This window comes from Pistacia vera, unplaced genomic scaffold (genome assembly GCF_008641045.1).
Source record: "Pistacia vera cultivar Batoury unplaced genomic scaffold, PisVer_v2 Contig1111, whole genome shotgun sequence".
Lineage (NCBI taxonomy): Eukaryota > Viridiplantae > Streptophyta > Magnoliopsida > Sapindales > Anacardiaceae > Pistacia > Pistacia vera.
The window spans coordinates 52960-195959 of record NW_022195151.1 but is presented as its reverse complement, the minus strand read 5'-3'; the positions used below and the strand labels follow the sequence as shown (position 1 = coordinate 195959).

The 143000-nt window shown below is 35.4% G+C and overlaps 11 protein-coding genes and 4 pseudogenes across 17 annotated transcripts in view; 10 read left to right on the top strand and 5 right to left on the bottom strand.

Annotated features, from left to right (window-relative positions):
• The window catches only part of LOC116141259 (protein WVD2-like 7), a 4388-nt gene extending 2419 nt beyond the window's left edge, over nt 1-1969 (top strand). The window contains exons 5-8 of the mRNA XM_031426789.1: nt 118-214; nt 349-423; nt 626-737; nt 1859-1969. Coding sequence (XP_031282649.1) covers nt 118-214; nt 349-423; nt 626-721 — 268 coding nt within the window. The 3' untranslated portion in view covers nt 722-737; nt 1859-1969. The remainder of the gene's footprint in view (nt 1-117; nt 215-348; nt 424-625; nt 738-1858) is intronic.
• A 5214-nt stretch (nt 1970-7183) lies between these two features.
• LOC116141054 lies at nt 7184-9191 on the bottom strand (annotated as a pseudogene).
• A 27285-nt stretch (nt 9192-36476) lies between these two features.
• Nucleotides 36477-42682, top strand: LOC116141156 (potassium transporter 2-like). Of its 2 annotated transcripts, XM_031426687.1 has the most exons (10): nt 36477-36606; nt 37540-37643; nt 37862-38096; nt 38177-38422; nt 38505-38558; nt 39710-39970; nt 40324-40376; nt 40498-40615; nt 40772-41026; nt 41323-42682. In XM_031426687.1, exons 2-10 carry the CDS (start codon nt 37605-37607, stop codon nt 42441-42443), a joined length of 2382 nt encoding a protein of 793 aa, XP_031282547.1. In that variant the 5' UTR covers nt 36477-36606; nt 37540-37604; the 3' UTR covers nt 42444-42682. The 2 variants fall into 2 exon arrangements, with proteins under 2 accessions (XP_031282547.1, XP_031282554.1); XM_031426694.1 differs by lacking the exon at nt 36477-36606 and having other exon boundaries at nt 37313-37643.
• Nucleotides 42683-43336: 654 nt separating this feature from the next.
• On the top strand, nt 43337-44154 carry LOC116141268. Its single transcript, XM_031426793.1, has 3 exons — nt 43337-43657; nt 43727-43790; nt 43878-44154. The coding sequence occupies exons 1-3, from the start codon at nt 43373-43375 to the stop codon at nt 44045-44047; spliced, it is 519 nt and encodes a 172-aa protein (XP_031282653.1). The 5' UTR covers nt 43337-43372; the 3' UTR covers nt 44048-44154.
• Nucleotides 44155-45462: 1308 nt separating this feature from the next.
• LOC116141235 (mini-chromosome maintenance complex-binding protein-like) lies at nt 45463-49954 on the top strand. The gene is made up of 14 exons (XM_031426756.1): nt 45463-45669; nt 46040-46153; nt 46244-46360; nt 46612-46740; nt 47021-47065; nt 47292-47408; nt 47528-47686; nt 48093-48167; nt 48316-48429; nt 48570-48772; nt 48892-49027; nt 49149-49376; nt 49470-49537; nt 49654-49954. The coding sequence occupies exons 1-14, from the start codon at nt 45502-45504 to the stop codon at nt 49766-49768; spliced, it is 1788 nt and encodes a 595-aa protein (XP_031282616.1). The 5' UTR covers nt 45463-45501; the 3' UTR covers nt 49769-49954.
• Nucleotides 49955-50256: 302 nt separating this feature from the next.
• LOC116141172 lies at nt 50257-54646 on the top strand. 3 transcript variants are annotated; one of them, XM_031426708.1, is made up of 13 exons: nt 50257-50434; nt 50512-50676; nt 51144-51179; nt 51267-51383; nt 51488-51556; nt 51637-51733; nt 51826-51928; nt 52306-52516; nt 52853-52966; nt 53476-53607; nt 53810-53890; nt 54150-54266; nt 54471-54646. In XM_031426708.1, the coding sequence occupies exons 1-13, from the start codon at nt 50327-50329 to the stop codon at nt 54555-54557; spliced, it is 1437 nt and encodes a 478-aa protein (XP_031282568.1). In that variant the 5' UTR covers nt 50257-50326; the 3' UTR covers nt 54558-54646. The 3 variants fall into 3 exon arrangements, 2 of the variants coding, with proteins under 2 accessions (XP_031282568.1, XP_031282564.1); XM_031426704.1 differs by having other exon boundaries at nt 51081-51179; XR_004129750.1 differs by lacking the exon at nt 54471-54646 and having other exon boundaries at nt 51081-51179; nt 52853-52982; nt 54150-54210.
• An 18820-nt stretch (nt 54647-73466) lies between these two features.
• Nucleotides 73467-75429, bottom strand: LOC116141044 (annotated as a pseudogene).
• Nucleotides 75430-77358: 1929 nt separating this feature from the next.
• On the top strand, nt 77359-86618 carry LOC116141033. Its single transcript, XM_031426598.1, has 6 exons — nt 77359-77504; nt 80377-80587; nt 80930-81043; nt 85698-85829; nt 86032-86112; nt 86372-86618. Exons 1-6 carry the CDS (start codon nt 77359-77361, stop codon nt 86555-86557), a joined length of 870 nt encoding a protein of 289 aa, XP_031282458.1. The 3' UTR covers nt 86558-86618.
• Nucleotides 86619-91071: 4453 nt separating this feature from the next.
• On the bottom strand, nt 91072-93112 carry LOC116141023 (annotated as a pseudogene).
• A 9422-nt stretch (nt 93113-102534) lies between these two features.
• LOC116141013 lies at nt 102535-106274 on the bottom strand (annotated as a pseudogene).
• Nucleotides 106275-110871: 4597 nt separating this feature from the next.
• On the top strand, nt 110872-112174 carry LOC116140998 (eukaryotic translation initiation factor 3 subunit L-like). The gene is made up of 4 exons (XM_031426567.1): nt 110872-111041; nt 111129-111222; nt 111652-111723; nt 111808-112174. Exons 1-4 carry the CDS (start codon nt 110872-110874, stop codon nt 111850-111852), a joined length of 381 nt encoding a protein of 126 aa, XP_031282427.1. The 3' UTR covers nt 111853-112174.
• An 8038-nt stretch (nt 112175-120212) lies between these two features.
• Nucleotides 120213-123760, top strand: LOC116141190 (tetraspanin-18-like). Of its 2 annotated transcripts, XM_031426719.1 has the most exons (6): nt 120213-120304; nt 120414-120588; nt 121183-121282; nt 121653-121733; nt 122380-122484; nt 123190-123759. In XM_031426719.1, the coding sequence occupies exons 2-6, from the start codon at nt 120425-120427 to the stop codon at nt 123436-123438; spliced, it is 699 nt and encodes a 232-aa protein (XP_031282579.1). In that variant the 5' UTR covers nt 120213-120304; nt 120414-120424; the 3' UTR covers nt 123439-123759. The 2 variants fall into 2 exon arrangements, with proteins under 2 accessions (XP_031282579.1, XP_031282581.1); XM_031426721.1 differs by lacking the exons at nt 120213-120304; nt 121653-121733 and having other exon boundaries at nt 120312-120588; nt 123190-123760.
• Nucleotides 123761-124112: 352 nt separating this feature from the next.
• LOC116141118 (aspartate aminotransferase, cytoplasmic-like) lies at nt 124113-128103 on the top strand. 2 transcript variants are annotated; one of them, XM_031426657.1, is made up of 12 exons: nt 124113-124279; nt 124544-124615; nt 124805-124866; nt 125522-125605; nt 125841-125940; nt 126044-126164; nt 126515-126678; nt 126764-126901; nt 127136-127257; nt 127427-127521; nt 127721-127841; nt 127991-128103. In XM_031426657.1, the coding sequence occupies exons 1-12, from the start codon at nt 124196-124198 to the stop codon at nt 128073-128075; spliced, it is 1248 nt and encodes a 415-aa protein (XP_031282517.1). In that variant the 5' UTR covers nt 124113-124195; the 3' UTR covers nt 128076-128103. The 2 variants fall into 2 exon arrangements, with proteins under 2 accessions (XP_031282517.1, XP_031282519.1); XM_031426659.1 differs by lacking the exons at nt 124113-124279; nt 124544-124615; nt 124805-124866 and adding exons at nt 125042-125200; nt 125390-125451.
• Nucleotides 128104-128583: 480 nt separating this feature from the next.
• Nucleotides 128584-132918, top strand: LOC116141103 (aspartate aminotransferase, cytoplasmic-like). Of its 2 annotated transcripts, none has more exons than XM_031426652.1 (12): nt 128584-128869; nt 129355-129426; nt 129522-129583; nt 129672-129755; nt 129846-129945; nt 130036-130156; nt 130402-130565; nt 130726-130863; nt 131158-131279; nt 131465-131559; nt 131940-132060; nt 132576-132918. In XM_031426652.1, the coding sequence occupies exons 1-12, from the start codon at nt 128666-128668 to the stop codon at nt 132658-132660; spliced, it is 1368 nt and encodes a 455-aa protein (XP_031282512.1). In that variant the 5' UTR covers nt 128584-128665; the 3' UTR covers nt 132661-132918. The 2 variants fall into 2 exon arrangements, with proteins under 2 accessions (XP_031282512.1, XP_031282510.1); XM_031426650.1 differs by lacking the exon at nt 128584-128869 and adding an exon at nt 128976-129256.
• A 675-nt stretch (nt 132919-133593) lies between these two features.
• LOC116141094 (transcription factor MYB3R-1-like) lies at nt 133594-140524 on the bottom strand. Its single transcript, XM_031426642.1, has 12 exons — nt 140391-140524; nt 139050-139260; nt 138617-138671; nt 138113-138170; nt 137870-137964; nt 137637-137740; nt 137414-137542; nt 135365-137201; nt 134715-135037; nt 134427-134541; nt 134114-134347; nt 133594-133956 (listed from the first exon to the last, which is right to left on the bottom strand). The coding sequence occupies exons 2-12, from the start codon at nt 139124-139126 to the stop codon at nt 133831-133833; spliced, it is 3153 nt and encodes a 1050-aa protein (XP_031282502.1). The 5' UTR covers nt 139127-139260; nt 140391-140524; the 3' UTR covers nt 133594-133830.
• Between the last annotated feature and the right edge of the window lie 2476 nt (nt 140525-143000).

Here is a 143000-nt window from a genome sequence, read left to right as displayed (position 1 = left end):
CTAAAGAAATGGTTTAAAATTTCATTTAGTGACGAGATCTGACATTTTTCTGATACTCAATAATTTCATTTATCTTTTTCGGTGAGCTTAATTTTTGCATTGGTTGGTTTGAAATAGGTCATTCAAAGTAGGTGACGTGGAGAAAAAACATGGTAAGGCTGCTTCATCTTCTTTACCCATGAAAAGGAATGAAAGTGCAGAGAAGAGAGGAGAGGTATCCATTTTAACTTCCCCTTCTCTCTCTCTCCCTCTCCAAATCAATCAATAACACAAAGTTCTTTTGAAGTATGAAATGTTGCTTTCTTTTAACCATTTATGTTATTATCTAATTTCATCAATTCAATTCAGTTCTCCAAGAAACTGGAGGAAAAAAAATCTTATGCTAGAGAGGCAAACAGAACTCACCTTCACACAAAATCGAAGGTATATTTATACCTCACTATTTTTCTTAGTGAGAACATGCATTGGAATCTTTGTTGTCAATTAAGATGGTTGCATATACTCATTACAGTCCAATATAGCTCTTTACAAAGTATCATATAGTGAACTGTCATTAGATGTAAATGATTTTCAAAACTATAAAATCCAAATAAATGGCATTTCTGAATACCTGTGCTTAACACAGGAGAATAAGGGAGCAGAGATAAAGACAGTAAGACAGAGTCCTAATGTCAAAGCCACAACAATGAACAGCTATACATCATGGACAAAGAATAACTAAAGGCTCTTTAGATAAGGTATGCCTTAAATCCATGTACTTCTATATTACAAGTGATTCTGATACCAAGTAAAGTTTCATCATTATTACTCTAGAAACATACATCTCACATAGTGAGTTGTAGATGAAATTACCCTGGTGTGGGCATTTTGGGTTGAATTTATGTTTGTCTGTTCCCAGCCAATGTTTTGTCAGTGTTGTTAACGTGAATAATGTTTAAAACGATCCTTTATTTTCATTGTTATGCTAATCATCTTTCGATTTTAATTATTTCAATTTCGAATCTTTCTGTGTAATTAAAATGGACTATAGTTTTAAGTTCTGGTAAATACTATTAGCATTAAGTTTTAGTCATTGGTGGCAGATGAAGCTGCAAGGTCCTCCGCCATCAAAACTGAGGCTTATGTCTATTCTGCATTATAGTTGGTGATCACTTCAAACATGCTAGCTTTTCAAAATGTGTGACAAACTTTTGTGTTTCACAACTTCTAGAAGCTATCAATCATCTTAGAATTGTAAAAAAGTTTACATGTGCAACCAACTTGTTCTTGTCTAAATTCTCCTTTGACTTAAAACTCTTTAAATATTCTCTGGGGATCTTTACAAGCCATTCTACAAGGAAGTTCTACCTAATTACTAATATGTCAAATTAATTATTACTGCCTAATGGGGTTTGACTCCCCTCATGGGCACCTACATGGTCAAATGCATTGTTTCTCACTTCTCAAAGATTGTATAGTTTGGCAAGGATTTCACTTTAAACTCGGGTTTGCAAAGTGAGGTCGGGGATTTCTAGATTACCAAAAAGAAAAACTAATTAATGCCCAAATGGACTTCTGTGGTTAATGAAAGCCTGGATGATTGTTTCCTTCAAGATAAAATGCACGTGTCTAGCACAACCAAAAGAAGTTGCTTAGAACTAGCTCCTGCTGTAAGTTGAATTACCTAAAATGAAAGTAATTGAATTGATATAGAACAGTGAGCATTTCCTGTATGGTGAATTGCTTCTGCGTAGCTAGAAAAGAGGGAAAATATAACCTGCATTATGACCGTGTCAGTGATTCAACGTCTTGATTTATTCTCAGCTTATATCTCTGCTTATCAATATAAGCTATGAATGCTACATATCTAATATTGCAGGAGGATTCCAAGAATGAGATCCATCGGTAACCCGGATCCTGTACACCGAAAGTGTGAAGCAGCATAATCTAATTACAAAGAGTGGTAGGTGAAGTAACACAAGATATGCAACTACTAGGAGGCTAATGAAATCCATGAACAGAAGGTACATATGAAAGCCATTGCTTCTGAGTAAGGGCAAATGCCCCATTTATGATATCATTTCTTGGCAGAGGCCTGAGTCATTGATGAGTTGCAGGCTGTAGATACATTGCTACAGTATTCAACCCATAAATGTTCATCCTGTTTGATTGTGGGGCATATTAAATAATGTGAAAGAGATAAAGAAGAGACTGAAGCCATGCTATCTTTCATTGATGAACTATTTACTTCGTTTTAGCTACCACCTCCTTTACCCATAATTTGGAAATAAAAATAAAAATTAAATATAGTTTTGTAAGTAGAATATGAAGTTTTTTATTGGCTACTCAGCTGTAAAAATGTTGGAAGAGCACGTAGTTCTTGTGGTTGATAGCTCCTACAATCAAATATGTGTATGTTGGTACACTATTGTTTTGTAATTTTTGTTAATACTAGTATTTTATTTTGAGTAATGATGCTATTGGCACCCCACTTTTTATCTTTGTTGACCCAATTCTAAATTTACCCTATTAAGATTTTTAAATAAACAGAAATATCTAAAGAAACCTCACCCATTTACAAAATAATCTTTTTGTTTATATTTCCACTTTAAATATTATCCTCCATCAATTATATATTCTCCGTCATTTATATCAAGCCAATATCATATTTCTCTTTTACTTTGGTGCATGTATTAAGTTTTATGTCACTAGAACTTGTTGATTAATTTTTTCAATAATGCTACGGACACCGAAGTTTTATACCAACATTTTGTATCGAATGACGTGTCACATAAGTAGACGCAGTCACGTAGTACATTAATAAATATTCCGTAAATGAACGATCATCTATTAAATATAGACGAGCGTTCATGATTATTAGACGACCATTTATTTTAAATGGACTTTCGTCCATGCGAAAATAACAATGGACTCTCGTCTATATTATATGGATAACAGTTCATTTACCATGAACGTCTAGTTCACGCAGAATAGATGTCCGTTTATAGTTTAAATTAAAAAATTTTTAAAACAAAAATAATGGACTGGACGAGAGTGCCTATTAGAAAAAAAAAAAAAAAAAAATCTAATGCACTGTCACCAACTGAAACAAAAATCCTTTCTCTTCTACCTCTAATGGCTTATCACCCATCATGAAGTGCATCAATATTAAAGGCTCCGTTTGGTTGGTTTTTGGGAATACTATTATTAGTATTCCCAAAAAAGTTAAACAGTAAAATGCCAAAAAACTCACAATATTATCCAATATTATTCAACTTTTTTAAACCTCCTAAATTTGTTAATTTAATTAAGTACCCCTAAATATTTTTTTTCGAAATTGCAAAAACACCTCTAAACCCACATTATACCAGATTCTGGCCACCACTGTCGGAAGTTGGCCGGAATCTGATATAATGACGCACTACCGACTGACGAGCAAATGATCTGGCCTTTGCCGGCCAAATCCACCGTGGATCTGGTCGGCAAAGGCCATATCGACGCACAACCGGCAAGATCCAGCTGGTCATGCGTCGATACGGCGACTCCGGCCACCCTCCGACAGTGGTGGCTGGCTGTGATTATTCAATGGGTGGGTTGGGAGTGTTTTTGTTAACTTTCAAAGTTTTATTATAGGGGTGTTTAGTAAATAAACAAACATAGGGGGTATTTTTATTAAATTCCAAATCCTACATCGTAATACCTGCCTAATTCAACTTTTTTTAATTTTTTTAAAAAACTTTTCTAAAAAATACAAAAAAAGTGAAACAAACAGAGCCAAAGTCTTCTTTTGATGATTCCTTGAAATGAACTTTTTTTAGCTTTTCATTCCTTCTTAACTTCGTGTGGCTCCTACCACGAGAAAATCAAAGAAGCTTGGTGGAACGGCGTCAAATTGGCTATCTATCAATGATGAAGCTTCACTGGCTGAAACTTGAGATGTAGATGCCGTGGAAAGGTTGCATGTTGATTTCAGAAATAACACACAGATCTCTAGCCAATTTATATATCAGTGTCTCAAGCACAACAGGATTGCTATGTCCTTTACTTGACCAGTATGAAGCTCTCCTTGCAACTCTATCTCTAGGTTCCATCGTATTGTGAATGCTTTCCTCTAGATAATTATCAGTGCTAGAAGCATAGATTTGCTCAAAAATCAATCCCCTGACAGGAAATGATGTACAACCTCGAGCTAAAAAGGTATAGACAAGGATCCATTCTAGGTGGATGCCCATCCATATTAAATAGACTCCCATCTATATAATATGGACGGGAGTCCATTGTTATTTTTGCATGGACATGAGTCCATTTAAAATGAACGGATGTCCAATAATCATGGACGCTCGTCCATGTTTGATGGATGACTGTTCATTCACGAAATATTTGTTAATGTGCTACGTGGTTGTGCTTACTCAGGTGACACGTTATTCGATGCAAAATTTCGGTGTAAAACTTTGGTGTTCATAGTACTTATTGAATTTTTTTGGCTTTTAGAACTACAAGTTTCTTTCTAATCATTTCCTCTTCTTTGAAGAAATTTTAAGTAGTAATTATATTGTTGCTTTCGATTTGAAACATATAGGTGCTTAATTTCTCCTTTCATGAATATTTTTTTAAGATTATAATACAAAAATACTTAAAATAGAATTGAAATCTTTGGAACTTGATAAGAATAGCACCCTCTTGAATTCATCTATTTTTGAAGTTGGATCAATAAAGAGTGAAGAATAATAGGGTTAGGATTTTTAATTTAAAAAAAAAAAAAATTGAGTTATTTTTATGATCAAAGGGAAAAAAAAAAATCTATTTATCTATTAAATCTTTCAAAACCAAACAATTATCAAAAATAACGGGTCTAATTCATTCAATAGTCTTATGAGTAAAATCATTTACCACCCCCAACTTTAGAAGTTAAGTAGGTCCAAACATTTTGCATATTACACAATTACCTCCATTATTGTCAATTTCTGCCATTAAAACTAATCGTAGGTAAAAATGTAAATCGAATAGAAAGGTATCTTTTAAAGTTCGAATAATTTTTGCAGGGTTAATCAAAATGACAAATTATAAGTAGTGTTTTTATTGTTGATCGTCCGTCATTATTAAGCGAGATGAAATGTGGAAACTGTGCTGGAATGTCTTTCTTGCTTGACTAATTGACTTGTAATTCCACAAACATTCCCATTCCAAATCCACGTCCACCTTGTTGGCAACGCACGGCAACGACACAATCTTAGCAGTTTCTAAGTAGGTGTTTGGTTGGAGACTTAGAATTGGAAACATTAGTTTCTTTCAGTTTATTAAACTTCTGGCTTAGTGATGGCCTAGTTAGTAATACGGGTACGGCAAAAAAACGGTACGGGAATTTTACGGGTATGTATAGGCAAATGGTGAAAAATACGTTTGTAAAAATTCGGTCATAAAATCGGATACGGAAAAAATACGTTCGGAATATACGGGTTTAATACGACACATTGTCAATAATACGTTTTGAAAAATACGACAATAGCACTCTTGATTTGCACTTTTCAAACATCCCCATTTAAATAATCCATTGTGGTCGACCCTACAATTTATTTTCCTTTTAATTTAAAGTATATTTGAACAATAACTAAGACTAGTATTTTTATCCTTAATTTTATAGCTACGCATCAAAGTTTGGATTCCAATTAATAATTGTTTTATTTTCTGAATTTATTGGATAATACATTCAAAGGTCAAATAATAATAGTGTTATGAAATCTAAAAACATGACAAAGTGCACATGGGTTTACAATTTGCAGTTGGCGTTGGTTGTAAACTGATGGTTTGTTGTTTTTTTCTTCTTCTTTAAGTATCTGCCAATTCCAAATCCAAGCCGACAATATTATTTTATGAATTCATGCTTTTTTTGCAGTTTTGCCTTACCTTTTGCTTTCATAGATGATCTTTAGTCTTTTCATTTTGACCCATACAACACAAAACAACAGAACTAAATGAAATTATGTTAAAACAGATACCAAATATAACTCTCACAAGCATTTCATCAAACATGTTTCAAACAAATCTATCAATCCACAAACATAACAAATCCATCAATCCACCAGCCCCTATTACTACTACTCACACACCAACACAAACACAAACAATCACCAACATACAAGATTCAAAGAGAGTAAAAAGAGAAGAGAAGAAGTGTGTAGCTTGAGGCTTGAAGAGTTGAAGTCTTGGACTTAAAGCTTGGAGAAGAGAGTAAAATTAAAAGAGAAGAGAAGAAGAGATCAAGCTCAGAGTCAAGAGATGAAGAAAAAGAGTTGAATTGTTGAAGATTTGAAGAAGAGATGAAGACTGTGGAAGAGAGAACCGAGAAAGAGGAGAAGGAGATTTTTTTTATTTTAGTCAAACCCCAACAAAACGACGTCGTTTTGCCTTATCAGTAATTATTTTTTTGTCTGCAAAATTCGGCAATAATTCGGGTATAATTCGCGAATTATACGGATAGGGTATATAATTCGCAAATTATACGGCAGCCCTAATAAAATACGTGAATTCGCGTTTATACGGGAATTATACGGCTAGCCGTAAATTCGCGTATAAAACGCGAATTTACTAACTAGGGTTGATGGACCATTGGGAAATTAAGTGCATTATACCAGATGGACTTTCTAATCTAAAACTTCACTGTCATGGCTTTCTGGGATGGAATTGTTTTGTCGTCGGACTCCATGAACAATCCTGTTTGTTTACGGCTCACACGGTTTTGGACTTCCAAATCGTATTGGATTACTATTTAAACTGAAAAGAAGCAGTTAATTAGGTTGTAAGTGGACCAGTAATCACCAAACTAAACTTTAATAACATCGAGGAGGCTCAGACTTTGATCAGGTCATTCTTGTTGACTTCTTTTTTAGCTGCACTCTTATGATGTTTAATTAACGTTTTCTTCTTTCTTTTTGGCCTTCCAAGTTCATGATGTAAATGGGTTTCGGTAACTGAGATTCTAATTCCTTGTAGCTCATATTGGCCTGGAAGTTGGTTATTTCTTAAAAATAATTGAATAATTCTGGAATGGGGCTAGATAAACATAATAGATCAGCCAACTTGAACAATTATTATTCATTGAAATTTACTAATTTGCAAAATACAAAAAAATCACTCAGTTGTATTTATTTTCCTATTGATCCTTTGTTCTAAAATCAAAATCTATATACATAAAATCATTATATTTTCAAACAAATTGTATATGTACCTCTTCAGGATTAATCAGAATCTGATCCGCTAGATTGCTCCTGGACTTATCCGTCAAGAATGTTCCGGCAAGTTTGGGAACCTCACAGTTCTCAATGCTGGTGACTGTGGTGACGATCCAATGCCTGACGCCGATGCCCCTCTCCTTTGCAAATTTCTAGCAATTTCCACACAAACTTGATCAACCATCCCCAGAAAATCTTTATTATAACAAAACAGTTGCGTTGATGTGCTCCCTTATTCTTTGCAGCCCTGCTTGATAATATTCTGTAGTTTTCCTTACAAGTTGCATCACCTCGTTTGCTCTTCTCTCAGCACCTTCGAGCTCATTTTCAGCTGCGTCAAGAAAACCTTTCATTTCTTACAAATCCTCCGCTCCGTCAGCAGAACATTCAGATACAAGCTCCCGAATTTCTGCTGCACGGGCTGAGAGTGAAGAGCAAGTTGAACAAAAGGTGTCATAATCAATTGTAGCGGCTTTTTTAACATTAGAGAACTCGGCACTGAGGCCTCCTACCACTGGTAATCCTAGATCATATATTCTTTTCTTTATCCTCTTTTGGTGTTGAATACTCAGAATTTATGCTGCTGTTGCTACTCCGGCTGCTGCTGCGACTTAAGTTCTTATTAGTATTGATAACACAACGTCTTCCCTCTGCGCGAACTACTTCTTTACCACAAAGTGAAGCAGAGTAGTTTTGCCGTCAGCGCTTTTAACGTCAGAGAGTTTTCTAAGAGCTGAAGGTCGAAAGCTTGTGCATTGCCGCGGGCAGTTCCTGCATTCATTCTGTTTCCGGCCTTGAGTATTGCCTCCAAGAGTTTCATAAGAGTCCTCGAGTTCGAAGCTCCCTACATCCCAACCAAGTGTTTGTATAGAATCCTTGAGATAGAGAATCTCTGTGTCATAGTTTGATGTAAACAGCATAGCATGAAGACGAGTGTACGTTGAGGGAATGGCTTCAGAATGTGGAAATGGAAGGCTTCAGCATCAGCTAGCCTGGTTGGATCACCTTCGAATTTGAGGATTTGGGATTGTTCCTCTTTATTTGGGGCAATCGTGTTTAGCCTTTCAAGAGTTTCTGCATTTAGGCCTTTGCCCTCGTTAAGCGCATTGAGTAGTTCTTGTGAGAGAGTGCCAGAGATTTGAGCACAATTGCAGTATTCTGAGACTTTCGGGCACAAGAATCAAAATCTGTGAGTTGGGATTCTTTGGGTCCCTTGAGTCATTGGTTCTTGGAGGCGATTTCCGATTACTAGCTACATATCCGAATAGTGCTTCATAAGATCACCATCAAACCTGAAATGTCAATAAAAAGGCTTTAAGCATAAGTAAAACAAAACATGATTGATTGTGTATATTCATGAAACTAAAATTATAGATTACAGTTACCTGAAGGAACCATTATCATTTTGTCCACACATTGATTTTTCTCCATTTTTGTCACCTTATCCAATGCAACGGTTTCAATTTTACCTGACCATTTCCACTTGCAGAAGGATACTCCTACCTCACTTGAAGACCCTTTAGACCCTGAAGGTGGTTTTAAAGATGTTTTCAAACCACCAGCCTTTGGTGGTGGAGGAGGTGGACCGGATTTTCTTTCCTGGAATTGGTGGAGATGGCGGAGGAGGCGAAGGTCTCTTGTTGTTTTGACTTGGCGGGGTGGTGGTGGCGGTGCCGGGGGAAGAGGAAGAGTAGACGGTTGAATTGGTGTTCTTTTTCTTCATAGTCCTGAAGGAAACTGATGGAGGGGGTGCTTGAAAGCCATAATTCGATTTTGATAAGTCTCTTCGGGTCTAATCGAATTGTAGGAAGATGATGAAGAACTTCCTCTGAGTAGAGGAACTTCTTGTATTTCCTCAGACTTTTTCATCGTCGTTTCATAATTATCTTCATCACACTACTTGGAGGACTCTGTAAAATCTCTTTCAACTACACGCCTGAGCTGGTTCTTGTCGCCCTCTTCAAGCTTTCTCCATAAAGACATCAATCCATTTTCATCCACAATCAACCCTCTGACATTCCCATCAATCTTGTGAAATCATTTGGAGGCAAAGTGGTAGCTGGCCACCCTGTGGACCATGACCATTTCCAGGTTGGGAAATATTACCACTTTGTCTCTTCGACGTCGTGCAATAAAATACTTTTGCAGATAGAAAGAAAAACGGCAGCAACAATTATAGTGCCGGCTGCAGTGACAGCTACTGCCCTTACAATGGTGTTCTGATTTGACGACGAGTTTGATTCCGGCGGTGATACAGGCGGCGGAGGCAGCGGTGGTGGGGTTGTAATTGTGGTGATTCTGGTGGAGGTGATGGAGTTGTTGGTGAATTAGGTGCTGGAGGTGGAGGTGGAGTGGAAGATCAAACGGAAAGAAAGTTTCAATATTCTGAGGCTGGGAAGAAGAGAAGAATAACGTAAAAAGAGAGAAGAAGAAGAAGAAGTTTGGCAGCCATGAAACCAAGAGGTAGAAGAAAGAGTTTTCGAAACTGAAAAACTGTTTTTAATCCTCTTTAACTTGGTTTTATTGTTTTTGGTTTCTGGTTGCGGACAGTTTCATAAAAGGTCGTAGAGTTAGCTGTTCCAATACAAGTCCTTCCGGTCTTTTTTATTTTATTTTATATTGACAAAACAACCTTGTTTAAGATTTTGTTAATCAACCCATGCCAGCTTTTGTATATTAAATGGGTTTTTAATTAAAAAAAAAGTGGAAATTTCTAAGCAGATGGGCGGTGGTTGAAATGGTTCACCGTGTGTTTCGCCAATTCTGGAGTTGAATTGGTACTATTCCCACTTATATTATATCACTATTGAGTTGAGTGTGATGATAATAACATTTAAAAATTTTAGTGCTGGTTATTATGATTTTACTGACAAGTATTATGTACCTTACACGTAATCAACAAAGTCAGAAGGAAGACACCATCCAATTTTTAGGTTTCTAATCATTTTTAAATTGACCTTTTCACACTGGCTTTATATCATTTATTGGGTTTTTCAAATTCCACCTAATCACACAATAATTAATCAGTTTATTTCCAATTATGTTTCTATATTTGAATTGTCAACTTTGTATGGTACAAATACAAACCCAGTCAGAGAATAGGGTTTACCTTTTAGATTTTGTAAAAAAGAAAGACTTGTTCTAGATTGGAATTGAAAAAAAAGAAAAAAAAAAAAGGAATTAAGTTGATGACCCAAGATGGCTGAGCTCCCAGATTTCTTAAGAATTGTTGGCGGACTCATTGACTTTATCAATGTGTTGTGTAGTGGTTGAAAAAGATAACTACCGAAATGGTCAAAACCTCAAAACTAGTACACACTGTGGTCTTCTTCTTTTTCATCTAGAACTGGAACTGGGTATTACCGAGAATCAGAAGTTTCCTTTTGGTTTCTTTTACTCTTTCCAGTTTTGGTCTGAAATGGTAAAAAAAAACTACCTAAGTTTGAGTCATTCATGGCTTATTCCTTATAACTCACACACCTTCCTGCAAAGTAATGTTTATTATTGATTAATTCGTGTCTTGATAGAAGAGTCCGATTTGAAACTCTACTTAAGGGGTAATCTAAATGAATTGCCAATAAATGAGATTAGGTAAAACATTACTGAAGAACTCGGTTAGTTGGTTAATATAATATTATAAGTAATATAGATGGTCCAATATTGGTATTAATGAGAAGATTAATCCAAATATTTTATAATGGAGATGTATGGGCTATGTTGGGCCAAATTTAATGACTCTGGTTAGCATTGGTGGGTCGACCAATCGATGAAGAATTGAACCCAGTCCACCACTACAAATGCCCGAACCCCAAACTATTTTCTTTTCACACAATTTAGGTATTCAAATTAATTGAGAATTGAAAGGAAAAACAATGCTGGCAAATAATTGATTTAGTTTGTAAAAATCAATCTTCCATGTGGCATGATGGGCAATTGTAGAATGTAGAAATGTCTATTGAAACATAAGCCTAGAAAATAGGTAGTTTTGGGGAATTGATGAAGAAAAATAAAGATTAAAATTGACAAGTAATTGTAAATACGACGATTTAAATTGTTAGTAATGATGGTGTATTTTGTTTGCTCGTTTTACCAGTGTATTAGTTGCAAAAAAGTAATAAAATGATGAAGTAAAGCATCATTCTCACGAGAAAAGTCATTAACTACTGATTTCTCTAATTTTAACCCTAATTGAAGCAATATGAATGAATTGATGATGAATTAACAAACTAATACAAATTAACAAAATATAATGAATAACAATCGAATTAAGGCAGAACTCAATAAACCAGTGAATCAACAATGCTGAAAAAGTTAGAGTGTTAATTTCACTAGATACGCAAACCCAAATTATAGAATCTATTACCCAAATTCTAATTCTTTGATTGAAAATTGAATTCTCTATGTTTTGGTACTCCTTCTCAGGTTATACCACCCCACCTCTTCCTATTAATCTTCTAAACTCATAAATTAAGTTTATAGTTCAAAGTCTTAAGCTTTATGGATCCCAAGAGACACACATCACAATCACTTTTTAGTTCATTGTGAACAAATATCAATTGACATGTGATCGAACATTCAAAGGTATTAAGTAAAGTGTGATAAACACTCAATTATGAAATCAAAACTTAAAGTAAGTTAATTCATATAATTTGAATCATTGTATCAATGATACATCAAACCCTAGCTAAACAATTTAGTTCATTCTCAAAAACAAAGTAAAACAGCAAAAACAAGTGTAATCAAAGTTCATCATTGTCAAAACAAGCAAAGATGGAAGAAATCTTCTCTAAATGGAGCTTTAATCTTCAATTTTCCTCTTCTTCCAAGAGCTGCTTCCCAAATGACGAACTCAAACTCTTTTCAAATCATTTTTGTTGTCTTTTATACTCTTTTCACTTTGGGCTAAAACCCTAGCAAGCCAAAACGATGCGTTTCAATTTTTTTCTAAACTGACGTAACTTCACCTCATAATTCCAAGGATAGCTTCGCCGCGGCAAAATTGATCTTGTCTTGAACTTGAACTCTTGGTTGATCTCCCCCTTGTCTTCTTGATAGAATTTGACTAAGTCTTCATTCTGAATGTTGCAAATCAGCTTCGAATATGGTGTATCTTCAGAATTCAAGCCATCCTGGGATTGACAAGTTCAACATCGTCGTTTCCACTCCAATTCAACGTTTAAGCCTGCAAAGGAAAACAAAGTGAATTAAGTAACCATTTCGACACAAAATGAATGAAAAGTAATCTAAATCCTATTAAAATCTAATGCAAAATTACTATAAAAATTGGGATTATCAAGTAACCCAATAATCTCTTTCCAACATTTCTTTCTCTAAAGACAACACTACCTTTTACTTTTTTTTTAAAAAATTCAATTTTATCAAAGTATGGCTTGACTAAAAATATAACTATTAAAACTTATGTACATATAAATGGAGTGTAAGACCATCTCCTACCCATTGCACCAAATTGGTGTAAGTTTCACACTAAATTAGTGTGATTTTTGGTGTGAAACACTATTGCATCTCTAATTTATTGTAACAAATATTACACCAAAAAGAATATTCTCTTTCTTTTTCTTTTATTGTAATAATCAATAATTAATTTATTTCACTTATTATTTTTGTATATATTAATTAAATATTGAGAATGATATTTTTATTAAATAATAATTACTTTAAAAATTATACTAATTTAATAAAATTAAACATTTATTTAATCAAATAAACATTATATTTAATATAGAAAAACATTACATCTAATATAAAAGGATACCAAAAAAAAAAAAAAATTATGAAATTATGAAATTTTTTTCACTTGCTGCTATTTTCAATCGGGGCAACTCAGCTAGGGCACAAATTTATGAAATCCAAATGAAAAAATTGGCTTTGGCAAAATATCGAGAAAATAACAAAATTTTATTCAAGGATTTGAATTCCATAACCAATCCAAGCCGACGTGAGTTTTTTTCAAAATGAGTAATAAAAAATTATGCAAAAAAGAGCTCAACAACAAGGTCAAGGATCTCAAAATAACTCTAGTTTTTTTCAATATTTTGATAATCTTAGAGGATCCAGAACTAATCTACCGGAATACTAAATTGTTATTTTAGTGTATGTTGTATTTTCTTTTAATTTTAGTGTTTTTAAATTAGTGTTAATTTTTATTTTGAGTTATTGTAGTTTAATATTTGCATTGAATAGAGTTTTTTTTTTAAATTTTCATCATTTTTTGAATTATATAATTATTATGAATATTAATATAAATAATAATCAAATTAACTTAAATATAAATAACAAAAAAAAAATATTTTTTTTACTGTTTGAACAGTGCCACGCCAAATTGGTGTACATAAATAGTGCTACACCAAATTTGGAGTGGCATTGTAGATGGGCACCAAAAATGGCGCTGGGTTGGAGGCCTTTTTCATGCTATTTTAGTGTTTTTACGCTGGGTTGGAGATGCTCTAAAGAGTGTTTATAAAGAAAAATAAATTGAAGGTAAGTTTAATAAAATTAATTTATAGATAAATTTATAAATTATAAAGAATATATATATACAGGTCTTTAACAAAATAGAGAGTAATTTTAGCCTACAAAATCAGGAACAAAACAGTGGCTTCAACCGGGTTAAAAGGGTATATATATAAATATAACTTGGCTTAAATAAAGAGAATTCTTCTTCATTCACAGTGTATATATTTTAGTTTAACATTGAAAGTGGATGTAGGCTTACAATTTGTAAGTTGAACCACTATGAAGTCTATGATTCTCTTGTTCCTTGATTGTCGTGTTGATTCTTAATTTTCGCTTAGATTCTTTATGCTTTTTAGTTGTGAGGGTTTTACTTGTTCTCCACTATTGTATTTGGCGAAATTCGATTCTAGTGAAACTTTAAGGAGATTGCCTTAAAGAAGTGGATGTAAGAGACTCGTGATCAAAGTTCCGAACCATTACAAATTTCTAAGTAATTCTCTTCTCTCAACTCATTAATTACTTCTTGTTCATTTATTGCTTACTATTATTGTTATTTATTGTTCATAGCATTTGGATAGTTAGAGGTTTTAATTATCCCGCATTAAATTTTTTAATCTCCTGTTCACCCCCCTCTGGGAGCATTTGCCGTATTAGGGTTTTACAATAGTTGGTGCCATCAAGACATTCGCTGAGGGCCGTTAATGAAACAACATTAGGGCTAGTGGTGGGCGTCAGAGTTGGCACTACTGAAGAAGGATCGGTAATGGTGGTTGTTTCCATTGATTTTCAAGTGAGCTTTCACTTACTGCTTTAATACCAAGTTTCAACTAAAGATCAATCAAAGAAAAAATCAATAACTAAAAAGAAACACAAATTCATAATTGAAGACGGAGGAAGGAAGAAGAGATAGAGACTGTATCAGAGAAAAATATGTATGTATTAATGATTTTTTTACTTGCATTACATGTTAAGTATAATTGTGTTTATATACACTTTAGGATGTAATCTTGTATAATCAAAGTTGCAGATAATTTGGGATGCTGAATTGGTCTCATGAATTTGTATATTTGGAGGTTGAACCAGTCTTCTGATTCTGGGGAGTGAAATATGCTGAGATAGTTTTGAGCTCAAGTTCTTCTTCATTGTTTAGAACCGAACTTAATTCTGAAATTTTCAGAACACTTGAACTTGCATCTAATGTGAATGCAGACTATTTTATACCATGACACTTCCAAATTAATAAGTTTTTGTTCCGCCCTTGAATATCAAGTTCAATAAGCCAAGAATTTGATTCTTAACTGATTTACAACTCACGGGAACATAATTGAACTGGTGACATTTCTTGTAAGTATCAATCAAATGTGTTCTCTTTTTCCATTAATTTGATTTACCATTGGATCAAATGCCTAATTCATATGCTAAATAAACAGTAACTAGGCAAAAGCACAAAACAAACAAACAAACAGATAAAAAAAATCTTGTCTCCAGCAACTTATTGTAGGGCAAATGTCTCCCCTAAAACAGAGGATATTGCCAGTGCCATGCCAGCATAGCCAATCTGAGGCATCTCCATATAACGACAAACAAACCGCCCCACTATTGGGCAGCTAGCTATGAAATATGAAAGGAACTAAAGTGAATGCCGGCAAGCTGCTGCCAATCACGCAAATTACAACCTGTCAAAAACACTTAAAAAGTTCACAAACAAAAACAATCTTCATTGAAAATGAAACCAAAATCTTTGGAGGAGCAGCCTTGGCCAGAATTTGAAGGGGATTTGATTGAGATTTAGGCCCCCCTTGACAGCAGGGCATTTGAAAGCGTACCACTGAAAAGGAGGCAACGAGACAAAGGCACACACTACACTCACCCACAGCTCCTCCTTCAGGGAACATTTAAATCCCAGCTCATCTCCACAACTGTTCACATTCCCATCCCTTTATTATTCTCTCTATCAGACAACAAAATCTTGCCCACCTAATTTACCATTCAGCAAACCCATCACAATTCACATTTCATTTCTAACTCATCTTCCAACTCCACATTACCCTTTTCCTATTTCGAAGCCTATTCAAAATTCGGAGTGCTAAGTCAGATGGGCAATTCAATTTTGGTCACATTCAATAATCTCAACAAAATTAAATTAGGGTTAAATTGTAATGCCAAGATTCATTGCTTTGGAAGCTACATAATTTCATACTTTCAAAAGTTAATTTAGTATTAGAAATTGTGATCGTTTATCACACAAACAAACAGAATAGTTAAAATGACCCACAANTATATATATATAAAAATAAAAAAAACCAACAAGAGTTGATAAAATTTACCCGTTTTGTGATAGAAATATAAGATTTTATCAAATTTCATGCATACAAAATTGTTTTTTAGTGAGTGATAATATCGCTAGCGAAAATAGTTTAAAATTTATACACTATGTTTGGCTTACTATTTTTATCCAGATTTTGGATCCTATTCTTCAAATAATGTTTGGCACGTTATTCTAAGAATATTATCCTATTTTTTTAATTACTTTTAGACCCCATAAGGTTATTAATTTCATCAAATACACCCTAAAAAAAAGTTTAAAATTTATCAAAAACACCCCCGCAACCCATACTCGCCAAATTCCGGCAACCACCATCGGTGGTAGCCGAAATCTATACAACGGCTAACCTGCCGCCGGAAGTTCACCGATCTGGCCTTTTCCGGCCAGATCCACCACGGATTTGGCCGGAAAAGGCCAGATCTGGCCGTCGTTGACCGAAAACGACGGCCATATCTTTGGCCGTCGCTGACGGCCAAAGATGGCCGTCGTTTTGGCCTTTTTCGGCCGTCGACGGCCATGGCAGGCCGTAGATCTGGCCTTTTCTGGCCAGATCTGTGGTGGATCTGGCCGGAAAAGGCCATAACGACTCGTTACGACACAGATCCGACCAGTCTGTGCTTTAACTCGATTTTCCGACCAGATTCCGACGGTGGTGGCCAGAATCTGGCACTGCAGGTGGTGGGGGTATTTTTGTCAATTTACATGTTGGGGTATTTATGAAATTAGCAAACTTAGGGGGTTTTTCTATAAATTTTTAAATTTTACCTCGTAATACTCCCATATTTAATTATCCAATACTATCTCCAAAATCCTACCCAAAGTAATAAACCAAGCGCATACTATAAGATTTGAATTTTCATTGAACAACGTGTATGTATACAAATTTAATTTTGTAAAGTGGGTCAATTTCAATTTTAATTTGCTAGTTATTTGTTTTATAACTTTAATTTGAGCGACGTATCCTATTATGGAGACAAAAATACCCACATTAATTACATGTTTGATTTTTGCATTGAATAGATCCGTAGATAAAAACATTTTTCTATCCGTAATGGAAATTACATTAGTAGAATATAAGTCGAAACATCTTCGAACATCTATATTTACTTGATTAAACCATAATTAAATAATATACAAAAAGAAAAGGGAATATTGGTCGATTTTCAAATAATTAGACTTGATTTCTTAATGTGCCCCCATATCTTGCTAAACTACATGTCTACATTTAGCTTTTTCTTAAGCTTGCTTGTGAAAGTGTCTGATTTAATAGATTCTAATTGTCTGATTTGATATTTTGACTGAATTATTTCTAAAAGTAAAGGCATTACCATGAGTGGGACACGTAATCCTGTTTGCTTTTCACGTTCAAAATTGTTTATTGAAACTCTCAGAGAATTTGGATGTCTATCTTCACAATTAAAAACATTATCTCATTCTCTCTTTATCTTCTTCATCTTTACTCTATTTTCTTTTTGGGGCAGATTTGCATATTGTCAACCTTTTCCTTTCCATGGTAGAATTAACCAAAAAAAAAATAGTCGAAATAGGAGTGCACTTATTTTGGGGTGAGTTTATTATTTAGATGTTTTTAGTAGTTGTCTGTTTTGCCCTTGACTATTCAGTGTTTATCGTGGATATAATAACTGATATATATAGACCGGACTGATATCTCAAGGGGGAGAAGGGATAAAACTCCTTGAATTGATTGAAACTACTAAAAAAGCCCAATTACATGTTGGGCTCTTTGGGGGCCGTCTAAAGCCCAATTACGTTTTTTTTGGGGGGGGCAGGCGACGGCGGGGGTGGGGTTGGGGTTGTTGTGGTTGTTTGATAATTTACGGAACGGAAACCTCAAGGGGGAGAAGGGATAAAACTCCTTAAATTTATTGAAACTACTGAAAAAGCCCAATTACACGTTGGGCTCTTTGTGGGCCGTCAAAAGCCCAATTACGTTATTGGGCTGTTTTAGACCAATGGGCCGTCAAAACTTGTACAAGTCTAAAATGAGTGTAGCTTAATCATCGTCTTCTTTTCATTTGTTAAAAGTTAGGGGTAAAATTTTAACATTCATATTTGCATTTAATTAATTATTTTTATTATATATATATATATATATATATTGTAAAAACAACAACCTTCAAAAAATAATAATTTTATAGATTTATTGATAAATAATACATGACGCCTTTTATTATCTCGATTTTAATTTATTTTTATGTGAAAACTTTATATTCACTAAAAAACTTTAAATTTTGGAAACCCGAGGAATTCGAACCTAAGACCATGCATTCTAACCACATATTTTATCGCTTATCCTATCACTTGAACTCTCCAAAAATAGTTGAATGGTCCAAGTCCAACTGTCCAAGACCATGATTGTCAATGTCTCATTATGTGCTATGTAGTCTTGCTTATGAGATTGGCTAATTTTATTATTTTTCATAATCAACATTATATATATATAATTGAGGTTAGGCATAGTTAATTTAAAAGAATTTTGCATGATTTGATGCTAACTAGTGAAGTCCCTTCACATAATAACGAAACTATTTATAGTCTCTATTTTATTATTTTGTTGTTTTAAACCTAACGTTGAGACTTTAGAAATGATTATATCAAGGTTATAAATTCAAAGTGAACTTGAGTGATGGGGTGACTATAAGTAAATGTTTTAGGTGAAATGTTATGATCATATTATAAAATATTTCCACCATATGATAGTGACAAAAATTAAAAAAGTCTTACCGTTGAAATTTAATTAAAATTAAAGAAATGGGTATGGTCAAGAAGTACAGGTGGGCGAAAACTCCACTTACACAATTTTCAAATAAACAAACCCTAAAGCAACCTAATACCAAATTAATTGGCTATATGTAATTAAATAATTAGTTTCTGATTCATGTTTATCTTAATCAAATTAGTTGATTTTTTTTTTTTTTTTTTTTTGACCTTTTATACGATTTGGTTAAAATTATAAACTGCATTATAATATTCTAGCTCAAGGGAATAGGGATACCTTCTTAATTTGGTGAAACATATTAAATTAATTGCCTTTTTGTAAAGCTACATCAATTATCCGTGAAGATGACTTGTGGAGGATAAAAATTCTTATTGGATAAATATTTCATGAAATATAATCAAATTAAGGAGATCAAACATTAGTCTTAGTAAGTGGCGCAAAGTTACTGTGCTTTAGATTATGATTAATGCCTCCATGTCAAAATCTGAGTTAGAGCGTCCTATGCGTAAACAAAGGCACGTGTCATTAGTAAATCCCGCGATGGAAGAGCCGCAAGTTTGATTAGTGTTTGTATTATCTCTATTTTAAAAACCGGATCAGACCAGTCAGACTAGGACCCGGCAACTTCTCCGGTCCAGTTCAGGTCTTAGAGGGGTTTTTGTAATATTTCAAAATTATAAGGGTTAATTGTAATTTTATAGGGGTGTTTTAGAGATATATCAAAAGTTTAGGGATTAATTGGTGCTTTTTTGGGGGTATTTTTCAAATAAATAAATATTTAAGAGACTTATTTGAACTTTTTTTGGGGAATTTCGTAATATACTAAAATTTGAGGGATAATAGTAACTTTTAAAAAATAAAATTATCGCTGATGTCATCGATCCAACCGATTCAACCGGTTGGCCTGTGACTCGGACAACAAAACGGGTTCCCCCCCTGGTTCGGGTTTTAAAACAATGTGTATTATATATCTTTTAACATTTTTTTAATAGCACATGAAGTTTGTGCTGTTATATCATATGATATCTCTGAACAACACACTTCCATTCATATATAATTTGATATATAATCATATAATAATAATCAAATGATTAAACAAGAAATTGAAATGAAATCAACTCTCTATCATAAGAAATTATCCTATAACTAATTCTATAATGGGTATTTACACATGAAGATCAACCACAAAGAAAAAACACAAAATCAAGGAAGCAAAAATGTACTAAAAGAATTATAATAATTAATTAATTAAGCTAATTAACACTTAAATAATTAATCTTCGTTTAATTGTTCACATCGTTGGTTCCCTTGCTTGGCCCCGATGGTGGCACTGTCCCCTTCGGAAGAATATTCAAAACCAACGGCTGATATTTCCCAGAAATTCTCGGAGTTGACACCGAAATTCCCTTTTCCGAGTTCTTCATATTCGTTTCGGGAGCCTTGCCATGGCTTGGTACTTTACTAACTTCACCATTATTTGCATCATCTTCTTTCTCTAAGCTGTTAACTTTGTCGCTAGGAAGAGCAATACTGAAGGCTGCTGCTGCTGCTGCAGGTTCTCCACTACCAATGTTTTGTAACATGAAGTCATGAAGTGTCCTAGCTGATGATAAAGAAGAGTGGGATAATAATATAAAGAAGAGAAAAATTAATATAGGTTTCGCCATTAATGGAGGTTTGTGTGTGTTTTATGAAAATTTTGACGGAAAATGCAGAGAGAAGATTTGAGTTTAGTGATGGGGTTTGTGGGGGTGGCGAGGGAGGTAATTTATATGGGAGAAGATGGGGATTGAGATGTAACATATGAAACTCAACGTTTTGTCTTGAGTTGACAAAGCCATATGGATTGAGATTTGTCAATGCATGACCGCCATGAGGTAATGCAACAATTACGCGCTACCATTTTCAATATTTTTTGAGACCTTATATTAATTGATATAAGCTTCTTTAAGCAAGTTTTAAATTTAATTAAGAAGCTTTAATATCTAGGCAATAATGAACTTGGATTCTCTCCTTGTTCATTATTGTCTAGATAATAATGAATCCAAGTTCATTATTATTCATTATTATCTAGACAATAATGAACTTGGATTCTCCTACATTGTTTATTTAATAGATTGTTATGATGTATATATGTGGTTATACTCACTCCTCTCTTGAACTAGCTTATCTCGTTTACCATGGTATTAAAGTCAAGTTTGTAGAGCCGTGCACACCTTCTGTGAGAGAGAGGATTAGAAATTATATTTGGGATGAGGATAATGGGTTTAGACCCTAATCGTGCATGTTTTACCCAAACTTATTTATCACATGTATCATAGTAATAAGAGTGGAATCAACTAGTGATGTTTAAGGGCGTGGAGAGAAGGAGAGTGGGAATCACAAAGGAAAAAAACACAAAGACGTCAAGGTTTGACTACTGTAATGTGACGGTGGCAATATTAATTAATTCTCAGTCCATGCTGGAAACACCTATACAAATTCAAGTACGCGTTGTAGAAAACGAAACAGACTTGGACTTAGATGAATCTAATCCATCTTTCTATTGAAATGCATCTACTCCACTCATTCTTACCTCGCCGACAACACCTTCTCCATTTCTTTCTTCTTCATTAATTAAATATGTTAGATGATATTAGCAATTTGATATAAGTGTTACGTCGTACATACACCCTAGACATTGTATATCTGCCGGCAGTATATCATAATTGAATTGATGGAAATACGTTGAGTGGAGCTTCAATCAGAAGGCACATGTAAGAATATGCAAAATGGACAACAGCAACAGGTGCTGTGTTTAAATATATATTTAAAAGCGTAAGGAAGAGAAAAAATCATTGAGATAAGGAGAAAAGAGAGTAGACAGATGATGAGCTGAGGTCTGAGCTCAACACTCACCAACCCCTCTTATTAAATGTGCCTTTGGACCATGTTTTGACACGCCCTAATAACCAAAAATAAAACGCGTTGACGATGCCCCAAAAGCTTCTATCTCTTTGTCATCACCTTAACTATTGTTTAAAATATTGCCGACCAAATGTAATTGTTCAATCTTGGGAACATCACTTCTTGTACGTAGATTACTCTATTCGCTACCAACTCTAATAAACAAAGATTTCTGTTGCTGAAACATGAAATTAAGATGGATCCTTCAGTTATGATATCGTTTTAGCATTAATTAATCTTGATATATATATGTTTCAAAGATTCTTTCATATAAAAAGGTCATCTCTATCTTGAATTTCTACTATGATTTTTTCTTTTTGTTATGTCTAAGAAGTCACGTTGATGTCAACTTAATAAGTGCCTAAAAGACAAATTGCATTTCCTGTCAAGCATATGCCGCCTCAAAGATATCTTATGCCAACCCTATCTCATTTTAAGAGAAGAACGGATGAGAGTTGTCCATGTGTCAAGACAACTTGCAAAATACTCATTACATTGACCTCAGAGGTGTATAAATTGGCACTTCTCTTCACGAAAATGGGAGGTTGGGCATATGAGAGTTAAACATAGATTTGAGCTTCATTCTTTCTCTCTGTAAAGCAAAGTATTTCTTCATCTTTGTATGTCTTACGGACAATATCATAGAAATAATCAGAGAACAATAAAATAACAGTGGATGTAGGATTTGCTTTAAGCATCCGAACCACTATAAAAACCTCTCTTGTCAGTCTATTATTTATGTTTCTGCAACATATATAATCTCAACTCCATATTCAAATCTCATGAATCCATCACGTGTAATTTCTAAGACTCTCTTAACACTTTGCACGTGCGAGTCGTTGGTGTCCAAAATCAAGCATCAACAGTTTGGTGGCCCATGCAGGTCTCGAACCTGTGACCTTCATGTTAGAGTTCCCCGATGGCGTGGTCAGATCCCAGATCGCACGCATCAGAATTCCCCGATGGCGTGGTCAGATCCCAGATCACATGCATCAGAGTTCTCCGATCGCATGGCCAGATGACAGATCGCACGCATCAGAGTTCTCAGATCGTGTGGTCAGATCGCACGCTCAGATCGTCCTGATCTTCAGCTTCAGATTGCTGATCTTTAGCTTCAAATCGCATGTTCAGATCGCTAATCGCACACTCAGATCGTCTTGATCTTCAGCTTCAGATTCCTGATCTTTTTAGCATTAATTAATCTTGATATATGTATGTATATGTTTCAAAGATTCTTTCATATAAAAAGGTTGTAGATGCAAAAAATCTACCGTCATGAAAATAGGGTCTGATCTCGTGAGGTTGAGGCCGCTAACAATTCGCTAGACCTGCACACATGAAAAGACAAACGTGAAGCTTACGGAAAATACTGAGGTGGTGTTTGTCGTAGGCACTCCGACGCTCAAGTCAGCAAGCTGAAAGAGATTATTTGATAAGAATTAGGGAGAAGAAGGATTACCAGGAGTCTTGTCGGAGGCTAGGACTACGGTGGAGGCGTCAGGTTCTTGGGAACAAGAACTTTAGGAGCAAATAGATAGTTTTGAGTAGTGTAGATTGACTATGGGAGATTCCTCCTTTATGAGAGGGTAGACCTTTGTTTATATAGTGAACCCAATGTGTTGGAATCCTAGTAGGACACTAAGTCCTATTTTGGGAGATAATCCCTATCGGGAAAAAAAATATGATTTCTTAACTTTATCAGGTTAAGTTTAATAGTTTGAGTAAGATTTGAAATCTTAGTAGAAGAGGAAATAGAATGGGATTCTGATTTCCTGTTTATAGACTGTTGCATGCTAATGGGCTGAAACCCAGTTTAACTTAACTTATAGGATAACCCAACTCATAGAGTGAGTAGTTCACAAAGTGATTTTAAGTGTAGGCTCAATCGGGATTGGGCTGAGGCCTTGAGCCATGACATGTTTATTTCGTTATTGGGCCTCGTCAGACTCAAGACGATTTTTGGCCCTAACAGTTAGCCCCCCACTCTCTAAGTTAAAAAGTATTTAGCTTAGAGAGTATATTTAATCGAATGAGTGCAGACTGAGTGGATTAGTGATAGCAGCTTGTTAGGTCGAATGGACCGTTGTGTGGATTGGGTCAATGACTTGTCAATTTGAGGTGCAAGCCCTTCAATCGGTCTGGGCCGATCGAAGGTGTGAATCAATAAATCAGTCTGGGCCAATTGAAGGTGTGAATCAATAAATCAGTCTAGGCCGATTGAAGGTGTGAATCTATAAATCAGTCTGGGCCGATTGAAGATGTAAACTATAAATCAGTCTGGGCCGATTGAAAGTGTAAATTATAAATCGGTCTAGGCCGATTGAAAGTATGAATTTATAAATCGGTTTGGGCCGATTGAAGGTGTAAATCAATAAATCGGTCTAGGCTAATTGAAGGTGTAAATCAATAAATCAGTCTAGGCTGATTGAAGGTGTAAATCAATAAATCAGTTTAGGCCGATTGAAGGTGTAAATCAATAAATCTGTCTTGGCCGATTGAAGGTGTAAATATATAAATTGGTCCGGCCCGATTGAAGGTGTAAATCAATAAATCGGTCTGGGCAGATTGAAGGTGTAAACTTATAAATCGGTTGAAGCCGATTGAAGGTATAAACTATAAATCGGTCTAGGCCGATTGAAAGTGTGAATTTATAAATCGGTCTGGGCTGATTGAAGATGTAAATCAATAAATCGGTCTGGGCCGATTGAAGGTGATCACAGTAGACGATTTAAAACAACTTCATATGGTATCTCGCATGGTGTACAGTTATCTACAATAAATTGAATAAGAGAAGTAATGGCGTGCATGTGCAAGACCAAAGGAAAGACAAAACTTTAAATGGAAAAGGTCATGCATGTATCAAGTAACAAGCTGTATGGAGAAGTGATGCAAGACCAAGGGAAGAATAATTTTTCCTGGAGAAGTGACATGCATGTTTTGAGTAACAAACTGAACGGAGAATCACCAAGCCAAATGTAATAAAAATGCATGGGGTGCATGTGTTAGGGAAACAGCCAAACGGAGAAACAAAGGGCCGAATGAAGTAAAATGCGTGAAAACAGGTTTTGCTAGTCGATGTTCGTTTGTAGGTGATAGAGCCGAATGGAGAAGTGATTTATGGCATGCATGTGCAAGACTAAATCAAGAGTATGCTAAATGGAGAAGTAACGAGTCAAATGGATGCATACGATGTAGGTGTCAAGCAATAAACCAAATGGAGAAAGAATAAACAAAAGTGAGGAGTAATTAGCCAAACCAACTCATGGCCGAATGGAGAAGAATGCATGGGATGCATGTGTTGAGCATTAAGCCAAATAGAGGTGATTGAGTGTAATGAGGGCACTTACCGAATGACGTGTTTGGTGACTTGTCCTGTTGCAGTGGCTAAAGCATGTTGAATGAGATATTTGTTCAATTGGTTCAGAGTTGAGTCAGGTTAGCTGGGAGACATTGGAAAATGCCGAATAAGGTTACACAGGCGAGTTGAGTCACACAATGCTGGTCGAATAGAGATCATAGCAATGAAGGATCATATTGGTCCACTCGTCTTGTCCAATTGAGTAGTTATTACAACTATTGAATGCCTCAATGAGTCCATTCGGCTTGTCCTACCAAGCGGAGGTGAATGACTTGAGTGGAAGTGACCGAGCTGCATGAGGCCATAAGTGACTTGATGTTACTCTTAGGAGTCCATGCATATTACACCCGCATATATTCTCACTCGGTTGTTACTACCGAGTGGGGTTTCTGATGGTGTTGATGACCCTCATTTGGCCGAGTGAAGCTGGTTGGAGGCAGGCATGAGTCTTTTTGGTTTTTTGTCACTTGGCACTTCACTTTCGATTTGGCTTGGTTGTGTTGACTGAGCCGAATGGATGCTCTGCAAAATCCTTTGATTACTTAAGCTGAATGAGGTCCAGACGAGGTTAATCAATTACTTGCTTGAATATTGGAGCCTTGTGCTCTTCCTTGCTTGGATACTATGGTGGGACTGAGAAGGCCATAATTTCCAGTATGTGGGGTTTCTCTGATCTGCTAGTCCACCTTGGAGCGTCGATGGAGCAGAGTAAAAACATTGGGATGTTATCCTGAATACTAAGTGTTTAGTGGTTAGAATCGAGAAAAGGTAAGACTCGATTTCTTGACAAAGTTGGCTAAGCCGAACGAGTTTATTTAGATGCAGGAACTGAGCAGACTAAAAGGATTGGTTGAGTCACGTTTTGAGAGTACAGTGTTTGGGGAAAGAGTGGGTTTTTTTTGTGAAGGAACAGACATGTTTCAGGTGTTCTCTTTGCTTGTTTCGACTCGGTGAAGAGGGTTGGCATAGTAGGGTAAAAGGAGGTAGGAGGTGGCACTACTTGGCACCTCACTCGGTCAAGACGACCGAGTGAAATGAAGAGTTCAGTATAGAAAGAGAGAGAAGGCGGGGGGAGAGAAAGAGAGAGAGTGAGTAATGATAATGATAAAGACTAAAGGGAGAGAGTGTGAATGAAATTCTGGATGGGATTGCGAGAGGACACTGGAGTGGATAAATGAGAGAGCTTTCGAAAAATTTTACAACTACAGCCTCCATTCGCTTATTTTTTTGGGGCAAATGTGGTTGTTTTGCTTTCTCGATTCCGTAAGGTTCTTCATCATTTTTGGGAGGTTTGGTATGGTTTGATTTTTGAAGAGACTTGTCTACATGTTTCTGAGTTGAATTTCACTTGGACAAGGGAAGAACCGAATGGAGATGAGTGGCTGAACCGAGTGGAGGCATTGAGGCCACTTGTCTATCTCTATGAGTTGGTCAACGTCGTGTTTTTTGAGCCAAATAAGACGATTTTCTTCCCCAACAATTCCATCTAATTGTGAATGTTACATCCTTGACGAGTGAAGAGTTCTAGTTCCTCCAAGTGATTGCTTTTGCGGTATGATATAATTAAATCGTATAGGCTAAATGAAGAAGTGGTGGCGTGCATGTGTACTGGACCAGATGAAGAATAAGCTAAAAAGTAATAAGTTGGGGTAATATGCATGCAGTGTATGCGTCAAACAATAAATCGAATGGAGAAACAATAAGTCAAATTGAGTTAACCGAAGTTGGGTAAATCCAGTTATGACTGCGGGGCTGTGCCATGCATGTTAAAAAGTGAGAGCTCAAGGCCAACTTAGCTTGGTTCATCATGCCGAGCAGAGAAGAAGATGCACTGAGTGGGAATATGATTTTATCCTCCGAGTGGCGAATGGACTCACAGTTCTTTTGTATTCTATTCCGTTAGGTTGAAAGAGGTTGAGGTAGGACCTTCATCTTTGGCCACTTGCATCAATTTACTCTGCTTGGCTCACATGGTTCAGCCTCCTTGGCCGAGTGGATGCATCTTGAATGAGAAGTGGTTGAGTGGTAGCTAGCATTTTAACTCATCCAATTGGATTGAATGCCCCCGGGCCAAGTGGTGCATGTAATTGTTGTGGCGTGTTGGTGGTTATGTGTTGAATCTCAAGGCTTTGGATTGGATCGAGTTGAGCTAATTATATGGGATGACCAGAGACTTGGTTTGGATGACTGGAAGAGTAGTGATCTGACCAACGATGTTGGTTGAAGGGAGTTCCATGTCTCTTCTCATGTTGCAAGTCGTTTGTGGATGGAAGATTTTCAGTTCCCCACAGTGGGTGTCAAACTGTAGATGCAAAAAATCTACCATCATGAAAATAGGTTCTGATCCCGTGAGGTTGAGGCCGCTAACAATTCGCTAGACCTGCACCCTAGTTAGTAAATACGGGTACGGCAAAAAAACGGTACGGGAATTTTACGGGTATGATACGGCAAATGGTGAAAAATACGTTTGTAAAAATTCGGTCATAAAATTCGGATACGGAAAAAATACGATTCGGATATATACGGGTTTAATACGACACATTGTCAATAATACGTTTTGAAAAATACGGCAATAGCAATCTTGGTTTTAGCACTTTTCAAAACATCCCCATTTAAATAATCCATTGTGGTCGACCCTACAATTCATTTTCCTTTTAATTTAAAGTATATTTGAACAATAACTAAGACTAGTATTTTTATCCTTAATTTTATAGCTACGCATACAAAGTTTGGATTCCAATTAGTATAGTTGTTTTATTTTCTGAATTTAATTGGACAGTACATTCAAAGGTCAAATAATAATAGTGTTATGAAATCTAAAAACATGACAAAGTGCACATGGGTTTACAATTTGCAGTTGGCGTTGGTTGTAAACTGATGGTTTGTTGCTTTTTTCTTCTTCTTTAAGTATCTGCCAATTCCAAATCCAAGCCCGACAATATTATTTTTATGAATTCATGCTTTTCTTTTGCAGTTTTGCCTTTACCTTTTGCTTTCATAGATGATCTTTAGTCTTTTCATTTTGACCCATACAACACAAAACAACAGAACTAAATGAAATATTATGTTAAAACAGATACCAAATATAACTCTCACAAGCATTTCATCAAACATGTTTCAAACAAATCTATCAATCCACCAACATAACAAATCCATCAATCCACCAGCCCCTATTACTACTACTCACACACCAACACAAACACAAACAAATCACCAACATACAAGATTCAAAGAGAGTTAAAAAGAGAAGAGAAGAAGTGTGTAGCTTGAGGCTTGAAGAGTTGAAGTCTTGGACTTAAAGCTTGGAGAAGAGAGTTAAAATTTAAAAAGAGAAGAGAAGAAGAGATCAAGACTCAGAGTCAAGAGATGAAGAAAAAAGAGTTGAATTGTTGAAGATTTGAAGAAGAGATGAAGACTGTGGAAGAGAGAACCGAGAAAGAGGAGAAGGAGATTTTTTTTAATTTTAGTCAAACCCCACCAAAACGACGTCGTTTTGCCTTATCATGTAATTATTTTTTTGTCTGCAAAAATTCGGCAATAATTCGGGTATAATTCGCGAATTATACGGATAGGGTATATAATTCGCGAATTATACGGCAGCCCTAATAAAATACGTTAATTCGCGTTTTATACGGGAATTATACGGCTAGCCGTATAATTCGCGTATAAAACGCGAATTTACTAACTAGGACCTGCACACATGAAAGGACAAACGTGAAGCTTACGGAAAATACTGAGGTGGTGTTTGTCGTAGGCACTCCGACGCTCAAGTCAACAAGGCTGAAAGAGATTATTTGATAAGAATTAAGGAGAAGAAGGATTACTAGGAGTCTTGTTGGAGGCTAGGACTACGGTGGAGGCGTCGGGTTCTTGGGAACAAGAACTTTAGGAGCAAATAGATGGTTTTGAGTAGTGTAGATTGACTATGAGAGATTCCTCCTTTATGAGAGAGTAAACCTTTGTTTATATAGTGAACCCAAGGGGTTAAAATCCTAGTAGGACACTAAGTCCTATTTTGGGAGATAATCCCTATCAGGAAAGAAATATGATTTTTTGACTTTATCAGGTTAAGTTTAATAGTTTGGGTAAAATTTAGAATCTTAGTAGAAGAGGAAATAGAATAGGATTCTGATTTCCTGTTTATGGACTGTTGTAGGCTAATGGGTTGAAATCCAGTTTAGCTTAACTTATAGGATAACCCAACTCATAGAGTGGGTAGTTCACAAGGTGATTTTAAGCGTAGGCCCAATCGAGATTGGGCTGAGACCTTGGGCCGTGACATGTTTATTTCGTTATTGGACCTCGTCCGGCTCAAGACGATTTTTGGCCTAACAAAGGTCATCTCTATCTTGAATTTCTACTAAGATTTTTTCTTTTGAATTGGTATCTTTCTCGTGATATACAATTTGGTCTAGTTGGTTCGATTTTTATGTTTCATGTGGGCTGACTAATGGTGTAAAACCGAGGACTACAGTTGCCTGATAATCAGGCAACATACAGGAATTGTTCATCGTTAATTAGTCAACATCACAACTACAGCTTGGTAGGTAGAACTAATGGATGAAGTTTCAGACGATTTGCTAGCTGATAGATGATTCATGTAAACGTTTGGATGATAATAAAGTTACAAAAAAGCAATCCAATTTGGAGTCTTTGTCGTCAAGATTTTCCCAGAAAATGAAAAAATTAATTTGACTAGAAGATTCACCAAACTACTGCTCAAGTCTCAAATATTTGATGTCAACATGACAAAGTGTGACCAAATTGGACCTTGTAGCAAAGCTTTCTACATCAGTTAGTGGAAGTAAAGGCAAGTTTTCCACTTATAACGAATTATACAAACCCTAGTTATCTTTTCAATTTTCGTTACCTTTTTTCTGATATTGACTGTTTTTGCCGCGTAACCGAAAGTGCTTGGGCATGGATATAATATGAAAAGCTTCTTTTTTGAAGAAGAGAACCGGACAAATGAACATGGTGACCCCAACTCATCATCTCCTCCCTTATTTTACTTTGTTATCTATTTGTGTTTCTCTAGTTCTTATCCATTCAATTAAGAAGACACTGCATTGCCTTTGCATGCTTCTTTTTCTTAAATCAATGATCAAAACAAAGAGATTGTTGCTGCTAATAACACACACAGAAGAATTAAGTATTCAACAACATAATCTATACAAGTAAACAAGAAGGTTTCTTTTCTTTTCTTTTTTTTATTAAACTAAGACCAACATGATTATCAGAAATGTAATAAAGAGAGGGTCCAAACTGTCGATTTAAACAATTGGATGAGTGACTTCAAAAACTTAAAAGCAATCAAAATGTTTGCAGTAACTAGAAACCAGAAGATGATACGATATGCATATTGATTTTCTTTAGTTCTAAATTTTCACGCCAGACAATTAAATTACAAATTCCCATGTGCCATGAAATTTATCAATAACTGGTAATATAAATATGTTGTTGGGAAGAGGTGGCATGGGGTGGAGACGCTTAGTTTCAATGAACTTCAGACCTTGTAACTCTAAATTCAGCATTTAAAGCAAAAACCCCTTGTAAATAAACAAACGAAAATCTACATAAGATGATAGCATTTATCGTTAAATCTTATATATATATTATGTTACTTTACATTCATCGAATGGTGATTTGGAGTAATGAAAGTCATAAAGAAGATTTCATTCACATAATTAAATTGAAATAACATTCAATATTTGCTCATTACCAAAGAAAAAGAAAAGGCTATTAAAGTTCATTATGTGTTAGCATACTTTATTAATTCAATATTAATGTGGCCCTCCATTTATAAAAAGCAATGATATTGTTTTATCTTTTCAAAAATTATGATACATAGTCGTGCCTTATAAATAATTCACATGCCCATCCACACTAGCTTCGTTCAAAACTTTGCTCTCCATTAATTACTAGAAGTTTTGAGAAACAATGGGTAGGAGGGACCTCAAGGCCAGTCTTGTATTTATGATTTCATTAGTTCTTTTCTCTTTGATGCTTCAGTGCAAAGTAGCTACCAGATTTGGCTCTAGTTTCAGCCCGGGATTATGCAATAGTTGTGAAGCAGCAGCAGCAGCCTCCGCCAGCACGGCCACCGCCGGAACACGAAAGCTTCTAAACATGGAAGATGATTACAATTCAGAAGATGAAACTCCACCCCAGAATGATTATGATTACTATAGAAGACAAGGTGATGTTCCAAGCCCTGGTGTTGGGCACTGAAAGGTGGTTGTGTTGTTAGCTATTTACTTTCAAACTTCAATATAAAATTCTTAAGTTCTTGGACTATATATATATATATATATATATATTTTCTCTTCTTGATGATATGTTCATGAACCATATATTATGTTTAATTTGTTTTTTATTTTTATTTTTTGTTAATATGAATGTATACTTTGTTGTTATTCAGTGATATTTGTATTGTAAATAAATGAATTTTAGTGGGATATGATAATAAAGTCTTGTGGGTTTTGCAAATTAATAGAGGAGCACATTGATCTTGCATATTATTTAATCAATATTATCTATTGGTAAGGCGACAAAATTAGTGTATAATTTTGTTTTCTTTGAGACCAAGACATGTATATGTTTTGAGTAATTAAATATTCTACCCCATATTTCTAGAGCACGCTTCATGATATTAGCTTGCTTTTTGTAGAAGTTGATTTTAAAGTTAGAGTAGGTCATGGTTATTAGTATCATATGATACATGATACATATCTTATGATACGATTCAATATAGGTCGTTAACGATACGTATTAGAGAGTGTATCATAAACCTTTTTATACGTTGATATGTATCCTATGATACGATATATATTCGTTCATATCCTTCAAAACATGGATACAAATTACACGACTTTATTAATTCGGGCTAAAGGCTAAAAAAAAAAATTCTGGTCAGATCCGGGTCACCCAACCCGGTTCACTAAACCTACCCAAATTTACCTATTTTACATGGAGAATGTGAAGAGGAACATGTGTTACCTATTCTGTATGATAGTAATAATACAAGTGGAGATATAGACATTGACATTGATCTTGGAAATGATATGAATGGTTAAGAAGAAATTATATAGATTCTTAATTTTGTGATTAGTTTTGATTATGTAATACCATAATTTAAAGCTAATAATATTACAAAAATTTTTAATTAATCTTAAGGATGATATTAATTTTAGGAAAATTTTAATTATTTTTTTAATTTTTTTAAAAAAGACATATCCTACAATACGATACGCGATATACAATTTAAAAAATTAAGTTTTTAAAACACGATATAATACGCGATTTAACAACCATGATTATGTAATCTTGTTATGTGATCTAAATATAAATATATCATATTTTTATATCACTTGATATCTATGAATTTTTCAAACCGAAAATGCACAGAGTTTCCTTTGCGATGTTTGAGAAGTAACAAGAAGAAGGCATTTTTTTTTTTTTTTTTTGTGTGTGTAAATAATTGTATATTTCAGAGCCAAAATTCACATTAGTATTCATATGGATCGGATTCTTGGGCTTCGGCAATTAGAAATTACATGGGTTCAATTTATGAAGACTTTGACGTCCATACTTCCGAACCAGGCCTTGTTCCCTTGAGCACCACATGGCCTTCAAACTCAATTTCGTAAATTAAGGTCTCAAGATTTAGAAAATTATATTAAAATAATGTATTTTTGTAGTGTTAATAAAAGTCTTCATAACTCACATTAAGACCACAGCCTTCACTTTATTTACCCAATTATTTAGGTCATTTTAGGGTTAATGGTTTGTTGAAAACCATAAAAAGATAGTGGTACACAATTGGAAGGTACTTGATATTTTGGGCAGGCAGAGTGGACTTGAGAATTGGAGCCGGGGCCCGGCCTAGAGTCCCCATCTACACATGCCCATGCCTCCAGGCTGCAGCCTACTTGATGATGTTGCCAGTTATGGGCTGGCTATGGTCCCGTCTCATCAATATCACCGTCCAGTTTACAGTTGGCACTGTACCCTACGACATTTATGACTGTTATCGTAAGGTTACCATCTCTAATTTCGTCCCAAAAAAAAAAAAAAAAAAAAAAATTCACGATATTATCTTTCTGTAGGTATAAAGTTATATATACAAATTAGTACACCACGCTATAAATAAAAGAGTAAACGTATAAAAGTCAATTATAAACTAAGAAGAATGTGCGAAAATGAAAGAATAATATCACTTTAATTTAGTCAAAGAAATTATTATTCACGTAAAGTATCAAAGTATTATTCACGTAATTTAAATAACTACGGTGGTTTTACAAAATTGTATAGTGTATGGTTTTTTACATTTTTAATAGACGTTAGGTAAAACTTAAAATCAAAACCTAACTCAAGGACACATCTTTGATAAACAGTCTCAAACACATATATGTATCATAACAACATATTAAATTTATGTTCGGAGATATGTCACAAATACAATTGTTAACACCCCTTCACGCTTGACATGCATGACAGGTCTATACCAAACTACATCGGCCGAAACAAACATTGGATGATACCATGATAAAAGGGTTTGAGTTAAACTCACTCCCAAAAGCTAGATTAAAGAAGTAGGGAGTCTAAACACACATATATACTATAACTACCTACCAAATTAGGCATGTAAAACAAATACAATTTCTAATAATTTTATATATATAGTAAAACCTCTCTATAGTCATAATGGTGGGACTAACTAATTTTATTACTATAAGGGGGTTATAACTTAATGGAGATGTAGTTATAAAAATTATAGTTTTGATTTCTTATTTTTTTAATTTATGTTTTTGTAGTACAATATTAGGATGTTAATTCATATTTTAGTAGTATTAGGATTTCAATTCAACGCTTCAATTGTCTATTTTTGAAATAGATAGAAGACCATGTCTTGGAACTAGCAAAGATAAGTGTCATTGATGGAACTATAAATGCAGTTAATGCATGGTTAATTGATGTGAAACCATAGACAATTGCCAATGGTTTTAAGCATTGCAAAATTAGGACCCCTGATTTTGATTAATTGTAAGTTGCAAATGTAGTGGACGAGAAAAATAAAAGAGTCATTGCAAAATTGAGTGATTAGATTCGACAATTTCACTACACTAATCGAATAGATATTAATGTCTTCCTTGATTATCCAAATAAACAACAAATCGTGTATACTTTAACTGAAGAAGAAATCATTGCTACAATTATACAAGAAGGTAAATGAAATAATCCTAAGGATGATAGTATGGAAATACAAAAAGTTTCATGTCATGAAGCTCTAAATATGCTTGAGAAGCTAAAAATATTTTGGCTTCAACAAGAAAGTGTCCATGCTAACAAGTTATTACATACTAGCAAGGTAAAAGATGTGGTAACAATTCTAAAAATATAAATCATTGTCCTAAACAACTTTAGATAAATATTTTTATTTCATCCTAAACTTTTAATGTGACAAAACATATATTTTTTTGGTAATATACATATAATTATTACTATGTGGAGACACTTTTCCTTAAGACGGGAATTAGAAAAATTATAACTTATTACAATGTGGAGTTTATTCTTATTTATAATTATCACAAATTGGGACTAGAATTTTTTATGACTATATAAAATTTATTCCTATATAGAGTATCACTATAAAGAGGTTTTACTATATATATATATATTATTTTGAGTGCTAGAGAATATTCTTTTTAGCTAGAATAATTTTCTTTTGAAATTAATGGGTAGGAAATAATGTGAATTTGAAATTGGTGTCCAAGCCGTGCTCTAAATTTCAAACTCATAACTTAATCTAAAAAAATAAAAAAAAGAAAGAAAGGCCTTTACCCGTTTTTACAAACATTCTAGAATATAAGAAATTACCCTAATTAAACAAATTAACTTATACTAAATCACCATCCTTTTCCCACATATTCTCTTCAATACTAGTTATATCTCATAATCTTAATTAAGTTACATCATGAACCAAAATGATGTTGGAGATTCCATATCGACTAGACATCCTTAAGCCAATGAGTTTATAAAAGTGGGCAATCTTCCCACGCAATAAGGTATTTTGAGTGAAGAGTTAGGCCCAACTCCAATAAATGGTATCAGAGTCAATCCCGTTTGAATTGAGTGATTGACTAGCGGTGGGCTGCCAAACTATCTCCATTCATAGGAAAGTGGACCATATGGATTTGACCGTGAGAGGGAGTGTTAGAGATCCCATATCGACTAGACACGTTCAAACCAATAAGTTTATAAGAATGGAGTTTATAAGAGTAAATAATTCTCCCACTCAATAAAACCTTTTAGGTGAGGAGTTAGGCTTAACTCCAACACCTAGTCAAATTGGGTAGTGCAATATTTGTAATTGATTTCTAATTACCAATGGGTTCAAGTTTTGTGTTATAAATTCCATGCAATGCATAGCACAACACAAAATTTGGCATCTTTGAAGAAGCATACGCCGGCTAAGCAAGAATAATATAGATTAATAAATAAATGAAAAAATAGTACAGAGTAACTCAGCAGAAAGCTGCATATTCCTTGTTTGTTTATTCTTTTGGGATACATACGCGGATTTGAGTTCCATTACTACACACTAACCTACATCCCATCACATGCACTTTCACTTTTTCAATGTTTTAATTAATTATTCTACATTATGTGCATTAATGTTTAATTTTATAAACATGGGTTTACGTATATGAAAATGGTGATATTTAGGATGTGGGAAGATCTTTTTTGAGGATTTGGTTTATCTTTCTTGATTTTTATTCTCATATAAATAAATTACTGAACAACATTCGATCGCCACCATTGTCGGTTGTTGTAATAGCTTAAACAGCTTTGTGTCTTGTTCATTTAACCTTCAAAACCGGACAGACTGACCATTCTTTGCTGTCTTTACAATCTCTATGCACGTACTTAAAGTTTATATAATAAACTACTTCAACTCATAACTAGCTAGTTTCCCAATTCCAACTTCACTTCCTTTAGTATCAGTTGAATGGCAACCACATATGTGCCTTGTTTCAATTGGTTTATTCATTCATATAGATATGTGATGTAATCCCTTCATTATTTGCGGGAACTTCAAGAAGATAACAGAAACAGTTTCCAATGCCATGGAAAGTTGGAGCCTGGAGGTACCTAAAAGTTTATATTTTTGTTTTAATTTACAGCTTGAAGTTCTTCCCTGTTTTCTTAGTTTCTAAAAGTATGAGAAGGGTGATAGAGGGCTGGAGGTCAGTATCTGTTATGGTGGAAAACCTCATAACGTGATGGAAGATGATGTAACCCAAACGTTGTTCATCTAGAATGATGAATAGGACAAAGTAAAAGTGGGTCATAAATGGTAGGCCCAGTAGTGTCATAAGATTACCAAAACACATAAAGGCTGAGCTTTTATTGTTGTGATAATGGAGTTTAGGAGCAATAATGAAGATACTATTATCTGCATTTCAAGTAAGAGCATTTTCGTATCATATTGATTGCTTTTTAATTTATAAACTCTTGCAGGCGCAATAGAGAGTGAAAAGGGTTGCTTCAGGTAGGTGGTGATTTGAAAAACACCCAAATCTTGTTTTCCTCAAATGAATAATTAAAGTGAGTGTGTTTGGTTTCGTGGGGAATTGAGAGAGAGGGAGAGAGAAAAGCGGGGCGTTAAAAACATGGGCTTTAAAATCAGCTTTAATTTCGTGGGCTCTTATGGTAGGTGATAGTGGAGGTGAAGATGTGAAGATTTTCCTTTGTTTGTGAAAGAAAGAAAGTAACTGATGCTTGAGATCACGTGACTGCCCTTTTCTCTGCCATAACGAAAGATTCTCTTTCAAAAATGTTGTAACTTCTTTTTCATAAACTGTGTACATTTGCACAGTGGTGATGGTGGTCGGTGGAATCTGTTGTAATGTGTTTTTAAGTCTTGTTTTTTCTCTGTTTCTTTTGTCTTTTTGTGGCTGCTTAATTCAGTCCATGAGTTCAATGTTTGTTCTTGGACCTTTTGCTTGATTGAATTGTAAGGAAGTTAGGTGAGGGCAAAGGAAAAAGATAAGGGTAAATTAAAACACCAAGCACTGTTAGAGGGAGCAAAATAAATTAGTGTTCTTTGTATATTCATGGCTTCTGGACTTTTCCAGATAATTTTACGGTTCTTTTAGTTTGAGCTGCGCTAATCTTTTTGGGGTTCAAGATTTTTCTTTTTTACAACTTGGGTTTATGTTTTCTTTCTTTTTCCTAAAATTTCACAAGAGGATTTTCTCAATTTTCCAGGAGTTTGGGGGATGTGATAGTCTGATAGAGGTATGGTAGGCATGTGTCTTTATTATTGGAAAGCGGGTTAATGTGCTCTGCTTTTATTTCCTCTATAAGCGGGTTCAAACTGGGGATGTTTAATGGGTTTTGATATTTTCATCGAGGATTTCGCAGTTTTGTTTTGAAAGTTTTCATTTTTTTAAGTGTTTTATCAAGGGTTTTATTGTTTCAGTGCAGATCTGCTGATAACTGTGTTCAAAAGCAGAAACTTGCGGTGAAGATTAAGGAACAATTATCATGGATCTTGAATATGGGAAGTGTTGGGATGCTTCAAAGGTTAGTACAATTAAGTTTTTGAGTTTAATATTTGGATCTGCTCAGTACATTCAAATTGCATATTTTATATATATATTGTGGCTTTACTTATATAGAGCTTCTGGCTATTTGGTTTATTATAATGGGTTTAGTGTATAGTTATAACTTGGTTAAATAATATGGTTTTTTGTAACTGAGCTGAATTTTAAAGAAAATTTGCTTGTTGAATTGCACTGCAGAAGGATTCTTGGAAGACAATATTGATTTTAGCATATCAAAGCCTTGGTGTAGTTTATGGGGACCTGGGCATTTCCCCACTGTATGTTTACAAGAGTACATTTGCAGAAGACATTCAACATTCAGAGACAAATGAAGAAATTTATGGGGTTTTATCTTTTGTCTTTTGGACTCTAACTTTGGTACCCTTATTCAAGTATGTTTTTATAGTCCTTCGAGCTGACGACAATGGGGAGGGTAAGTGCCTTGATGATTAACGACAGCATTCTGCATATATCGACTGTTTTTGGGATTGTTACCTTATATGCATTTTCCAGGTGGTACTTTTGCCTTGTATTCATTGATATGCCGACATGCCAAAGTAAGCCTTCTGCCCAACAGACAGGCTGCTGATGAAGCAGTCTCTACATATAAAATGGAGCAACCGCCAGAGAAGAAGAACAGCTCGAGGGTGAAAATCTATCTTGAGAAGCACAAGTTCTTGCATACTGCTTTGCTTATCTTGGTTCTTCTTGGCACTTGTATGGTAATTGGAGATGGACTTCTTACTCCAGCCATATCTGGTAAATTTATTTCCTATAAAACTTTAATCATCAACTGTTTTCTCCCAGTTTGCTGACTCTAAATTTCTATTCTGTTGTGTAGTTTTCTCTGCAGTGTCTGGTCTTGAGTTTTTCATGTCCAAGGAACATCACCACTGTAAGTTTTTCTGCTTGTAGTTTATCTTATGACCTATTATACTATCTTAATCATATTTGACCCTGTAAATGCATTTAATGCTCATTCCATTGAGTTCAAAGCATTGGAGCGTGGCATCAAGTCGACAACGGGCTTGTCAACATTAAGAATTAGTTGCCTGATTATTTTCCTTGCATAGTTATGTTCAAACAAGACCCAATTTCCTCCGCCTATTCATGCGAAAGAAAAGATAGAGAAAACCAGGAGGTTTTAGAAGTTGGACAATTTATTTTATTTGTAGATTTACTTTTATTCATAGACAAAGTAGCAAATATTCAAAAGGTGATATAAATTATTTTAAGAACTGAATTGCTGTCTCTTTTAGGTCATTCAAAGTGATAGCTGGATAGAAGCTACACCTGGTCAATAACTCTTTGCTAGTGAACAAAGTTTGGTTGGCCTAACTCCTAAGAGTAGGGACCATCCAAGTTGCTCAAGTTGTGGTCTGGAATTAGTCATATCCTCCACTCCCTTTATCATATCTATTTTAATTCTCTGTTTTAGGGAAAATATGAGGATTCAATTTCACTAGAAAGTTAGGAGAAAAAAGACCCCTTTCTATAGTTTGACTGTTACTGCATCTTTATGCTCCTAATTTAAGGTGGGTAAGCTGCAAGGGGATACTAGATATACATAGTGGATGACAGATACAATGATGTACCGCTAAGAAATGAAATACATAATTATTTTTATAATAAAAATCTTTCCTGCTGAAATCTGTTACACTTCTGAATAACATTTCCAGTTTGATACTACACTATGATTAATGAATGCAATTTTCTGTTGTTTCTGTATGTCTGTATATGCTGAGCGAAATATAGAAGAGAATAAAAAGAAATACTTTAAGGATGTGGGGCTAAATTCCAACAATTTGAGAGTGTCATTTTTTTTTTTTTTTTTTAACAATTGGCTTATTTAAATAGTTAAGGACACCTCTTTATCTGTAACTATAACAAAACTTTGATCCTATTTGGTAGAATTTGTGTTAAACAAAGTGGTTTAAAGGTATCAAAGCCTCCAAAAATATATGGGTTTAAAATTTTTCTGTATATGTAATGTGCAACAATGTAGTGGTTATAATTAATCATGAGTTTTGATGTCCTCATTTGCAGATGCGGTGGTTCCAATTACTTGCATCATCATAGTGTGCCTTTTTGCACTTCAACACTATGGCACACATCGGGTTGGGTTTCTATTTGCACCGGTTGTGTTGATATGGCTACTTTGCATAAGTGCCCTTGGCCTATATAATATTTTACACTGGAACCCTCGAATATATGAAGCCCTTTCTCCATATTACATGTTCAAGTTCCTGAAGAAGACAAGGAAAGGAGGGTGGATGTCTTTGGGTGGAATATTGTTGTGCATTACAGGTAAGTTTGGAAAAAATGCAAGTACAGTAAATTCTCATATAGTGACATAGATATAAACATATCTGTCAAAGAATTAAACTCTGAGCAACATCAACAAGCAGTTGCCAGTTACTTTTGCTGCATTGATGCATGTATGGTAGTCACATTTGTTAATAACCGGGTTAATGCAGGAAATAAGGGTCATGTGTTATGTATTTGCCAACTATGTAAGGTGATGGTAAACCATCTTACAAATTGTAATTCAGGAATAAAACCTGATGGAAAATTTACTAGGACTCAGAGCATTTGAAAATTTTCTTAACTTTATATAGTTCAATAAACGAGGATGCTAAATGGTATGTTTGTATCTGCAGGCTCAGAGGCTATGTTTGCTGATCTTGGCCACTTCTCTTATGTTGCAATCCAGGTACTCCTGACAATGATTTTGGATGAGAACTTTTGATTTTTAAACTTTTGTTGCTAGCAGTGTCTTGTCTGGTTAAGTCCAAGTTGCGTATTAATGATTCTGACTCTGTTCTGTGCTGTAGATTGCTTTCACCCTTCTGGTTTATCCTGCACTTATATTGGCGTATATGGGGCAAGCTGCTTACTTGTCACACCATCATCAATCTAGTTACGAGATCAGTTTCTATGTCTCGGTTCCAGGTATTCCTTTGTCACTGTTCTCTAAAAGTGAAAGCAATGATACTTATGAATGTAATCTATACAAGCTGCATGGCAACCGATAATTGTGTGATTAACTGGGACATTTATCCATCTGTGGTTGAAAAAAATATGATGGCTTTAAGTTTTTGGGTGCAGAAAGTGTAAGGTGGCCAGTGCTTATAATAGCCATTCTTGCTTCAGTTGTTGGAAGCCAAGCAATAATAAGCGGAACATTCTCTATCATTAACCAGAGCCAATCACTTGGCTGCTTCCCAAGAGTCAAGGTTGTTCACACCTCTGACAAGATACACGGGCAGATATATATTCCTGAAATCAATTGGATGCTCATGGTCTTGTGTATTGCTGTGACCATAGGATTTAGAGACACAAAACACATGGGAAATGCATCGGGTAAGTTACTGTGTATATGGTTCTGACAATTATAATTTTACCACTTCATTGAAGGCAATTTTTAAATTGTTTTCCCTCAAGCTATGACAAACTTGTGTCTAGATTTTTGGGAAAGCCTACCACCATTGCCCTGACTATGAAAACTGGTTTTTTGGAATAATATTAAGCTTGTCCTTTGCTTATGTGTTTAAAATTAATGAGGCTTCTTTCAAAACATTTAAGTTAGAAGAAGAGAAAAGTAATTGAATAAATTTCATCAGGTTGAAGTGTTATAACTTTGCTGTTATTTATTGCAGGATTAGCTGTGATGACAGTGATGCTAGTTACCACATGCCTCACTTCCTTGGTCATTATCCTTTGTTGGCACAAGCCCCCTATATTAGCGCTTGCTTTTCTACTCTTTTTTGGTTTCGTTGAATTGCTTTACTTCTCAGCTTCATTAACCAAATTCCGGGAGGGTGCCTGGCTTCCCATCCTCCTAGCTCTCTTCCTCACCACCATCATGTTTGTTTGGCACTATGCCACCATTGAGAAGTATGAATATGATCTCCACAACAAAGTATCACTAGAATGGCTTCTAGCCCTGGGTCCAAGCTTGGGAATTGCTCGAGTTCCTGGCATTGGTTTGGTTTTCACTGATCTCACCTCTGGCATACCTGCTAACTTCTCCCGCTTCGTTACCAACCTGCCAGCCTTCCATCGTATCCTCGTTTTTGTGTGTGTAAAATCTGTACCTGTCCCTTATGTGCCTCCTGCTGAGCGGTATCTTGTGGGCCGTGTAGGTCCTCCAGGTCATCGGTCTTACCGCTGCATCGTTCGATATGGATACCGTGATGTGCATCAGGATGTTGATTCATTTGAATCTGAATTAGTTGATAGGCTGGCTGATTTCATCCGCTATGATTGGTATAAAACTGATGAGACCAATTCATGTATTGAGGATGGTACAGCTCGATCGAATGAATCATCAAGTGATTACAGATTGGCTGTGATTGGAACGGTGCCATTTGCTGGCATACCAGCTTACGAAATTGAGGAGACATTGCAGCCAGCAAGTGTCTCAGGTGGTTTTACTTCAGTAGAAAGCGTGACAGATGTTATCGAGATGCAACCTGTTAATGTAGTTCAGAGAAGAGTAAGATTCGCTATTGATGACGAGTCTGATACAGATGCACATTCTGAGATAAATGTACAGTTGCGAGAAGAACTAGAAGACCTGTTTGCAGCTCAACAAGCTGGTACTGCATTTATACTTGGACACTCACATGTTAAAGCAAAACAAGGGTCATCATTCCTGAAGAGATTGGCCATTAACTTTGGGTATAATTTCTTGAGGAGAAACTGCAGGGGACCAGATGTAGCACTGAAGGTACCGCCGGTATCTTTACTAGAAGTTGGCATGGTCTATGTTGTGTAAATTTCTCATGCAAGTAGTTTCACCTGCTTATAGAGATGAGCTAAACTAAGCGAGATGTGTAGGTTAACAAGGTTCCTAGAAATAGCACGATGAATATGTAACCACATATATGATGATATGGGAGACTGAAATTACTATCGTATATAGAAGTGTAAAAATCTTTCATCTTTCCATACTTCTATTAGTATGTCATTAACCTAATCTTGTTAATTACAAAGAAGCGGGATGATTTTTTTTTTTTTTTTGATGATCTAGAGTGTTCGGACTAGTTTGCCTTCACTTTAACTAATCTCTTGGGCCTTGAAGTTGACAGCTAGGTAAATCTTCTCAATGACCATCTCTATTAGCAGTCTAGTGGGCCTTAAAGTTGATAGCCGAGTAAATCTCTTCAAAAACTACCCTTATTAACAATTCAAGTGGATCAAACTCAGGATCTATTGAATAATATATCCAAGAGTCTTAGTTGATCACTAGACCACTGGTTAAGCGGGATTATATTACCTTACTTGATAAGTTATAAGTTAACAAGCGGTTAACAATCTTCGGATCATAATTTAAAGGCTGACCAACAAATCTCCGCAAAAATGTTAACCATCCCATAAAATGTTACTGGGAAGTACTGTTATCTTTAGCTGAACTACAAAAACGTACACCTCTTTTCCCCTAACCATGAATGTTTCTATCAAGATATTTCTCAAATACTATTGACCCAACAACAAAAACAAAATGCACCCTCCTCTCAAATATATTAGTCTGGCAACAGGCCACGTAGTCGTACACCAACCACCAGGTTTAGAGTGGCAACATCCACTTGTCTGCAATTCAGTGGTCCAACTGGGCAAAAAAAGACACACATGCACACTAATATATATATAACAAGACCAAGTTTCAATGGCTGCCTTCGTGTGCTCAGAATCATAGAAGTAAATATGGGACTCAGGGCTCTTCATTTGTCACTTTCACCTAATGGTTTCACTTCACAAGTTGGGGTTAAACATAACTTGTCTAAGTCTAACTTCAGGCTTAGCAAGGTCTCCAGTTTCAGGGTTTCAGCCAAGAAGGAAGAAGAGCCTGAGAAGAAGAGTAAGCAATCGTTGTTTAGCAGTGTAACTGAAGCTCTTGATTTTTCTCAAGTAAGATCTCAAGAGGATGCTCAGCTTCTTGAAGACGCCAGAGAAACCACCAAGTCCGGCGGCAAGATGAGCAAGGAGCAGGTTTCTTAAGTTCATTTAATTCTAACAATATGTTATGCAGTTCATAAAACTCTATTTCTGTTTATGCAGTATGGGGCTCTTAGAAGGAAAATTGGAGGGACATATAAGGACTTCTTCAAATCCTACATTGATGGTACAGACTTTTAACTTAGTTTTTGAATTAGTAGTTGTTTATTAATTTCCAAAGTGATTATTAATCTTTTTCTTTTGTTATGAACAGTGGATGGGCAATATGTAGAAGAAGGGTGGGTTGACAAGACCTGCAAGGTCTGCAAGAAAGATACAAGGGGTGAAGCAAGGCAACTGGACAAGTTTGGAAGATATGTTCATGTTGCTTGTTTGGAGAAAGCCAACTCTGGAAACTTTTTTACCAGACTATTCTCAGGATGAAGGCCATTGATTTTGTTAGTAATACATCATACATCAGAATTCTGTGTAATGATTCCAATTCCATTTATAAATTTACAACTCTTCTTCTTGTGGTGTGGGTATCATCAAGAAGTTTGAGATACCCATGGGCCTTTCACCCGGCCCATCCATTCTCTCAAACCGGCTCAAAGGGCCCATGGGTTTCTATGTATAAGTCAAACTTTGAAGCAACTATCCCCAGTCATCATATTTTACAATTTAATTTAACGATCAATCACTTGTGAAAAAAAAAAAAAAAAAGGGGAAAAATCTAAAGTTAGAGATTTATCAATAGGTAAGGACCGTAAGGTCGGTCCAATAGGCCAGCACAGGGCCATTGCGGTACCAATAAAAAAGATGATCGTTGCTACTGGAATTTGTTAACATTTTTGCGGATACTGAACTCTGAAACCATTAAAAGTAGGGGTGTTCAAAAGAACCGGTTAGAACCAGAACCGACGGATATCCTAAGTTTGATCCTGGTTCCTACTCAGAACCAATCGTCAATGGATAGATTCCAGTTCCAAAGTTTTGGAACCTTTATTGTACGGTTCTGGTTCCGGTTCCTATAGTTAGGAACCAGAATCAGAACCAATAACCAGGAGTCGAGACTAATATAAAATAAAATTAAAGATTAGGGGGGTTAATAAAAACTTTTGTAGAAAAAGTAATGTGAATACATTTATATTTATATTTTATAACATTTAAAGTAAGTTGGTTTGACTTTTAAGAATCTACCTTTACAAAGTAATACAGTTTGTAATTTTGAATTTATAATTTTATTTTTGTTAACAAGTGTCAGGTGGGGGAGTATTTATAAGTTTTTAAGGATTTTTTTGCCATTTTAAAAACTTTTGGGGCGTCATAAATTTTTTAGGATACCCAGAACTGGAACCGGAACCATTGTTATAGGTTTTGGTTCTGGGTACCTAGGAACGGGAACCGTCAGTTCTGGTTTCGGTTTCAAATTTCAAGGAATCGTCGGTTCTTGTTCTGGTTTTGGTTCCTTCAAAAAGTGTAGGGTATTCAGAATCGAATACCCCTAATTAAAAGAACACTTAATAGCTTGTTGGGTTCTATACGAAGTATTTGAAATACGAGAAAGAAATAACATTAGGATAATATTTCCAAAGGATTTGCAAATAGAACCGCAGGTTCTTTAATCATTGATGGTTTTAAAATCGTTAAGCCTACGTTTCACGCAATACATCGGGGCCAAGCCCATCAATTTTGGGCCTCCATGATTAGTGCGGACCCTGATATTAATGGGCCTGAATTTTATTTAGCCTACACTATAGTAACAGCCGTTGGGCGTAGGCCCACCTACTAAACTGGCGGGAATCCTACATATATTTGGCGCGAAAACCTTCTCCTACTTATGAAGGTTGGCGCCACGGTTTCTCACGCTCCACAGTTGCGCAGAGGTGAGTATCAAAATGGTCGGACCACTGTACGATTGTCTGGCGAACCCGCTGGGAGCCGTCCGATTGACCTTCGAGAAGGCGATCGCATCAGGATCCGATCCAGCTTCTTTGGACGGCAAAGACTGGGGCGCTCTCGAACTTTTCCGTCAATTTCTCTTCGATAAAGGCGGCCTCTCCCATGTAAATCCTAGACCTTGTTTTTTTATTAACTGATTCGCTTCAATAAATTTAATTGCTTTCTAACGCTGCCTGGATGAATTAAACAAATCAACAGACCTCTTCACGCTAGATCACTAGGGATTTTAAGGGAAACCGAACTAAGGGACCTGAGATTTGCGTTAATAATATGTGGATAAATTTTTTTATTTATTTGTCAATATTTTTATTATATAAGTCCCCTCTGTAAGGGTGCTCGAAGAAAAAAAATTGAAACTTTTTGCCGTATATTTGATTAAAAAGCGGGGTGTTTTATAACAGTATCCCTAAAATTAATTGTTTGATAAATTTGGAGAGCTGAATTATTTGATTTTACTTGTATTACTATTTGTAGGTTCCGATTCTTAATCCGACAACTATGAGATGGGTTCAGCCCAATACCTTGGTTCGCTTTCGTGGAATGATACAAGATATGTTGGGAAATGAGTTCTATGCGGGTGCTTATAAGGTAGTATTTTGCGTTTGATGATAGCATTCTATTGCCATTTTGATAATATTTATTTCTACTAAAAAGATTTGTTGTGTGTTATTATTGTAGGATGGTTCTGTATGGAGGACAAACAAGTTCATGGATTTTTCTCAGTATCCTATGACTTCTTCACTTGATTCACCTGATGTACGAGTCTGGGAACGTCGTTTGTTGTACTGCATTCCGGTTAGTCTCGTTTATACCTTCTTGTTTAGGATGTCATGGATATTGCGGTTATGGATCTGTTGGTATCACTCAGTAGAGATGAGTAGGAATATTTGCTATTCTTGTCAACATATATGTTTGATTGTGAATGGAATGTATATTCTTCTTTGTTTCCATGTAGAAAATATTGTTACATAGAACATATTTGAAATACAAGAAATTTGATTTGCCTCACGATCTATTGGGTTGTTTCCCTTTTTCTTTGTTTGTAGGTTCCAGGACAGAATTCGTGGACTGAAACTTCATCTGAAGTAATGATGAATTGGTGCATGGACGGGACATCCCAACAGGGAGAGAAGCGCCAAAGGATGGATGATGATGCTCCTGACCACGTGGATATGGTGGGACTTTCTTTATCATTTTGATTTTATTGGCTCATAGTTTTGATTAACCTTCTGCACTTACAACAACAAGGGTAAACATTCAACAAAAAATTGGAAATGGTTCTAAATATAATTAAGTATGAGAAGATATGTTGATTGCTTATATTTCAGCTGGACCATCATTGGCACATAGCGTGAACTGCTAATTGAACCTGAATAATGATTGATGATTGAGTCCTGCAGTTTGTAATCTATGTGATTCTTACTTTACCTGACTGACATACTGTGTTAATGGCAGGTAGCAGATCATGATTTTGAAAGTTCTCCCAGTGTCAAGAAGATGGTAAGAAGAAAAGTCTTTCACCCATAGCTTTTCTCTGTGTATTGGGATATAAAACGATGGTTGTAGGTAATGTTTAAGTATGTCTTTTGATGTGCTAAGTTTGAAAGGCCTTACCAGACAATAGAAAATTGCCCTTGGGTGTTATCTTTCTTCTTCGTAGAATATTAATGCATAGTCTATTTTTTGGGGATTCCTGTATGCTAATTATACTCTTTTACCTTTCTAGAGAGAGACTGGGGTTGCTTCTCCTTCTTCACTGTCCAAGGATTCTAAACTTGAGGGCACTTCTAGTGTAAGTACAGTTCCAGATATTGACAGAAATTCTCTTCCTTGTCTGGTAAAGGTAAATAACTGACTCCTCTTCTTGTTCTAAATACATAAAGGCCTTCCAGTTTGAACTATGTTAACCAGAGCTGCTCCTTTTTTCTCCTTAACTGATGAAAGTCAAAATTGATGATGCAGATTTATGACTGTCCAGAGAATGAGTTGAAGCTTAATGATGTTTTCGAGTTTGTTGGTGTACTCACGTTGAATTCAGATGTTAGTGTGGATAAAGATGATAATAATGAGTTCTCAAATGGTTTCTTTGAAGATGAGTTGGTTCATTCGCCCCCTGACAAGGTAGTGGCTACATGTTCGAGCCACTAAACATTGTCTCATTTGATGAACAAAAGATTCCTTTCTGTCATTTTTGTAGATATGTTTTAGCAGTCATCAATCTCTAAATTTCAGCTCCCTTTAGAATTTTCTGTAGTATTTTATAGTAAGTTCTAATGATAATTCATATATTGGCCACTTTTGCAATCCTACAATTTTTACGTCCTTATGCTTGACATTGGTCCATGCACTTTTCATGATCAAAACTTCCTTCATATTGTTTTAAATTTTAGAAAGCATTTGATATTTGATAAGCATTATGAACTCATCATAATATTTATTGGTAGTAATAAAGTGCATATATTTATTTTTATCTTGTTTAGAAAAGTAAGTCCAGTATTGAATCAGTTTTCTATCTTTTTTCTTTCAGGTACCACATCTTCATTGTCTTATTCACAGGAAGCTTGATGTTCACGACTTTTTACAGACTTCACCCATGATGGAGGTGATTATTTGCCTGTCTTAGCCTTGTTTATCCTTCTGATTATGGATTGTCAATCTACATTGTTCTGACATATGTTCTTTTAGTTATGGATTCCAAAAGTTCATTTTCTCTCATTGTTGATCTATGTTTCTAATCTTTGATCCTGCAGCCGAAGCCCCATTTGGTGAAAGAGATAAGGGAATCCCTGTTGAGGCATCTTACAGCTACTCTTGGGAATGATGGGATAGCAGCTCATTTCATGTTGTTACATCTTCTTTCCAAGGTAAATTGTTCTATGATGATCTTGGTTTCAGTTCTATACTATGCTTGCCAAGATTTTTATCTCCTATTCATTAATAAGTTGTTTACCATTTCTTTCTTGATAACACTTGTGGAGTAATGGAATGTTTTTTTGTCAAGCAGGTACATGCTAGAGCAGACAATTTTGCTGTGGGGAAACTTTCTCTGAATCTCACTTGTTTAAGCAAAGAAAGTGTGTCTGTGTTTGGCAATCAGCTTAGACTTGCTTTCCAGAATGTCTTACCATTCACACATTACGTACCCCTTACTGTGGAGTATCTTAACACTGCCTCACTTGCCCCCAAGAAGGATTATCAAACAAATAGGTAATCAGATTTATAATTTGTAACTATGAAACAGTATTGCCTCTAATCTAGTGAAATCTTGACATTTCCAACTAGAAGGTTTTTTAATACCTGCTTGACATACGTATTTAATGATCCAGATTAATACATGGAGCTCTACAGCTAGCTGAGGGCTCACACTTGATCATTGACGAAACCCGGTTGGAAGCAGGGACCCTCAACTCCACTGGGGTTGAGAATGCAAGGTTACTGAAACAGCTAATGGAATTTCAAAAGGTGAAATATTTATCTTTGCCTTTTTTATGCAAGCAAGATCTTTTGAACTGTTATTTTTTTACTAGAGTTGTGCATCAGGTGGTTGATCTTGAACTAGAGTTGTGGTTGAAATATGTCTCAGGTGGAGTACGACTTTGAGTACTACAAGATGGAAATGACTGCTGATGTCCAGTTGCTTATATTTTCCGAAGGGAAATCAAACATTGTACCTGCTGATTTGGTTGTACCTTTTCAGCCTTCTTCATCAGGTTCCTTTGAAGTTGTGCCTATAGAAACGCTAGAAGCTTGGAGATGGTACTTGGCTACCGTTAGATCATTGCCACATTCTATTGAATCAGAAATGCAGCAGGTATGCAAAATATGTAGCCTGCATTTCTTTCAGATAAATTTTCTCGAGCATTTAAGTTAAAACCTCATAACATGACACGGTGATACTTCACAGGTGGTGGAAAATGATTTGGTTGCAGCAAGGCAAACAAATAGAAGCTTAAACAGCAAAGATTTGAGCAGGTTTAATAACTTACAAGCTGTTATTATGTGATATTATTGTCAAATTATAAAAGTGTTTTAAACTTGGATGTCGGTATTTTTGTTTAATTGAACATAAACAAATATTGCATTTACAGATTGGTGACAATGGGGCGCCTGATGTCTGCAAGTTTTGGAGAGACAACTTTGACATTGCAACATTGGCAGTTGGTAAAGGAATTGGAGAGGCTGAGAATGGAGAGACTTAAGTAACTTTACTCATCAGTCGATTATTGTACCAGATGATATATAACCCTTGTGGGATGGTGCGGATCATCTGAAAATTTAATGGGTCTGTGTATAATTGGAGTTGATGTACAATCACTAATTACTATGATAAATTGCTTTGGCTATTCTTTACTAAAGCCCCTTCTTACGATGGGATTAATGTTATTAAACCTAAAGGATTTTAATGCTTGTTCTAACTAATAGTGCTGATGTACAATTAACTACCTATGCAATCACTGAATTAACCGCAAAACTAGTCCCAATTAGGCCTGCAAACGAGGCGTCCATCAGTTGCTCGGGCTCGAGTTGAGCTCTAGTGCCAATGTATATTTTTTATATTAAAATTAATACGATGGAATCCATCCACATGGGCCTGACTTGGTTTAAATTGGGCTTATATTTCGGGCTGACCCACTTAAATAAAAATCCTTCAAATTTAGGACATCTTTTTTCCGTACAGTTGACCATGGACGGTTCGACTTGAGTTGAGACTTGAGAATACAAGGAGAAAGCTCGTTCAGTTTCTCCGTTTAGACGAGAACGATGATGTTTATAAACAAATCACGCTTAGATGCGACCGTCTCCTCGTTCGTTACGGTGCACCCGCACGAGACCTCCGCTCTTCTCCACTCCTCCTCCTGCTTCTTCTTTGTACGTTTTCATTTCATTTGATCTCACTTGATTAAATTATACATTTTTTGTTTTAAATAATTATATTTTTACCGTAGATTTTGAGCGCATACTTTGTTGTGTTACCGTTGCGTGATGAAGGAGCGATCTCACTTGGTTTGTCAAAATTGCCTGGTCTCTTCGTCGGATCGTTATTGCTGACTTTAATAGCTGCGCCTGTTTCAACTCTCATATTTTCCTTGCCTAATCTCTCTAAATCCAAGGTACTTCTTCATGGCATTTCTATTCTTTGTTGTATAAGTTTTTAATTGAGGAGCTCACACAAAATTTCACTCAAATTCTGAACCATTTGATTAAATATATTAAGTTAAGTAGCTGCATTTTAGTTACCATAATTTTTTTTTTTTTTTTCATTTACAGTCTCTATAACATTATTTGTTTTAAAAATGCAAGTAATTTTGTTTTAGTCTCTTGCAAATTGCTGTGTCATGCTTCATTGTTTCAGGGTTGTGACTAAAGTGGGGTTACATGCATGTATATATTCATCTTTGTTCGTAATTGAGAAGAGAGGAAAAGATCATCGTTTAGGCTAATAGCTGAAGTTTTTGAGTTAAGATTTATGCTCGTTTGCATATCGTGCTGTAATAGGTGCTTCTTGAAATTCCAGGCTTTGGTTTTGATACATAGGTTTTTTGGTGTATCGCTTGTTGTATTCTACATTCTATGGCAGTCTTCCTCAGCAGGGTATTTATCATCCAACTTGGAGGTGAGACGAGAACCACTGTTATTGTAATGCTCTCCGATTTTTATTCTCAGTCTATCTTTAGTGAACTATGTGCTTTCCCACGTGCAGGGTAAATTGAAAGAGGATCCAGAGGGTGACCTTAATCAAACTAGCACCGCAGGTTCTGTAGATTGGAGTAACCGTGGTTGGTTTTATGTTTCAGTCAGAATTGGATTCTTCCTTTGGGTAAGACAATAACTGAGTTATTTGTACTTGGTTTTTGCAGTAAATTATTGTTGAGCATTTTTGGTTATAGTTTAATATTATTATTTCTATTTTCTGCGTTGAAGGTGGCTTTGCTTAATTTGATTACAATTTCTTCAACTTGGGCTAGAGTGATTGATGTGATGAACACTGAGGTCTGTATGCAAGATCTCTTATGAAAATTGTGGTAAAAATTGTGGTTTTTTGAGCACATTTAACTTTGTCTCTTATTCAGTCAGGCTCAAGATTGTTTGGGTTCATTGGTGCTGGTGCTACATTTGGCCAGCTTTTTGGTTCATTGTTTGCCACAGCTATGGCCTTTTTAGGTCCATGTACGTTTTCCCATTCAATTTTGTACAATCTTTTGCTATTTATTATATTCTTCTTTTTATCTTCCTTTAAACCAAGGGCTTGTTCATTGTAGTTCTCCTCCTGTTTGCTGCTCTGTTGATGGAACTCGCAGCACAGTCATCAAAAGGAATCAATAAGGATATATCTCATCCTTCTGAAGAGTTAACTCCCATAAGGTTAGCTATATAACATATATTTCTTTGTTCCACTTAGTGGTTTTGGTTTCTGTTGATGCCTAGTGATAACATAATTGGAATTTGAATAGTAATGGTTTCTTCTTTTCTGGAAAAATCTGAATTTCACTAAAACATATCATGTTTAATATGCTGCAATTTATAGAAGATATCTAGGTTGGAATTTGAATAGTTGGTTTCATTTTTTTTTTTGGGGAAAATTTGAATTTTACTGAATTATATTATGTTTAATATGCTGCAATTTATAGAAGACATCTGGATCACATTACAGAAGATAAAGTTTGCATGCATTCACAGACACAGAACACACACAAGCTCAGAGCTGTATAAGATCTTAACCTGGTTGCTTTTGCATTTAGAAAAGCTGATTCTGATCAACAAAGTGAGGCTGAAGTGCAGACTGCACCTGCAGCCAAAGCATCTTCCCCTAAGTTATCTACTTCAACAGTGAAGCCTCGTCTTGGGGCTATCCTAGATGGACTCTGGCTTATACTCTCCTCAACTTATCTGTTGTATGTGTCTTTATTCCTGTGGCTGAGTGCAGTTGTCTCCTCATTCTTCTATTTTCAGGTAAAGCAGCCTCTGCTCTTGGAAATGTATTTTGGGTTTTTTAAACCACCTCTGACTTGTATTTTGACTGAAAGTTACGGAAGATCAATTAGGTTATATCAAGCACTACATTATTTGTTTTTTAGTTCAAATCATTGTCACTGTATTACTGGTTAACAATAAAAGATTGGCATATTAAATTGAGATTAATTTGCTTGATTTCATATGGTTGCTCCAGATTTTTGGTGATCGTCTTTCCTTATATTTTTTTCTCTTTCTCTTATTGAAATGCATTTTGTTGTATATTTTATACCATATCCCAATCTTACTGGTCCACCATTCTTTGCTGAATTGCAGAAAGTGACTGTTATTGCCATGACTGTTGCAAGCCCTGTTGGTAGAAGAAGATTGTTTGCCGAGATAAATAGCTTTATTGCTGTTTTTATTCTTGCTGGACAACTAACTTTAACAGTATGCTACCTCTATGGTTAGGTTCTGTGCTGTAATGTATTTGATTTTATACTTTGCTGTTCCAATAAATTTCTTCAAGGATGTGTTAGGGATGTGTTTATACTTGGCAGAATAATTATATGTCTTCCCTCTCTCCCTACCTCCTTTCCTAGTAGAGAGAAAAGAAAAAAGTTTGTTCCAAAGTTGATGAGGTAGATATTATGATCATATGAAATTTAGTATTAGCCTAGATAAAGAAGGGTTGTGGCATATACTGTCTTTGCAAAACAACTTCTTGAAATCTTGCATAAAATAAACTTCCAATATTGATAATTCAAATTTTTAATGGGGGTTAGATGTGGTCACTAATTGGGGAGTATTATGCCTAGACAATGGCAAGTGTTATCTTGAGTCAGGCCAAAGGAAAAAGTATGATAATGAAATTTTTTAGGAGAAAAACACCAATACTTATGCTAGATGCCACTAATACAATTTCTTTTTCCTTTATTGGTTTACCCAATTATGTACAGGGACGTATCCTTTCTATTGCTGGGGTTACTGTGGCTATTTGTGCTGCTCCATTTGTTGCCTTTTCAAATATGATTGCTATTGCAATATGGCCAACTTGGGTGGTGGTTGCTGCTTCTGAGACCATACGAAAGGTTTGTCATGAATTCCTACTTTGTTTCCTTCTTGTAGTGAGGGTTATGTATTGTTGATCCATGTATTACTTGTCAGTTGATTCTGTATACATTATAGATAAATGCAATTTTTACTGGGGTTCAGAAGACATTTAACTGGAAGTTGTTCTAAAATTCAAATGTTGAGTAAATCTTACAGTTAGGCATCTTCATTACTTTGTAGGTGGTTACTTATGTTGTGACCAGGCCTGGAAGAGAACTTTTATTTACTGTGGTCTCCCAAGAGGAGAAATACAAAGCTAAGGTAAGCAATCTATAATTGATTTTTATTTTTATCGTAACTGGAATGTGGAGCATAGAATCACCTTGTATGCCCATTATTTGATGATCTTATAATTAGTTTCTTCAATTTGAGATGTTGTCCTCAAAGAATATGCACAATAATTAGCATCTATTCAAGTTTTCTTTTTATTCTTGTATACATTGCATCTGTTGTGCTCTACTATTTTAAAATGTCAAAAGTAGCGAAACATCAGGGCTTTTCTGAACACAAGTTTCCACAGGTATGCATAGATGTAATTGTCCAACGACTTGGAGATGCATCCGCAGCAGGAATGTACAAACTACTGTTTGGCACTCTCCATGGGAGAACATCAACCGTTTCCCTCTATGCCCTTCCTGTAAGTCTAAACCAACTTCCCAGATATTTATATTTTAAGTCTCAAACATGTTTTCATTCAATTCAATGAGCTTTTTCATTGTCAGTATCTAACTGCTTCTAGCTATTTTTGTTCTCAACTTTGGTACATTAATTACATAATGCATTCTTTCTCTTAGTGTTTATATCCTTTGGCTGAAGATTTGCTTGTTGTCTTTTGGCTCAGGTCTGTTTATTATGGATCGCTACAGCATTCCATTTAGGACGCCGCCAAGCACAACTAGCAAAGCTTTCAGCTTCCTCCCCTTCCTGAATTTTTTTTTCTGGAAAGGATGATTTTTTTTTTGTACAAATAGTCAGTATTGTAGTTCACTTAAATGTCTTACTATTCATGTAACTAACAAAGCGATAACTTAATAGACAACAGTTTTGCATTTGTGTTGCCCAAATTTTATAGAATAATAATACCAAAATGAGAAGCAAATAGCAGCTATCTAATGAAAGAGGTAATTAATTTCATTCAGAAAGAAACTCAACATTCGAGACTGCCATGAAATTGCTCCTCCAACTTCCCTCTCAGCCCCAGGCACACAATATCAATATCGATCTCTAGTTGCTTCATTATGTTTTAAACTTCTGATAACAATGAACCTATCGAGCATGCAGATTACTTCAAAGTTCAAAACACTAACAATAGCTGCCATTTTTCAATACAAAAAGTTTTTGCCTAAATTGGTCCAAAGTGAAGGAGGCATGGATATTGTATCGATCAAGATTGAGACTGTTTGGATCCCCACTAAATTAACCTCCCTTTTCGGGATTCCAAGATTATCTTCTTCAAGAGTCCAGGGCCCTCTCCTTAACTCACTGTCGTCTTCACTAGAATTGCACCCATTTTTGCAACAGCTGCAGCAGGCTGCCTAGCTACTCTCATTTTGTGAAGTTTATGAGGGTTAAAAACCAGAACAAAATGGGACTCAAAAACAGTAATAATAAACAAAGGAATTAGAAAGTTCCCAATACTGGAAAAGTCCCTAAAAGCTTCAAACTACACCTAGAAACTAGGAAATATAATAATAATGGCAAGAGTGGTGGTGCTTTTATATAGAAATGGACAGGAATTGGAACATTCAAAGTATTTTTCTAATTCCTTCACATCAATAAAAAAGAAACCAATCACAAGGGAATTATTATTCACACAAGTGAATTGTGGGTCCTCTTTATTTATATCCCCCCACCAACTCATGAGCATAGTTAGTAAATACGGTACGGTAAAAATGGTACGAGAATTTTATGGGATGATACGGCAAACGGTGAAAAAACATTTTAAAATTTGGCCTTAAAATTTGGATACGGAAAATATAGTACGGTTTAATAGTGTATATTGTCAATAATACGTTTTAAAAAATACGGTAATATTAATCCTAATTTTAGTATTTTTTATGATCATTGAATTAATTATTCTTTATTTTTTTTATAGGTGTATAATTTATTTCTTTTTAATTAAATATTTTAGTTTTTATTATAATATATTAAAAATGACCAATTATTAAATAAAATAAATAATTTTATTGTCTTTTAAGTGGAAGAAGAAGATGGACGAACAGTGGTGTTTGTTGAGTAGTTGAAGAGGAAAGATAGAGACGCCAAAAAAGAGAAGAGAGAGAAAAAGGCACAAAAAAAGAAAAAGAGAAGAAGGGAGAAAGAGGGCACAAAAAAAGAGAAAAGAAGAAGAGAGGAGAAAGGAAGCGGCGCAGCAAAGGGAATAAAAGGCGCGAGAAAGAGACTGACACCGCGCTTAAGAGACTGAGCATAAAACCGACGTTACTTTGATCAAATTTTACCTAAATGACGAAGTTTTGATTAAATTTAACCTAAAACGATATTGTTTTGATCAAATTTCATCTAAAATACATCGTTTTGGCTCAGTAAATAAAATTTTAGTTTTAAAATATGATTGAATTATACGAGAATTATATGTGAATTATATGGTTAGGCATATAATTCGCGTATAATTCAACTGTATTTATAAAATACAGGAATTCGTGTTCTATACGTGAATTATAGATTGGGCTATAATTCACGTATAAAACGCAAATTTTACTAACTGGCTCGTGAGTATACAACATTAACATCTTTGCCATTGTCTTATCTAGACTCTCCTGAATTTTTATACATTATAGAATGAACGGTTAAGATTTATTATCTGTTTGGATTAAGAAAGAGCATCTCCAAATTATTCTTTATATGACTGAAACTCTTTATTATAAAAAGCCTATCCTAAAATAAGAGTTTAACATACTTTTTATCTTTAAAATATAAATTAGAGAATGAGTTTGACTCTATATATTTAGAGAGTCAAATTTCATTCTCTATCCTAATTTTTATAATAAGTACAAGTTTTTATGCATTTTATTTATTAATTCCTCTCCTATTAAGTATTTTTCTTAAAAAAAAAGAGCATCTTCATTAAATTTAAAATCTATTAGATTTAAATAAAAATTGTGTTATTTATATTTAAAAATGAATGAGATGCTCTATTTATATAAAAAACGTTTTTCAGAATAAAAATCACCATGGAGATACTCTTAATGAAAGAGAGAATTAAAATAGAAACTTGTAGTTTATTAATTAAAATTAAGATAGATGAAATTTAACTCTCTAAAATGTGGAGAGTCAAACTCACTTTCTAATTTGTATTTTAAAGATAAGAGTAAGTTAGACTCTTGTTTTTATGAATAAAGAGTTTGGGTCTTATAAAAAACATTTGGGATACATTAGGGAGCCCAACAAGGCTTTTCCAGATTCTTCAATTTTATAAAAAGGTGGTCAAATAATACATATTATTTGATGATTAATTTAGTCCACAATATTGAAATATACGGCATTTATTCATGTTAACCAGAAACGGTCATCTTTGAGAAGGCTTAGGAGAACGTTTTATTGAGCCACGACTTGACACATCCTTCAAACATGTGCCTACACTTGTTCTGGGTTAATGTAAAATCAAATCCAGGAAAGCTTAACTCAAAATAAATTTATAAAAACTTGATAAATTTTTTAAGATAATGATATTCATCCCAAATTTCAAACTCACACAGATAAAATAAAAGAATCAATACAGATAAAATAATGAAAAATGATGGGGCTAGGAAGAGGATGCTGCCTCTGTCTCTGTGTCCGTACCTCTGCCTATGCCTTTAGGTCTTTCACCTAGAAGATCAACCAGAGAGGAAAGTCAGCGGAAAGAAAAAAAAATTTCTTGGACGTTTTTTCAATCGTATATTCAGTCCCATTGAAAATAAGGGGTACGAGCTCAAGCAGTTGACTACTTTCTTTTCTAATAACAAGAGTGTATCGTTCGGCTCATTTGGAGGGAAGAAAGATTCATATTAATCGTAGGCTTAGACCTCCTTACCTCTGTGATAGCCTATTTATCTAGTTTACGAGGCTTTCAGTCTACGATAGCTAGTTACAGATGATAAGAAAGGATAGGGCTAGTTTCAGATTAAGCAGTTTTGCATATAAGGAGAGGTACACCAATCGTGCCTAACTGCTTTTTAAAGCAGCCAGACAGATTCAAAAGAAATTTCAGCAATCTTCGTCAAAGAGCCTAGCGCTTGGTGATTCAATTGCACACAGTTGATTCTCGAACAAGAACAGCGCTTAGGCATTCAGTAACGACGGTTATTCCAGCAAAGGGGCAACAAGGAGACAAAGATGACCTGCCAATGGTAATCTTAAATAAGAGTACGTGCACTAAGGCGTGGTGCATTCCCCTGGCTCGTACCAAAACAGCTGAGATCAAAACTTCTATCTGGGCTAGTGCCGTTAGGGCAATTTCAACAATAGAATCTATCTGCCAGGCGCATCTGGGGCGATAACGGTTTCAGTGCAGTTGAAGTTTTCCGGATATAGTGTTTCATTTGTCCCGTAACTAGTATCGCCTCCCCGCCCAGCTCTATCAGCAGCCCTTTCTTTTGCAATACTTAATAAGTCTTTCATGGCCCAATATTATACAGCGTTCTCTACCATAGAATTCGGCCTTCGGGGTCAACCCGGCGGCTTCTATGAGAAGGCGCGCAAAGAGGCTCGAGGGCTTGTTAAGGAAGGCGGCAAGGGCCGACGAGGGGGAAAACGAAAAGGAAAAGGAGCAGCACTTTCTGTAGTTGTATAGGTCTGGGCTCTCTTCTTCTTCTAGTCATCTGCAACAACTGCCAATCCCGCCCTCTTTCTCTCTATGGGATCCCGACCTCGACAAGGGTCCGATGGATGTGTGGCTGGGCATGGGATGCTGTAAATCAAGACCTTTTACCTGAGCTGAGAGGTAGGTAGGGCGCTTATCAAATGATACAGAGGTCTCTTCGATTACCATACTACCCATGTGAAAAGGAAACCACGATCATCTTGTTCTATTTTCGCTGGTATGACTTCGAGCATTTGATTGATGACTCATTCCTCTACGATTGGTCCGACTTTCTGACTTAAGAGGTTCACAATACCTTTCTTCATATTCCCTTACATTGAATGCTCCTTCAAACATGTGCCTACGACTTTGTTCTGGGTTAATGTAATCAAATCCGGGAAAGCTTACCTCAAATAATATTATAAAAACTTGATAAATTTTTTAAGAATAATGATATTCATCCCAAATTTCAAATCTCAACAGATAAAAAAGATCAATACAGTTTACGATGAGTGTCATTAATAGTCTTAAACTTATACTGACAATTTATTTTGACAACGTACGATGAGTATCATTTTGAAGATCACCGAGACTCACCACGCCACCATGAACCCTAAACCTACATTACATGCCACATATGGCTGCCGTCACTTTATTATAATAAAAGATATAAATCATATATTCTACACACGTGAAGATCAGAGCAAGATGCCCGTTACGTGGACGAAAGGAGGCCGTCGACAAGGAAATAATGATCCTAATCCAAGAGAAGTTTGCCATATTTACCTGTTTTGAAACTATTTGCGCCACGGATTGGTCATCATGCAACGGCCGTCGCGCGGATAATCCGGCGGAGTTGATGTTGGCGTTGTAGAGGGGGTGAAAAGCATTATGAAAATGGTTAAGGGCATCCTTCGAGACAGTTCCACTCCTCCCTTGAGCACCATTAATACCAGATGAATGATTTCCATAACCAGGCAACATAGCTTTATTTGCCGATGGCCCTTTTTTTTAACGTCGGCATATTGAGATGGTGGTGGAAAGCTAGGTTTTTGGTTGACATAGTAGCGAATGGTAAATAAAATGGATAGGAGAGTAAAAATATAGAAAATTCTTTGGCTAACACAAAATTGCGTATGGTAGGTTCACATTTATAGATGAAATTATTACTGCATGCAGTTATTGGCAAAAATTGGGTGTAATTACAATAAAATGGTAAAAAAAGGATGTCATTATCTTTTTATTGGAGCCGACTTCTAGAAAAAAAAATCGATACAGAATCTTTCTAACCGGTGAAAAAGGAAGATTGATTGATTCACTTGGCTAAAACGGTCCTATCTTAAAGCTTGATCAGGTAGAAGTGACCATATATATTGTTTCTCATACAGATAGGACAAAAAATACAAAGAAAACAATCCCATAAATGTTATAGAGATATCTAAAAGATAAATAAAAAAATGTTTCAGATTTACGGTCAGACAGCTTTAGTTTGCATGCATGTGGCTTTTGTGTTTAAAAACCGAGTCACAATCTGATTGCTATTGCCATATCAAGACGACCTGACCACTTATCAATACAAACGTTAACTCATCAATACACATATAAACTTAACTTTACCATTCCACATGATTATTCATAGAATTGAATTATTGTCCAAGAATGAATTTGGAAAATAATTAATTTCCATATCGCATCTCATCGCCGTCTGAGTGTGGGGGTCCAATCAGGAATATTGCATTACTTTGTGTTTATAAGAGCCGTCACTCACTTTAATTGCTACCTCCATCCTCAACGCCTCACCCTTACCTAGATCGCTTTTTTTCACATTATATGTGTTTAGCTGCCTGCCAAAGTAGCCGCCCCCTTGTGTGTCCAGGCAAATCACCTATTATTTTTTAACACTTGTTTAGCCTACTGTGGTTCAAGTTGAAGTTGGATAGTTCCCTTCAAACTTTGCTTCCAGTAAGCTATCTCAAACTCAAACCTCTTCCTATTCTATCCTATGATTATACATACTTGCACAAACTAATTTATGAATCATTTCTAATTTAATACACCATATCTTATGTGTGTATATGACAACACCTTACCTTATCACAAATTATTGTTTAGGCTATTAATTAGTGCAGTTAGAGTTCCAGATTTTGGAGAGGGGGGTAGGTATATTAGCTATATGAATATTTTAGAAAAACCCCTAATTTTTAAAAATTAATTATGAATTATGTGTAATTTTTGAAAAACAAGGAAATCAAGTAGAAGAAGAGGTCCAACATAACTTTCTCTTCTTTTTATAACAAGTTACAGTCACACCGATGCATTTCAGACTAGGGAAACAAAAATAGTATCTGTAACCATAAACATGCTTGGAAGAAGAGTACTTTTGATAATGAAGTAGGTGTTTTTGCATTAATTGCTACTTCATCAATCTACTTCTCTATATGATTGGTCAGAGTCACAAAAAAAATGGTATATTTTCTATATATCATTATGGATCGGATTAACCTTTCTACTGGCTATGCCTGATTCTCTCATCTCTCACAACTATTTTCATTCCAGAATAAGAAATAAAATAACCCTACATGGAAGAATCTAAACAGAATAAATAACTGTACGCGCACCAAACTAATAGGATAAGCGAAAGAAATTGAAATAGAATATGCTTGTGAGGAGAACACCTAAACTTGGATTTGACTATCTTTTTAGTTAATAATTGAAGTGACAAAATTCTTGTTACATTAAAGTTACTCGTTAGACTGTCTCCTTCAAACTCACATTGGTGGCATAGGATTCTAAGATGTATTAATTGCATTGCTTTTAATCAGTCGAATGGTTAAGTAACATAAACATGGACTTCTGTTATAAGTTATAATGTTAATAATTAAATATGAATTTGAGCCATGTTTAGTGTTTACAGCGGGCACCTGACACATCATCAGCCACTGTGGAATCGGCCACAGCAGACCTACCAAAACTCTTTCAGTTATTTAAAGCGCCGACCCAAGGTTTGGCAAAATAACAGATTGATACTCAAAAGGTTTTAAAACGATAAACAGGTACCTTCTATTAGTGAAAAGACTAGAATACCCTTTGAGAAATATTAGTCTATTTTTTTAATTACTTGTAGACCTCTTAAGTTTATTAATTTCATCAAATACCCCCAGAAAAAAAGTTTAAAAATTAACAAAAACACCCTCACTCACCCATGCTTATCAGATTCCGACGGCCACCACCGTAAATGACCAGTAATTCACCAATCTGGCCTTTTTCGGCTAGATATACTGTAGATCTGGCCGAAAAAAGGCCAAATCTGACATGAAAAGGCCAGATCTGACCGGAAAGTGACGGCTAAAGAAATGGTCGTCGTTGACAGACAACGACGACCACATCTTTGGCTATCGCTGACGGCCAAAGATGGAGTGTTGCGGCCATGACGGCCAGATCTGGCGTTTTTCGACCATATCCGTGGTGGATCTGGCCGAAAAAGGTTAGATCGGTGAACTACCAGCCATTTCCGGTGGTGGCGTAGACCATTGTGACAAATTCCAAATTCCGGTTACCACCGACGGTGGCCGCCGGAATCTGGCAAGTATGGGTAAGTGAGAGTGTTTTTGTTAATTTTTAAACTTTTTTCTGGGGGTATTTGATGGAATTAATAAACTTTAAGGGTCTAAAAGTAATTAAAAAAATAGACTAATATTTCTCAAAGGGCATTCTAGTCTTTTCACTAATGGAAGGTACCTATTTATCTTTTTGAATCCTTTTGGATACCAATCTGTTGTTTTGTCAAACTTTAGGTAGGTGTAAATCGTTTTTCGTTATTTAAAGGCCGGAATCAACTGCTACCCCCAAATCGTCTCATATAGAATTTTACTGGTACCTAAATAATGAGTCAAAATAATACATATTAATTTGATGATTAATTTAGTCACAATAATATTGAAATATACGGCATTTATTCATGTTAACCAGAAAACTGTCATCATTTGAGAAGGGACTTAGGAGAACGTTTTATTGAGCCATCGACTTGAACAAATCCTTCAAACATGTGCCTACGACTTTGTTTGGGTAATGTAAAATCAAATCCAGGAAAAGCTTAACTCAAAATAAATATATAAAAACTTGATAAATTTTTAAGAATAATGATATTCATCCCAAATTTCAAATCTCAAACAGATAAAATAAAAGATCATACAGATAAAATAATGAAAAAGATGGGGCAGGAAGAGGATGCTGCTCGTTCTCTGTGTCCGTAGCCTTGCCTATGCCTTAGGTCTTCACTAGAAGATCAACCAGGAAGAGGAGAAGTCAGCGAAAGAAAAAAAAAATGAATTTCTTGGACGTTTTTTCATCGTATATTCAGTCCCAATTGAAAATAAGGGGTACGAGCTCAAGCAGTTGACTACTTTCTTTTTCTAAATAACAAGAGTGTATCGTTCGGCTCATTTGGAGGGAAGAAAAGATCATATTAATCGATAGGCTTAGACCTCCTTACCTCTGTGATAGCCTATTTATCTAGTTTACGAGGCTCAGTCTACGTAGCTAGTTACAGATGATAAGGAAAGGATAGGGCTAGTTTCAGATTAAGCTAGTTTTGCATATAAGGAGAGGTACACCAATCGTGCCTAACTGACTTTTTAAAGCAGCCAGACAGATTCAAAAGAAATTTCAGCAATTCGATCAAAGAGCGCTAGCGCTTGGTGATTCAATTGCATCACAGTTGATTCTCGAACAAGAACAGCGCTTAGGCATTCAGTACGACCGGTTATTCCAGCAAGAGCGGCAAAAGAGGAGACAAAGAGTACTGCCAATGGTAATATCTTAAATAAGAGTACCGTGCACTAAGGCGTGGTGCATTCCCTGGCTCGTACCAAAACAGCTGAAGATCAAAACTTCTATCTGGGCTAGTGCCGTTAGGGCAATTTCAACAATAGAATCTATTCTGCCAGGCGCATCTGGGGCGATAACGGTTCAGTGGCAGTTGAAGTTTTCCGGATATAGTAGTTTCATTTGTCCCGGTAACTAGTATCGTCCCCGCCAGCTCTATCAGCAGGCCCTTTTTTGCAATACTTAATAAGGTCTTTCATGGCCCAATTATTTACAGCGTTCTCTACCATAGAATTCGGCCTTCGGGGTCAACCGGCGGCTTCTATGAGGAAGGCGGCGCAAAGGAGGCTCGAGGGCTTGTTAAGGAAGGCGGCAAGGGCCGACGAAGGGGGGAAAACGAAAAGGAAAAGGAGCAGCACTTTCTGTAGTTGTATAGGTCTGGGCTCTTCTTCTTCCTAGTCATCTGCAACAACTGCCAATCCCGCTCTTTCTCTCTAGTGGATCCCGACTCTGACCAAGGGGTCCGATGGATGATGGCTGGGCATGGGATGCTGTAAATCAAAGACTTTTACCTGAGCTGAGAGGTAAGGTAGGGCGCTTATCAAATGATACAGAGGTCTCTTCGATTACCATACTACCCATGTGAAAAGGAAACCACGATCATCTTGTCTATTTTCGCTGGTATGACTTCGAGCATTGATTGATGACTCATTCCTTACGATTGGGTCCGACTTTCTGACTTAAGAGGTTCACAATACCTTTCTTCAATTCCTTACATTGAATAGCTCCTTCAAACATGTGCCTACGACTTTGTTCTGGTGTAATGTAAAATCAAATCCGGGAAAGCTTAACTCAAAATAAATATTATAAAAACTTGATAAATTTTTAAGAATAATGATATTCATCCCAAATTTCAAATCTCAAAAAGATAAAATAAAAGATCAATACAGTTACGATGAGTGTTCAAATATGTCTTAAACTTATACGAACAATTTATTTTGACAACGTACGATGAGTATCATTTTGAAGATCACCGAGACTCACCACGCCACCATGAACCCTAAACCTACATTACATGCACATATTGCTGCCGTCAACTTATTAAAAATAAAAGATATAAATCATATAATTCTACACACGGTGAAGATCAGAGCAAGATGCCCGTTACGTGGACGAAAGGAGGCCGTCGACAAGGGAAATAATGATCCGATCATATCCAAGAGAAGTTTGCCATATTTACCTGTTTTGAAACTATTTGCGCCACGGATTGGTCATCATGCAACGGCCGTCGCGCGGATAATCCGGCGGAGTTGATGTTGGCGTTGTAGATGGGGGTGGAAAAGCATTATGAAAATGGTTAAGGGCATCCTTCGAGACAGTTCCCACTCCTCTTGAGCACCATTAATACCAGATGAATGATTTCCATCATAACCAGGCACAATAGCTTATTTGCCGATGGCCCTTCTTTTTTAACGTCGGCAGATTGAGATGGTGGTGGAAAGCTAGGGTTTTGGTTGACATAGTAGCGAATGGTAAATAGAAAAATGGATAGGAGAGTAAAAATAATAGAAAATTCTTTGGCTAACACAAATATTGCGTATGGTAGGTTCACATTTATAGATGAAATTATTACTGCATGCAGTTATTGGCAAAAAATTGGGTGTAATTACAATAAAATGGTAAAAAAAGGATGTCTATTCTTTTATTGGAGCCCTATATAGAAAAAAAAATCGATACAGAATCTTTCTAACCGGTGAAAAAGGAAGATTGATTGATTCACTTGGCTAAAACGGTCCTATCTTAAAGCTTGATCAGGTAGAAGTGACCATATATATGTTTCTCATACAGAGTAGGACAAAAAATACAAAGAAGAACAACCCATAAATGTTAAGAGATATCTAAAAGATATAATTAAAAAATGTTTCAGATTTTACGTCAGACAGCTTTAGTTTTGCATGCATGTGGCTTTGTGTTATAAAAACCGAGCACAATCTGATTGCTATTGCCATATCAAGACGACCTGACACTTATCAATACAAACGTTAACTCATCAATACACATATAAACTTAACTTTACCATTCCACTGATTTATTCATAGAATTGAATTATTGGTCCAAGAATGAATTTGGAAAATATATAATTTCCATATCGCATTCATCGCCGTCTGAGAGTGTGGGGGTCCAATCAGGAATATTGCATTACTTTGTGTTTATAAGAGCCGTCACTCACTTTAATTGCTACCTCCATCCTCAACGCCCACCTTACCTAGATCGCTTTTTTCACATTACTATGTGTTTAAGCTGCCTGCCAAGTAACCCACCCTCTTCACAATTGTATCGATCAAGATTGAAGCTGTTTGGATAACCACTAAATTAACCTCCCTTTTCAGGATTCCAAGAGTATCTTCTTCAAGAGTCCAGGGCCCTCTCCTTAACTCACTGTCGTCTTCACTAGAATTGCACTCCATTTTTGCAACAGCTGCAGCAGGCTGCCTAGCTACTCTCATTTTGTGAAGTTTATTTGAGGGTTAAAAACCAGAACAAAATGGGACTCAAAAACAGTAATAATAAACAAAGGAATTAGAAAGTTCCCAATACTGGAAAAGTCCCTAAAAGCTTCAAACTACACCTAGAAAACTAGGAAATAATAATAATAATGGCAAGAGTGGTGGTGCTTTTTATATAGAAAATGGACAGGAATTTGGAACATTCAAAGTATTTTTCTAATTCCTTCAGCATCAATAAAAAAAGAAACCAAATCACAAGGGAATTATTATTCACACAAGTGAAATTGTGGGTCCTCTTTATTTATATCCCCCCACCAACTCATGAGCATAGTTAGTAAATACGGGTACGGTAAAAAAATGGTACGAGAATTTTATGGGAATGATACGGCAAACGGTGAAAAATACATTTATAAAAATTTGGCCTTAAAATTTGGATACGAGAAAAATATAGTACGGGTTTAATATGGTATATTGTCAATAATACGTTTTAAAAAATACGGTAATATTAATCCTAATTTTAGTATTTTTTATGATCATTGAATTAATTATTCTTTATTTTTTTTATAGGTGTATAATTTATTTCTTTTTTAATTATAATATTTTAGTTTATTATTATAAATATTATAAAAATGACCAATTATTAAATAAAATAAATAATTTTATTTGTCTTTTAAGTTGAAGAAGAAGATAGGACGAACAGTGGTGTTTGTTGAAGGTTAGTTGAAGAGGAAGAGAGATAGAGACGCCAAAAAAGAGAAGAAGAGAGAAAAAGGGCACAAAAAAAGAAAAAAAGAGAAGAAGGGAGAAAGAGGGCACAAAAAAAGAGAAAAAGAAAGAAGAGAGAGAAAGGAAGCGGGCGCAGCAAAGGGAATAAAAGGCGCGAGAAAGAGACTGACACCGCGCTTAAGAGACTGAGCATAAAACGACGTTACTTTGATCAAATTTTACCTAAAATGACGAAGTTTTGATTAAATTTAACCTAAAACGATATTGTTTTGATCAAATTTCATCTAAAATAACATCGTTTTGGCTCAGTAAATAACAAAATTTTAGTTTTAAAAATATGATTGAATTATACGAGAATTATATGTGAATTATATGGTTAAGGCATATAATTCGCGTATAATTCAACTGTATTTATAAAATACAGGAATTCGTGTTCTATACGTGAATTATATGATTGGGCGTATAATTCACGTATAAAACGCAAATTTACTAACTAGGCTCGTGAGTATACAAACATTAACATCTTTGCCATTGTCTTATCTAGACTCTCCTGAATTTTTATACATTATAGAATGAACGGTTAAGATTTATTATCTGTTTGGATTAAGAAAGAGCATCTCCAAATTATTCTTTATATGACTGAAACTCTTTATTATAAAAAGCCTATCCATAAAAATAAGAGTTTAACATACTTTTTATCTTTAAAATATAAATTAGAGAATGAGTTTGACTCTATATATTTAGAGAGTCAAATTTCATTCTCTATCCTAATTTTAATTAATAAAGTACAAGTTTTTATGCATTTTATTTATTAATTATCTCTCCTATTAAGTATTTTTCTTAAAAATAAAGAGCATCTTCATTAAATTTAAAAAGTCTATTAGATTTAAATAAAAATTGTGTTATTTATATTTAAAAATGAATGAAGATGCTCTTTATTTATATAAAAGACGTTTTTCAGAATAAAAATCACCATTGGAGATACTCTTAATGAAAGAGAGAATTAATAAATTAGAAACTTGTAGTTTATTAATTAAAATTAAGATAGATAGTGAAATTTAACTCTCTAAAATGTGGAGAGTCAAACTCACTTTCTAATTTGTATTTTAAAGATAAAGAGTAAGTTAGACTCTTGTTTTTATGAATAAAGAGTTTGGGTCTTATAAAAAATCATTTGGAGATACTATTAGGGAGCCCAACAAAGGCTTTTCCAGATTCTTCAAATTTTATAAAAAGGNTATTTTTTTTATAGGTGTATAATTTATTTCTTTTTTAATTATAATATTTTAGTTTATTATTATAAATATTATAAAAATGACCAATTATTAAATAAAATAAATAATTTTATTTGTCTTTTAAGTTGAAGAAGAAGATAGGACGAACAGTGGTGTTTGTTGAAGGTTAGTTGAAGAGGAAGAGAGATAGAGACGCCAAAAAAGAGAAGAAGAGAGAAAAAGGGCACAAAAAAAGAAAAAAAGAGAAGAAGGGAGAAAGAGGGCACAAAAAAAGAGAAAAAGAAAGAAGAGAGAGAAAGGAAGCGGGCGCAGCAAAGGGAATAAAAGGCGCGAGAAAGAGACTGACACCGCGCTTAAGAGACTGAGCATAAAACGACGTTACTTTGATCAAATTTTACCTAAAATGACGAAGTTTTGATTAAATTTAACCTAAAACGATATTGTTTTGATCAAATTTCATCTAAAATAACATCGTTTTGGCTCAGTAAATAACAAAATTTTAGTTTTAAAAATATGATTGAATTATACGAGAATTATATGTGAATTATATGGTTAAGGCATATAATTCGCGTATAATTCAACTGTATTTATAAAATACAGGAATTCGTGTTCTATACGTGAATTATATGATTGGGCGTATAATTCACGTATAAAACGCAAATTTACTAACTAGGCTCGTGAGTATACAAACATTAACATCTTTGCCATTGTCTTATCTAGACTCTCCTGAATTTTTATACATTATAGAATGAACGGTTAAGATTTATTATCTGTTTGGATTAAGAAAGAGCATCTCCAAATTATTCTTTATATGACTGAAACTCTTTATTATAAAAAGCCTATCCATAAAAATAAGAGTTTAACATACTTTTTATCTTTAAAATATAAATTAGAGAATGAGTTTGACTCTATATATTTAGAGAGTCAAATTTCATTCTCTATCCTAATTTTAATTAATAAAGTACAAGTTTTTATGCATTTTATTTATTAATTATCTCTCCTATTAAGTATTTTTCTTAAAAATAAAGAGCATCTTCATTAAATTTAAAAAGTCTATTAGATTTAAATAAAAATTGTGTTATTTATATTTAAAAATGAATGAAGATGCTCTTTATTTATATAAAAGACGTTTTTCAGAATAAAAATCACCATTGGAGATACTCTTAATGAAAGAGAGAATTAATAAATTAGAAACTTGTAGTTTATTAATTAAAATTAAGATAGATAGTGAAATTTAACTCTCTAAAATGTGGAGAGTCAAACTCACTTTCTAATTTGTATTTTAAAGATAAAGAGTAAGTTAGACTCTTGTTTTTATGAATAAAGAGTTTGGGTCTTATAAAAAATCATTTGGAGATACTATTAGGGAGCCCAACAAAGGCTTTTCCAGATTCTTCAAATTTTATAAAAAGGTGAGTCAAAATAATACATATTAATTTGATGATTAATTTAGTCACAATAATATTGAAATATACGGCATTTATTCATGTTAACCAGATAAACTGTCATCATTTGAGAAGGGACTTAGGAGAACGTTTTATTGAGCCATCGACTTGAACAAATCCTTCAAACATGTGCCTACGACTTTGTTCTGGGTTAATGTAAAATCAAATCCAGGAAAGCTTAACTCAAAATAAATATTATAAAAACTTGATAAATTTTTTAAGAATAATGATATTCATCCCAAATTTCAAATCTCAAACAGATAAAATAAAAGATCAATACAGTTTACGATGAGTGTCATTAATATGTCTTAAACTTATACGTAACAATTTATTTTGACAACGTACGATGAGTATCATTTTGAAGATCACCGAGACTCACCACGCCACCATGAACCCTAAACCTACATTACATGCCACATATTGCTGCCGTCAACTTTATTAATAAATAAAAGATATAAATCATATAATTCTACACACGGTGAAGATCAGAGCAAGATGCCCGTTACGTGGACGAAAGGAGGCCGTCGACAAGGGAAATAATGATCCGATCATATCCAAGAGAAGTTTGCCATATTTACCTGTTTTGAAACTATTTGCGCCACGGATTGGTCATCATGCAACGGCCGTCGCGCGGATAATCCGGCGGAGTTGATGTTGGCGTTGTAGATGGGGGTGGAAAAGCATTATGAAAATGGTTAAGGGCATCCTTCGAGACAGTTCCACTCCTCCCTTGAGCACCATTAATACCAGATGAATGATTTCCATCATAACCAGGCAACATAGCTTTATTTGCCGATGGCCCTTCTTTTTTAACGTCGGCAGATTGAGATGGTGGTGGAAAGCTAGGGTTTTTGGTTGACATAGTAGCGAATGGTAAATAGAAAAATGGATAGGAGAGTAAAAATAATAGAAAATTCTTTGGCTAACACAAAATATTGCGTATGGTAGGTTCACATTTATAGATGAAATTATTACTGCATGCAGTTATTGGCAAAAATTGGGTGTAATTACAATAAAATGGTAAAAAAAGGATGTCATTATCTTTTTATTGGAGCCGACTTCTAGAAAAAAAAATCGATACAGAATCTTTCTAACCGGTGAAAAAGGAAGATTGATTGATTCACTTGGCTAAAACGGTCCTATCTTAAAGCTTGATCAGGTAGAAGTGACCATATATATTGTTTCTCATACAGAGTAGGACAAAAAATACAAAGAAGAACAATCCCATAAATGTTAATAGAGATATCTAAAAGATAATAATTAAAAAAATGTTTCAGATTTTACGTCAGACAGCTTTAGTTTTGCATGCATGTGGCTTTGTGTTTATAAAAACCGAGTCACAATCTGATTGCTATTGCCATATCAAGACGACCTGACCACTTATCAATACAAACGTTAACTCATCAATACACATATAAACTTAACTTTACCATTCCACATGATTTATTCATAGAATTGAATTATTGTCCAAGAATGAATTTGGAAAATATATTAATTTCCATATCGCATCTCATCGCCGTCTGAGAGTTGGGGGTCCAATCAGGAATATTGCATTACTTTGTGTTTATAAGAGCCGTCACTCACTTTAATTGCTACCTCCATCCTCAACGCCTCACCCTTACCTAGATCGCTTTTTTTCACATTACTATGTGTTTAAGCTGCCTGCCAAAGTAACCCACCCTTCTTCACAAATCACCTATTATTTTTTAACACTTGTTTAGCCTACTGTGGTTCAAGTTGAAGTTGGATAGTTCCCTTCAAACTTTGCTTCCAGTAAGCTATCTCAAACTCAAACCTCTTCCTATTCTATCCTATGATTATACATACTTGCACAAACTAATTTATGAATCATTTCTAATTTAATACACCATATCTTATGTGTGTATATGACAACACCTTACCTTATCACAAATTATTGTTTAGGCTATTAATTAGTGCAGTTAGAGTTCCAGATTTTGGAGAGGGGGGGTAAAGACTATAGTACCCATATGAATATTTTAGAAAATTCGTTTTACCCCTAATTCATTACTTTTTCTAAACCTTTTGGAAGTCAGTCCGTTGTTGCGACCTAACCCACATTCACTATCAATACAAATCAATGGACGTAGGACTTGCTACCTTAGCATCCGAACCACTTTAAAGTTCTTATAGCATTTATTTCTCTTTATATATTTCTTTTGACGTGTGCTTTTTAATCAATCAAACGCTGCACACGTATTGATTAGTTGATGCCAAAATCTCGCATCAACAATATCATTATGTGGATTAACCTTTCTACTGGCTATGCTGATTCTCACATCTCTCACATCTATTTTCATCCAGAAACAGAAATAAAATAACCCTACATGGAAGAATCTAAACAGAATAAATAACTGTACGAGCACCAAACTAATAGGATAAGCGAAAGAAATTGAAATAGAATAGCTGTGAGGAGAACACCAACTTGGATTGACTATCTTTTTAGTTAATAATTGAAGTGACAAAGTTCTTGTTACATTAAATTTACTCGGTAGACTGTCTTCTTCAAACTCACATTGGTGGCATAGGATCTAAGATGTATTAATTGCATTGCTTTTAATCAGTCAATGGTTAAGTAACATAAACAGGACTTTTGTTATAAGTTGTAATGTATAACTATGAATTTGAGCTATGTTTAGTGTTACAGCGGGCACCTGACACATCATCAGCCACTGTGGAATCGGCCACAGCAGACCTACCCAAAACTCTTTCAGTTATTTAAAGGCCGGAATCAACTGCTACCCCCAAATCGTCTCATAGAATTACTGGTACCTAAATAACATTACAGTTTTCAGTAGCCCACATTTAATGCTGGCCCATGTACTTTATTATGGAGTGTTCTTAGCTTCCCCAGGCCCTGTAGTGATGCTTCATTTTATTGGGCTTAGATTGATTTTTATTCTCAACAGTGTATATTATACTTTCATGTATGAAAAATAAATGACCCTCTCAATTACAATTTCATCACCACTGCCGGACAACAATTACTTACAGGAAAAAAGCTACTGCATAATTGAACGAAAACTTAATTAATATAAATAGGTTTGGATGTACAATACAATAAACTTTCAAGTTAAGTAAACAACATGAGTTTACTGGCTTAAACAAAAACCCAGAATAGTATGTTAAACAAAACATTATCTCCTAGAAAGGATACTCAAAAACAATGAGTGGCTGGTATAGACGCAACTACAATAGTAAGCATGGTGACACAATTAATCTATATGATAATCTAATAAAAGGGTTGTGCTAAAAGCTACCAACATGGTGATTATATCAAAGAGTGGTAGAGAGTCCAACCATCAATTAAATGGTAATGACTTGAGGACCGCTGCAAAAATTATCTGGTAATGATTTCAACAAGCAACATGAGTTAGCGGTAGTCTTCATGCATTGTTCTCTCCTTTTCAATAACCTTGTGCTTTTGGATGTGGTTAATTTGCAGCAAATGCAACATATTGTTTTGCTAATCCATCTAACAACTCCTTAGTTAAACCTATCTCAATGACACATTTCTTGCATGTGTTGCCCAAATTTATATAGAATAATACCAAAATAAAGAAGCAAATAGCGCTATTTAATGAAAGAATAAAAAATCTCATCAGAAACAACATTCGAGACTTGCATAATGCAGATTTATAACTTTAGATTACAGATTATGCCGCTAAACTTTGAATCAACTTTAACTATGGCACCTAAAGTTTTATTTAAAGAAAGATAAAAAATATAATAAGGTAATTTGAAATTGAAGCTTATTATGTAGCGATATAATGTTGATTTATAAATTCACAGTTCCTCTTGGACTGGCCAGAGCTACTCTTAGCTCTAGCCATTTGGTTTGAGCACTGCCATGAAAGCTCCTCCAACTTCCCTCTCAGCCCGGGCATCACAATATCGATCTCTAGTTGCTTCATTATGTTTTTAACTTCTGATAACATGAAGCCTGTCAAGCATGCAAATTACTTCAAAACATAACAAAAGCTCCTATATACAACACTAACAAAAAGAACTTCAGATCCTTTCAATCCCATAAAGTTTTTTGCCCAAATTTGGTCCAAACTGAAAGGTGTCGATGTTTTATCGCTTATTAAGGATCTAATAGTGATCAGAATGAAGCTGTTTGGATAACCGTGGCTTATCGCCTAGCTACAAAACAACTCAATAAAAGTCTTGTAGGAATTGACTAATTAGTTTTTGAATGGTAAGATGTATTCACTGAAGAGATCCCATATTGGGAGCAAAGCACATGTCTTGGATGAATTCTAGGACGGAGATAATTACCTAAATGGTCAAGTTCACGGAGGGAACGGACACCTCTTGAATCAATCTCCTCTCCCAGTCGCTATGTCCTCAAAAGCGTATTCTGGAAGATTCTCAAAGGGCTCCTTCCATGGGTCGTTTTAGCCAGATCATAAGTAGCTCCACGTATTGCTTTTTGTTAGGTCCACAAGGTCTCTTTGAAGTTAGCGTATTGCTGTATTCAGCTGTCAAGAGACCAAGCCAAAGTCATAATCAGGCAGGAGAAGGAAAGCATAGCCATAGCTTACGAATTATTGAGCGGCATAACTTAAAAGGAACAGGAAGAATCATCTCTAAAGTCTAACCTGACGAATGGAATTTAAAGCAGTACTAATTGCTTGAAAATAAGGCAAGATATATAAGGCAAGGATGGAATCAAGAACTAACATATGCCACAGAACCAGAACATGTAAGCAATTGCAACAGCTGGAGCCCTTCCCAATCCAGCAGTACAATGCACATATGCTTTTCCTTTCCCTCAGAAAGGCCCATTCCAATGATGAGACGCTTTAGGTAATGAATTCTCAAAGAATCCGGATCAAAACTTTTGCTACAAATGCATCTTAAAATCATGGAAAGGAAGATAGCCAGAACACAAACTTGAGAATGAAATGGATACAATAGTATTGACCCTGAACAGTTTTCAGTCTGAACTCCAGCAGAGATACATCACTAACTACTGCAAAATCACTGTAGAACATAGAAACTGGACATAATACATGAAATGGTCCAGAAAAGTAGAAATTATGGTTAAAAATTGGCTATGGAGAATCTTGTTCCTATTATAGCCTTATTCTGATATATATTGCACCACTTATGTTAAAATTGCATATGCAAACGAAGACAATTTTGCTTACAGGCCTTCTCATATGACGAATTCCAATTGCTTGAAATCTTTTCACTATAGGCTGAAATCAATTTCCCAATACTCAATGTCCTTGTCCTGCTGCAAGTTTAGTATGTAGGCAACATTCTCTTCCTTTTCAGATGACCAATATCTTCAGGTTTCTGGGGCTGAGAACCCACGATCAAATTATCAGTTATCAGGGTGTAGTTCATGCCGACAACCGCACATGATTGATAGAATACTTATGTAGCCGAAATAAACCATCTTGAGGAAAGTATAATGCAAGTACTTAATTTAAGAACTCATTTATTTATTTGTCCAACAAACGGCATGTGTTGAATAATAAATTCTATAAAAGAAGGAATTTCAACCGCTCATATTAGATTGTTCAAAAGCCAAAAACTTTATAAAATGACACATTTATTATGCATCAAGATGCAAACACTGTTTAGAATAATTCCCCAGTTTCTTCTGTGGCGCCTAAAGCTCCACTGTAGTGTGAATAGAGCTAGAATTTTCTCTTTGGACCCAAATTTGACATAAATTAACCTCCCTTTAGGATTTCCAAAAGGGTCAATTTCAAATAAAAAATTAATTAGCCAACTAATGGGGATCTTATTCTAGAAGCCAAGTCACATGATCCAACACCAAACCGATGTAAAAAAAGCATGCTTTATAGATCCGAAAGAGACTAATATATAACGTTACCATAGTTTCTAGAACAAACCAGCCAGGAAATATCTAAAACAGAAAACTAAATTTAATAGCAAAACAGATACAAAATGAAAAGATTTAAAGAAGTAAATTGAACCAACCTAGATCATGGTGATACTCATAAGGGTTTCTCATTATTTTCTTCATGGCAATGTTGTACTCTTCCATTCTGTTGGTTTTGCTTCTGAATGAGACTTCTGTACTTGAGGGGTTTCCTCGAGTTTCATTGTCTGATAGTTTGCAAGAAAGTCTAGCCATTTTGAAGAAGTGAGTGTTGGAGAGCATGAGATTGCATGTTGATTTCCTCTTCTCAAACAAAACTTCAGTTTCAAGAGGGCATTTGAAGATTGAAGATAGGCAACTTCTACCATCCACACAACTCATTCTTGTTTCTTCTCTGCCCCCTGTTTTGTTAATATGATTGAGTACATGAATTTATAGCATAACCTTGATGCCCTTCGATTTTTAAGGTTAATGGTTAAAGAGAAACAGCTTTTGATTGCAATATTTCTAAAGCCACTCAAAGTCAATCCCATACCCATGGAAAAGTGAAAGACTTTTGAGCTTTTGGCCCAATTAACAAGAATCACCTTGTAATGGGCTGCTAAAAGCCTAAAATTCACTGCCCTCAGATTTAGGTGGGGTGGAATTAGCAGCACTCTTATTTGCTCTCCAACTAAAGATAAAGTTCAATCACCATGTGAAAATGCAACATTTTCAATCTTTTTTTTTTTTTTTTTAACAGAGTGTTTGGATTAGTTTATATGTATTTGTATGTATCTCGACTAACCCCTATAGGTGACTAATATAACATTTCACCGTCATTGTCATCTGCTTAAATCTACATTTTCAATCTCATTCAAAGACTTTGCTTGAATAATACTCAAAACATTTGAAACCATTCAGGAAATAAGGCTATCTTTAGCTTCATTTTCTATAGGAATTCCATTATTAAGATGGGATTCTTTCCTTATTGGACAAGTAATCATATAGAGTTTATTTCCATGGCTGATGTATTTGATGCATATATAGTCCCCAAATAGAAAAGGGTTGCTTTTATTTGTTAAATTTCTTGCATATTTGAACCATTCTTGGAGTGACACAAGTGCAGAAGAAAAAAGTTAAGATTGAGTTTGTGCAGAAAGAATCTCCATACGTGTCTTTGTAGAAGATGAAGATCCCAAGTGCAGAAGAAAAATCTCTTTAAAATTTTGAAACAGGGTGTCCAAACTAACTTGTGTGCATCTCAACTAATTCCTATAGGTGATTGACACAAGGGCGAATCCAAAAATTTCTATTAGAGTAGGCCAAAATAAAAATTAATTGCACATTAATATTTTTATCCATTAATATTTCTGTTAGGGTGGGACAAAATTTAGAAATTGTACATATTAATATTTTTTTTAACAATTAGAGTAGCATCTGCCCCTGAGCATAGCATCTCACCATTATGACCACTTGCTTTAATCTTGGGAGTTAGAGGGATTGGAACCTGGTTTAATTGACACATAATTTATCTTCATTTAATGAGTTAACTTTACATTTTCTCTTTCCGAATCATTGTGTGCTGCACCACTTTGTATTCTTTAGATGTAAGAGGATTTCTGTTATTTCAGAAAGTCAAGGATCGATATTAACTCCTATTTTTGTCAGTTTATCAATTTCTAATTATCCTCTTGAATCCCCACTAACACCAACACCAGGACAAATGTGTGGTTTCTGCTAGAGGTGGGCATTTGGGGCTGGACCCAAAAAGTCAGGCTTACGATCGGTCCTTGTGAGGATCGGTCCTAGGAGGTCAAGTCCTAATACCAGACCCAAACCATGGAGGAGGGCCTAGGCCCTGGTTTGGGCCCTCCTCCAAGGCCTGGGTCCAAACTATTATTTGATTTTTTCAAATTGACCCTTGGCAAATTACCAAAAACTTTTTTTTTAATTTACAATAAATACGAGTGGCTAAAATGATATTTTACAAAAAAATTACAGGCTGCAGTCAACAGTCAGTTGACCGTTGGCTTGGCTGCTCAATCAACAGTCAACTGACTGTTGTAGCCAATGGTCAGTTGACAGTCAGTTGACCGTCCTTAACTATAAAAACCCCCCAAACCTCCATTTTCTTCACAACTCAACTCTCAATCTATTCTCTTCTCTCCATCTCTCTACTCCAATTCTCAAATTCTCTTCAATTCAATTTATATTTACATTTATTCATATTATTATTTATATTATTCAATTATTATTTTAATTTTTCAATTTCATCTATTATTCAATTTCTCTCATTTTAATTATTTATTATTTTATTATAAATTCATAATGGATTCTCGAAATTATGCATTCAGAGAATCATCCCCAAATGGGTTTTACGTTCTATCCACCGAAGAACTGAAAGGGTTTGATCCATTTTCACCCTTTCAAGAGGCAGCAACTCCAATTCCACAACCACCAACGGTTGGGACTAGGTTCAGTCAAACACAAGCGAGTTGCGACTCCACGGCTTGACCATCAAAGAGGATCATGTCTAGGATATGACAATTCTTCACCAAATCAAAACAGCCAAAGCTGAATGGGTTAGGGGAAGAGAAGTTCGGGGAATGTAATTTTTGTTCAATCGTTATCGACAGTGAGAACGGGACTTTGACGATGTGACAACACTTGGAGAAGAAGCACCCCCAACATATGCAGCTATCCCGCTAGTCCGGTTCAAGTTCAACCGCACTAGGTAGGCAAATTAAAACTCGATCAACTTAATTTTAATCAACAATTCTTAACTCTCTCAACATGACAATACAATGCACTCACAACACGAGAGGAAATAGCAAAATTCATATGTGCTACGGACTCTCCTATTTCTTTATCTGAAAATCCTTATTTTGTTGAATTGATTAAAAGTACTTTTTATCCAACATTTACCCATGTTAGTAGAGGTACAATTAGAAGGGACACAATAAAACTTTATGATAAAGTAAAAAAATCAACTTTAAAAGGAATTTCAAAATTTTAGGAATATGTCTATTGCACTTACTTCTGATATATGGGCTGTTAGATTAAAAATAGATTGTTTTAGTGTCACAATACATTATCTAGATCATATATAGTGGGCCTTTACAACAAAAATTGATATGTTTTAAAGCATTATATGAAAAACATAGTGTTAAAACTACATATTTTACAATTATTGAAGTTTAGCAAGAATATTTATTATCTGAGAAAGTTATGACGCTAACGCTTGATAATGCAGCTACTAACATCTCAGTAATTTCTTAATTTGAAAAGATATTAGATCCGCATGGTGAAGAAAATTTTTTTCATCAGAGATATGTTTGCCACATCATCAATTTAATTGTTAAAGCAGGTTTAAAAGCTATATACATTTGAGGATTGAAAGGGTGTGCGCGGCTATCGGATTTATCGGTGGTAGCAATTCAAGATGGACTGAATTCCGCAAATATTGTCTCCAAGAGGATTCGCCGATTGAACCAAAGAAGTATGTATAGACATGCTTGTCCATTGGAACTCCATGTACCTGATGTTGGAAAAAGTTATACCAACCACAAGACAAATTACAAAGTTTGTCAACCGAAAGAACTATCTGGAGTAAGTCGTCAATGAATCCGATTGGACAGTTTGCGAACTATTTTTTTCGTTTCTTAAAGTTTTTTACGATTTCACTAATATATTAAGTGATATTTATTATCCTACTATTTTTTTCGTTTCTTAAAGTTTTTTACGATTTCACTAATATATTAAGTGATATTTATTATCCTACTATTAATGTAGTGTTAGATATTTAACTTTGAATTTCTACAACTTTTGCTATATATAGATATCCTACTATTATGTTATATTATCAACGTAATCTCTCGTCTGAATCATTGAATTCAATAATTCATTGGAGTAATGTTACGGGGGTATTATAGGTGGCCCTTGTGTAATAAATACTAGGACCAGAAGATACCTAATAAAACCATGGTTTGCCCTACATAGAAATTATGTGGGATGATAATTTAAAGAGGGAAGGCGACAAGCACTAGAAATCAATGTTTAAATAAGATAAAAGAGTTAATTCCTTGGGGTTCTCATTCATAAATTGATGGATATGTATCAATAAACACTTGCCCTTTTAATTATCCAACTAACTTTATGATGCTCTTTCAATTTAATTGTCTTATATCCTCATTGTGACAAATTACATGATTCTAATTCCTTGAACACACTCAAGAATCTCTTATCTTATTCTACCTAATGCCTCATGCCCTTGTGTCTTGGATTATGCTTCTTGCTTCTATGAATTATTGCCAATTTATTCAAAGTTTTAAAGTAAAACGAGTACTTTAATGATATCATCCAATTCCAATCCCCTTGTTTGTTTTATTTGAAAATCAATCACTACCCATTTGACCCCAAATGGGGTTGTTACATCATTCCATCTATAGACATAAACAAAACAAAAAGAAGAAGAAAAATTGGAAAGGTGAAGGTGAAAAACCATCAAATTACATTATAATATTATTATTTACAATCTCTTTTTGGACAATCTCTTCAAATATCTTCCTTCTAATGAAATCTAAAATTAAAAATTGAGTCTAAAAAAAGACTAAAACATTTAAATCATTTTAAATGTATACATAGTTATATTGTTCACACCTAAACCATTTCATTTCCGTTTCCGTTTCCGTTTACTTCCACTTCTACTTCTCTATCAATCTCGATTGCCCACTATTTTTCTTATTCCCAATACCAAATTTTGCAAGGAACTCCACACCCCAATCCCAAATATGCAACCCAACATATGTACCAATTCCACCAATCAACCCATAAGCAATTGACTAGGTCAAAGGCATCAACATCAATGTTATAAAGGCAGGGATAGCTTGCCTCATATCATTCCATTCAATCTCCACCACTGATCTCATTATCAACACTGCCACCAATATTAATAGCGGTCCTACCGCCCACGCCGGTATCAATGCCAACAACGGTGTAAAAAAGAATGTTAGAAAGAAATGTCCTACCACTGTTAACGCGGTCAACCTTGTTTGTCCGCCCTCTCTGATCTCAATCGATGATTCAATAAACGTCGTTACAAGTGACACACCGAGAAGTGCCCCCACGACAATTGACATGATATCCGACATGAAAGCGAAATATTGACCCTCAAAATCACCAGTTTGATCAGTAAATTCAGCAAATCTAGCCATTGAATATAACGTCCTGTTGTATCCAATATGTCAACAGGCAAAACTTGAGCCTCCCAAAAATAGCCTTTGCCTATGCTTTTAAAACTTAGTGCCCCACTGTATAAGATTTTAACCTGGTTGCTTTTGCATTTAGAAAAACTGATTCGGATCAACAAAGTGAGGCTGAAGTGCAGAGTGCACCTGCAGCCAAAGCATCTTCTCCTAAGTTATCTACTTCAACTGTGAAGCCTCGTCTTGGGGCTATCCTAGATGGACTCTGGCTTATACTCTCCTCAACTTATCTGTTGTATGTGTCTTTATTCCTGGGGCTGAGTGCAGTTGTCTCCTCATTCTTCTATTTTCAGGTAAAGTAGCCCTGCTCACAGAAATGTATTTAGGGTTTTTTAAACCGCGTGTGACTTGTATTGTATTTTTTACTGAAAGTTATTGAAGATCATTTATATTATATCAAGCACTACCTTATTTGTTTTTAGTTCAAATTTTGTCACTGTATTACTGGTTAACAATTAAAGATTGGCATATTGAATTGAGATTAATGTGCTTTGATTACTCATGGTTGCTCCAGATTTTTGGTGATTGTCTTTCCTTATATTTTTTTTTCTCTTTCTCTTGTTGAAATACATTTTGTTGTATTATTTATACCATATCCGAATCTTACTGGTCCACCATTCTTTGCTGAATTGCAGAAAGTGACTGTTTTTGCCATGACTGTTGCAAGCTCTGTTGATAGAAGAAGATTGTTTGCCCAGATAAACAGCTTCATTGCTGTTATTATTCTTGCTGGACAACTAACTTTAACAGTATGCTAACTCTATGGTTAGGTTCTGTGCTTTAATGTATTTGATTTTATACTTGGCTGTTCCAATAAATTTCTTCAAGGATGTGTTTATAGTTGGCAGAATAATTATATGTCCGCTCTCTCTCCCTTCCTCCTTTCCTAGTAGAGAGAAAAGAAAAAAGTTTGTTCCACAGTTGATGAGCTAGATATTATGATCATATGAAATTTAGTATTAGCCTAGATAAAGAAGGTTTGTGGCATATTCTATTTTTGCAAAACAACTTCTTGAAATCTTGCATAAAATAAACCTCCCAATATGGATAATTCAAATTCTTAATGGGGGTTAGAGGTTGTCACTTATTGGGGATGCTGCTAGATAACATTGTTTCGTAGTATTATACCTAGACAATGGGAAGTGTACAATGACAAGTATTATCTTGAGTCAGGCCAAAGGAAAAAGTATGATAATGATTCAAATATATAAATTCAATTAACTTATTATGTTTAAAAAGTTATATAATCCATATTTTATTTCTCTAATTTTAATATACAACTTCACTTTAATTGAGGTGTGTGCAAGCTTACCTGAACACCTTGATTACCAAAATAAATAAATAAATGCTTTTGTAAACATATTATAATAGCCTTAACAAATTTGACTCCCTCTTCCCATTTCCATTTTCCAATATAATATAAAACAACAATGTTTTATTGAGCCACCGATTTGAACAAATCCTTTAAGCATGTGCCTAATGCATTGTTATGCAACGGAAACATAAACTCTAACGCTAGTTTATTGAATATAATAATACAAGTAGTAAAGCATAAATAAATTGCCAAAATTAAATGCAAAAATAAAGAATACAAGGAATTAACGAGGTTCGGTATTAAAACCTACGTCCTCGGGCGCTGCAAAAGAAAACTCCACTATCTCCAAACAATATTATAAATATTTGGGCAATACAACAAATACCCAAAACAAAGGGGAGACACAACAAAACTTGCAAACTAAAGGGTTCTTAAAGAAATAACCCTAAACAAAAGAAGTATAATGGAATTATAACTTGGATTATAATTAACATTGATTTAGGTCCTTATATATAGGCCCCATTGTCCCAAAAGTTTCCCACTTTTCAATCCTAATCAATGTGGGACAAACAACCTTTTCTTGGCCTATTACATAAAAGTCCCTAAACCTTTCTCCATTATCATTTCTACCCCATGTGATTTTGCTAAAAGCCATTTTTCAACATGCATAACCGAGGAAAGCTTAACTCAAAACAATAATATCATTATTATAAAAGCTTGATAAATTTATCATAAACCCTTTTCTAAAGGTAGTCATGTTATTAAGAGCAATCCCAAATTTCAAATCTCAAACACTTGTACATAAAATGATAAAATAAAAAGATCAATACAATATTGTACGATGAGTTCAATAATATGTCTTAAAACTTATACATTGCCGATTCACCAACCCGAAGCTTTGGCTCACCACGCCACCATCCATATAAAGTTGTCACCATGAACCCTAAACCTACATTACATGCCGTCAGCTTTATTAATAAATAAAGGATATCAAGTTATATTTTCACACGAGGAAGATCGGAGCAAGAGGCCGGTTACGTGGACGAAGGGAGGCCGTCCACCAGGGAAATAATGATCTGATCGTATCCAAGAGAAGTTTGCCATATTTACCTGTTTTGAAACTATTTGCTCCACGGATCGTTTATCATGCAACGCCCGTCGCGTGGATAATCCGGCGGAGTTGATGTTGGCGTTGTAGATGGGGGTGGAAAAGTATTATGAAAATGGTTAAGGGCATCGTTCGAGACAGTTCCACTTCTCCCTTGAGCACCATTACCAGATGAATGATTTCCATCGTAACCAGGCAACATAGCTTTATTTGCCGATGGCCCTTCTTTTTTAACGTCGGCAGATTGAGATGGTGGTGGAAAGCTAGGGTTTTTGGTTGACATAGTAGCGAATGGTAAATAGAAAAATGGATTCTAGAGTAAAAATAATAGAAAATTCTTTGGCTAACACAAATTCTTGCCTATGGTAGGTTCACATTTATAGATGAAATTATTACTTTAGTTATTGCTTTGAAACTAGAAAGATTAAAAAAGACATATGAAATAATAATAAAAGATTAGAATTATCTTCAGGGTGCCGACAAAGCAACTACGTTTATGTTATTACACATTGAACTGTATGGATTACTATAGTAAGTTTTTAGTGTTACGTTCACGTAGCTTTAGCTTTGCTTTTGCATGCATGTGGCTTTGTCCCTTTGTTTACGAGAATGGATGAAAGCTTCCAGAAGACTCTTACAGATTCCCTAAGGGGCACATCGTAATTATATCATATATGATTCCATTAAGTCTACCAATAAAAATTCAATCTTAAAAGAATTAGTAATCGAGTAGGCCTACTAAAGAATATTTGTGATATTAAGCAAGAATTACTTTGGAGTCTTCTAATAATATAAGTATATATTAAAAGAAATTATTTTAAATTTATTTTTCTTGTATTTTAAGATGTAAAATCACTGATTAAATTTTTATATTCAAGTTTAGAAACCAAATCTCTTTTAATTGATAATATAGCCAAATTACCTAATCTTTCTTGTGACATAGTTGAAAAAAAATAAGATTTTACTAACTTTAATTTTGAAAATAGGTGATTTCCAATGCCAAGATTGACTGCAAAAAGCTTGAGAAGTCGCAACCCATAAGGTACCGGTGGCCAACGATTAGCAGAGTAAACGGGTGAGGTATGATAAGGGTTTTGGTGAGAGAGCTGACGGGAGGAAGATGGTGGTGTCAGGGAAGGCTAACGACACCAAGTACATGTCGAAAGGGCCAAAAATGGTTGTCACGCACAGTGGAGCTAGGTTGCGAGAATCGGTAGATTTCGGCGAAATTGAGGGCTATCTAGGTTAGGAAAACACTTGAAAAATGATAAAGTAATGATTTCTATCGATTTTGATGAGAAAAACGATCGGAATTAGCTTCAAACCGTCGGCAATGGCACTATAGCGGTGTAGAAGGGTGGAGATGATTTCTGTCGATTTTTTAGATTAAATTGGTGGTGAGAAATTTGAGACATGTAAATGACCATTTTAGCATTTCATTGTTAAAAGAAACAAAATGCGTTAATTTGTGGGTGTGAATCTGGAATATATGAAACCAAAGGTATAAACTTGTCATTTTGCCAAATCTTGGGAGAGAACATGTCATTTACTCGAAATTATATAACAGAAGTGTTTTTGAAATATATGTAAAAAACTTATAACAAATTTTGGCCTTCTTAGCCTTTTTTGGGGGTCTCCAGGCCAGCCTGGATAAGAAATTATACACTAACAATATTTTTATAAATATATTCAAAAAAATTTATAACAAATTTGGCCCTTTTTTAAGACCTTTTTGGGAGCCCTAGGCAGGTGCCATGCTTAAGCCGGCCGAGCACCATTGGACCTTCTACAAATCAATCTGACATGCAGGTTATATTTGACTTTTAGCAAAGTCCATTAGCAAAATCAATGAAGTGATACGATAGAGAAAGGAAAGCAGAAAGCCGACTTCAGCTAACGTTTTATTTATAGAAAGGTAAAAGATACAATAAGGTAATTTGAAATTGAAGCTTATTATGTGTCTATATATGTTTGATTTATATATTCACAGTTCCTCTTGGATTGGCCAGAGCTACTCTTAGCTCTAGCTATTCTCTGGTTTGAGCACTGCCATGAAACTGCTTCTCCACTTCCCTCTCAGCCCCGGGCATCATTATGATATAACAATGAAGCCTGTCAAGCATGCAAATTACTTCAAAACAATAACAAAAGCTCCCATTATACAACACTAACAAAAAGAACTTCGGATATCCTTTCAATCACATAAAAGTTGTTTGCCTAAATGTGGTCCAAAGTGAACGGCATGAATATTTTATTGCTTATTAAGGATCTAGTGATCAAGATTGAAGCTGTCTGGATAACCATGTCTTATCGCCTAGCTACATAAACAACTCATTGTTGGGAATTGACTAATTAGTTTTTGAATGGTAAGATGTACTATTCACTGAAGAGATCCACATATTGGGAGCAAAGCACCACGTCTTGGATGAATTCTAGGACGGAGATAATTANTAAGTTCTGTGCTGTAATGTATTTGATTTTATACTTTGCTGTTCCAATAAATTTCTTCAAGAATGTGTTAGGGATGTGTTTATACTTGGCAGAATAATTATATGTCTTCCCTCTCTCCCTACCTCCTTTCCTAGTAGAGAGAAAAGAAAAAAGTTTGTTCGAAAGTTGATGAGGTAGATATTATGATCATATGAAATTTAGTATTAGCCTAGATAAAGAAGGTTTGTGGCATATACTGTCTTTGCAAAACCACCTCTTGAAATCTTGCATAAATAAACTTCCCAATATCGATAATTCAAATTTTTAATGGGGGTTAGAGGTGGTCACTATTGGGGATGCTGCTAGATAACATTGTTTCATAGTATTATGCCTAGACAATGGGAAGTGTACAATGGCAAGTGTTATCTTGAGTCAGGCCAAAGGAAAAAGTATGATAATGAATTTTTTTAGGAGAAAAACACCAATACTCATGCTAGATGCCACTAATACAATTTCTTTTTCCTTTATTGGTTTACCCAATTATGTACAGGGACATATCCTTTCTATTGCTGGGGTTACTGTGGCTATTTGTGCTGCTCCATTTGTTGCCTTTTCAAATATGATTGCTATTGCAATATGGCCAACTTGGGTGGTGGTTGCTGCTTCTGAGACCATACGAAAGGTTTGTCATGAGTTCCTACTTTGTTTCCTTCTTGTAGTGAGGGTTATGTATTGTTGATCCATGTATTACTTGTCAGTTGATTCTGTATACATTATAGATAAATGCAATTTTTACTGGGGTTCAGAAGACATTTAACTGGAAGTTGTTCTAAAATTCAAATGTTGAGTAAATCTTACAGTTAGGCATCTTCATTACTTTGTAGGTGGTTACTTATGTTGTGACCAGGCCTGGAAGAGAACTTTTATTTACTGTGGTCTCCCAAGAGGAGAAATACAAAGCTAAGGTAAGCAATCTATAATTGATTTTTATTTTTATCGTAACTGGAATGTGGAGCATAGAATCACCTTGTATGCCCATTATTTGATGATCTTATAATTAGTTTCTTCAATTTGAGATGTTGTCCTCAAAGAATATGCACAATAATTAGCATCTATTCAAGTTTTCTTTTTATTCTTGTATACATTGCATCTGTTGTGCTCTACTATTTTAAAATGTCAAAAGTAGCGAAACATCAGGGCTTTTCTGAACACAAGTTTCCACAGGTATGCATAGATGTAATTGTCCAACGACTTGGAGATGCATCCGCAGCAGGAATGTACAAACTACTGTTTGGCACTCTCCATGGGAGAACATCAACCGTTTCCCTCTATGCCCTTCCTGTAAGTCTAAACCAACTTCCCAGATATTTATATTTTAAGTCTCAAACATGTTTTCATTCAATTCAATGAGCTTTTTCATTGTCAGTATCTAACTGCTTCTAGCTATTTTTGTTCTCAACTTTGGTACATTAATTACATAATGCATTCTTTCTCTTAGTGTTTATTATATCTTTTGGCTGAAAATCCTGTGGCTGAAGATTTGCTTTTATCTTTTGGCTAGTTGTTTATTATGGATCGCTACAGCATTCCATTTAGGACGCCGCCAGCACACTAGCAAAGCTTTCAGCTTCCTCCCCTTCCGAATTTTTTTTCTGGAAAGGATGATTTTTTGTTTGACAAATAGTCAGTTTGTTAGTTCACTTAATGTCTTACTATCATGTAACTAACAAGCTAAATAATGACAACAGTTCTTGCATTTGTGTTGCCCAAATTTATATAGAATATAATACCAAAATAAGAAGCAAAAGCAGCTATCTATGAAAGAGGTATTAATTTCATTCAGAAGAAACATCAACATTCGAGACTGCCATATAATTGGCTCCTCCAACTTCCTCTCAGCCCCAGCATCACAATATCAATATCGATCTCTAGTTGCTTATTATGTTTTAAACTTCTGATAACAATGAAACCTTCGAGCATGCAGATTACTTCAAAGTTCCAAACACTAACAATAGCTGCCATTTTGTCAATACATAAAAGTTTTTTGCCTAAATTTGGTCCAAGTGAACGGGGCATTGATATTGTATCGATCAAGATTGAAGCTGTTGGATAACCACTAATTAACCTCCCTTTCAGGATTCCAAGAGTATCTTCTTCCAAGAGTCCAGGGCCCTCTGCTTAACTCACTGTCGTCTTCACTAGAATTGCACTCCATTTTTGCAACAGCTGCAGCAGGCTGCCTAGCTACTCTCATTTTGTGAAGTTTATTTGAGGGTTAAAAACCAGAACAAAATGGGACTCAAAAACAGAATAAATAACAAAGGAATTAGAAAGTTCCCAATACTGAAAAGTCCCTACAAAGCTTCAAACTACACCTAGAAAACTAGGAATAATAATAATAATGGCAAGAGTGGTGTACCTGGTGGTGCTTTATATATAAAAATGGATAGAATAGATTTAAGAAGAGACATCTCCAATGATTCTTTATATATCCGAAACTTTTATATATATAGAGTCTATCCATAAAATAAGAGTTTAACATACTCTTTATCTTTAAAATATAAATTAGAGAGTCAAATTCACTCTCTATCCTATTTAATAATAAAGTACAAGTTCTTATGCATTTTATTTATTAATTATCTCTCCCATTTAAGTATTTTTCTTAAAAATAAAGAGCATCTTCATTAAATTTAAAAAGTCTATGGATTTAAATAAAAATGTGTTATTTATATTTAAAAATAATGAAGATGCCTTTATTATATACAAAGACGCTTTTCACAAAAGATCACCATTGGAGATGCTCTTAATGAAAGAGAGAATTAATAAATAGAAACTTGTAATTTATTAATTAAAATTAAGATATAGTGAAATTTAACTCTAAATGTAAAGAGTCAAACTCAATTTCTAATTTATATTTTAAAGATAAAGAGTAAGTAGATTTCTGTTTTTATGGATAACTCTTTATAATAAAGAGTTTGGGTCTTATAAAAAATATTTGGAGATACTATTAGGGAGCCCAACAGAGACTTTTCCAGATTCTTCAAATTTTATAAAAAGGAGAGCCAAAAATACATATAATTTGATGATTAATTTGTCACAATCTGATTGCTATTGCCATATCAAGACGACCTGACCACTTATCAATACACATATAACTTAACTTTACCATTCCACATGATTTATTCATAGAATTTGGAAAATATATTAATTTCCATATCGATCTCATCGCCGTCTGAGAGTTGGGGGTTCAATCAGGAATATTGCATTACTTTGTGTTTATAGAGCCGTCACTCAACGCCTCAACTTACCTAGATCGCTTTTTTTTCACATTACATGTGTTTAAAGCTGCTGCCAAAGTAACCCACCCTTCTTCAGAATCACCTATTATTTTTTAACACTTGTTAGCCTACTGTGGTTCAAGTTGAAGTTGGATAGTTCCCTTCAAACTTTGCTTCCAGTAAGCTATCTCAAACTCAACCTTTCTATTCTATCTATGATTATACATACTGCACAAACTAATTATGAATCATTCTAATTTAATACACCATATCTTATGTGTGATATGACAACACCTTACCTTATCACAAATTATTGTTTAGGCTATTAATTAGTGCAGTTAGAGTTCAGATTTTGGAGAGGGGTAAGATATATTACCATATGAATATTTTAGAAAATTCTTTTACCCCTAATTCATTACTTTTTCTAAACCTTTGAAGTCAGTCCGTTGTTGCGACCTAACCCACATTCACTATCATACAAATCAATGGACGTAGGACTTGCTACCTTAGCATCCGAACCACTTTAAAGTTCTATAGCATTTATTTCTCTTTATATATTTCTTTTGACGTGTGCTTTTTAATCAATCAACGCTGCACACGTATTGATTAGTTGATGCCAAAATCTCGCATCAACAATATCATTATGGATTGGATTAACCTTTCTACTGGCTTATGCCTGATTCTCACATCTCTCACCATCTATTTTCATTCCAGAAACAGAAATAAATAACCTACATGGAAGAATCTAAACGAATAAATAACTGTACGAGGCACCAAACTAATAGATAAGCGAAGAAATTGAAATAGAATATGCTTGAGGAGAACACCTAACTTGGATTGACTATCTTTTTAGTTAATAATTGAGTGACAAAGTTCTTGTTACATTAAATTTAACTCGGTAGACTGTCTTCTTCAAACTCACATTGGGGCATAGGATCTTAAGATGTATTAATTGCATTGCTTTAATCAGTCAATGGTTAAGTACATAACATGGACTTTTGTTATAAGTTGTAATGTATAACTATGAATTGAGCTATGTTTAGTGTGTTACAGCGGGCACCTGACACATCATCAGCCACTGTGGAATCGGCCACAGAAGACCACCCAAACTCTTTCAGTTATTTAAAGGCCGAATCAACTGCTACCCCCAAATCGTCTCATAGAATTTACTGGTACCTAAATAACATTACAGTTTTCAGTAGCCCACATTTTATGCTGGCCCATGACTTTATATGGATTGTTTCTTAGCTTCCCCAGGCCCTTGTAGTGATGCTTCATTTTATTGGGCTTAGATTGATTTTTATTCTCAACAGTATATTATACTTCATGTATTGAAAAATTTAAATGACCTCTCAATTACAATTTCATCACCACTGCCTGGACAACAATTACTTACAGGAAAAAAGTTACTGCATAATTGAATCGAAAAACTTAATTAATATAAATAGGTTTGGATGATACAATACAATAACTTTCAAGTTTAAGTAAATCAGAACATGACTTTACTTGGCTTAAACAAAAACCCAGAATAGTATGTTAAACAAACATATCTCCTAGAAAGGATACTGCAATAGAACAATAGAGTGGCTGGTATAGACGCAACTACAATAGTAAGCATGGTGACACAATTAATCTATCATGATAATCTAATTAAAAGGGTTGTGCTAAAGCTACCAACATGGTGATTATGGATGCAAAGAGTGTAGAGAGTCCAACCATCAATTTAAATGGTAATGACTTGAGGACCGCTGCAAAAATTATGCTGGTAATGATTGTTGCAACAAGCATACATGAGTTAGCGGTAGTCTTCATGCATTGTTCTCTCCTTTTCACATAACCTTTTGTGCTTTTGGATGTGGTTATTTGCAGCAAATGCAACATATTGTTTTGCTAATCCATCATAACAACTCCTTAGTTAACCTATCTCAATGACACATTTCTTGCACTGTGTTGCCCAAATTTATATAGAATAATACCAAATAAAGAAGCAAATAGCGCTATTTAATGAAGAACTAAATAATCTCATTCAGAAACAACATTCGAGACTTGCATAATGCAGATTATAACTTTAGATTACAGATTATGCCGCTAAACCTTTTGAATCAACTTTAACTATGGCACCTAAAGTTTTATTTAAAGAAAGATAAAAAATATAATAAGGTAATTTGAAATTGAAGCTTATTATGTAGCGATATAATGTATGATTATAAATTCACAGTTCCTCTTGGACTGGCCAGAGCTACTCTTAGCTCTAGCCATTTGGTTTGAGCACTGCCATGAAAGCTCCTCCAACTTCCCTCTCAGCCCTGGGCATCACAATATCGATCTCTAGTTGCTTCATTATGTTTTTAACTTCTGATAACTATGAAGCCTGTCAAGCATGCAAATTACTTCAAAGCACTAACAAAAGTTCCTATTATACAACACTAACAAAAAGAACTTCAGATATCCTTTCAATCCATAAAAGTTTTTTTGCCCAAATTTGGTCCAAACTGAAAGGTGTCGATGTTTTATCGCTTATTAAGGATCTAATAGTGATCAGAATGAACTGTTTGGATAACCGTGGCTTATCGCCTAGCTACAAAACAACTCTAATAAAAGTCGTTGTAGGAATTGACTAATTAGTTTTTGAATGGTAAGATGTATTCACTGAAGAGATCCACATATTGGGAGCAAAGCACTATGTCTTGGATGAATTCTAGGACGGAGATAATTACCTAAATGGTCAAGTTCACGGAGGGAACGGACACGCTCTTGAATCAATCTCCTCTCCCAGTCTGCTATGTCCTCAAAGCGTATTCTGGAAGATTCTCAAAGGCTCCTCCATGGGTCGTTTTTAGCCAGATCATAAGTAGCTCCACGTATTGCTTTTTGTTAGGTCCACCAAGGTCTCTTTGAAGTTAGCGTATCATGCGTATTCAGCTGTCAAGAGACCATAGCCAAGTCATATCAGGCAGGAGAAGGAAAGCATAGCCATAGCTTACGAATTATTGAGCCGCATAACTTAAAGAACAGGGAAGACTCATCTCTAAAGTCTAACCTGACGAATGGAATTTAAAGCAGTACTAATTGCTTGAAATATAAGGCAAGATATATAAGGCAAGGATGGAATCAAGAACTAACATCATGCCACAGACCAAACATGTAAGCAATTGCAACAGCTGGAGCCCTTCCCAATCCAGCAGTACAATGCACATATGCTTTTCCTTTCCCCTCAGAAAGGCCCATTCCAATGATGAGACCGCTTTAGGTAATGAATTCTCAAAGAATCCGGATCAAAATCTTTTGCCTACAAATGCATCTTAAAATCATGGAAAGGAAGATAGCCAGAAACAAACTTGAGAATGAAATGGATACAATAGTATTGACCCTGAACAGTTTTCAGTACGAACTCCAGCAGAGATACTTCACTAACTACTGCAAAATCACTGTAGAACATAGAAACTGGACATAATACATGAAATGGTCCAGAAAAGTAGAAATTATGGTTAAAAATTTGGCTATGGAGAATCTTGTTCCTATTATAGCCTTATTCTGATATATATTGCACCACTTATGTTAAAATTGCATATGCAAACGAAGACAATTTTGCTTACAAGGCCTTCTCATATGACGAATTCCAATTGCTTGAATCTTTTCACTATAGGCTGAATCAATTTCCCAATACTCAATGTCCTTGTCCTGCTGCAAGTTTAGTATGTAGGCAACATTCTCTTCCTTTTTCGATGACCAATATCTTCAGGTTTCTGGGGCTGAGAACCCACGATCAAATTATCAGTTATCAGGGTGTAGTTCATGCCGACAACCGCACATGATTGATAGAATACTTATGTAGCCGAAATAAATCCATCTTGAGGAAAGTATAATGCAAGTACTTAATTTAAGAACTCATTTATTTATTTGTCCCAACAAACGGCATGTGTTGAATAATATAACTTCTATAAAAGAAGGAATTTCAACCGCCTCATATTAGATTGTTCAAAAGCCAAAAACTTTATAAAATGACACATTTATTATGCATCAAGATGCAAACACTGTTTAGAATAATTCCCCAGTTTCTTCTGTGGCGCCTAAAGCTCCACTGATTAGTGTGAATAGAGCTAGAATTTTCTCTTTGGACCCAAATTTGACATAAATTAACCTCCCTTTTAGGATTTCCAAAAGGGTCAATTTCAAATAAAAAATTAATTAGCCAACTAATGGGGATCTTATTCTAGAAGCCAAGTCACATGATCCAACCAAACCGATGTAAAAAAAGCATGCTTTATAGATCCGAAAGCAGACTAATATAATAACGTTTTATCCATAGTTTCTAGAACAAACCAGCCAGGAAATATTAAAACAGAAAACTAAATTTAATAGCAAAACAGATACAAATGAAAAGATTTAAAGAAGTAAATTGAACCAACCTAGATCATGGTGATACTCATAAGGGTTTCTCATTATTTCTTATGGCAATGTTGTACTCTTCCATTCTGTTGGTTTTGCTCTGAATGAGACTTCTGTACTGAGGGTTTCCTCGAGTTTCATTGTCTGATAGTTTGCAAGAAAGTCTAGCCATTTTGAAGAAGTGAGTGTTGGAGAGCATGAGATTGCATGTTGATTTCCTCTTCTCAAACAAAACTTCAGTTTCAAGAGGGCATTTGAAGATTGAAGATAGGCAACTTCTACCATCCACACAACTCATTCTTGTTTCTTCTCTGCCCCCTGTTTTGTTAATATGATTGAGTACATGAATTTATAGCATAACCTTGATGCCCTTCGATTTTTAAGGTTAATGGTTAAAGAGAAACAGCTTTTGATTGAATATTCTAAAGCCATCAAAGGCAATCCCATACCCATGGAAAAGTGAAAGACTTTGAGCTTTTGGCCCAATTAACAAGAATCACCTTGTAATGGGCTGCTAAAAGCCTAAAATTCACTGCCCTCAGATTTAGGTGGGGTGGAATAGCAGCACTTATTTGCTCCCAACTAAAGATAAAGTTCAATCACCATGTGAAAATGCAACATTTCAATCTCTTTTTTTTTTTTTTTTTTTTTTTTTTTAAACAGAGTGTTCAGGTTAGTTTGTATGTATCTCCACTAACCCCTATAGGTGATTAATCAACATTTCACCGTCTTGTCATCTGCTTAAATCTACATTTCAATCTCATTCAAAGACTTTGCTTGAATAATACTCAAAACATTTGAAACCATTCAGGAAATAGGCTATCTTTAGCTTATTTCATAGGAATTCCATTATTAAGATGGGATTCTTTCCTTATTGGACAGTAATCATATAGAGTTATTTTCCATGGCTGATGTATTTGATGCATATATAGTCCCAAATAGAAAAGGGTTGCTTTTATTTGTAAATTTCTTGCATATTTGAACCATTCTTGGAGTGACACAAGTGCAGAAGAAAAAAGAAGATTGAGTTTGTGCAGAAGAATCTCCATACGTGTCTTTGTAGAAGATGAAGATCCCAAGTGCAGAAGAAAAATCTCTTAAAATTTTGAAACAGGTGTCCAAACTAACTTGTGTGCATCTCAACTAATTCCTATAGGTGATTGACACAAGGGCGAATCCAAAAATTTCTATTAGAGTAGGCCAAAATAAAAAAATTGCACATTAATATTTTTACATTAATATTTCTGTTAGGGTGGGACAAAATTTAGAAATTGTACATATTAATATTTTTTTAACAATTAGAGTAGCATCTGCCCCTGAGCATAGCATCTCACCATTATGACCACTTGCTTAATCTTGGGAGTTAGAGGGATTGGAACCTGGTTTAATTGACACATAATTTATCTTCATTTAATGAGTTAACTACATTTTTCTCTTTCCGAATCATTGTGTGCTGCACCACTTTGTATTCTTTAATGTAAGAGGATTTCTGTATTTCAGAAAGTCAAGGATCGATATTAACTCCTATTTTTGTCAGTTTATCAATTTCTAATTATCCTCTGAATCCCCACTAACACCAACACCAGGACAAATGTGTGGTTTCTGCTAGAGGTGGCATTTGGGGCTGGACCCAAAAAGTCAGGCTTACGATCGGTCCTTGTGAGGATCGGTCCTAGGAGGTCAAGTCCTAATACCAGACCCAAACCATGGAGGAGGGCCTAGGCCCTGGTTTGGGCCCTCCTCCAAGGCCTGGGTCCAAACTATTATTTGATTTTTTCAAATTGACCCTTGGCAAATTACCAAAAACTTTTTTTTTAATTTACAATAAATACGAGTGCTAAAATGATTTAAAAAAAATTACAGGCTGCAGTCAACAGTCAGTTGACCGTTGGCTTGGCTGCTCAATCAACAGTCAACTGACTGTTGTAGCCAATGGTCAGTTGACAGTCAGTTGACCGTCCTTAACTATAAAAAAACCCCAAACCTCCATTTCTTCACAACTCAACTCTCAATCTATTCTTTCTCTCCATCTCTCTACTCCAATTCTCAAATTCTCTTCAATTCAATTTATATTTACATTTATATATTATTATTTAATTATTCAATTATTATTTAATTTTCAATTTCATCTATTATTCAATTTCTCTCATTAATTATTATTATTATTATAAATTCATAATGGATTTCGAAATTATGCATTCAGAGAATCATCCCAAATGGGTTTTACGTTCTATCCACCGAAGAAGAAGGGTTTGATCCATTTTCCCCTTTCAAGAGGCAGCAACTCCAATTCCACAACCACCAACGGTTGGGACTAGGGTCAGTCAAACACAAGCGAGTGCGACTCCACGGCTTGACCATCAAAGAGGATCATGTCTAGGATATGACAATTCTTCACCAAATCAAAACAGCCAAAGCTGAATGGGTTAGGGGAAAAGAAGTTCGGGGAATGTAATTTTTGTTCAATCGTTATCGACAGTGAGAACGGACTTTGACGATGTGACAACACTTGGAGAAGAAGCACCCCCAACATATGCAGCTATCCGCTAGTCCGGTTCAAGTTCAACCGCACTAGGTAGGCAAATAAAACTCGATCAACTTAATTTTAACAACAATTCTTAACTCTCTCAACATGACAATACAATGCACTCACAACACGAGAGGAAATAAGAAAATTCATATGTGCTACGGACTCTCCTATTTCTTATCTGAAAATCCTTATTTGTTGATTGATTAAAAGTACTTTTTATCCAACATTTACCCATGTTAGTAGAGGTACAATTAGAAGGACACAATAAAACTTTATTAAAGTAAAAAAATCAACTTTAAAGGAATTTCAAAATTTTAGGAATATGTCTATTGCACTACTTCTGATATATGGGCTGTTAGATTAAAATAGATGTTTTAGTGTCACAATACATTATCTAGATCATATATAGTGGCCTTTACAACAAAAATTGATATGTTTTAAAGCATTATATGAAAAACATAGTGTTAAAACTACATATTTTACAATTATTGAAGTTTAGCAAGAATATTTATTATGAGAAAGTTATGACGCTAACGCTTGATAATGCAGCTACTAACATCTCAGTAATTTCTTAATTTGAAAAGATATTAATCCGCATGGTGAAGAAAATTTTTTTCATCAGAGATATGTTTGCCACATCATCAATTTAATTGTTAAAGCAGGTTTAAAAGCTATATACATTTGAGGATTGAAAGGTGTGCGCGGCTATCGGATTATCGGTGGTAGCAATTCAAGATGGACTGAATTCCGCAATATTGTCTCCAAGAGGATTCGCCGATTGAACCAAAAAGTATGTATAGACATGCTTGTCCTTGGAATCCATGTACCTGATGTTGGAAAAAGTTATACCAACCACAAGACAAATTACAAAGTTTGTCAACCGAAAGAACTATCTGGAGTAAGTCGTCAATGAATCCGATTGGACAGTTTGCGAACTATTTTTTTCGTTTCTTAAAGTTTTTTACGATTTCACTAAATATTAAGTGTATTTATTATCCTACTATTTTTTTCGTTTCTTAAAGTTTTTTACGATTTCACTAATATATTAAGTGATATTTATTATCCTACTTAATGTAGTGTTGATATTAAATTGAATTTCTACAACTTTTGCTATATATAGATATCCTATATTATGTTATATATCAACTAATCTCTCGTCTGAATCATTGAATTCAATAATTCATTGGAGTAATGTTACGGGGGTTTATAGGTGGCCCTTGTGTAATAAATACTAGGACCAGAAGATACCTAATAAAACCATGGTTTGCCCTACATAGAAATTATGTGGATGATAATTTAAAGAGGGAAGGCGACAAGCACTAGAAATCAATGTTTAAATAAGATAAAAGAGTTAATTCCTGGGGTTCTCATTCATAAATTGATGGATAGTATCAATAAACACTTGCCCTTTTAATTATCCAACTAACTTTATGATGCTCTTTCAATTTAATTGTCTTATATCCTCATTGTGACAAATTACATGATTCTAATTCCTTGAACACACTCAAGAATTCTTATTATTCTACCTAATGCCTCATGCCCTTGTGTCTTGGATTATGCTTCTTGCTTCTATGAATTATTGCCAATTTATTCAAAGTTTTAAAGTAAAACGAGTACTTTAATGATATCATCCAATTCCAATCCCTTGTTTGTTTTATTTGAAAATCAATCACTACATTTGACCCCAATGGGGTTGTACATCATTCCATCTATAGACATAACAAAACAAAAAGAAGAAGAAAAATTGGAAAGGTGAAGGTGAAAAACCATCAAATACATTATAATATTATTATTTACAATCTCTTTTTGGACAATCTCTTCAAATATCTTCTTCTAATGAAATCTAAAATTAAAAATTGAGTCTAAAAAAAGACTAAAACATTTAAATCATTTAAATGTAACATAGTTATATTGTTCACACCTAAACCATTTCATTTCCGTTCCGTTTCCGTTTACTTCCACTTCTACTTCTCTATCAATCTCGATTGCCCACTATTTTCTTATTCCCAATACCAAATTTTGCAAGGAACTCCACACCCCAATCCCAAATATGCAACCAACATAGTACCAATTCCACCAATCAACCCATAAGCAATTGACTAGGTCAAAGGCATCAACATCAATGTTATAAAGGCAGGGATAGCTTGCCTCATATCATTCCATTCAATCTCCACCACTGATCCATTATCAACACTGCCACCAATTAATAGCGGTCCTACGCCCACGCCGGTATCAATGCCAACAACGGTGTAAAAAGAATGTTAGAAAGAAATGTCCTACCACTGTTAACGCGGTCAACCTTGTTTGTCCGCCCTCTCTGATCTCAATCGATGATTCAATAAACGCGTTACAAGTGACACACCGAGAAGGGCCCCCACGACAATTGACATGATATCCGACATGAAAGCGAAATATTGACCCTCAAAATCACGTTTGATCAGTAAATTCAGCAAATCTAGCCATTGAATATAACGTCCTGTTGTATCCAATATGTCAACAGGCAAAACTTGAGCCTCCAAAAATAGCCTTTGCCTATGCTTTAAAACTTAGTGCCCCACTGTATAAGATTTTAACGGTTGCTTTTGCATTTAGAAAAACTGATTCGGATCAACAAAGTGAGGCTGAAGTGCAGAGTGCACCTGCAGCCAAAGCATCTTCTCCTAAGTTATCTACTTCAACTGTGAAGCCTCGTCTTGGGCTATCCTAGATGGACTCTGGCTTATACTCTCCTCAACTATCTGTTGTATGTGTCTTTATTCCTGGGGCTGAGTGCAGTTGTCTCCTCATTCTTCTATTTTCAGGTAAAGTAGCCCTGCTCACAGAAATGTATTTAGGGTTTTTTAAACCGCGTGTGACTTGTATTGTATTTTTTACTGAAAGTTTGAAGATCATAATTATATCAAGCACTACCTTATTTGTTTTTAGTTCAAATTTTGTCACTGTATTACTGGTTAACAATTAAAGATTGGCATTTGAATTGAGATTAATGTGCTTTGATTACTCATGGTTGTCCGATTTTGGTGATTGTCTTTCTTATATTTTTTTTCTCTTTCTCTTGTTGAAATACATTTTGTGTATTATTTATACCATATCCGAATCTTACTGGTCCACCATTCTTTGCTGAATTGCAGAAAGTGACTGTTTTGCCATGACTGTTGCAAGCTCTGTTGATAGAAGAAGATTGTTTGCCAGATAAACAGCTTCATTGCTGTTATTATTCTTGCTGGACAACTAACTTTAACAGTATGCTAACTCTATGGTTAGGTTCTGTGCTTAATGATTTGATTTTATACTTGGCTGTTCCAATAAATTTCTTCAAGGATGTGTATAGTTGGCAGAATAATTATATGTCCGCTTCTCTCCTTCCTCCTTTCCTAGTAGAGAGAAAAGAAAAAAGTTTGTTCCACAGTTGATGAGCTAGATATTAGATCATATGAAATTTAGTATTAGCCTAGATAAGAAGGTTTGTGGCATATTCTATTTTTGCAAAACAACTTCTTGAAATCTTGCATAAAATAACAAACCTCCCAATATGGATAATTCAAATTCTTAATGGGGGTTAGAGGTTGTCCTTATTGGGGATGCTGCAGATAACATTGTTTCGTAGTATTATACCTAGACAATGGGAAGTGTACAATGACAATATTACTTGAGTCAGGCCAAAGGAAAAAGTATGATAATGATTCAATATATAAATTCAATTAACTTATTATGTTTAAAAAGTTATATAATCCATATTTTATTTCTCTAATTAATATACAACTTCACTTTAATTGAGGTGTGTGCAAGCTTACCTGAACACCTGATTACCAAAATAAATAAATAAATGCTTTTGTAAACATATTATAATAGCCTTAACAAATTTGACTCCCTCTTCCCATTTCCATTTTCCAATATAATATAAAACAACAATGTTTTATTGAGCCACCGATTTGAACAAATCCTTTAAATGTGCCTAATGCATTGTTATGCAACGGAAACAAAACTCTACGCTAGTTTATTGATATAAAATACAAGTAGTAAAGCATAAATAAATTGCCAAAATTAAATGCAAAAATAAAGAATACAAGGAATTAACGAGGTTCGGTATTAAAACCTACGTCCTCGGGCGCTGCAAAAGAAAACTCCACTATCTCCAAACAATATATAAATATTTGGGCAAACAACAAATACCCAAAAAAAAGGGGAGACAACAAAACTTGCAAACTAAAGGGTTCTAAAGAAATAACCCTAAACAAAAGAAGTATAATGGAATTATAACTTGGATTATAATTAACATTGATTTAGGTCCTTATATATAGGCCCCATGTCCCAAAAGTTTCCCACTTTTCAATCCTAATCAATGTGGGACAAACAACCTTTTCTTGGCCTTAACATAAAAGTCCCTAAACCTTTCTCCATTATCATTTCTACCCATGTGATTTTGCTAAAAGCCATTTTTCAACATGCATAACCGAGGAAAGCTAACTCAAAACATATATAATATTATATAAAAGCTTGATAAATTTATATAAACCCTTTTCTAAAGTATGTTATTAAGAGCAATCCCAATTTCAATCTCAAACACTGTACATAAAATGATAAAATAAAAGATCAATACAATATTGTACGATGAGTTCAATAATGTCTTAAAACTTATACATTGCCGATTCACCAACCCGAAGCTTGGCTCACCACGCCACCATCCATATAAAGTTGTCACCATGAACCCTAAACCTACATTACATGCCGTCAGCTTTATTAATAAATAAGGATATCAAGTTATATTTTCACACGAGGAAGATCGGAGCAAGAGGCCGGTTACGTGGACGAAGGGGGGCCGTCACCAGGGAAATAATGATTGATCGTATCAAGAGAAGTTTGCCATATTTACCTGTTTTGAAACTATTTGCTCCACGGATCGTTTATCATGCAACGCCCGTCGCGTGATAATCCGGCGGAGTTGATGTTGGCGTTGTAGATGGGGGTGAAAAGTATTATGAAAATGGTTAAGGGCATCGTTCGGACAGTTCCACTTCTCCCTTGAACCATTACCAGATGAATGATTCCATCGTAACCAGGCAACATAGCTTTATTTGCCGATGGCCCTTCTTTTTAACGTCGGCAGATTGAGATGGTGGTGGAAGCTAGGGTGTTTTTGACATAGTAGCGAATGGTAATAAAAAAATGGATTCTAGAGTAAAAATAATAGAAAATTCTTTGGCAACACAAATTCTTGCCTATGGTAGGTTCACATTATAGATGAAATTATTACTTTAGTTATTGCTTTGAACTAGAAAGATTAAAAAAGACATATGAAATAATAATAAAAGATTAGAATATCTTCAGGGTGCCGACAAAGCAACTACGTTTATGTTATTAACATTGAACTGTATGGATTACTATATAAGTTTTTAGTGTTACGTTCACGTAGCTTTAGCTTTGCTTTTGCATGATGTGGCTTTGTCCCTTTGTTTACGAGATGGATGAAAGCTTCCAGAAGACTCTTCAGATTCCCTAAGGGGCACATCGTAATTATATCATATATGATTCCATTAAGTCTACCAATAAAATTAATCTTAAAGATTAGTAATCGAGTAGGCTACTAAAGAATATTTGTGATATTAAGCAAGAATTACTTTGGTCTTCTAATAATATAAGTATATATTAAAAGAAATTATTTTAAATTTATTTTCTTGTATTTTAAGATGTAAAATCACTGATTAAATTTATATTCAAGTTTAGAAACCAAATCCTTTTAATTGATAATATAGCCAAATTACTAATCTTTCTTGGACATAGTTGAAAAAAATAAGATTTTACTAACTTTAATTTTGAAAATAGGTGATTTCCAATGCCAGATTGATGCAAAAAGCTTGAGAAGTCGCAACCCCTAAGGTACCGGTGGCCAACGATTAGCAGAGTAAACGGGTGAGGTAGTAAGGGTTTTGGTGAGAGAGCTGACGGAGGAAGATGGTGGTGTCAGGGAAGGCTACGACACCAAGTACATGTCGAAAGGGCCAAAAATGGTTGTCAGCACAGTGGAGCTAGGTTGCGAGAATCGGTAGATTTCGGCGAAATTGAGGGCTATCTAGGTTAGGAAACACTTGAAAAATGATAAAGTAATGATTTCTATCGATTTTGATGAGAAAAACGATCGGAATTAGCTTCAAACCGTGGCAATGGCACTATAGCGGTGTAGAAGGGTGGAGATGATTTCTGTCGATTTTTTAGATAATTGGTGGTGAGAAATTTGAGACATGTAAATGACCATTTTAGCATTTCATTGTTAAAAGAAACAAAATGCGTTAATTTGTGGGTGTGAATTGGAATATATGAAACCAAAGGTATAAACTTGTCATTTTGCCAAATCTTGGGAGAGAACATGTCATTACTCGAAATTATATAACAGAAGTGTTTTTGAATATATGAAAAAACTTATAACAAATTTTGGCCTTCTTAGCCTTTTTTGGGGGTCTCCAGGCCAGCCTGGATAAGAAATTATACACTAACAATATTTTTATAATATATCAAAAAAATTTATAACAAATTTGGCCCTTTTAGAACCTTTTTGGGAGCCCTAGGCAGGTGCCATGCTTAAGCCGGCCGAGCACCATTGGACCTTCTACAAATCAATCTGACATGCAGGTTATTTGACTTTTAGCAAAGTCCATTAGCAAAATCAATGAAGTGATACGATAGAGAAAGGAAAGCAGAAAGCCGACTTCAGCTACGTTTTATTTAAGAAGGTAAAAGATACAATAAGGTAATTTGAAATTGAAGCTTATTATGTGTCTATATATTTTGATTTATATATTCACAGTTCCTCTTGGATTGGCCAGCTATCTTAGCTCTAGCTATTCTCTGGTTTGAGCACTGCCATGAAAACGGCTTATGGGCATCATTATGATATAACAATGAAGCCTGTCAAGCATGCAAATTACTTCAAAACAATAACAAAAGCTCCCATTATACAACACTAACAAAAAGAACTTCGGATATCCTTTCAATCACATAAAAGTTGTTTGCCTAAATGTGGTCCAAAGTGAACGGCATGAATATTTTATTGCTTATTAAGGATCTAGTGATCAAGATTGAAGCTGTCTGGATAACCATGGCTTATCGCCTAGCTACATAAACAACTCATTGTTGGGAATTGACTAATTAGTTTTTGAATGGTAAGATGTACTATTCACTGAAGAGATCCACATATTGGGAGCAAAGCACCACGTCTTGGATGAATTCTAGGACGGAGATAATTATCTAAATGCTCAAGTTCCACGGGGGGAACGGACACGCTCTTGAATCAGTTTCCTCTCCCAGTCTGCTATGTCCTCAAAAGCGTATTCTGGAAGACTCTCAAAGGACTCCTTCCATGGGTCGTTTTTAGCCAGATCATAAGTAGCTCCACGTGTTGCATTTCTGTTAGGTCCACAAGGTCTCTTTGAAGTCAGCGTATCATAAGATGTATTCAGCTGTCAAGAGACCATAGCCAAAGTCATAATCAGGCAAGAGAAGGAAAGAATAGCCATAGCTTACAAATTATTAAGCGGCATAACTTGAAAGGAAAAGTGGAAGACTCATTCTCTAAAGTCTAACCTGACGAATAGAATTTAAAGCAGTAATAACTTGCTTGAAATATAAGGCAAGGATGGAAATAGAGAACTAGCATTCATGCCACAGAACCAGAACATGTAAGCAATTGCAACAGCTGGAGCCCTTCCCAATCCAGCAGTACAATGCACATATGCTTTTCCTTTCCCCTCAGAAATGGCCCATTCCAATGATGAAACCGCTTTAGGTAATTGACTTCTCAAAGAATCCGGATAACAATCTTTTGCCTACAAATGCATCTTAAAATCATGGAAAGGAAGATAGCCAGAAACACCAAACTTGAGAATGAAATGGATACAATAAGTATTGACCCTGAACAGTTTCTAGTCCTGAACCTCCAACAGAGATGCATTCACTAACTATCGCAAAATCACTGTTAGAACAAAGAAACTGGACATAACACATGAAACTGTTGGAGTTGCCGACTACTTCAGCATTAATGGGTAACAGAGACGCACTTGAGGGTCCTGCTGACGTAGGTAGTTTTGGGCTTTTTCATGTATAACAGCTGTAGGATTTCTTTTAAGTTACTAATTCCTTTTTGGGTTGGGCTTAGGAATAGGAATCCATGTAAAACTAGGTTTAATCTCTTAAACCTAGTATATAATCATACTTTTCTTTTGTTATGGGTGTGAGAGCAATTCATTCATTGTAAACGAGAGAGGTGAGGCATATTGCAATAATATTGACTCAGCTGGACGTAGCCCACATTGGGTGAACTAGGGTAAATCGCGCATATTATTTTCTTTGTTTACTGTTTGATTTATTTACTATTATATTTTGTTCCTGTTTTTTGTCTCTATTTCGTTCAGAAACTGTCCAAAAAAGTATAAAATTTGGTTAAAAATTTGGCTATGCAGAATCTTGTTCCTATGATACCCTTATCCTGATATAAATTGCACCACTTATGTTTAAATTGCATATGCAAACGGAGAAAAATTTGCTTACAGGCCTTCTCATATGACGAATACCAATTGCAAGACATATTTTTACTATAGGCTGAAAATCAATTCCCCATTACTCAATGTCCTCGTCCTGCTGCAAGTTTACTATGTAGGCAACATTCTCTCCTTTTCTCAGATGATCAATATCTTCAGGTTTCTGGGGCTGAGAACCCACGATCAAATTATCAGTTATATGTAAAAACTTAATAGCAATTTCATCAATGGTAAAGAAACAATAATATAATTATATTTCTACACCCTAAATTGCATAAACATAAATCCTAATATCTGAAACTTAATGTATTTTCACTAGTTAAAGAAAAGAGTATTACATATTTAAATCCATGAGAAATCCTGAAAGAAAGCACTGTATCTCTCCCTTTATTCCTTCACTGTTGGTTTCTTCTTTTGATGAATAAAGAAAAACATACGTAATGAATAATTAAGAATAGAGAGAGAAGATCCATTTTACATGTAGTAGTTTTAACAACTCCGTAACTGCAGTTATTTTATTAACTACAGTAACCTGTCCATCAAAGATAAATGACCATCATGCCCCTTAGCCAATTTAATTATTTCGAAAACAACCTTAATACGTGGACTAACTTATTTAAAATATAAAATACAGTAGAACCTCTCTATAGTCATAATATTGGGATCAACTAAATTTATTACTATAAGAGGGTTATAACTTAATAGAAGTATAGTTATAAGAATTATTGTTTTGATTTTTGATTTATAATTCATGTTATAGTATTATTAGGATTTCAATTCATTATTTTAATAACATTAAGATAATACGGAAATGGATATCAAAGAGTCATTGCAAGATTGAGTGATCAGATTCGACAACTTCACTACACTAATCAAATGAATATTAATTTCTTCCTTTATCATTCAAATGAGCAATAAGTTGTATATATTTTAACTGAAGGAGAAATTAATCATTATTGGAATTAAATAAGAAGAGAAATGAGATGGTTATGAGGATGATAGTACTCGGAAATACCAAAAGTTTCGTGTCAAGAAGCTCTAAACATGCTTGAAAGCTATAAATATTTTGGCTTCAATAAAAGATGTGATAGCAACTCTAAGGCATAAATAATTGTCTCAAACAACTTTAGATAAATATTTTATTTAATCTTAAACCTTTAATGTAACATAGTATATATTTTTTGCAATATTCATATAATTATTACTATGTAGAGGGAAGTTCCTTAAAACGGGACCCAGAAAAATTTTAACTTATTACAATATGAAATTTATTCTTATTTATAACTGGTCCAAGTTAGAACAGAAAGTTTTTATGAGTACATAAAGATTATTCTTATATAGAGTATCACTACAAAGAGGTTTTACTGTAACATTATCAGGTGTAGTTCATGCCTGACAACCGCACATGATTTAAGAACTCATATACTTATTTTTGTCCCAACAAAACGGCATGCTTGTATGAACATAAAACTTCTATAAAAGAAGGAATTTCAACCGCCTCATATTAGAATATTGTTCAAAAGCCAATAAACTTTATAAAATGGCACATTTATTATGCATCAAGATGCAAACACTGTTTAGAATTAATTCCCCACTTGTTCTTGTGGTGCCTAAAGCTCCACTGATTAGTGTGAATAGAGCTAGAATTTTCTCTGTGGACCCAAATTTGACATTAAATTAACCTCCCTTTTAGGATTTCCTAAAGGGTCAATTTCAAATAAAAAATTAATTAGCCAACTAATGGGGATCTGATTCTAGAAGCCAAGTCACATGATCTAACACAAACCAATGTAAAAAAGAGCATGCTTTATAGATCCAAAATTCGGACTAATATAATAACATTTTATCCATCATTACTAGAACAAACCAGCTAGGAAATATCTAAAACAGAAAACTAAATTTAATAGAAAAGCAGATACAAAATTAAAAGAAGTAAATTGAACCAACCTAGACCATGGTCATATTCATAGGGGGCGTTTGGATCATATAATGTTTTATTATAAGAGATATTATATTAATAAAAAAATAAATTGCTTTAAAGATTATCGGGACTTTCTAAAAAATGTGTTTAGTTGGTTTGAATAAATTGGTGAATAATATATTTGGTTAGGAGGATAAATGGGTGTGTATGTTATATAGATTACTAAATTGCCCTCTTTTTTAAATATTAATATAATATTATTTATTATTATTATTTTTTGAATAATTTTTTTTAACTACCTACATTTAAAATTTTGCTAAAACACTCTAGTCATATAAAATTTTAATTTATAACAAAATCACTATCATCCACCCCAAGCCACTACCAGCAGCAAGCCACCACCGTCAACAGTCGACGTAATGGTGCATGACTGGCGGTATATGGCTGGCCATGAACCGACAAAGCCATTTCCGGCCATGGATCACAAATCCATGACCATTTCACGGCTAGATCTATGGTCTTTTCACAGCCAAAGGCAGCCACAGATCTGACCGTGAAACAGCCATATCTGTGGCCGTTTCACAATCATATCTATGGCCATTTGATGGTCATATCTTTGGCTATGAAACGGCCATAGAAACGGTAAGATCTAGCTGTTTTCGACCATGAATCACAGATCCATGGCTGGAAAATGTCTTATTGGCATACGACATGCTAAATCTCGTCAGTCGTGCACCATTACGACGACTGATGCAGGCAACCAGTGGTGGTGAGTAAAGGCCGGCAGTTGTATTGGGTGGCCAAGCGTATTTTGTCAATTTTAAAACTTTTCTATAGGTAGGGTGTTGAAGAATTTTGGAGAAACCGAATGTTTCATTCACTTCTGACGTAAAGTGTACAAGGCAGCCCCATTTAAAGGGATCAACTTAATCTGATAACAATCAGATTTGAAATTAGAATATTAGTCACACACTGACTCCTAGGATAACTCCTATATACAAGGTTCTGTTTAAATTTAAATTTAAAATATCTACACCACAACACTCCTAGAATTACACGTGTTTTCCCACACTCCCCCTCAAGCTGGTTTGTATATATCGTAAAGACCTAGCTTGCTCACTAAATCTTCAAATGTCTGTTTCTGCAACCCTTTTGTAAACAAATCAGCCAACTGTTCTTTTGTAGGGACGTAGGGCATACAGACAACTCCTTCTTCTAACTTCTCCTTAATGAAATGTCTATCAATTTCAACATGTTTAGTTCTGTCGTGTTGAACAGGATTGTGACAAATGTTAATTGCTGCCTTGTTGTTGCAGAAAAGCTTCATAGGTCCTTCAACTTTGATACCCATTTCTTTGACTAGCTTTTTAAGCCACAACAGTTCACACATGCCTTGAGCTGCAGCCTTGAATTCTGCCTCAGCGCTGCTTCGCGCCACAACAGTTTGTTTTTTACTTCGCCAAGTGACCAGATTACCTGCCACATATGTACAAAAACCTGTCATTGACCTCCTGTCATTGATACATCCAGCCCAATCTGAATCTGTATAAGCTTCAATCTTCAATGGATGCTTATTAGTGAAAAGCAATCCTCTACCAGGTGTTCTCTTCAAATACCTTAAAATCGTATACACAGCTTCCAGATGTTCATCTGTTGGAGAGTGCATGTGTTGACTGACCACACTAACCGAGAAGGCGATATCGGGTCTAGTGTGAGATAGGTAAATGAGTTTCCCGACTAGTCTTTGATATCTCTCCTTATTGGTCTGTTTCTTATCTCCACTAACCTTTAGTTTAAAGTTTGGTTCAATAGGAACCTCACCAGGCTTGCATCCTAGCATTCCGACCTCCTTGAGTAGATCCAGTGTATACTTCCTTTGCGTGACTGCAATACCAGATTTTGATCTTGCTACTTCCATCCCTAAGAAATACTTCAAATAACCAAGATCTTTGATTTCGAATTCCTTCCCAAGATACTCCTTAACCTCTTGAACACCTTTACTGTCATTACCTGTCACTATTATGTCATCAACATATACAATTAACACAGTGATTCTCCCTGCTGAATACTTCAGAAACAGTGTGTGGTCAGCTTGACTTTGTTCAAACCCAAAACCTTTGATTGCTCTTGAGAATCTGTCAAACCAGGCCCTTGGTGACTGCTTTAGACCGTATAGTGATCTTTTTAGCCTGCATACATTGTCTTTTCCATAGTGTTTCTCGAATCCTGGAGGGAGTGACATATACACCTCTTCTACTAGCTCTCCATTGAGAAAAGCATTTTTTACGTCAAGCTGGTGGAGTGGCCAATCTTGATTTGCTGTTATGGACATGATCACTTTGACTGTGTTCATCTTTGCTACAGGTGCAAAGGTCTCCTGGTAGTCGATACCGTAAGTCTGTGTGTACCCTTTAGCAACTAGCCGTGCCTTGTAACGGTCAATCGATCCATCAGCCTTGTACTTGAGAGTGAAAACCCATTTACAGCCAACGGGAACCTTGCCTTCTGCTGATTTAACAATCTCCCAGGTTCCAGTTTTTTCCAATGCCTTCATCTCCTCCATTACAACCTCACGCCACTCTTGTTTCCTCAAAGCTTCTTCAATATTCTTGGGTATTTCTACAGAAGCCAGATTGAGAGCAAAAGACAAATAGGCAGGAGATAATATGTGATAAGATGTGTATTTAGCAATGGGATGTTGTGTGCAGGTTCTTACTTCTTTTCTGGTTGCTATGGGTAGATTTAGATCATTACCTGTTGCGTTTGATTCCTCAATCTCGGCTGAAGGATAGGGCAGTATTTGTATGGGTGGAAAGGTCTGCATTATCCTGTTAGGATTCTTTCGCCTTGTAAAAACACGAAGTTCAGGGCAGTTAGACTCCTCCCCCTTTTTGCGATTTTCTGGCACCGAGATTGGAACAAAATTTTTTGGAGTTTTTGGAGAAATATCTGCTAAGTTCCTAGGACTCTTTGAATTTTCAGTTTGCTGATTTTTTGGAGGAATTGAAAAATCTGAATTTGAGTTTTGGTTTAGAGAGATTGATGGAGAAGTTTGAGTGTCATTCGAATTTTGAACTGGAGAGATATTTGGAGAGATTTCAGGAGAGATATTTGGAGAGATTTCAGGAGAGATATTAGGAACTGATTCTGTTGATTCTGATTCCCAAAACTTCTCTTCTGATTCTGATTGTGAGCTTATCTCCCCCTGAAGAGGAGTTTTGGAGACGTAAGGAAGATTTTCAAAAAAGGTGACATCGGCTGACACAAAGAATTTTTTTGAGATGGGATCAAAACACTTGTATCCTTTTTTAGTAGGAGAGTACCCCAAAAAAACACATTTAGTGGCCTTAGGATCAAGTTTGCTTCGAAATTGATTGTCAATATGAACGAAGGCTTGGCAACCAAATGTTTTTAGGGGTAAAGAGTGTAATAACTTCGTATTTGGATAGAATTTGTTAAATATTTGAATGGGTGTTTGAAAATTGAGAACTTTAGATGGCATACGATTAATTAAGTATGCAGCAGTCAAAACAGCTTCCCCCCAAAGATATTTTGGAACTTGATTGGTGAACATTAATGCCCTAGCCACTTCTAAGAGATGCCGATTTTTCCTTTCGGCAAGACCATTTTGTTGAGGACTATCGACACATGAGGATTGATGGGGGGGGGATGAAGAGAGTTTTGAATTCAGTTAAGCTAAAAGGGTATTAATTCTGTCAGATCTCTCTGTATGGCATGTTTAAAAATCGAATCGGAGGGTAACCCGTTCTGATGGTTGGATCACGGTCCAACCGATGGACCGGTAACATCATCACACATCATAATGAAGTTAGCACATTTAAAAAAAACAATTTTTAAATAGATATATTCATATTATAAAAGATTTGGTGTTTTTATTATAAAAATAAATTCGAAAATAAAAATAAGAAATTTGAAAATGTAAAAATAAATGGTGGTGGTAGACAATGACAATTTAAGAGATCATAAGTAGCCGACAAATCAGAACAATAAGAAGCATGAACAACAAACAATAAGAGTTCAATTCATCTACTAGCAATGGGGTACATAAACTGTGCAATAATAACAGTAGGAAAACTTACTTATATCTAATAAATAAGGTAATGAAAACACCTAATTTGAGAATGAAACAAACCAATGTACATTGGAGAAAGAGCTCAGGGAGCCTGGGGGTCATCGGGTCTAATATTCTCGGTTGATAACGGGTCTTTGAGAAGCTTGGGATGCACAAGCAGCCTGTTCTGAAACCTCGGCGAGGCCTTGTAACATTCTCAATATCTCAGAAGTGTCATCTAAGTAATACTTCGCTTGTGTGGGTTTTGGCCAACTGTGCAAGCAAAAACTTCAGCATTGGAGACAGCGAGACCAGTGGGGATTCATTATCACCTCAAACATGTCTTCACGATCGGTCATCCCACTACAGAGAACAAAATCTGGAAGCATGTCATTATGTTGCCTGGCTGCAAGTAGGCGTTCCGCGACAAGACCCTTGTTGACACTAGTGATAAGATTAAAGGAGTTTATTAACTCACTGCACAAGCCTATATTCTAAGAATTAATCTGCAGCCTAATAGGACAGGTATAAAAGTGACCTAAAAGCCATAAAGGACTCATTCATCAATTATAACTAGAGCTGAAATTGATGGCGAATGCTGATTGTAGTTGAAGAATTTTGGAGAAACCGAATGTTTCATTCACTTCTACGTAAAGTGTACAAGGCAGCCCCATTTAAAGGGAATCAACTTATCTGATAACAATCAGATTTGAAATTAGATATTAGTCACACACTGACTCCTAGGATAACTCCTATATACAAGGTTCTGTTTAAATTTAAATTTAAAATATCTACACCACAACACTCTCGAATTACACGTGTTTTCCCACACTCCCCCTCAGCTGGTTTGTATATATGTAAAGACCTAGCTTGCTCACTAATCTTCAAATGTCTGTTTCTGCAACCTTTGTAAACTTTTTTTTTTTTAAACTGTCCATTTTGTAGTGTGAGGTTAATCAAACTTATTAGGATAATTTAATTTGGGATATGTCTCATTAACCGAATGGCATCTATTTTTGTGCAGGATGCCTATAGACTCCAGTTGAAGTTGTTCCTTTATGAAGTAAAGCAGCAACAGTTGTTATCAGGTGTCCGGACATTCTTGAAAGTTTACTCAACAATTTCTCTTGGGAAGCTTGCAAATTACATGGAAGTGGATGAGCCGACTCTGAGGTAGACTTTGTTTTTGGTTTCTTTCTTCTTTTCATGCTAATCTTATTGGAAGTGATGTTCTGAGTTTCTTTCTATAATGTGTTTTAGGACTATCTTGATGACTTACAAGCACAAGACTCATGCTGTTGATTCCGATGGAAAGATTATCTCAAATGCAGATGTGGATTTCTACATTGATGACGTAAGTCCATTTTATGGTATTTTTTATTATTATTATTATTATTATTTTACTTATGTTACGTCCTTTTTCAGAATATCAGAGATCATGTTAATTGCATGTTCTTTTTACTGGAAGTAGCAAGTTGGCAACTATACATTTCTGACCATGTGTTCTTTTGGCTTGGTGATAACCACACGTATGAAGACACACACACACACGTACAAACAAGTTTCAGAAGTTCCAAATTTTGAACTAGTGCAAATAAAAAAATAATAGTGTGTAAATTATCTGATATATCAGTTAAACAAAGATTGTGATTATATATAGGCTATTCTGTGTAGAATAAAATTACTCATAATGTTGTGGAGGATATTATGAAGGTACACTGTAGAGATTCTTTATAGGAGCATTTATTCTCTGGCACTGTACTTATCCTCTCAATTATTGTAGGATATGGTTCATGTTGTTGAATCCAAACCTGTGAAGCGATATGGTGATTACTTCCTGCGGCAGATTGTCAAGGTATGCCCTTATGTTTTTATGGTGAGCTACACCCTTTGCAGATATGTATCTGACAATGTTTTGTTTTTCTTTTAATGTATTCAGCTTGAAGGGGTGATAAATGATATGGACTGGGTAAAGCTGGACTGAGTTGCTCATCACTTCTTGCCTCTTCCAGTTACTTGTTTTATTCATTTGATACTACTTGGCAGAGATTTTGTATGACTTAGTTGGCATTTTCTTGCCTTTTGAGTTAGTGAGATTTCTTTAGCTTTGCGTTGTAATTTTCGCCGCCACATTCTTATTAATTTAAATGATAAACTGTGTTTTACGAGGGGCACCACAACCACAAGGATTGAATTGGTTTCTTAACCAAGTTTGTGTTGTCAGCCTGTTAATCTGCCATTGATTAGAGAAGTTATTAATTTTGTGAAATTGTAATATTTTTTGAGGTTAGCGAGGAAATTTTAAACTTTGATAGTATGCACATTGTGTTGAAAAAGAAAAATATTGAATTTGATTTTTACTTGTAACGAAAAGCGGGGATGAAGAGAGTTTTGAATTCAGTTAAGCTAAAAGGGTATTAATTCTGTCAGATCTCTCTGTTATGGCATTGTTTTAAAAATCGAATCGGAGGGTAACCCGTTCTGATGGGTGATCACGGTCCAACCGATTGGACCGTTAACATCATCACACTCATAATGACGTAGCACATTTTAAAAAAAAACAATTTTAAATAGATATATTCATTTATTTATAAAAGATTTGGTGTTTTTATTATAAAAATAAATTCGAAAATAAAATAAAAATTTGAAAATGTAAACATAAATGGTGGGTAAACAATGACAATTTAAGAGAATCATAACTAGCCGACAAATCAGAAACATAAGAAGCCATGAACAACAACAATAAGAGTTCAATTCATCTACTAGCAATGGGGCTACATAAACTGTGCAATAATAACAGTGGAAAACTTACTATATCTAATAAATAGTAAATGAAAACACCTAATTTGAGAATGAAACAAACCCAATGTACATTGGAGAAAGAGCTCAGGGAGCCTGGGTCATCGGGTCTAATTATTCTCGGTCGATAACGGGTCTTTGAGAAGCTTGGGATGCACAGCAGCCTGTTCTGAAACCCGGCGAGGCCTTGTAACATTCTCAATATCTCAGAAGTGTCATCTAAGTAATACTTCGTTTGTTGGGTTTCTGGCCAACTGTGCAAGCAAAAACTTCAGCAATTGGAGACAGCGATGGACCAGTGCGGGCATTCATTATCACCTCAAACATGTCTTCATCCGATCGGTCATCCCCAATACAGAGAACAAAATCTGGAAGCATGTCATTATGTTTCTGGCTGCAAGTAGGCGTTCCGCGACAAGACCCTTGTTGACACCCTATGATAAGATTAAAGGAGTTTATTAACTCCTGCACAAGCCTTATATTCTAGAATTAATTCTGCAGCCTAATAGGACAGGTATAAAAGTGACCTAAAATGCCAAATAAGGACTCATTCATCAATTATAACTAGATGCCTGAAATTGATGGCTCTAATGCTGATTGTAGTTAAGAATTTTGGAGAAACCGAATGTTTCATTCACTTCTAACGTAAAGTGTACAAGGCACCCCTTTAAAGGGATCAACTTAATCTGTAACAATCAGATTTGAAATTAGAATATTAGTCACACACTACTCCTAGGATAACTCCATATACAAGGTTCTGTTTAAATTTAAATTTAAAATATCTACACCACAACACTCCTAGAATTACACGTGTTTTCCCACACTCCCCCTCAAGCTGGTTTGTATATATCGTAAAGACCTAGCTTGCTCACTAATCTTCAAATGTCTGTTTCTGCAACCCTTTTGTAAACAAATCACCAACTGTTCTTTTGTAGGACGTAGGGCATACAGACAACTCCTTCTTCTAACTTCTCCTTAATGAAATGTCTATCAATTTCAACATGTTTAGTTCTGCCGTGTTGAACAGGATTGTGAAATGTTAATTGTTGCCTGTTGTCGCAGAAAACTTCATAGGTCCTTCAACTTTGATACCCATTTCTTTGACTAGCTTTTTAAGCCACAACAGTTCACACATGCCTTGAGCTGCAGCCCTGAATTCTGCCTCGCACATGCTTCGCGCCACAACAGTTTGTTTTTTCCTTCACCAAGTGACCAGATTACCTGCCACATGTACAAAAACCTGTCGTTGACCTCCTGTCATTGATACATCCACCCAATCTGAATCTGTATAAGCTTCAATCTTCAATGATGCTTATTAGTGAAAGCAATCCTCTACCAGGTGTTCTCTTCAAATACCTTAAATCTATACACAGCTTCCAGATGTTCGTCTGTTGAAAGTGCATGTGTTACTGACCACACTAACCGAGAAGGCGATATCGGTCTAGTGTGAGATAAGTAAATGAGTTTCCCGACTAGTCTCTTGATACCTCTCCTTATTGGTCTGTTTCTTATCTCCACTAACCTTTAGTTTAAGTTTGTTCAATAGGAACCTCACCAGGCTTGCATCAGCATCCGACCTCCTTGAGTAGATCCAGTGTATACTTCTTTGCGGACTGCAATACCAGATTTTGATCTTGCTACTCCATCCTAAGAATACTTCAAATAACCAAGATCTTTGATTTCGAATTCCTTCCCAAATACTCCTTAACCTCTTGAACACCTTTACTGTCATTACCTGTCACTATTATGTCGTCAACATATCACATAAAAACAGTGATTCTCCCTGCTGAATACTTCAGAAACAGTTGTGGTCAGCTTGACTTTGTTCAAACCCAAAACCTTTGATTGCTCTTGAGAATCTGTCAAACCAGGCCCTTGGTGACTGCTTTAGACCGTATAGTGATCTTTTTAGCCTGCATACATTGTCTTTTCCATAGTGTTTCTCGAATCCTGGAGGGGTGACATATACACCTCTTCTACTAGCTCTCCATTGAAAAGCATTTTTTACTCAAGCTGGTGGAGTGGCCAATCTTGATTTGCTGTTATGGACATGATCACTTTGACTGTTTCATCTTTGCTACAGGTGCAAAGGTCTCCTGGTAGTCGATACCGTAAGTCGTGTGTACCCTTTGGCAACCAGCCTGCCTAGTAACGGTCAATCGATCCATCGCCTTGTACTTGAGAGTGAAAACCCATTTACAGCAACGGGAACCTTGCCTTCTGCTGATTTAACAATCTCCCGGTTCCAGTTTTTCCAATGCCTTCATCTCCTCCATTACGGCCTCACCGCACTCTTGTTTCCTCAAAGCTTCTTCATATTCTTGGGTATTTCTACGAAGCCAGATTGAGAGCAAAGACAAATAGGCAGGAGATAATCTGTGATAAGATGGTGTTTTAGCAATGGGATGTTGTGTGCAGGTTCTTACTTCTTTTCTGGTTGCTATGGGTAGATTTAGATCATACCTGTTCGTTTGATTCCTCAATCTCGGCTGAAGGATAGGGCAGATTTGTATGGGTGAAAGGTCTGCATTATCCTGTTAGGATTCTTTCGCCTTGAAAAACACGAAGTTCAGGGCAGTTAGACTCCTCCCCCTTTTTGCGATTTTCTGGCACCGGATTGGAACAAAATTTTTTGGAGTTTTTGGAGAAATATCTGCTAAGTTCCTAGGACTCTTTGAATTTTCAGTTTGCTGATTTTTGGAGGAATTGAAAATCTGAATTTAGTTTTGTTTAGAGAGATTGATGGAGAAGTTTGAGTGTCTCGAATTTTGAACTGGAGAGAAATTTGGGGAGATTTGAGGAGAGATTTCAGGAGAGATTTCAGAAGAGATATTAGGAACTGATTCTGTTGATTCTGATTCCCAAAACTTCTCTTCTGATTCTGATTGTGAGCTTATCTCCCCCTGAAGAGTTTTGGAAAGTAAGGAAGATTTTCAAAAAAGTGACATCGGCTGACACAAAGAATTTTTTGAGATGGGATCAAAACACTTGTATCCTTTTTTAGTAGGAGATACCCCAAAAAAACACATTTAGTGGCCTTAGGATCAAGTTTGCTTCGAAATTGATTGTGAATATGAACGAAGGCTTGGCAACCAAATGTTTTTAGGGTAAAGAGTGTAATACTTCGTATTTGGATAGAATTTGTTAAATATTTGAATGGGTGTTTGAAAATTAGAACTTTAATGCATACGTTATTAAGTATGCAGCAGTCAAACAGCTTCCCCCCAAAGATATTTTGGAACTTGATTGTGAACATTATGCCCTAGCCACTCTAAGAGATGCCGATTTTTCCTTTCGCAAGACCATTTTGTTGAGGACTATCGACACCATGAGGATTGATGAATGATTCCTTTTTCAGATAAGAAATTACCGAGTACATTAGAGAATATTCACGACCATTATCCGTTCGAAAAAGTTGAATAGAAACACCAAATTGGTTTTAATCATGTTGTAAAAATTTTGAAAGCGTTGAACCGTTCAGATTTGTCTTTTAATAGTTATATCCATGTTAAACAAGTATGATCATCACTAAAAGATATAAACCATCTTGTACCCGAAATATTTGAACACGGGATGGACCCCAGAGATCGCTATGAATAAGATTAAAAGGCGAAGATTTTTCATAAATTTTGAGCGAAAAGTTGCTCTATGATGTTTTGCAATCACAAATCTCACATTGAAATAGGAAGGGTCTTTATTAGAAAATAAAACAGGAAATATTTTGCTAAAATACAAAACTGGGATGTCCTAATCTACGATGCCATATCATCGTCTTCAAGAGAAGTGAAGACTTATTTGCGACTTGAACTTGTTTACCTAAGCTTGATTCTTCGTCAAAATATACAGACCATTCTCCACCTAGCACTGCCAATCCTCTTCCCCGAGATCAAGTCCTGAAACTCACAGTAGGTAGGATAAAAGTTAGCAACACAGTTCTGATCTTTAGTAAATTTGCGACTGAAAACAAGTTACAAGTAGTTTGGGAACATGTAACACAGAATTAAGAGTAAGATTTTGAGAGATAGAAATTTTCCTTTTCCTGCTATGGCTGATAGAGATCCATCGGCTATTCGAACTTTGATATTACCCGACAAGGAAAATAGGAGGTAAACGATTAGATAAACCAGTCATGTGGTCTGACGCCCCTGAATCTATTATCCAAGGGATGCGAGAGTTGTGTTCATACCTGCTAAGGAGCAAGATGGATTAAGTGGATTCAGCTGATGTTTTGGTCTTCTGAATCAGGTCCTGAAAAGATCCCATTGCTCCTTGGAGATGACTAAGTCTTGAGAACCAGTCTGAGAGCCTGAATGAATAGATTGGGTGTCTTCTGTGACATGAAAGCACGATTATTGCTCTCAGCTACCTTATTTGTCTTCAGGTGCGCTGGTTTACCATGCAGCTTCCAACAGGTTTCTTTGTATGTCCGACTTTGTGGCAATGGTCACACCAAGGGCGTCATTGTCACTCCTTCGATTGTAACGCTGTTGAGTTGTTAAGGCAGAATCGGTAACCAATGCAGATTTATCAATAGGTATAGTAGGCTGGTTTCCTCCCATCATCACAAACCGACGGCTTTCTTCCCGACGACAGCGGCAAAGACTTTAGGAACAGAAGGCAGGGGTTCTTTTCCAATTATTCGACCTCGTACATCATCTAGTCTCGGTTAGACCGATCAGAAACTCAAAAATGCGCTCTTGTTCAAGCATCTTGCTGTACAACTTACTGTCAGCAGCACACTCCCTTTCACCTGTCGATACTGATCAGCCTCTTGCCACAGCCCTTTGAGAATGCTGTAGTATTGAGTGACTGAGAGCTCCCCCTGTCTGATTCGACGAACCCGTTGAGTGACTTCAAATAGCTGTGCAGCATTACCATCAGAATAAGTTTCGGCAGCACTTCCCATATGGCTTTGGCAGTAGGAAGAAACAGATATACCCGACCTATATTGGTTCCATAGAGTTGATTAACCAGGCCATCATCATGGAGTTTTTCAGCCTCCCAAGTAGGGTATGAGGGATCTGATTCTGGCGGGCTGTAGTGGTGCCCGAGAGATAGCCGTATTTCCCTCGACCTCGGACAAACATGGTGACAGAACGGGACCATGGAGATAGTTCTGCCCATTCAGCTTATGTTGAGGTGATTTGTAGTGAGGGGTTTTCGGCTGAGGAGCATGATGAGATGCTGTTTGGGAAATAGCACAGGAGTGGGGTTTGTTTCAGGGCTTTTGGAAGTGTTTTCACCTGAAAGATCAGACATGGTGTTTGTTTGATGTTTCGGCTGGGTTAGGGACTCTGGTTTTCTCTACCTTTCTGGATAGGGATCAGTTCGGCTCTGATACCATGAAGAATTTTGGAGAAACCAAATGTTTCATTCACTTCTAACGTAAAGTGTACAAGGCAGCCCCATTAAAGGGATCAACTTAATCTGATACAATCAGATTTGAAATTAGAATATTAGTCCACACTGACTCCTAGGATAACTCCTATATCAAGGTTCTGTTTAAATTTAAATTTAAAATATCTACACCACAACACTCCTAGAATTACAGTTTTCCCACAGTAGTATTTGCAGCTAAAACATTAATTATTTGCAGCCTCATCTAACGCATCACTAATTTTATCTTTGATATCATCCTAATAACAACAAAAATCAGACATCCAGCAACAATCAAGGGTCAAAAACAGCAACTTATGAACAAAGATTCACTCAAGGTAAACAAGTATTGTTACAATACACACCACACAGCTCTACACTGAAAAATGTAAAGGTGTTAACTAAATGTAAAGGAGCGAGGAATGGCGTTACCTGGATCGACGAATGGAGCTCGCCGTCATTTCCAGCAAGGAGAAGACGTCATCGATTTTCGATGAGGGAGGAAGCGTCGTCAATTTCCAGCGAGGGGAAGAAGACGTCATCAATTTCTAGCGAGGGAGAAAGACTCGTCGATTTCCGCAGGGGGAAGATGTCGTCGTCGATTTCAGAGAGTTCAATGCAATTTGGTGGGATTCAGAGAGAACAGAAACAGAGCCGAAACCGTGAGAATTTTCGCAGAGATTAGAGTGTTTGCTGAGAAATTTTCGTGAGAAAAAAGTGAGAAAGACTGAAGAGAAAAGATAGAAGGGCTGCGTGACAGAACTGGAGAAGAAGATGAGAAAGCCAGAAAGGGCTGCGTGACAGAGAAGAAGATTGCTCTTGTTAGGGTTGTAAATTGTGACCGGTTTTTCCACTGGTTCGGTTGGACCGGCGGTTCACTGCTATTATCCGTTTAAAAACGGTTCAATGTATAATAGGTTTTTAAAGGTGACCCAAACCAGACACGTGACCGGTTCACGGTCCAGTCGGTTGGATCGGCCGGTCCGATCCGATTTTTAAATAGTGGTTAATGGTGATAATTTTTTATTTGTACACCATTAATGAATGACAGATTGTTTGAGGTTTTGCTTCGTTAAATAACATGTGGTACCATATTATATTGGATACGCTGCAGGTGTTGCATGGATCATGACTTGTTTTTGTGGTTCGGTTTTTTCTGTTTCTTGCGTCTTGCATCCTGTCAAAGTTCTTTCAATGCCAAAACTATTTATTGTACATAGTTTTTTACAACCTGGCCTAGCCAGTTGAATGAGGACTTGGGACCTTAATTAAGTTGGGTTAACAATTTTTCTGTTCACCTAAATCTTAGAATTTGGGATGATGATCGATGAACAATTAAAGGTTAGGATGTTAGGGTTTTTGAAGAGAAAGTACCGGTGAGTATAATGGTGGTGATAAAAGTGATTTCTGGTGAGTTAATCGATAAAAATTGAAAAAAAAAAAAACAGTTGACTTTTGTCGATGATTGGTGAGGTAAACAAGGGTGGGGTCAGATGAGTTTTGGTCAGGAAGCTGAGGGGAGTATTTTCGTGGTAATGGAGAGAGTTGTCGAAGCCGACGGTGATGAGATTTGATCGAAATCAATCGACGTTGTCATTGGTGAGATTTAGCCGAAATTGGTCGATTTCGGTAAAATCATGGGTAGATTTTCCAGGGAATGAGCTCAAGGGATGATTGAAATTGTATTTGGTGTGTCATCATTGTCAATTAGTCAACCGTCGATTTGTATTTGGAGTGTGTTTGCTAAATTTCAAACATATAGGGAATTGAGAATTTTTAGGGGTGTATTTATTGAATTTTAAATTTTTTGACATCTAGTTTGACTGGTTGACCAGGGACCCGGAAACTTTGTCATGTTTCACCGCGGGTTGGTTATTAAAAGAGTGTTTAGCTAAAAGAAGCAAATTTTATTGAGCAGTGAAGAAGTAAGACGCAAATAAATTGATGCGAATGAAGAAAGCTCAAGGTCCTCCACATGAAGCGGCGAATTGTGTAATATAACAAACGAAAGCATGCTGAATGGTAGTTAAGATACTTGCTGCATCAACCATCAAACGTTCAACACTCTCACATCTGCCCTTTGAGTTCTTCCACAAATACATGAGCACATGTTTCCCACGAATTTCTACATCATTGTCTCTCTCTCTCTGCTATGTCCTACTCCTATATAATTATTTTCATTAATATCACAGTCCCCACCATTCCCACTCGTTAACCCGTCCCACCACACCTAATTGGAATTGTTTTAAATGAGAGATAAGGTTTCCTTTTCTCTCTTTCTTTTTATTTTTTAAATTTATAGATAGTATATCTAACGTACATTATGCGGCTGTTGAATGTAATATAATAACTGTAAGGAGATAGCTGCAGGACAATCAGTAATGGCCATCTGCGCTCAGTGTTGCTTGCACACCTCTATAAAGATTGTGAACATTATTACAAACTTATTTGCTGTTGGAATGATTGTTTACGCTCTCTGGCTTCAAAAGAAGTGGACTGAAGGCATCGCTGAGCTTCCTTCTACTGCTTATATTCCCAGACCATGGTAACTTTCTTCTTTAGAGTTTGTTTCTCAGTTGTTAATTTGTATTATATGCTTTTCTCAACTGATTCTTCAACTTCTCTTTAATTTTTGTTTCCTTCGATTCTCACTGTGCTTTATTAAACACGTCTTCGACAGTCTTTTCTCAAACCTTTAACAGTTTTTTCTTTGCTTGTTCTGATTAATGGATTATTGTTTTCTTGTTTTCTTCAGCTAATTATTAAACAAGGGATGAGTTTGTGGATCATTTCCAAACTTTATCCACTTTCTCCTGTTTTTTATGATATTAGATTTTGTTTGGAGTCAAAAATTAAAAAAACTAATTAAGACTTGAATAAGTTGTGAATTCCTCATGGACCCTACATTAGCTTTTCTTATATTGATAGTTGAACTTATCAAATTTGTATTCATGTCTTATTAATCATAATTAATTGAAGAATTTCAACTTATAAGATAGGATGTAATACATGGCACTGGAGAGTTTTTTGTTTTTTTGTAACATGTCGTCCTGTTCTTTTTCATTCTTGTTCTGCTAAGTTTTATCTAAATTTTTTATTGATACATCATATATTCAAAATTATTTGTTCCATTTGACAGGTTCATATACTCATGTTTAGCTGTGGGAATGGTTGTTTGCCTGAGCACTATCTGTGGTTATATGGTTGCGACTTTTATCAGCAGTTCAATTCTTTACAAAGTATTCTTTCTTATGAGCTTATGTTTAACTTACCTCATGTTTGACATCATTTATTAGAAGAATAAAATGAATCACAACTCCATTGTTTCAATGGAAATACTGTTTATAACAAAATTCCTTTTAGGAGATCATTAATATATCACTCAAAACTTATCTAGTCTGCTGGGGTTCTTTTTTCTTGGCCTCAACAATGTTGCAAATAAAGTTTCCACAGTTTTGTCTGAGGTAATGAGAATGTTCAAGTCACTACTTTGGAGAAGATAATTTCATATAGAAACTAATGGGCATAAACTATGTTTTTTCAGAATTTATTGATATTTTTCTCTTATTGTTTATTCATCCATCAAGTTGATCCTTAACCAATTACTAGTATATTGTTATCATCTTGTTCCTGGTTTTCATCGAAGCAGTTGTGGTTATTGCAATATTCTTCAGGATAGACTGGGAATCGGTATGCTTCCTCAACATTGTTTCATTAGGGTTCACAAAATTTCTCTTATTCTTATAATTTTACATATACATGTATGTTTGGAAGTAACAACTAGTAGAACTTTATGCTATTTTTTCTTGGAAAAAAGTCCATAGGAATCATCTTTGGAGGTCCATTATTTTTTTTTTTTTTGGGTCAGAGTACTTTTAGTAATCAAACATTGTATGCATACTTTACTATTGGGTGGGAATTTGCAATTTAGAAAACCATGGGTGGGAACTATATATTCGTCAAACCTTGGGTGGGTAAATGTTTTTTACTCAATTTGACAATTAAGAAAGAATAAAGGACTACCATTTTCATTTGGATTAATATTTACCAAAAAAATTAGCTAGTTATATTAATTGTACAATTTTGTCAAGTTATGAGACTGCTAAATATTCTCAATATTTTTATACATGGAAAGAGTTAAACAGTGGAAAAACTCCTCAAATCAAGCTATTTTGGCACATAATCTACTATACGAGTCTAGAACCATCTAAAAGTCTTGATATAGCGTCCTGATGGCTGTTTCAATAATTCTTGTTACTTCCTCCAAACCCTCAGTTTGTTTGCACATTTTGAAATAGGCTGTATATGATACTTATGTTTCTTGGATTTGTTACAGCTAATTGCCGAGTACACTTCTGACCACAATAAGAGGTTCAAGAGTTTTGTGGTCTTCCATCTGAAGATGTGTCAACTAATAATAGGGATGATTTTGGTGTCACAGGTAATCCAAAATTCTTTTTCAGATCATCTAGTGAAAACAATGCGTTTTGTGCTATGCATGTATGATATTAATTCCAATCGGATAATCAATAATAACGTTGTTATTTGTGTTGATAAAACTATTTGCTGATAGAATCATGTTTCCCCTAATACTAACTTAATATTCTTTCTTGTAGAAAAGGTGTTTTGAGAATCCAGATAAATGAAAATGTTATATTTGAAAGATTGAGTTTGATATGTAGGTTGTTGGACATGAACAGAAAACATTAATACCTCCTATCTATTACCNTTCTTTTCAGATCATCTAGTGAAAACAATGCGTTTTGTGCTATGCATTGTATGATATTAATTCCAATCGGATAATCAATAATAACGTTGTTATTTGTGTTGATAAAACTATTTGCTGATAGAATCATGTTTCCCCTAATACTAACTTAATATTCTTTCTTGTAGAAAAGGTGTTTTGAGAATCCAGATAAATGAAAATGTTATATTTGAAAGATTGAGTTTGATATGTAGGTTGTTGGACATGAACAGAAAACATTAATACCTCCTATCTATTACCGGTTGTTTTTTGTCATTTGAATGCTTGCAAATTACAATGAAACTGCTGTGAGATGTCTGCAAATGAAATTACCATTATAGGCGCAAAAGACTTATCTTTGTTATCTTTCAGTAACTGATACTTGTCACATCCACTTTGCAGATCAATGTCATTGCATTGGGTATGCTTCTTTGGGTTATTGGTGCTGAGCCAAGGACTACTGGGAATAATCCAGAAATGCGTGCAGTTATGCAATCCTTTTTGGTTGGACCTAGCTCAACTTCGCCTGCTGAATCAAGACAAATTTGTAGCAGTTGTGAGAATTTTCTTGAAGAATACACACACGAAAGCTTTTGGTCATTTTTTAAGGCGGAGTTGAGAATGCGTTTCCAGAGAACCAGTGTTAGTTAAATTCTGAGAATACTTATAGACATCTGATTTTTTTCTCGGATGGGGAGATGACATGTTTTTAGAGTAGAAATTTGTATTTATGATTGTAGGTGCTAAGCCATAAGCCCCTACTTTTTTCCAACGCAAATTTAGTGGGGATAAAAGGCTCCTGCATTACAAATCACACAAAGGTTATTATCTTTACGCGATACAAAAAATGTAAATCCTAATGTAAGCAGCAAAAAATATGTTAATTCTATAATCTAGAAAACCAGATTACTGTTTTATGCACCCATTTTTGTTTGGCCAGAAAGCTGAAGAAACAATGAAGAATCAGGATCAGTGGATTTTATCTAGCACTACGTTTGGTTCTTTAACTTCTTTGAAATTTTTTACTTTCCAGAAACTGAAACAATGGCATTCCAACAAGAATAGTTTGTAATTCAAAGTTGCAGAGACCATCTACAGATATTGCAATTTAGAAACTATCTTCAGCTGGTGCTTATTGAGATAGTTCAAATTATATTGTAGCTTGCAATTCTTATGGGGTTGAATCATATTAAATTCCTTTTCGGGAGTTAAAATTTCATATGTCAAAACAGAAAGATCATTTGTTTAAAATAACCAGAAAATATGTAAAAAAAAATTCTTTAAAAATTTACGTAGTGCGTACATATTTGTCTTCATGTGCGGTGACCAAAAATGTCTGAGCATCATGTTCCGGATTTAAGTGACTGACTGACACGAACACAAACCCCTTTCCCTCTGTTTCTCGGCCATGGAGTCTAAGAATTCTAATGAGTTTGATGGCGATTCTGTCTTCAAAAACGTTGTTCGAGCTCCAGATATTCCTGTCTATGCTGTAACTTTCACTTTCGCTTTCATTTTCACTGTTTTAGCACTTATGTTTTTGATGAAAATGACGTTCTTTTTATTTTAATTTGTTTATTTTCTAGCCCAAAAGTGGTAATTTCTCGAAACATAATCGAGCCATTGTAAATGGATAAGTTAATTTTGGCGCCACAATTTGCTACTCTTACTGTATTCTATGAAGCTGTGGATTTGGAATTTGATATCTATCTTTCGTCAATTTATTTAAGGGGATGCTGTTATATTATATGCCCAGGTGATGGTTGCTTACAGAGAAGATCCCAGCCCAGTTAAGCTGAATTTAGGCATGGGTGTTTATCGTACGGAGGTGGGTATTGACTAATTTTTGTGCTTTAGAGCTGCTATAAAAAGAAAGAGAGGAAGAAGACATTTACGATTGCTGAAATTGCAGTAGCACGCCCTTTGGCTCTTGGATCAATATGCTTTTCTTTTCTTTTTTATATTTAATTTCTAATAAAGCTAATTTTATGAATTTACTTTGTTCATTATATAACAGGAAGGAAAACCTCTTCTTCTTGATGTAGTTAGGCAAGCTGAGAAGCTCCTAGTTAATGACCTGTAAGTTTTTTTCAGCGATCACAACTTTTGTGTTGATCAGTGATTAAGCTACGATATTCATGATATTCAGGTCNAATTTGTTTATTTTCTAGCCCAAAAGTGGTAATTTCTCGAAACATAATCGAGCCATTGTAAATGGATAAGTTAATTTTGGCGCCACAATTTGCTACTCTTACTGTATTCTATGAAGCTGTGGATTTGGAATTTGATATCTATCTTTCGTCAATTTATTTAAGGGGATGCTGTTATATTATATGCCCAGGTGATGGTTGCTTACAGAGAAGATCCCAGCCCAGTTAAGCTGAATTTAGGCATGGGTGTTTATCGTACGGAGGTGGGTAGTGACTAATTTTTGTGCTTTAGAGCTGCTATAAAAAGAAAGAAAGGAAGAAGACATTTACGATTGCTGAAATTGCTGTAGCACGCCCTTTGGCTCTTGGATCAATATGCTTTTCTTTTCTTTTTTATATTTAATTTCTAATAAAGCTAATTTTATGAATTTACTTTGTTCATTATATAACAGGAAGGAAAACCTCTTCTTCTTGATGTAGTTAGGCAAGCTGAGAAGCTACTAGTTAATGACCTGTAAGTTTTTTTCAGCGATCACAACTTTTGTGTTGATCAGTGATTAAGCTACGATATTCATGATATTCAGGTCTGCGAATAAGGAATACCTACCAATTACTGGAATGCCAGAGTTTAATAAGTTGAGTGCTAAGCTTGTTTTTGGTGATGACAGGTACAGAACTCTTAATCTGTAGTTATTAGTCTTCTTTAATTTTGCAAGTCTAGTGTGTGTGGTAAAGCTTCCTAACTCTATGACTTGCATTATTGTTCTTTGTTCAAATGTGGGGACTTTGATCTGGTAAGCTTTGGTGCTCTTAGTTGTCTCTTGAATTATAAGGTAGAACTCTGGTTTTAGATATGAAGACTCTTTCTTTTGTTGATTTAATGCTTCATTTGCTTGGATTCAGCCCTGCTATCAAGGAGAATAGAGTGATCACTGTCCAGTGTTTGTCTGGTAGTGGGTCACTGAGGATTGGAGCTGAGTTTTTAGCAAAACATTACCACCAAGTAAAGCGTTTCCTTTCTTTCCTTTTCTTCTTTTTCTCCTTATTCATTTACTCGGGTTTATAATTAGGTAGCAGTTGATATGCTTTTCTACATTGTTCTGCAGCGCATTGTGTACTTATCTCAGCCAACATATGGAAATCATCCAAATCTTTTGGCCGCAGCTGGGCTGTCCTTGAAGACATACCGTTACTATGATCCTCTGACACATGGGCTGGACTTTCAAGGTTAGCATTCTTTGCAACATATAATTCAGATAAAGCTGTGTGTGTCTATTTGCACCACATTCTGCAGTTTTTAATTGATATTTACTTATATGGGATCGTTCATACTTTGTACTGTAATATGGGGAATTTGAGCAATTCTCTTATGTTCTTTTGTAATTATTTTTATTTATTTATTATTGTAATAACGCCTTGTTTTAATTTAAAAATCAACATGATTTGTTTAATACAAACAATCTGAAGTGATTGTGATATACTTCTTCAAGTTCTGGTATGGGATATGGTATTGTACATTTTTATTTCCCATGCCCTCTAATCTTGCCATGATATACATATTTTGGTGGGTCGACAAGGCATGTTGGAAGACCTTGCCGGTGCTTCATCTGGAGCCATAGTGCTTCTCCAAGTAAGTGGTCATAACCCTACAGGAGTTGATCCAACCCTTGAGCAGTGGGAGCAAATCAGACAGCTGATGAGATTGAAAGGGTTATTACCTTATTTCGATTGTGCATATCAGGTAAGCAATTGTTTGGTTAAAGCTCAAAAATTCAGGTTTCCACCTGAGCTTAAGACATATAAGTGATGGACTCTACATAAACTAGGGTTTTGTAAGCGCAAGTCTGGATGCTGATGCACAGTCTGTTCGCATGTTCGTTGCTGATGGTGGTGAATGTCTAGTAGCTCAGTCTTATTCAAAAAACATGGGACTCTATGGGGAACGTGTTGGTGCACTTAGTATTGTAAGACTTTGAAATAATCTCTTAGAAGTTTATATCTATCAATTTGTCACTTACATATGAAACAAGCTGTTGACTGACAAAAATATTCTGATAGTATTTTTTTTTTTTTTTTGTAGAAAACATTGTAGGATTATTATCTCAAACAGATACTTTTCCTCCCTGTTCTTTGTTAGCTTTGTGAATAATCCACTTCTACATACATCATTTGATTTGATTATAGATTTTATTTTACAGGTTTGCAAGACGGCCAATGTAGCTAGCCTTGTTGAAAGCCAGCTGAAACTTGTGATTAGACCCATGTATTCAAACCCTCCCATTCATGGTGCATCCATTGTGACTGCTATCCTGAAAGATAGGTATTGAATTACTCAATTCAGTTATTCAGGTACTTCAACTTATGGATGTGGTAATGCTTTTATACCCAAAAACTTGGCAAGAAATATGCATATGAAAGTATGTATTATTATCTATGTTGTAAAACTTCTGCTTTGAGTTATTGATGCTTGACCGGTTATATAACTACAGAGATATGCAGAGTCAGTGGACAAATGAGTTAAAGCTAATGACTGATCGTATCTCTAACATGCGCCGGCAACTCTACAATGCTTTGCGTGATAAAGGTAAACCATCAGTCAGTTTCTAATGGCCTTAACTAAACAACTAAGCTAAGGAACTTGATGGTCGTACTCAATAAAATATGTTGCTTGGTGTTTAAATTTCAATTTGGTTGATCGCATATTGTTTTGATTGTCGTTGTTCATGAGATGTTGTTTTGTCTTGCTTTAGATCAGTTAGCCATGGATGTTGTGTGTTTGGCAGGTACTCCAGGTGACTGGAGCCACATAATGAGGCAGGTCGGAATGTATAGTTTAACAGGATTGAATGCAGAACAGGTTGCCTTTATGACCAGAGAATACCACATCTACATGTCATCTGATGGGTAACAAAACTATCACTTGTGGAAATGGATCATTCTCATGATTTGCATCACGTTATTAGATCCAAACTAGTGATATCACTTTTAATGAACCCAGTAAACCTTTGGAGGAAAAGGCTCTTATGTCTAAATAATTTTTAGTTCATTTGCAGGAGAATTAACATGGCAGGGCTGAGCTCTAAGGGAGTCTCTCATATCGTAGATGCAATACATGCTGCAGTTACCCTCATTGTCTAACTCTGTTTTAACATTTTCTTATCGAATTTAAAGCTTCTTAAGTCATATAAACATATACTCACGTCCTGGTTGACCATTCGATCAACCAGTAATGGTTTATTTGACCCATTATTGATAACATTTGTGGATAAATGATAATGTGTCGATAAGTCGTATTATTTGATTGCATTCGTATTATGATTTATTCTTTATGTACATGGTTTGTAACAAGAAGAATTTGAGTAAGAGGCACATATCCTATCATAGAAGTAGCCAATTTTTAGGTGAGCAAGAAGGCCCCCACAGATGACACGTATCTTTCCAGACTATTACTATACCTCGACTACCGTGCCACCCTAGCTCATCGCCACCCTTCACAATCAAACACTTCCGCTTTCTCTGAGTCTGGGCCCATTTATCCCTCACCGTCAGTGGGACCGTTCTAATCTGAAACGTCACCACCATCACTCGCCGCGTAAGCAAGTTGAATCTTCCAAGTTTATAAAACTAACTAAAGCCAAGCGGTAATTTACAAACAAAACGTAGTACAGATTCTACAGAATCATTATCAAAGAAAAAGAGCGATTAAAATAAGTCAAACAAAGGCTAAAATGCGCCTGGAGCCTACATTACCCACCGGCCAGGCTTCTTCACCAACTGATCGCAGACTAAATGCTCTGTTGAGACACCTCTCATCATCATCATCATCAGCCATGGACACTGATAATTCAATCTCGCCTTCACCAACTTCCGCCTTTCAACACGACTCCGTTTTCTCCCACGTTGTTCAAGCCCCTGAAGATCCCATTCTCGGCGTATTACTCTATCCAACTCCCTCGTATATAATTATAGTTTTTACGTCTTTATATATATTTGTTTTATAATTTAAAGAAAAATATATGTGTCTGNCGATAATTTACAAACAAAACGTAGTACAGATTCTATAGAATCATTATCAAAGAAAAAGAGCGATTAAAATAAGTCAAACAAAGGCTAAAATGCGCCTGGAGCCTACATTACCCACCGGCCAGGCTTCTTCACCAACTGATCGCAGACTAAATGCTCTGTTGAGACACCTCTCATCATCATCATCATCAGCCATGGACACTGATAATTCAATCTCGCCTTCACCAACTTCCGCCTTTCAACACGACTCCGTTTTCTCTCACGTTGTTCAAGCCCCTGAAGATCCCATTCTCGGCGTATTACTCTATCCACCTCCCTCGTATATAATTATAGTTTTTACGTCTTTATATATATTTGTTTTATAATTTAAAGAAAAATATATGTGTCTGTATAGGTGACGGTTGCATATAACAAAGATCCGAGTCCAGTTAAGTTGAATCTGGGTGTGGGAGCTTATCGAACCGAGGTGAGTTTGGTTTTATTATCCTAGTGCTTGTTTTTGTTTGTTACACCGTAAGAAATATATGGAGGTTTTCTGTCGTTTGTTTGTTTCTGTAAAAGGAAGGAAAGCCTCTTGTTTTGAATGTTGTGAGAAAAGCAGAGCAGCAGCTTGTTAATGATAGGTAAGTTCTGTTTTGTAATTCTTTATTATTTCAATCTTAGTTTTGTCAAGTTGCTGGTTTTAATTTTATGATGTGTTATGTTATGCAGAGCGCGTGTTAAAGAATACCTTCCAATTATTGGATTGGCTGAATTCAACAAATTGAGTGCTAAGCTCATTTTTGGTGCTGATAGGTACTTCACATATTTCATGTTAGTTCCAGTATTTTTTTAATATATTTGGTATTTCTTTTCCGTGATTTTTTTTTTTCCCTTTTAAAATAGCCCCGCTATTCAAGAGAACCGGGTTACTACAGTTCAGTGCTTGTCTGGTACTGGTTCGTTAAGGGTTGGAGCTGAATTTTTGGCTAAACATTATCATCAAGTAAGATCCTTTTTTGCATAATTATTTGGTCATTGTAAGTGATTATTTCTGGATTCTGTTCATCTTTTAACTGTCTGTCTTGTTATGCAGCGCACCATATACATTCCCCTGCCGACATGGGGAAACCACCCAAAAGTCTTTACTCTGGCAGGATTATCTGTGAAAACTTACCGTTATTATGATCCTGCAACACGTGGGCTGAACTTCCAAGGTTGATAAGTAGACTTGCATTTACGTGTTTGATTCTGAACTATAAACTGTCTGTCAATGTTATCTCTTTTGTCTTGGTGACTATGATCTAATATATTAAATGCTTTTCCCTTTTATGTTCATTCTTGTGTATCACAAAAGTGTTGTTGTGGCTTGCCTTTTGGGTGTCAGGGATAGCTCTAGTTTGTTTAAATTGTACTTATTAGTCCATCATCATCTTGTAATATTTCTTTATTGTGGTAATAGGCCTGCTGGAAGATCTTGGTTCTGCCCCAGCTGGAGCAATTGTGCTCCTTCATGCTTGTGCTCATAATCCCACTGGTGTTGATCCCACCCTTCAGCAATGGGAGCAGATCAGGCAGTTGATGAGATCAAAGAAGTTGTTACCTTTCTTTGATAGTGCTTATCAGGTAGACACCAGAATGCTTTGGAGATAGTTATGTTTTTAATTCAATTGGGGGTAGTACGGAAGCAACCAACAGTTGGATTTCTTATCAGCTAGGGCTGAATTGATTATTAATATCTGTTCAACACCAACTGCAGTGGGACTAAATTGATTTCTTATCATAGGGTTTTGCGAGTGGAAGTCTGGATGCAGATGCACAATCAGTTCGTATGTTTGTTGCTGATGGTGGTGAATGCCTTGCGGCGCAAAGTTATGCCAAGAACATGGGGCTCTATGGGGAACGTGTTGGTGCCCTAAGCATTGTAAGACTTAGGATATAGTAGATGCTCTTAACTATGTAGATTTTGAAATTTTTTATATGAATTATGTGATATAGGCTCCACTTTATTGGACCTGAATGATTGAACTTCTTTAAATTGCATTTATAATTCCCATCTTTCATAGGACATGTGATGCTCTATTTAATCCGATGAAAATGAGCAATTTTGCTAGGGGACAACATTTGTTTATTTGTTTGCTGACTAAAATAGTATCCTCATCTTCAGCTGTCCCCTAATGTTAATTTGTTAAGTTTATAAATCTCTATCTTCTTGTAGGTCTGCAAAACAGCTGATGTGGCAGGCAAGGTTGAAAGCCAGCTGAAGCTTGTGATCAGGCCTATGTATTCAAACCCACCCATTCATGGTGCATCTATTGTTGCTGCCATCCTGAGGGACAGGTAATCATTCAAAAGTCTTCACCCCTGACTTAACTTGAAAAACGAGAGTATGAATCAAAAAATTATATTCTATTAAATGAAAGATATCAGAAGGTATACTAATCAAACAAAAGGGTTTGGTATTGAATGAATATCATGCTTTCACGAAATATGTCTCTTTAGTATGTTTTCCGCGTCATCTTCAGGAACCTGTACAGTGAATGGACTATTGAGTTGAAGGCAATGGCTGACCGTATCATCAGCATGCGACACCAACTTTGTGATGCCTTATGTGCTAGGGGTAAGCAATGATTGAGATTTTTCCGTTCCTTTCCTTTTATAAATTTATTTTTTACATGCACAAAGCCGTCTCCCATATTCCTTTGTTGTCTTCTGGTGGTCATGAATTTACTCCTAATTTTTCAGTATGCTTCTTCTAACTGCCTATTAACCTTCTTTGAGCAATATTTATTGAGATCCAACATTTCTTTTTGTATCCTGTTTTCATCCTATACCTCCTAGTTTGTAGTTTTATTATGGGAACAAAATGTGTCTTTTGCTGGTCCAATCTAGCCATCTTGTTCTGCACTGTAACTGGGGAAAAATAAAAGGAAACGTTATCGCAACTTAACTTAGAAGAATTTTTATTTTATTTTTCCACGTCTTTTCTCCATACGACAGGTACACCTGGTGATTGGAGTCACATTATTAAGCAGATTGGAATGTTTACTTTCACTGGACTGAACTCTAAGCAAGTCACTTTTATGACAAAAGAATACCATATCTATATGACATCTGATGGGTAACTATCTGTTTCTTTTTTTTTCTTGAATATATCTGCTTACTCCTGTTATATACGTTAAGCCATTGGATCAAAAATTTTATTTTATCAATCCTAAATTTTATTTTTTCATACTAAATCTTGTAGTAAAATCATAAACACTGTTCTTTGATGCATTTTGAATTCTAAGCTTGAGAGTGTTAATGATGATGACAGTGTTTTATGTTTATTTGGAGGACACTGATAATTAATCTTAACACCCTACCTTACTGCCAACGTAAATGAAATCTTACTTACAGTCGTTAGTAAATGGAAATTTTCTTCGACTTTAAGCTATCTTACTCCCACCGTAAAAGAAATCTTGCTTCAGAGATGAACACGGAGATCATTCAGATTCCGTAATATCTATGTGCTTTGCATCATAGGAAATAGGTGGCAATCATGCTAGATATTGATATAAGATATGTTGATTCTAAATCAAGGAAAAAATATGAATCTGATCCTATGTTTTTTTCGTGCACAAATTCGACGTGCAGGAGGATAAGCATGGCTGGTCTTAGTTCCAAGACAGTTCCACATCTTGCAGATGCTATTCATGCAGCTGTTACTCGTGTTGTTTAAATATCTTGGAGGGATATTCATCTTGCAATTCTCAGAAACGCGTTTATTTACATTAGTGCATTACCATTTGTTTCTGTTTTGTTGTAATAATTTTCACCTCCAAAAATAAGAGAGGTACAATTAAAATGCTCAAGTGAGGAAAGTCATCAGAACATGTTTTTGTCCCAGCATATGTCCAACCGATTTTTTATGGCCTGTACAATGACTTCTGGTTTGTGTCCGTTTGCATGCAAAGAACAAAGATTAATTTTAATTTAAGGAAACTCTAATATAACATTCAGCAAGAAATAATACTCTGGTAATCGTAATATAATTACTCTGGGCAAGAATCGATGACTCTGGTAATCCATTCCTTTCCATTGAAATGTTCATTCCTTTGCTGTTCTCAACAATATGTTCAGTCCTTCTTTATCAATGTTTTAACAACCAACTCCGGTGAAACCCATCAAAGTTGGGTCCTAAGTTGACCGGTTTAACTAGTTTGACCAGACGGTAAAATTATAGTTAAGTTCCTATAGGTTTGAAATTTAGCAAACACATTAAATTCAATCTCAATCATCCCTTGAGCTTATTCCTCATAAAATCTATCCAAAACCTGGCCGAGATCGATCGATTTCGATTAGATCTCACCAACGTCGACGTTGACAACCCTCCCCATCACCATGAAAATACTCTCCTCAGCATCCTGACCAAAACACATCTCACTCCACCCCCATTCACCTCACCAATCATCAGCAAAAGCTGAGGTTGATTCACTCACTAGAAATCACCTTCGTCGCCACCATTGCATTCACCACCCCTTCTTCTTCAAAAACCCTAACATCTCGGCCTTCAATTGTTCATCGATCTCAAGATTGTTATCTGGTGATTGATCTGTGCGGTTAGAACGTGTTTGCAAACTAGCTACTGAAGACTATATATATTGTTCCCAGCATTTATGTAAGATTGGAAGTAAATGCACTTCCGTTTGTAATTCCACATAATGGAGTAGAACAATATTTTTTTTTTTTTTTAATCAATTAATTAAGTTGTAATTCAGCTGCTACAACAGCAAATGGAATAAGAACAAAAAGGAAAATTCAAAAAAAAGAAAGAAAAACTTACACATATATATTTTATATATATATTTGTAAACTACAATGTAGAGAAGGCTTTTGCCCTTCGAAATCACTACCTGCAACCTTTCAATAGATATGAGGAGGGGCTTGAGAAGTCTATGGCAGTTGAGGATTTCCTATTTTCTATTCCTTTCCCAGGGGTTCCACATTCACTAAAGTCAAGGGTGCGGCGCTCCATCTACATAGAGTAAACATTTGATTTCATTAGAAACTGATATTAGAAAGAAGCACAAAAGCTGTAAACAATTTTTTCAGTATTTTCACCATTGCATTAGTAAGGGACCAAAGACTCCCCTTTGGAAGAATCGTAATAGATTAAAAAAAAATTGGCATACCAAAATATTTGAAGCCAAATGGTCAAGCTCCTGCTCATTATGGGTGACATGATCGTTCTCTTGGTCCAAACTTAAATTTTTAGTGTTTCCTTCGTCTACTGTTTTTTCAGAAGTCTCATTTCCTAAGACCTCCAAGGCATCAGCATATGCAGCAGCAGTGTGCTCGCTTAACTGTTTCATCAATCCAATGGCATCATAGCTTCTTTCTCCTGGGCTCATAAAATAACCAATATCCTGACAAGAAAAAATTCAAACATTGAAAAACATGTCTCATAAGTAACTGAATAGAACCAGTATAACAGCACTTCGGTACCTCAATTGTTATTTCAGTGTCAATCCTTGGACCAGGCACAAAAGAGTTCATAAACCAAGGGGACTTCCATGCTGAAGGGGATTCTATACTTCTTTTGAATGGAGTTTCACCAAATCTGGAAAAGCTTACAATCAGCCAAGCTGCTAACAGTATATAATCATAGGCAAAAGGCAAGAATTTCTTGACAAAGTGCAGCAGAGTTTAGGTGATGTGATACACATATCACCGGTGTAAAAAATTTAGAATTAATAGTGATAAATATTAATGAAAAAAGAAACTAAATCTCACATGTTATAGTTTTCGATGCCAACATCACTCCCAGCATTAAAAACCGTATTTGCTGGTGGTGCCAATGAAGGAATGGGTTTTACTGTCTTAATTGTACTAGAATTACTTCCATTGTTATTTTTGGAAATTGCTGGAGAGCATGCATTTGCAGGTGACTGTTCGGGTGCAGCACCTTGATTAGCTACAAAGGTTTTAAAATACTGATTTCTTGGTGTTCGAGCAGTAGTGGCCAGTGCTCTTTCAGCTGTTAAACCAGCTTGATCAGGAGAAAATAGCAGATCATTCACATTATGTTCAACAAGGACTCCTGCAGGCTGTTTCTCCTGTCAAAAGAATGAACTAAATCAACATGTGTATGTACATACAAACATACAGACGCAAAATTTAAGGTAACAATGGAAACATAATCAACCAACTGATAGAAAACAAACAAGAATTTAAAAAGTCTGACTTCTGCAGTCCACATAGCACCAACACTGAGAATTCAGCACATTTAATAAATATCAAAACCAATGGCTGCAATCAGTGAAAACAAATAACATGCTATAGAGAGAGTAGCCTTTCCACTGCTCCCTTTTCCCCTAATATTGAGAACAATTAAAAGAAGCAAACATTATGAACTTGCACAAAACAAAAATAAAATAACTCACAGTTTTGATAGTGGCACCAGCATTAGCATTGGTCTTGGAATCAATATCAACAGATTCTTTCTTTACGTTGGCATCGGAATAACTGCAATGACAATCTTTCTCAGAAATTCTGTCATGCAAGACTGCAGATTGATCTTTATCCTTTTCTTGTCCATCATCAAAAGCATGACCCGAATTTTCTTTATCTTCATTGAAGGCTCCAGAGTTCCTCATTCGGTTTGACAGTGGAGACAGCAGAGATGCTCTGCGAATCCCACCACCCTCATCAAACATGACATCTAGACGAGAAAAATCCCGGGCCAAACTGGAAGTCATGTCGATTTCAAGCTTTTTATCGTTCCTTCTATCTGACAAAGGTGACAACAACTCACGGTGTCGTTTCTTCAATATGGATGGTGTTCCTGTAAAAGTTTTAGCAGCACTTTTCAGCACAGCTTCAGGGCTATCATCCCGAGATGGAGAATCCCATAACCTAAATGGAGTAATGCAGTTCATTGATGACATCATTAGCTGACGTATTCCAAGCGGACTGTATTCTTGCTGCGTATCACCAGATTGTATAAGATCACAACTAAAGAAAGGAACATCCAAACTTGGAAAACGAGGAGGTTCATAGCATAGGGATCCTCCATCCTGCTGTTCTGTTTGCATGTTGGGCTCGGCATGCTCTGAAGGACAAGCTATCATGGCATCTGATCTCAAACTGAAACTATTTGCAGGAACTAGTTTCAAAGAATCCTTTGCAAGATATGATGGCTCTTGCAGGCATGAATTATCTTTACCATCATCACAAGGGGAATTGACAGATTCATTGGTATAGATAAAGGCATCATGCCCACTTGTATTGAATTCTTGATCTTGAGTTCCATAAGAGTGACAATTCAACTGATTGGATTCACTAACATATACAAATGCACCATCGTCAGTTGAAAGTACCATAGGAGCAGATAGAAAAGATTGACTACATGAAGTTCCAAATAGTTCAGGCTTTGAAGGACAATAAGCTTGGGAAGGTGAGGTTCTGCCACCTTCAGAAATCTGAATGTCCAAGGGGCGACAGAGTGATGATTCAACCATATTCAACCCTTGTGCAAAATTTTCCAAGGAAAAACATCCATCTTTCATTGCCTCTGCAAACAAGACCCTGCAACATTCATCGTCTGTTATCAAGATGTGCTCTGGTTTATCAGAACCTGCAGCCAGATTACCTATAGAGCTCGGAGCACTCAATTCCACGGAATTTTGATATGGAACATTGACCATTTCATGACTTTCATGAGAATCCGTACAATTAGCTGGCAACCCTGATGATTGATGCCCCAAGTCCAGTGAAGATAAATTAGGTAAATCCTGTAAATTGAACTGGTAATCCCTTGCAAAAGTCCCAGCATCATGCACAAAATTTTGCTCAGGGAACTTAGAAGAGCAACCCACTTCACAAGGTATTTCTGGGATGGAAAATGTGACATCTTCCAGAGATGTGTAATATTGCTCCGAACAAGATGCTGGGCTGGAGCTGTGATCCTTAGCTAGATTTGACTCTTCAGTTATAAGGAGCTGCTCTCTTGTATTCAGAACTGCATTACCTGTTGAATGAGAGAGACCAAGAACATTTGAATTTTGACTGCATTCTGATATTTCCTCGGCTTCAGCTCCACCTTTAGGACAACTGTCATCTCCACTGCTCTGCATCCTCAAAGACGATAAGGGCATGGGTTGATTATGATGCCCAGCAAGAGGCAGGCCTTGAAATTGCTCTAGTAGTCCTGATGCCAAGTAAGAATCCAATTTCTTTTTCACAGAGCTGTTCCAGTGATTTTTTATAGCATTGTCTGTCCTGTAGACCACACAAGCATAGATATATCACATATCATGTTGGTTATAGCAAAAGATACTGTTTAAACTTCTAAATAAAAGAACCATCAACAGAAAACCACACCAATTGTGGGTCAAGGGTGGAGGAGGGGACGAGGAACAATAAGAATCTGAGCCAAAATCAAAGAAATACAATAAGTTGCTTCATCTGCTTCAACTAAGAAGTGAAATTACCTTCCTGGCAAGAACTTTGTTAGCTCTGCCCATCTGTTCCCATAAATCTGATGTGCACGAATTAAAGCCAGCTCCTCTTCTTGAGTCCATGCCTCTTTGTTTATGGAGGGGTTAAGATGATTATGCCACCTAAAATAGCATTCATTGAGGATTAGGAAACAGATCAGATCAAAGTGAAAGGATGAAACGTATACAGTCAGCCAGAAGAAGATCTATTCCATACCTTTCCCTGCATTGCTTTCCAATACGCCCTGGTAAATGCTGAGCAATTGTGGACCACTTTTTTGGCCCAAACTTGTTCACCAATTCTATTATTATTTCATCCTCCTGTTTACAATTTAAACAATTAATTGGCAATGTCCAAACATACACCTATGTAGCACAAGTGAATTCATAAGTTGGCATAACACCACAGGGAAGCAATTAATACAGAAATAACAAACTATAATAAATTACCTCTTTAGACCATGGACCTTTAACAAGTTCTGGATTCAAGACTTTCTGCCACCTATGTAAGCACTGTACATCCGTCCGGTCCTTGAAACATTCAGCTGAAAGAACACACAAACTACAATTAGACAATGTGTATAATATACAAGCATATCGAAGAATCAAGAGACAGCAAAACAGGGAAATGAGAGTAACTTGGCTGAGCCTGAGATAATGACAGACATAAACTTATTACTTCCATATTCATACCAATTTTCTTCCAATTCTTTCCCTTGAATCGCTGAACAGCCTTCCGCAATATCTCATCCTGAACATATGCAAAAACTATCTTGTTAAAAAAAACAAAAAAAAAAACAAAAAAACAAAACAAATTTGAACAGCCCTGTACATGGGTAAATATAATAGCCCTTGAAGTTAAATTTTTTATTACAAGTTCAAAGATGAAACATCTAAAAAATAAAGCTAATCTGAATGTTATAAAATCTTTATGCGTTATGCTCGTATAATTTCATGGTCTCTCTCTGATGGTATCATACTGAATAGTCATTATGTGTAAAAAAAAAAAGGGCAATATGACATGAATCAAATGCAAAGATTTTGAGATTGAACATCTTCAACACATAAATATAAAAGTTGATATTTATATCATCATAAGATCACATAAATTAACATTTAAAAATCTCAAGGAAGATGGAAGGATGCTGAAAATCTAAAGAAAGATAAATAAATATAAATAGAAAAGTACATATTCACCTCTTCAGGGGTCCATTGCCCTTTTGTGGAACGCCTTGTAGGGCCACTAGTCCTCCTATAAAAGAGTTAATTTAATGTCAGGATTTTAATAACAAGAACCTTCCCATCTAATATTTTTCAACAAAGGTTCCAATTTTGAAATCATAGAGAAATCTTCTTCACAAAAACTATTTACAACTCTTAAAAGCTTTTCATTTATATGCTTAAACCATGAGAATGAAATAAATGGAAGAGAGTACAGATTGTAAATGTGGATCAGCAGTCATGTCTTTTAGCTAAAGTAGTAAAGCAAGCCCAAAACCAACTTAAAACAGCTTAAAACTTAAACCTGAATTGAAGAATGTTATAAGAGGTTTAAAAGACCAAATATACAATGTGATAGTACATGAGACTAAAAGTAAAATACTAATACTTGATGCTTTTAAGAAATTACCCATGCAGAGATCGCATTCTCTGACTACCATCACTAAGCCCATCTGAAGGAGTAGATATTATTCTGTTACTTTCCATAGTTGCTTGACAAAAAAATAAAGCTGCATATCCCAATTCCTACTTTATGACAATTTTCCCCCTTATGTGCTCTCCAAATCATTATAAATCTACCTAAAAAATGGTAAAAATTCCCTTGCGCACAAAACTGCAGGCTGACATGAATAAGAAAAGATGTAATCAGAATCAGCAAACAATAATTGCCTTACGTATACAAGTCAAGTTGACTATTAAAACTCCAAGGTGATTGGATAGAAAGGTACTTCTCAGAGAACATAATCTAAAAGCTTAACATAAATCAGCACTAATTTGCAATTCAACATAGAAAGATAGTAATCGGTAACATCAATCACCATCAAAATGAAATATATACCCTACCATAACAACTAATATCACAAATGGCACTCTCCATACCTTAGGCTTTCTGTAAACCTTGGGCTTAAATTAATCAACCACAGGATTCATACTACAAATAATTGCATCGAAAACCTTCTAATCATTTGAAATGCAACACTAATATTTTACCAGCTAAAGCCCTAGTAGTTTACTCAGTCAGTCCACAAATTTCAAACCAGAAGCATTAATAACTCCTTTCAGAAATGATCAATCATAGTATCAGCAAATTTGAATTATTAACTCAACAAAAGGAAAATCAGTTACATAGAATCATATCATTTGAGTTTGCAAAAGATTCAAATCATGAAAGCGGAACATTTTTCCTAGTTTCTTTCCATTAGAACCGACGGTTACATCATAATTTAACAGATTTAAGAAAAAAGAGACACTAAGCACAGAAACCCAAATCCAGGAAAGTGAACCAAATATGTTAACATTCAAGTTATTCAGATCACTGAATGGAACAAATTATAACCTAAACTTTAAGACAAGAAATCCACCATTTACAAAACAATTAAAAAACATACTAAGTACTAGAATTCCATATTCTATAAAGAAATGTTGATCTAAGCTTAGATTGCTAAATTATAATATTCAACTATATAGAAGGGCGTGGAATTTAAAACTCACCTAAAAAGTATTAAAACCCACAAATTCTCGTTAAAATTTCACAAGTTTAAATCAAAGATCGTGATGAAAGACTGCAATTTCAAATTCAACAATTAAACCCTACATGACCTACCAACTAACTTTAAAAAATTCAAATTTCACAGAGCTTCAAAACACAGAAAGAAGGATCAGGGAGAGTTATTTTTTAATCAAAAACGAGAAAATATCAAGATCAACGAAGAAAATTCAAATTCATGAAATGAAACCCTAAAGCACTCACCTTACACAGCTTCAAGATTCGAAATTTAGAAGAAGTCGGTGGGGAGAACAAGACGGTGCGCATTTGCAGATCCAAAGTGAAGCTAGAGAAGAAATTGATCTGCAAGTGCACTTAAATTTTGAAAAATTTAAAATAAAATTAAAAAAAAAATATGAGAAAGAAAGAGAGAGTTTCTTTAGAGAGAGATAGAGAGAAAGAATAAAACGGTCTAAAGAGCTATTCAAACATAAAGGGGCGGACAATGGAGTTTCAAACCCTATGGTTATAGTTCGAGCATGTTTGGTTTCATTAACGGTGCTGATTTAAACACGTTGAAATCGTGGCCATGCGTTTCAACATAGCTTTCTGAGGGGTTTTTTTTTTTTCAAATCCTCTAACGGCCATATTTATTTTTTTCTTTTTTCCCTTTTGCTAAATAATTAATTATTATTATGGAGAAAAATATATGAAAAAAGGACAAGGGCAGGTGAAGGAAGACTTGTAATAATTTATTAAATTAACAGTAATATTAATATTAGCCTCACTAACACCTCTCACTAACCTATGTGGCAGCTCGAAATTAACTTGGTTAAGCAAGATTCATTATTGGATAAGCAAGACCTATGCGAACTAACCAATTGTGAGCTGACATGTCATGTTGTGAGAGAAAGTTAGTGAGAAATATTTGTCAGTGTAATATTATTCTTAAATTAAACCACGTCATAGAAAATACTATAAATTTCTAGAAATCTTAATTAATCATGGATTTATTAAGTATCTTAATTAAGATTAAGGCTATCTATTATAACCCATGAATTTGTTGAGGGGATAAGGTTATCATTAATAATATCAAGTATGGACTAAACATATGGTATAAAATTAAACGTGAGATTTTCGAGAAGGATTTTCTTTTTAATATACATTTATTACATGAGTGCATATTAAAATAATAATACTGCTGTTGTAAATCCATGTGTAGCAGAATGCTGCCATATACACAAATTGGATAAATCAGTCATCTTAAAGTCTTTAAAATATAGAATCTTAATACTGAAATAATTTATCAGTTGCATATAAAGTCATATTTGTAAATTATTTCTCAATTTTTAATATTGGGAAATTATATTAAGTAGTTTTTTTTTTTTTTTTTTTTTTGTGAATTGAAAAATAATTTATTTGTAAAACCCTATTATAAGAACCACTTAAATTGTAGTCGAATGACAGGACCTTAAGTTACCCAGAAGTCTTGTGTTCAAGTCTCATCAAGTGACCACTTACAATATTATTGACTTACCTGACACATTAAGCTTATAGGATGTTTAATGAATTCCAAGAATTAGTTGAGGTGTACGTAAACTAGCTCAAACTCTCCCGTCACCAAAAGAAAAAAAAAAAAAAAAAAAAACCTCTTATAAGGCAAACCAATAGAAATTTATTGGTTAGTTACTGTTGATGCGTGATTTTGACACCAATTAAACGCACGTGTGAAATACTAAGTCGGCCCAAATGACACACGATAATGGGGATAGTGAAGTGAATAATGGGTGAAGAAACAATGTTTTAAAGTGGTTCGGATGCTTAAGCAAGCGACTCCTACTTCCACTGATATTGTATTTATATTTAAAGGATCAGGTCGTGGCTTAGTGAACTGACTTTAGAGTATTGAGAAAACAAATGAGAGAGAGTAAGATATTGCAGAGAGAAATTAGCTAATCAAGAGTAAAAATGAGCGAATCCCACAAACGGGAGAAAAGCTCTCTATTTATAGTGAAATACATTGAGGTCATCATTACTTAATCCGTAAAAAGAGGGCAGATATCGTGCAAATCCTCTTTTGTGTCTCATTGCTCACCTACTCGAGTGATTTCCTCTGTTTGTGCAGGGATTGGACACGTTGACGGCCTCCAGCCTTTCATTAGTCTAGCGCGCACCTACTACATTGGCAAGAGCATGCTGCTCACGCTAGCATACGACGTGACTACATCTAAATGGCTGTAGGATCTGCATAGACCCGGCCATATACGCTGACCGGGCTCCCTACTTTTTCAGACATAACAGAAGTCCCCTAGTTTTTAAGGTTTAAGAGTCGAACCTTGGAAATTACATAATTATGCCTCGATTTGATGTGTTTGACGAGATGCTAGTCGAACCGACCTAATTGCAAGGGTGGTCAGGAGGACATTTCCTCGCATGCAACCTGGGATAATCTTTGCCCTTAGAGTCAGCGACTTGGTTTTAGGTACCCAGTGCTATAATGATGATTTCGACCTGGATGGAATTCCCGACCCGTTTACACTTAGCAGCTTTCAAGAGGATAAATGGTCACGCTGCTTCGCAGCTGATGTTACGTCACTTCGCGATCGACGTGAGATGAGGTCGAATAATCATGTCGCTTCGCGAGTGATAAGACGAAGAGTGTTTTTCATAACGAGCTCTTCAGATGTTTTCTGTTACGCTTTTGTTGCAGGTGCATTCAATGAAATACCTTTTATTCTGACAGACGTGTATTATGCGCAATAAGTGCCAGCCATGCTGAAACGACATTCTCTATCAGAGCATTAAATACGGAAGTGGGCGCACTTAATGTGGAGGAGGGAGAACGTGCCGTCGCTTGAGTTTTTTAACGGAAAA

What these genes read in the sequence shown, in the direction of transcription:
- LOC116141156 (XM_031426687.1), top strand. Translation starts at nt 37,605, where the DNA reads ATGGATCTTGAATATGGGAAGTGTTGGGATGCTTCAAAG. An exon ending in TCTCTTATGTTGCAATCCAG is followed by an intron (nt 40,377 to 40,497) that starts GTACTCCTGACA and finishes TCTGTGCTGTAG; the next exon opens with ATTGCTTTCACCCTTCTGGT. An exon ending in TTTCTATGTCTCGGTTCCAG is followed by an intron (nt 40,616 to 40,771) that starts GTATTCCTTTGT and finishes TTTTGGGTGCAG; the next exon opens with AAAGTGTAAGGTGGCCAGTG.
- LOC116141268 (XM_031426793.1), top strand. Translation starts at nt 43,373, where the DNA reads ATGGGACTCAGGGCTCTTCATTTGTCACTTTCACCTAATGGTTTCACT. An exon ending in GCAAGATGAGCAAGGAGCAG is followed by an intron (nt 43,658 to 43,726) that starts GTTTCTTAAGTT and finishes CTGTTTATGCAG; the next exon opens with TATGGGGCTCTTAGAAGGAA. An exon ending in CTTCAAATCCTACATTGATG is followed by an intron (nt 43,791 to 43,877) that starts GTACAGACTTTT and finishes TGTTATGAACAG; the next exon opens with TGGATGGGCAATATGTAGAA.
- LOC116141235 (XM_031426756.1), top strand. Translation starts at nt 45,502, where the DNA reads ATGGTCGGACCACTGTACGATTGTCTGGCGAACCCGCTGGGAGCCGTC. An exon ending in GTTTGTTGTACTGCATTCCG is followed by an intron (nt 46,361 to 46,611) that starts GTTAGTCTCGTT and finishes CTTTGTTTGTAG; the next exon opens with GTTCCAGGACAGAATTCGTG. An exon ending in AGCTAATGGAATTTCAAAAG is followed by an intron (nt 49,028 to 49,148) that starts GTGAAATATTTA and finishes AATATGTCTCAG; the next exon opens with GTGGAGTACGACTTTGAGTA.
- LOC116141172 (XM_031426704.1), top strand. Translation starts at nt 50,327, where the DNA reads ATGATGTTTATAAACAAATCACGCTTAGATGCGACCGTCTCCTCGTTC. An exon ending in CTAATCTCTCTAAATCCAAG is followed by an intron (nt 50,677 to 51,080) that starts GTACTTCTTCAT and finishes TTGAAATTCCAG; the next exon opens with GCTTTGGTTTTGATACATAG. An exon ending in TATGGCCTTTTTAGGTCCAT is followed by an intron (nt 51,734 to 51,825) that starts GTACGTTTTCCC and finishes TGTTCATTGTAG; the next exon opens with TTCTCCTCCTGTTTGCTGCT.
- LOC116141033 (XM_031426598.1), top strand. Translation starts at nt 77,359, where the DNA reads ATGGATTCTCGAAATTATGCATTCAGAGAATCATCCCCAAATGGGTTT. An exon ending in CCACCAACGGTTGGGACTAG is followed by an intron (nt 77,505 to 80,376) that starts GTTCAGTCAAAC and finishes TTTTGCATTTAG; the next exon opens with AAAAACTGATTCGGATCAAC. An exon ending in CCTCATTCTTCTATTTTCAG is followed by an intron (nt 80,588 to 80,929) that starts GTAAAGTAGCCC and finishes GCTGAATTGCAG; the next exon opens with AAAGTGACTGTTTTTGCCAT.
- LOC116140998 (XM_031426567.1), top strand. Translation starts at nt 110,872, where the DNA reads ATGGCATCTATTTTTGTGCAGGATGCCTATAGACTCCAGTTGAAGTTG. An exon ending in TGGATTTCTACATTGATGAC is followed by an intron (nt 111,223 to 111,651) that starts GTAAGTCCATTT and finishes CAATTATTGTAG; the next exon opens with GATATGGTTCATGTTGTTGA. An exon ending in TCCTGCGGCAGATTGTCAAG is followed by an intron (nt 111,724 to 111,807) that starts GTATGCCCTTAT and finishes TAATGTATTCAG; the next exon opens with CTTGAAGGGGTGATAAATGA.
- LOC116141190 (XM_031426719.1), top strand. Translation starts at nt 120,425, where the DNA reads ATGGCCATCTGCGCTCAGTGTTGCTTGCACACCTCTATAAAGATTGTG. An exon ending in GCAGTTCAATTCTTTACAAA is followed by an intron (nt 121,283 to 121,652) that starts GTATTCTTTCTT and finishes ACCAATTACTAG; the next exon opens with TATATTGTTATCATCTTGTT. An exon ending in TCAGGATAGACTGGGAATCG is followed by an intron (nt 121,734 to 122,379) that starts GTATGCTTCCTC and finishes GATTTGTTACAG; the next exon opens with CTAATTGCCGAGTACACTTC.
- LOC116141118 (XM_031426657.1), top strand. Translation starts at nt 124,196, where the DNA reads ATGGAGTCTAAGAATTCTAATGAGTTTGATGGCGATTCTGTCTTCAAA. An exon ending in GTGTTGGTGCACTTAGTATT is followed by an intron (nt 126,902 to 127,135) that starts GTAAGACTTTGA and finishes TTTATTTTACAG; the next exon opens with GTTTGCAAGACGGCCAATGT. An exon ending in CAATGCTTTGCGTGATAAAG is followed by an intron (nt 127,522 to 127,720) that starts GTAAACCATCAG and finishes TGTGTTTGGCAG; the next exon opens with GTACTCCAGGTGACTGGAGC.
- LOC116141103 (XM_031426652.1), top strand. Translation starts at nt 128,666, where the DNA reads ATGCGCCTGGAGCCTACATTACCCACCGGCCAGGCTTCTTCACCAACT. An exon ending in CTCATTTTTGGTGCTGATAG is followed by an intron (nt 129,756 to 129,845) that starts GTACTTCACATA and finishes CTTTTAAAATAG; the next exon opens with CCCCGCTATTCAAGAGAACC. An exon ending in TCTTTGATAGTGCTTATCAG is followed by an intron (nt 130,566 to 130,725) that starts GTAGACACCAGA and finishes TTCTTATCATAG; the next exon opens with GGTTTTGCGAGTGGAAGTCT.
- LOC116141094 (XM_031426642.1), bottom strand. Translation starts at nt 139,126, where the DNA reads ATGGAAAGTAACAGAATAATATCTACTCCTTCAGATGGGCTTAGTGAT. An exon ending in GGCATCGAAAACTATAACAT is followed by an intron (nt 134,542 to 134,714) that starts GTGAGATTTAGT and finishes AAGCTTTTCCAG; the next exon opens with ATTTGGTGAAACTCCATTCA. An exon ending in ATTTGGCTTCAAATATTTTG is followed by an intron (nt 133,957 to 134,113) that starts GTATGCCAATTT and finishes TACTCTATGTAG; the next exon opens with ATGGAGCGCCGCACCCTTGA.